The sequence below is a fragment of the Ursus americanus genome, chromosome 1 (genome assembly GCF_024610735.1).
Source record: "Ursus americanus isolate L20-20 chromosome 1, mUrsAme1.1.p, whole genome shotgun sequence".
Classification (NCBI taxonomy): Eukaryota; Metazoa; Chordata; class Mammalia; order Carnivora; family Ursidae; genus Ursus; species Ursus americanus.
This window is the reverse complement of record NC_142127.1, coordinates 10559470-10701734: the sequence shown is the minus strand read 5'-3', so window position 1 is coordinate 10701734 and position 142265 is coordinate 10559470. Positions and strand designations below refer to the sequence as shown.

The 142265-nt window shown below is 51.1% G+C and overlaps 2 protein-coding genes across 6 annotated transcripts; one reads left to right on the top strand and one right to left on the bottom strand.

Moving 5' to 3' along the window:
* Positions 1 to 21307: 21307 nt before the first annotated feature.
* C1QL2 (complement C1q like 2) lies at positions 21308 to 23393 on the bottom strand. Of its 3 annotated transcripts, none has more exons than XM_045804063.2 (3): positions 23012 to 23393; positions 22710 to 22963; positions 21308 to 22072 (listed from the first exon to the last, which is right to left on the bottom strand). In XM_045804063.2, exons 1-3 carry the CDS (start codon positions 23391 to 23393, stop codon positions 21893 to 21895), a joined length of 816 nt encoding a protein of 271 aa, XP_045660019.1. In that variant the 3' UTR covers positions 21308 to 21892. The 3 variants fall into 3 exon arrangements, with proteins under 3 accessions (XP_045660019.1, XP_087719321.1, XP_045660018.1); XM_087863195.1 differs by having other exon boundaries at positions 22710 to 22996; positions 23042 to 23393; XM_045804062.2 differs by having other exon boundaries at positions 22710 to 23393.
* A 68781-nt stretch (positions 23394 to 92174) lies between these two features.
* On the top strand, positions 92175 to 141753 carry STEAP3 (STEAP3 metalloreductase). Of its 3 annotated transcripts, none has more exons than XM_087856290.1 (5): positions 92175 to 92299; positions 122569 to 123068; positions 124687 to 125214; positions 131466 to 131630; positions 138938 to 141753. In XM_087856290.1, exons 1-5 carry the CDS (start codon positions 92209 to 92211, stop codon positions 139217 to 139219), a joined length of 1566 nt encoding a protein of 521 aa, XP_087712416.1. In that variant the 5' UTR covers positions 92175 to 92208; the 3' UTR covers positions 139220 to 141753. The 3 variants fall into 3 exon arrangements, with proteins under 3 accessions (XP_087712416.1, XP_045660039.2, XP_045660038.2); XM_045804083.2 differs by lacking the exon at positions 92175 to 92299 and adding an exon at positions 96873 to 97130; XM_045804082.2 differs by lacking the exon at positions 92175 to 92299 and adding an exon at positions 102818 to 103223.
* The last annotated feature ends 512 nt before the right edge of the window (positions 141754 to 142265 follow it).

Genomic DNA, 142265 nt, shown 5'->3' with positions numbered 1-142265 from the left:
ATCCCGGGGATTTCTCTGACACCTCAGTCTCTGGGAGGGCCAGCATCTTTCTCCAGATGCAGCCAGTGGCCTCCTGAATTCTTCTTTATGGGCCCAGGTAAGGTTACTAGTTCTCTAGCTAGGATTTGCCCAAAAGTGGTTGCTTCATAGCCAAAGATCACCCATGGTGGCCCAGACTGGCACCGCGAATTCCCTTCTCCCCCACCACCCTCCCTCCCAGCTTAGTCCCAAGGAAGGGAAACAGGAGACAAGCCAGAGTCCTTCACCAAGCACTCTTGCCTGGGTCAGCGCCCAGATCACAGCCCTCACCCCAGGTCCTGAGTCGTCCTCGCCTGCACTCCAAACACCAAATGACAGCTGAGTACCTGCTGTATACGCAGACCTGGCACAGGCTCCATGATTCCTGGTCCCTGGCCCTGGTTTGAGCTGATGCCCTCCCCATCTGAGCCTGGAGTGACTATCACTGGGGAAGTGGATGAGGAGAGGCAAATGCTTGGAGGCACACGTACCCCAGAACCCCCCAGGTCTCATCCCCCCTCAGCCCCTGGATGGAGGCGATGGGCTGGTGAAGTTCTTCCCTCCCTGAATAGCTCTAGTTCAGCATCTTGAGAGGGTCCACTTGTGCTGCTAATTTCTAACAAGGGCACTAATTTCTGACTGTTTGCTTGATGACTTTAATTGAAAAATAAAAACACTCAAAGCTAAGTAATTAAAACCTCCCTGCCTGGATTTACAGGATTAAGACTTAGAGGTGAAACGATTCCTCCTCCCTTTCTATCCCCGCCAAGTGCAGGCATTGGCCTTGGTCCCCTGCACAGTGGTACAAAGGTCCCATGTGTGACCCCCAGATTCTCTCGCCCTTCCCACTTCCTGTTCAGATCCCGGAAGCTCCACCCTGTGGGGGGCACTCACTCATTCATTCACTCCCTCCTGAGCACCTCCTGTGAGATGCCAGGCCCCGAGGAAGCAGTGATGAACCAGACAGGCATGGCCTGTGCCATTGAGGAGCTCCCGGTTCTGCTCTGTGACCACGCTGGCCAGAACCTCAGAAAGAATCCCAGGACCACGGCTGCCAGAGCCCCGTGGGCCCCTCCAGCTGACATGGTTCAACTGTCATTTTACAGAGGCTGTGGGGACAAGGCTGCCCCCCACCCCCCCATGGCTAGAGACCCCCACCTGAGACTTGGACCAGAACCCTCTAGTCCCTCCCCCTCCCCACAGAGTTAATGACAGCACCAGGCCCCTCCTGCTGACTAACCTTGGGCCTTTCCCTTTATCCCAGGGGACACTCCCTCTCTCCCTGTCCCCACCCCCACCCAAGGCAGTTTCGCTGTGGCCCTGGCTGAAACTGTCAACATCCCCCACACAGCCAGGTTTAAGTTCCTCCAAGTCCCTGAGCTGGGAACCCGCACTGGGTGACTCAAGGGTGGCAGACACAGCCCTGGAGGGGTTTCCTAACAGGAGCACCCGGGGCCTGCCTCCTTGGTCTACTGTCAGCTCCATCAGACCCTGGGACTCCAGCGTCTCCATGGAGTAGGAGAAAGAAAGACACACATTTGAACTCCCACTCTGCCCTTGATAGCTTTGGGCGCTGTAAAATGAGACAATAGTTACCTTACCGGGTTGTGGTGGGCATTAAATAACACAATCCACGTAAAGCACTCAGCACCGGGCCTGGTACATGCCACGTGCTCAGATCACGTGGGTTATTTTCTCTGCCCACCCCGTACATGGCCCACAGGCCTCACACAGACCTTGACATACAGCAGATGCTCCGTGCTGGTGACTGAGTGGCCCAGCCCAGCTGGCTGGCGGAGGAGCACTCCACAGGCTTCAGGCAGATGCTTCCTAAGAACACCGCCCTCCCTGACCTGTTCCCTGGGACTCTTCCTGCCCACCGGAGCCCCTGGGGCAGACAGGAGAGCATCGCCTCCTCCCTGGGCCTCTGGCAGCCTGGTGGTCCCTGCATTCTCCTCTCCCATGCCCCACCAGCTTTCAGGGCTCAGCTCTGCCCCTGCCCCTGCTCCCTCAGCTTTGCATCATGAGGAGACTGCAGGACCTTTGCTCTTCTCCAGTGCAGGCCTGCCCCACATCCTGGGCCCTCATCCCTCCCCAGTGCTTCTGTAACCCCTTACCCGCAGCCCTTCCCTGCCTCCCAGTCAAGGACCAGCCTCCCTCTAGCCCTGTGGCCAGAAGTAGGGCGAATATTATTTGTAAATCCAAAAGCCATCTCGAGGAAGTACAGTTCAGAAGCAGCAGGGCCCGGGAGCCCCTGGGTGATTCAGTTGGTGAAGCATCCAGCTCTTGATCTCAGCTCTGGTCATGATCTCAGCGTCATGGGATCAAGCCCCACATCAGGCTCCATGTTGGGCATGGAGTCTGCTTGACTCTCCCTCTGCTCCTCCCTGTCCCCTCTATCTCTAAAATAAATAAATAAAATCTTTGAGGAAGAAGCAGAGCCCATGGGGGCCCATGGCAGAGACCAGGGAAAGCCACTGCCGTTGGACACAGTGAGGCCTGAGCTGGTGTCCAGATGGGCCCCAAGAATGTGCCTTCATGAAGTAAGTGATGGGGGAAGGAGGGAGGATAGACAGGGGGAAGTGTCAGGGGGCCTCCCTGTGCCGTGAGCCACACATGTGAGGAGGGAGAAACCAAAGGAAAAGAACACGGGAGCCACTGCAGACATCTGAGTGAGAGAAGACTGGAGGCCTGGAGGACGGTGATGTCTGTGGGGCTGGAGAGAGATAGGTCTGAGGAAGTCTGCAAGAAGGACCACAGAACCGAGGACGTGGGAGTTGACGGTGCTCAGCAGCAGTGGTCCAGCATTGGGGGAAGGGCAGGGGAAGTGGGCACCCCAGAGGTGGAGGCGGGAGCTGGTTTGCAGGAAGAAGTAAGTAGTGCTGAACCCCCATACTTCCCCCAAAGCAACATATTTCCATAGTGTCCGAACATTTTCCTGAGAACATGTAGGACTTTCATGACCCGGGAAAAAAAATAACAAAAGCCATTTTCTAGTAAAGAAAAAGAAAAGGAACATCCTTGACCCTTATTTGCTTACATATATTATCTACAGAATGTCTAATACTTAGCAAAAATAAAAAGTCCCTACGGACTTAGGGAAGAAAAAGGCAAGATGAAAATGTGTTTGGACTAATTTGTAAACACCTATAGGGATAGAAAGCAGAACTGGGGAGACTCTCTCTTCCCCACAGTGGGTCCCCCAGTAGGGTCAGCAGACCTCAAGTGTCCACAGCTGCTTGGCTGCCCTGGATAGAAGCCATCGAGCTATGCTCACAGAGCCTGAGTCACGAGTCCCAGCTGTGGCCAGCTGGACATGAGCTCCACCAAAGTGGCCAGAGACACGGATGGAGTCATGGCTTCATGCTGCTCCAACATCGGGGCTCCCCCTCCTGGAGAGCAGGAGCCACGGACCATGTCCTGGAGCCACACCAGGAGCGGTGAGAGCAGGGATGGACCCCAGTCCTGGGGCTAGCAGAGAAGGCTTCCTGGAGGAGAGGACTCCCAGGCTGACTTGGGGGACAAGTGGAAGGTGACTGAATGAAGAGGGGCGGTGCTTTCCAGGCCACAGTGCCTGGATGGGGACAAGGGCACTGAGGAGCGAGAGTGTGTGGCAGGGGACTCAGGCAAACGCAAATGTCAGTGGTTTGGCTTGACTGCCATGTTGGGTGCCAAGATGGTTGGTTGTGAGGGGCACCTGGTTAAGCGTCCGACTCGTGATTTCAACTCACGTCATGAGTTCAGGGTCGTGTGATCAAGACCCATGTCAGGCTCTGTGCTAACTGTGGAGCCTGCTTAAGATTCTCTCTCCCTCTGCCCCTCCCCCTGCTCACACATTCTCTCTCTCTCAAAAAAAAAATATATATATATACATATATATATATATATATGAAAAGGGTATGTGCACTAGTTTCTTATCGCTGCTGTAAGAACTTACCGCACAATCAGTGGCTTAAAACAATAGATAATCACTCTCACCCAGTTTTGGAGGCCAGGTGTCTTGCCCAAGGAGGGGGAATGGTGGTGCTTACATCAAGGTGTTGGCGGGGCTGGTTTTCTCCGGCCGCTTCAGGGAGTCTGCTCCCTGGTTCTCCCAGCTTCCAGTGGCCATCTGTGTTCCTGGGCTTGTGGCTGCCTCCCTCCAGTCTCTGCCTCCATGATCCCCTGGACTTCTCCTCTGCCAAGTCACATCTCCCTCTGCCCTTCTCTTGTAAGAACACTTGTCATTACCCTGGACCCACCCAGACAGTCCAGGATCATCTCTCCATCTCTCGGTCCTTAACTTAATCCCATCTCCAAAGTCCCTTTTTAAAGTCACTTTCACAGGTTCAGGCTCTCCAAAGATCAGGATGTGGACAGCTTTCATGCATCATTCAGCCAACCATAGTGTGCCATTTTTCAGAGACCCATCGCGCACCAGGCTCCGGCGGGATTCAACAATGAACAGGAAGAAGAGTGCCAGCTCTCATGGAGTCACGGAGCTGAGGCAGGGTCCTAGCTCAGCCTTGCGCGTAGGAGTGCGGTATGTCCATGACACACTCCTCTAGACGTTTCCTTGGGCACCTGTGTCGGTGGTGAGCGGTTCCCCGGTGCGGGGAAGGAAGAGTAGTGTGTGAGTGTGAGTGAGGGACTGCGAGTAGGAGGACATATTCAGCTCACTTGGAGACCTGCGGGCATTGACATTGACCAGCCCGAAGAGACTTGGAGCTGGACCCAAGTGTGCCGGGGTTAACCCTCTAGTTGCCGCAGCATGGGGCGTTTAGGGGTCCTGCGGAAGAGGCCAGAGCAGGTGGGGTGGCTCGGGGCAGTGGATATCCACCAACAAGTATGAAAGTATCTACATATTTAAATACCTAAGTAAAAATGTAAATATCCTAACCCACCAACAATGGCCTTCCCGGTATCTCCCAACTGGCTATCAGCTCTGCGTTGGGGGGATTCACACGTTTGCTTCACGCTTGTTGGAACCGAGGTGGCAGTTGAGCAGCTGGTTGGAGCTGGGCAGGAGGCTGGGACCAGAGGTTTCTAGCACTGGGGGGGAGGGGGGAAGCGTGCACAGCGGAGAGGCTGGCATCCCACACCCAGCCCCCACCCCATAGCCCTCCTAATACCTGGAAGAGTGCGTCATTGAAACTGGTTTTTCTTAGGCATTGATGGAGTGTGAACAGTTTCATTGCCTTCCTCTTCCCCCCCTTAACTTTCCCCTAAGCACTCTGTATTTTTCTTAAAAGCCCTTTTATTATAGAATAAAATGTACCTGTCATCTAACTGCATTTTGCCGGAGCCAGCTCTCAGGACTGCAAATCTGCCTACTCCTAAACCAGCCCGTTTGTCCCTCCACTGTGGGACAAAGGGGGCTGGAAGGGGGCCCAGACATTTTGGGGGGAGGGAGGTGGGACAGGTTTCCAGTATCTCCCATTCAGCATAGAGAGGAAGATTCAGTGGGTGATAAAGATGCGGGGTGGGGGGGAGGGAAGATAGGGATGGAAATTCCAGACTGAATTCCCCTGGAAAGAATGACAGATAGGTCAGGCTTTATGAGCTAAGCAAAACCATCCATTCTGGAAGTTTCCACCCACTTTGTTGCTCCGTAACCTGAGACCAAGAGCTATGGACGTGACCAAATCCTACAAAGTTTGTAATGAAGGGTGATGTTCTGGACCATTTGAGGTACAACCTGGATGTCCTCTCCACATTTGTTTGTGCCTTGCATTCCTTCTAGAATACATCTGAGCACGTGCGAGTCTGCCTGCCCTCCAGAGCCCCAGCTCACACATGTCCTTTGTCCCTTCCTTTACTCTTGGCTCTGGCCGCCCTGAAGAGAGCCCCAGACTGTTGATGATCTGTGAGTAGAGCTCCTAGGTACGTTGATATGGCCTTTGTCGCGCTTGGCACGGGGTGAGGGCCTGCAAGCCTGTGTCGCCATCACATGGTGAACCAGCTCCTATGGAGAGAGGTCATCTTAGATCCTGGGACAGGGCCCTGCATCCAGGGAGCACTCCACATATATTCACTCAACAAGCATTTATCAAGTGCCTCTTCGCCATAAGACAGGAGATAAAAAGCAGAAGCAATGCATAAGTCCCTTCTGGAACGTACTTTCTAGTGGTGGAGAAAGGCAGGGACAAATAAAGAAGTGGCAGGTGTAGGGCTAAGTGCTTTTAAGAAAGCTACAGCCAGAGAGGGGACAGGTGGGGAGGTCCAGGAAGGCCTCTCTGAGGAAGTGGCATTTCAGTGGACACCTGAACGAAGTAAGGGAAGCAACTATGATAATACCCGGAGGAACAGTATTCCAGGCAGAGGAGCAGCAAGGCGAAGGCCATGAGCCGGAGAGTGCTTGGCCCGCTACAGAGCATCAGGGAGGCCAGCCTGCCCTGGCCAGCGGGCTGAGTGAGGATGGGAGGCCACAGGGGGGCAGTGCCGGATAGCAGTGATGACCCCATGACTGAATGAAGGAAGGAAGGGGAACTCAGAAGAAGGGAATCTAAATTCAGGCCATGGGTCACCTACGTGATGGGGAGCAAGTCACTCTAACTCTCTGTCTCCCATCCCCCACATATAAGAAAAAAAAAATCATGGGAGCCCAACTCATTGCAATGAGAATTACACTCCTGAAAGAGCCAGGACTAGGGATTAAGAGAACATGGTCTGGAGTCACAATGCTGTCATTTTTCTAGCTGAGTAACCTTAGACAGATCATTTCACCTCTCTGACCCTCGGTCTCTTCATTCGTAAAATGGGAACCATGGTGCCTGCCCTGCCAACTCAGAGGGCTGTAGTCTGTAGTCAAACGTCATCTCCATGTGGGAATGGTTTGTACGCCACAGCTGTCATGCAAATAGAGGGGTTTGCTGAACACTTTTGGGCCGGTGAAACCTGACTTTCCCACCCCAAGGGCCTAGGTGGACCCCTCACTCTCCCCTCGGCTCTTTCTGGGATGCTCTTCCTCTGCCATCCTCACCCTCAGTGCTCTTTAGCTCCTGTTTTTCTTCAGCCTCTGTATCCAGCACAGAGTACCCCACTTGCCCTAAAGAAAATGGGGTGCCCTGTCCTTGGGGGAAAAAGGAACCATCTTGCTCTCCTCCATCTACACTGTTCCTGAAAGATCTCTCAACACGGACATCAGACCCCATCTAAGCCCTGCTTCCAAGCCTTCCCTGGTTCCCAAACATCTCAGCTCCATCTCATGTCACTTAGGCCTCTTGCTAGTCTTTGGCCACACAGAACCAGTTTTAATTTCTCTAGACAGTGTATATCATTTTTTTTGCCTGGGATGTCTTCTCCCGTGCTGCCAACTCTTACCCAAAATGCCTGGAGAACTCCTATGCATCCTGCAAAACCCATAAAGATGTCTCTTTGAAGGCAAGCCTTCTGGAACCTCTTCTTTCTTTCACAGATGTCAGCCCTTCCTTCTGTTGTGCTCCTCTAGACCTTGGCCACATTTCTCTCATTGTCCTTATATCACGATGCCCTTTGACGTGCCTGTCCTGCCCCTACACCTGACCATGCATGAGCTCCATGGAGACAGCATCCGGGACATCCCTGCTTGCCTCAGCACCTGTTACTGGGCTTGACAGATAGTAGATGGTCATGAAACTTTGATTGAGAAGACATGAAATGCACCTAGGGGCTTCATCTGGGGGAGACAGCCCCTCTGCCCTGAAACTCAAAGCGATTTAGAGTGATCTCCCCCAAACTGTACAGGTATGCCCTGGGTGGTCTTTTCCTTCCTGCCCTATGTGGCAGCTCCAAAGTGAGGGGAAGCCCAGTCATCTACATTCCAAATTTAGTGAATATTACGAATGACCACATTAGTGAGACAGGCATTTTAGAGGCACTAGTATTGATCCAGGTGAGAAAGGCTCTAAATTTAGTGCCCAAAACACAGATGCTGGTGAATTTGTAGCCTCACAAATGACCCATGTTGAGTAGGAAGCTGAATTCGATTTGCATGTCAGAGGAACGTTATCTGGTACCTGATGTAAGACTAATTTTATTATTAAATTATCAACACTGATTTACTGAGAAATACGGTACTGCCGGGAGCTATTTTTAACCTCCCGCCTCAGCCCCGCTCAGCAAACAAATCATCCTTTGAAGGACACTGCATTTGCAAAAGTGAATTAGGTGAATAAATATCCATCTATTCATGAAGTTTCTTTATTGAGAAATAAATAAATAACGGCCCTTGAATGCCTTCATTGTCCCCCTGGCAGGTTTCCACCAGGATGACGGGCGCTGCTGAGCGCAGAAGGGGGGACCGAAGGGGCCACCAAGGGAGGGCTGGTCTAGTGGGACAGTGGGTGTTAGAGGCACCAGCCTGGGGCCTGTGAGCTCTGTGAGGCTCAAGGCCTTGGCCATGTCCTTCCACCCCGGGGCTGCAGAGCAGGGGCAGTCCCAGTCTAGCCTCAGCGCCTGGAGTATCCCCTCGCTAGCCAGGAAGGATGCAGGCTGGGGCTCTGAGACCAGCCCGTGCCGCTTACTGTCTCTGGAAGCTTGGGGCAAGTTACTTAGCCTTTCTGTGCCTCAGTTTCCTCGTGCAGAAAATGGGGATGATTCCTACCTCCTTATTGGGTGGTTGAGGAGATTAAATGAAGTCACAGGTGCAAAGCACTTAGAAGAGGGCCTGGTGCCTAGCAAGAGCCCAGGAAACTGCACTTACCGGTACAGTCACCATCGTTGCTGGGACAGGGAGAAAAGCAGAGACACAAGAATCCCTCAAGGGGGAGTCACATGATGTTTTAGAGGAGCCCTTGGAGTTGGATCTGGATTCCAGCTCCAGCTCCAGCTCCACCCCCACCCAGCATTGTCACCCTGGGTGGGTAAGCTGCTTGCCCTTTCTGTTCCTCGGATTCCAAATCCACGACAAGAGCATCATCAGACCACCTATGGGGGGGGGGGAATGACATCAGAAATAGAAAGTATCCAACATGGTATGTGGCCCAGAGGAAGTGCTCAGTAAGCAATGGATGGTTAGTAACAGGACTAATGCAGTCAATCATCCCATTCCTGAATTCTCAGGGCTCCGCTTTTCCTCTTCTTGCTCTCCCCTATCCACAACCTGGTACTCATCCGGGATAAAATGAGAATCAAGAATCCACCCTGAAGGAGGGGCACCTGGGTGGCACAGCGGTTAAGCGCCTGCCTTCGGCTCAGGGCGTGATCCCGGCGTTATGGGATCGAGCCCCACATCAGGCTCCTCTGCTGGGAGCCTGCTCTTTCTCTCCCACTCCGCCTGCTTGTGTTCCCTCTCTCACTGGCTGTCTCTATCTCTGTCAAAAAAATAAATAAAATCTTAAAAAAAAAAAAGAATCCACCCTGAAGGAAAAAGACATGCTCAATGTCTTGAACTGATGGCACCTTTATTTAAAATTTTGATATTTTATTTACTGTGGGTTGCAATGATTTTGAGATTTTAAATATTGCATTAAAAGTATTTATCTGAATTACTGAGGTTTCTCGGCACCCCCTTACATTCGTGGCTCGCCCTAGTCCCTTGGCCTGCACAGAGGCAAGAAAGAGTGTGTGGGTACGGTGGATGGGGAGAGGTGGGCTGCAAGGTGGCAGGGCCGGATCGTGCTCCTCCAGCCCACCAGCTTTGGGACCTGGAGGTTCCCCTGTAAATGCCAGAAGACATGGGAGGTTTACCAAACAAGGAGCTGAGCGTGATTGACTGCCATTTGATCATGCTTGGACTCCCTTTGCCCCATCTCCTGGAGTGGGAATAATGGAGAATTAATTAGGAAACCCCGGCTGGGCCCCCGGCCCCTAGCAGCCTCCAACAAACAGTCATGAGCTGGTGTCGGCTCACACAGTGAGAACGATGATTTGCTGTTTAAGGGCGGGAGCTACAGGGTCCCTAACTTTGCAGCCCCATTATTCCAGTAATAGAAAAGAGGCAGCTAGCAGCAGGCAGGGGGACTTGGTTAGCCAGCTGCCCAAAACACACATGTTAGAGAGAGGCTTTTATGTTCCTCAGTCCTGGAGCCCAGCTGTGAAAGTGCCTCCTTCGGGACCCCAGCCTCATGTGTACCAGGCAAGGTGATGGGCTGGCTTCTTTATTTCCTCAAGAAGCTCCCCTCTTCAATCAGTAACTTAACAGCAGAAGTAGAATAAGACACAGTCCCAAGTTTCTCCTTCAGCAGCCAGACCTCCCAACACAGTCCTGACCACAGTGTAGGACTCGTGACATGCTCCTCCAGAAATGGGGGGCACCTGCTGACTACGGGCATCCACATCCCACTGGGCAAAGGGGGCCAGCTAAGCCAAGAGGACATTCTTCAATGCCAGTTGCTTGGAAGTAGACCCATCAGAGGCTTTCATGCTTCCTGCTGGGCTGGCTCACCGATGGATGAGCTGGGTAAGGGCTCTACCCCCATCTCTCTCAGTAAGGAGCCATTTAAAAGAAGTGAGAAAAGAGTGGATGGAGGCTTCTGGAAGCTCTGCCACCTGACTGGGAGTTGTTTTGGATAGAGGTCATCTCACCTACACAGGGCCTAGCACACAGGTATGCATTGAATATAGGAATGATGGATGGATGGATGATGGATAGATGAGTGGGTGGGTGGATGGATGAATGATGATGGATAGATGGACGGATAGATAGATGGATGGGGTGGATAGATAGATAGGTGAATGGATGGATGGATGGATGGATGGATGGATGGATGGATGGATGACCTAGCAGTTACACCAAGAAAGTTATGTGAGGTTTGGGGTAAAAGAAAGTGATCTGCTCTAAATAGCCTGGAATCGGGGTGGGAATCTACCTTTTTACTGCCTCCCCCCTCGGGATTACCACATCCGGACCTCTCACTTTAAGCCAACAAAAGCTCTTCGAATCCAACAAGGACTGACGGGGGGCCATTTCTAGTACAACTGTTTACCAGCTGTGTGGCCTTGGAGAATCACTTCATTCATCTTAACCTATCTTCATAATCATATCTTATCTTTTACCAGCCAATGGAAATGTAAGAGCTGGCCCACCCAGCACCCAGGGTCATTACAGAGAGAAAATGGGAAGGAGCTTTCTGTAATCTCACCAGGCTGGGTAAGAAATAATAGATGAGAGAGCGGCCAGTGGGCTTCCGAGAGTATCAAGTAAAGTGCAAGTGTTAATTTGCCGCTGGGTCATGCCCACGTATCGGCAACGGCGTTTCCCTTTCCAGGACATTGGGATTTTGGGTCCCTTAGGCACTTCCAGCCCCTGCTCTGGGATACTGCTTCTCCAAACCTCCTCCATCATGCAGTCCTCAGGCTTGGACCCCACCCCACTCTCCAGCCCACCCCCAAATATAAACTCCAAACACATTTCCAAGAGAGGCAGCCACAACTTTTACTCTGTATGTTGGGGGGAAGGGGAATGAACCAATGGCATACAACTCTTTCATCTTTCCAGTGCGGGGGAAGAAGGGCCCAATAAATGAGGCGTTCTGGGCCAGATACGGCACCATTGCAATTGATGCTGTTGCCCCCCCATATACACAAACACCCACATACACACACACACCCATCCCACACACAAGCATCCTGGCCACAATAAACCTGCAACACACTATCCCCCAACACACACACATAAATCACAACTACTTCAACACGTACACATTCCATAGGCGCACGGGCGTGCACACGGCAGAAAGGCTCCATGAGACCCCTCCCAGAAGCAAGCCCCACTTCCATATCTTTGCCCATGCTGATGCCTCCGCATCAGAATAGCTCTCTCCAATCCCCACCTCAGTATGGCCTTCCAAGAGATGGAGATTCCATACCTCTTTGTTTCTCCTCTCCTGGCCCCACTCTGGACTCAGTGACTCCCTCCTCGTTGAGCTCTCCTCCCTGCTCCAGGTGACAGGTTCCCTGCCCTGGACCCTGCTCTCATTCCTTTCCTCCCCTGAGAGTTTCTGCAGGACTGGGTCAAGTCTCAGGACATTTTGGACCCCAGAGCCCACCACAGAGCTCAATGTAGATAAATCAATATATCTTTGGAGAATGAATACATAACCAGCAAATCTTCAGTGTGAGTCTTTTCTGCTCAAACCCATTGCAGCCTCATAAGGATGATGACTATTATTTAGATGGCAAACCCCAACGCAGAGGTCACCACCTCCAGGAAGCCCTCCTAATCACTCCAGCCCTTCCCAGGCCCTTTCATTTCCAGATAGAAATCCCCTGTACCTAGAGCAGCCATCTGAGCAGCCCTTCCGCATGTGGGCATGGTCTTCACCGCACACCTCAGCACCTCTGTGGGGCAGAGGAGGGGCTCTGTTGCTAGAGAGATCTGGGCTTGAACTCAGACTCCATGACTTTTTAGCTGTGGGTCTGCGTTACAGGTAAGCTAAGTTCTCTAGTCTTAGTACCCTCTGCTGTGAGATGAAGAGAATAACACCCATCTTGCAGGGCCGCAGAGTTTTATTTTATTTTTTTTTAAAGATTTTATTTATTTATTCGACAGAGATAGAGACAGCCAGCGAGAGAGGGAACACAAGCAGGGGGAGTGGGAGAGGAAGAAGCAGGCTCACAGCGGAAGAGCCTGATGTGGGGCTCGATCCCACAACGCCGGGATCACGCCCTGAGCCGAAGGCAGACGCTTAACCGCTGTGCTACCCAGGCACCCCCGAGCCGCAGAGTTTTAAATGAGGTCACACTAGTCACTGGTACCTCCCAGAGGGTACTGGACAATGGAGGAAGTACTATTGCTGTTATCATTGGTAATTATTATTCCTGTCACCAGCCAGATTGAAAGAGGGTAGCAACCAGGTCCCCTGCCACAGTGCTGGGCACACAGGGAAGACCGATTGGGCAGATTTTGAATGGAACAGGCAGCAAAACTGGTTTTCAAAGTCTGGAGGACAGCAGACTTCTCCCATCGGACTTCTCCCATCGGACTCTATGCCCTCCAGCAGGGTCTGGTCTCCAGGATGCGCATCCTGGAATTGGGGAAAGAAAGAAGAAACCAGCCTTTTGAAGAGTTGTAAGATGCATATCAATTTCATGGAGTCAAGGCAAGCCTTGAAGGAGTCCAAGGCCTGGGCTGGATGCCCTCAACGTACCCTCTTGAATGGGCTATAATGAGCCTCCCCCCACCCAGCCCTGGGAGCCTTCACGGGGATTAGTGGGTGTTCTTACTATGCATGGCAAGAGGCCCTGAGCCACTGGGCTGTGCTCATCAATTTGAAATCAGGCTGTGATAGAGCTGGGCGGTCAATGGGAGTTTGCATATTCATGTAGCAGGGCCTTGAGATTTAGTCATGGCCCCAGGCCCACTTATGCAGGGGCTTATGAGCCTGAGAGTCAGCAAGGGAGCCCCACCAGGATCTGCATAGGATCGTAGCATACATAACCAACATATAGGGACCAGGCCAGGCACCGTTTACCACGTGGTTCATCCTCTCTGGGAGGCCAAGATGTGAACAGTGGAAAAGGCACTGGTCTGATTTCTGGCTTTGACATTGCAACTGTTGAAAACGGCCTCGCACCTCCTCATCTGTGAAATGGGTGCAATTATCTTTACCTCACAAGCTTAGTGAAAGTATTGCAGATGCGTTTGGGAAATGCCCTTGGTGGCCCCTAAGATGTAAATATCAGCCGTTGACACTGAAATCCTGCCCCTTCTCACGCCAAGCAGCCTTGATTTGGCGTTTCCTGAAATGTGTCGGCTCAGGACAGACGAGAACAGTCCCTAACAGCTCCTACCCTCTCCACGTCTCAAGCACTTAACTCTGTGCCTCATACTATGTTATAACATCTCATTCACTCCTCCCAACCATCCATGTGGTAAGAGAATTGGCCCCATTTTACAGATGGGAAAAGTGAGGCTTCGCCAGTGAAATATCTGTCAAAGTATAGCAGAGGCAGTTTATGGTGCAGGTGAATTGGAATCCAAGTTCAAAGACTGTTGCTGAGTTCCACTGAATATCAGTAGCTTAGAAAAGTGGCCAGTGGTACAGGTAGAAAATGACTCTTTCAAAACACATGTTGGAATGCAGATAATAACTAACTGTTATGGAGCACTTCCCATTAACGTAGGTGACATCCATTAGCTCGTTCATTCCCCCATTAGCCTTCTGAAACAGGTGGCATTTTATGGAAGATGAAACCATAGCCCAGAGAGGTTATACGCAAGCCTCAGATTACCAATGGGCCAGTATGAGAGACAGGGCATTGGATTATAAATTGTAGAGCCTTTGAATCAGACAGACCTGAGCTTCGAATTCGACGCATGGCCTTGCTGTGTGATCTTGAGCAAATCACCAGCCCTCTCTGTGCCTCGGTTGCGCCCCTCTCCCAGAGCTGTGGGGAGAACTTTTGAGCTATTTCACTTGCTGAGCCTCACCTTCTTCCTTATCTAGATTAAGCAAGATAACACAGATAAAGGGCTCAGCGCTCAATAAAAAAAAAAAAGTTAAAAAAAAAAACCAGTTAAAACTACTTTTTTTTTTTTCCTTTCCACAGACTCTATATCCATGACCTGGTTGCTTTTAAAGGGTTGAGCTATTTTAGTGCTCACAGTTGCTGCCCACTGCTCTGGCTGGTTCCAGAGCACACGTCAGATGCCCAGTGCGCCCTGGCATCCCTCTGCGAGGGTCAGTCTCTTCGGCTGGCCTGGCGTCACCATGTATCACAGGACAATGCCCCATCTGCCCTGCCTCGTTCCCCCACCCTGGGTGCAGGGAATAAGGGAGAGGCAGCAGCACCCAGGCCTGGACAGGGGAACTGTAAGGGAGGAAAGGGAAAGTGAAGGGGACCATTCTCCAAACCTCAGGCCTGGGGACACAGCTGAGTAGCCAAATGGGTGTCGAGTGCCTGCCTGCTTCTCACTCACAAAACTGCACTCAGAAACTGCAAAAAAGCTACATCCCCCTGGAATAAGAGATGTCCTTTACTAATTCCCCCAAAAGCCCATGTGGGCAAGAAGACCACACCATTAAAAAATCACAGCTCCGCCAAACAGCGGCCCATGAGTCAAAACCAGGAGTGGCGTTCTCTCTAGGAAAACCCTCCAGCACCATTAGGGCCCCGGGCTCCAGGAACCCTGCCTCGGGGAACCTTCTCCCTCCCTCCCGTACATTCCATCTTGAACAAGTTGCCAAAGTTGGAAGCAACACAGGCGGCAGCCAAGGACCGTCTTAACTGGAGGCCAGGATGCCTGGAGCGGGGCGTCTCCCCCCTCCCCCCCCCCCCGCCCCTGCTCACACACAGCCCTGAGTCCCCCTCCCCCCCTGTGCCAGCAGAAGCCAACCAGGGCTGGCTGGAGCCCATCTCTTTCCTCCATTCACCCAGTCCCAGGGGAGATCAAGGGCCAGGAGGTAGACTGGGAGAATGGGAAGCGAAGTGCTTGAATAATCTACAAACTGGATAAAGACATTGTTTATACTGCTTCAGACACGAGGTGGGATTTTCCCACGGGAGGGTAGAGCCCGGAAGAGCAATCCAGTTAGCAGAGGCTGTTCCTCCACCCAAGCGGGAATGCCAGGAATGGCTGACAGGTCTAGTGGAGGCAGATTTGTTTTCGCAGCCCGAGTTCATTGTCTGTGGAAAAACTGCACGCACCTTGGTCAAAAGAGAAAAGGTGCACACGCTGCCCCCCCACCCCCAGCTTCTCTGGAGCGATCATTAAGGGAAAGAGCAGGTGCAGAACAGTGTTTAGAGTTCTATATTCTTCAGGAACAAAACCACACATATGTGCATTTGCAAAGTCGGGAAGAATACAAATCGAGCTGTTAGCAGAAATTACCTCTGGGGAAGGAGATGGCCTCAGGAAACGGGGAATTTTTACTTTCTGTCTCCTATTTCTCTATACTGTGTGCATTCTTTGCAAGCGCGTCTTACATCAACAATTTCTCAAATGGTGTTTTTCATTTGGAGAGAATAGAAGAATCCTGACAGAAAAGCACCCAGCGACGGATCCCAGTGGAAGCCAGGCTGCTGCCCCAGCAGTCCCAGAAGGCTAACCCTGGGGAGGGAACTTAAATCAGGCCAGAAGCCACAGTGTGGCAGTGGTCATCAATTCACGTCAACTGGAAGGTTCTGCTGATTTCCACAGGTGTAACCATGGCCTTGAACATTGCTGTCAGTGCTCCTTTGCAGTCTTTCCCATTCATCCAAAGCCTAGAAACCCAGAGCCCGTGAGTGGAGGCCGATGGGGACCAATTGGTCAAGAGTAGTATCCAGCTTGCTGGGAAAATACCCTCGATCCCACTATAAAGTCAGACACCCCAGTGGAAGTTTTTCCAAAATCTACCCTCTGGGGATCCCCCAGGATTCCCCCATCCATCCATGCATGCATGCATGCTCATCCATCCATCTTGCAAATTTTTACTGAGCGCCTACTGTGTACTGAGCACCATTCTAAATACTGGGGAGAGGGGGGAGGTTCAGTGGTGACCCACACAGATGCTGGCTCTACCCTTGCAAAGCCTGCGGTCCATGGGGAAGACAGACAAATGAACATGTGATTACAGCAGTGTGGCCAGCACCAGGGTGGGGGAGGTCAGGGTTCTGTGGACCTTCAGGGAAGGGGAGGAGAGGAAGCCCTCGGGCACAGGGTAAGGCTAGCTGATGTGACCAGCCGGCTGAGCCCTGAAGGAATGAGGAGGGGTGGAAGCCAACCCAGGGGGAACAGTGAGAAGGGAGAGAATGAGAAGTTCTGGAAACAAGCTGATGGCAATTCCAGGGGAGAGCGGACACGCAGGGAGACTCCCCAGAAACGCTCTGACGCAGCATCTCCCTCAGAGTGTTTGATGGGGAGACTTGTTTTTATCAATGCGCCCAGAGTGTGTTTGTCTGTAAGATCTCACTTCCTTGCCCTGCCCCGTATTCCCCAAAGAGTTTGGGCTCTGGGGTCAAACAGAATTTAGTGGCAGTCCTGGCCTTTCCCTTAGGCAACTCTCAAAACAAACAAACAAACAAACAAACAAAACAAAACCTCTGTGAGCCTCAGTTTCCCCATCTGTAAAGTGGGGTTAATAGCAATACTTGCTTCACAGGGGCCTTGTGAGGAAACACCCGGGCCCTAGCACCCATTCCTGGCACATCATAAGGTGTGTAAATGAAAACTGTCATTCTGCCTGGATTGGCCATGATTTGGTTAGTATCAAAGCTCAATGACGGGCACAGGAGAGCTCATTGGACTATTCTGTTTTCTTCTGAATATTTTTGAGATTATTATGGTAAAATGTATTTTTAAAAACTACTGCTCGAATTATTTCTGCAATTGCTGCTAGGATCCATGCTCCTCTGGGGAGTGTTCCTGTTCATTGAAGGGAATCAGAATATGACGATTACAGGAGACAAGAACCTCCCTCCAAAATTCTTCACGCCCATCTGCCAAGGTCATTCTCCCCAATATTCAGAGGGGCCTGAGAGAGACCCTGCTCCCCCCCGCCCATCCTGATCCCGTGGCTTTGTTCTGATGCCAATATCAGAGCTTCAAAACGGGTGTAAAAAGGAAATATTGAAACTTGAGTTTTATTTATTTTTTATCTAAAAAAAAGAGAGAAAAATCAAGCATTCCTAATACTTAAAATATGGATTGAAACTGTGCACGCGAAGAATTAAAGCGTGCAGCCTCACTTGTGACACATAAAAGAACATATTTTCTTGCCTAAGATTCTGGGAAAATGGCAGCTCGAAGGGAAACACATGGATTAACCTGTGTTTCTTTTTGTTCCAGTGAGAGGAGACCTTTCTCCAAACTTGGTTAGCCAGCTGGAAGAAAGTTACTGACTTGAATGTGGAGATCCGTTGATGCATATGAATACAAAAAAATAGAAATTTTTTTTAAAGTATGGATTGACAGTAGTATATGTAAATTATTCACAAGTCAAACACATAGATTGGGTGTGAGTGCTCAAAAATGTTTGTCCAATAGGACTGCATGATCAGTGAAGTCTGGAGGAACTGGTCTCCGTAACATGGCCCCTCCACGGTGTCCTCAGAGCTCCATGCAGAAGGGGACCTAGATGCTTTTGTCTCGGGTGCCCAAGAAAGCCAGCTGCTCACACAGATAGGAGGAAAATGTAGGAGACGTAACTTCTATCCAAATTTCCAGGGCCAGGTGTGTATCTCACGTACTCAGGCAGTCCTGCAAATAATTCATCACATAGATGTAAACTCTGGGAATAAAGACAGGGGTCTCTCGCCAATCAGGGACAGTCATGCTCACTGTCCCTGCAAGGTGCCCCCCTCCCCACCACCAAAAGGGAGAAGGGAGAGCTATTCTAAGAGAAGGTGGTGAGGAGACCCCAAGGAGAAGGGGTATAGGAGGATGCTGATGGACAGACTTAGGTCCAAATGGAACATTTGGAGTTGGTGACCCAAGGCTTCTACTGGACCATCAACACTGACCCCAAGGCCAGGACATTCAGCCGATCCTCAGGAGTGGGAACCTCTGTTTGGGGTGCTCTCTGTGGGCAGCTTGGGCCAAAGAAGCCAGGCTGGTTCTTCTTGCCTGACCCTTTTGGAGGGTGCTGAGACTCCCTACATCAGAGGATGTAAGAAAGGGTAGGAAGCGTGTCCCACCCATTTGATCTCTTCTCAAAGGCCTGTGAACTCCAGGGTACAGATGTACACGGTCTGTGCATTCGGGCCGAGGCTCCTCTAGAGGTCAAGTCCTGGTTCAGCCTTTTAGCTTTGTGAACTTGGGCAAGTCACTAGACCTCTTGGAGCCCTCATTTCCCCCACCTCCCAAATGAACAGAATAAAAACTTTCCTATTTCCTGGGAGATGCCAGTATACCATTCCCACCCTAAGAACACAGTTAGAAAATGGACCCAAGAACAATTAGGAAATTAAGACAATACTTTCTAAGTATGATTGGTAATAATTCTCAACTCAGGGGCGCCTGGGTGGCACAGCGGTTAAGCGTCTGCCTTCGGCTCAGGGCGTGATCCCGGCGTTGTGGGATCGAGCCCCACATCAGGCTCCTCCGCTGGGAGCCTGCTTCTTCCTCTCCCACTGCCCCTGCTTGTGTTCCCTCTCTCACTGGCTGTCTCTATCTCTGTCAAATAAATAAATAAAATCTTTAAAAAAAAAATAATTCTCAACTCAACTAGAGACGAGAAGGGTAAGGGTCTGGGGCAAATGGTTTCTTGCATTCCACAAGCACCCCAAAACGGATAGTACACCAAGGTCGCAGTGGGGGGAAGCCTGGTGTCCCCATCCCTCCCTGCCCCCATCTCAGGGCGTCCTCCAGAGATCATGGGATCATGGACTTCAATGAGTCCGGAGGGGCCGGCCTGGGACATGGAGAGGGTGCGGACACACAGAGAGGTTGTCCTGGGCGGGTGAGCTCCTGCCTCCAGCCTGCCACCTCATCAATCTATCATCCTCTTAGCAACTGACACCTGGCAGCTCCTGGCTGCCCGGGCATTAGAATTGCAACAAGCCCAGTTGCATCAGGGAATACAGATGGAGGAATCTCAGATTCAAATTTGTCTAAGTATCGTGAACAGCTAGACCCAGGCAAGGCATGTCTGCTGCCCTGCCACCAAAGGGGAGTGGTGGGGTTTTGTTAGAAGTACAAATTGCTTCTTAATGCAGAGGATAAAGCTGGGCTCGGGCACCTCCTTAGAAATTCCTCCAGCTCCCAGGAAAGCCACGGCTGCATGTCAATTTTAATTTTTGAAATTTAAACCGAGGGCTTTGTGTCTAAGCTCCATCTCATCGGAGGAAGGGGAGGAATAAGTCAAAAAGGATTAGGGGCCCGCTGGGGATTGCGGATCCATAGCAATTAGACTTCATTTGGGTCTCAGACATTTGGTTTTAATCGCATTTCTGGATGATACAATCGACGAGGCATCAGAAATTGATACGGGTGCAACTGTAGATGGGCCCGACTCTGCCCTCCCCAATTCCTGGGCTCAGCTGGGCTTGGGCTCCACAATCAGGGCGGTGGGGTGGGGCGGGGTGGGGAACTGGGGTTCCGTTTGGGTCTGGAACTGGAGAGATGATGGTGTGTGTGTGTGTGTTTGTTTTCCCCCAGCTTTCTTGGAGCACTTTATCCCTGGACTCAAAATAGATGTAATCACCACTAATATTCAAGTGAATGACAATAATCCCTTATTCAAATAAAATAAGAGCATAAAGAGGAATAGGGACAGTGACAGGACTCAAGGCAGGGGTGTAACTGTCTCTCAGATGGGACTCAACAGCTTTCAGCATCCTCCGAGAATTAAAGTCCAGCACAATGCGATCTGGGGGCAGACATCCAGCGGTGAACACGGTCACACACCACATGGACATGGACCCACGAATGTGTGTGTGTGTGCCCGAGTGTCACTTGGACTGGTGATGACAGCCGTAACATTAGATCTATATGCGGCGTGCGTGTGTGCACACATATTTCCAGCTTTTCTCAGGTACACGCACTCTGGAGTCGCCTCTGAGCACGCACTCGCATTTCTCCTCAGACAACTGGTCAAACGAGCTCAGTAAGCAGAGCAGGTTGCAAGCGGGTTGTTTTGTAGATAACTTACTGTTTATTGGAACTCAGTGATTTAAAAATGAAACAAAAAAGCAAAAAGAAAAAAAAAACCAAAGCCATGTGGGGGTTTTCCGAACTCCTGAGTGTGGAATGGTGAAAGGAAGTAAAGAAGGGAGACCAAATAAGGACATAGGGGTTCGGAGCGGGTGCCCCACACCACCGTGCAAATGGAAGGGAAGGCTCCAGAAAAAGGATGTCCCTCCCTGAAGTGTCTATCTCACCACAGGGTTCTGAATGAATTCAGGGAGCTGACGGTCCACAGAATTGTCTCGGTTTACCAGCTCCTTTGAGAGATGTGAGTCTAGCTGGTGTGTGAGCAAATGGACCTGGGCTGAGTCTAGTATGTGCCTGAGTGGGTGGATTTCTGCGGAGGACTTCTGCACTTCCTTTTAGGAGCAAACGTCCCAGAGATCACCTGCTGGCAGGTGCCTCATTCATGCCTCCCATTTGCAGATGACCGATGACCCTGACTTCTTTTCCCCTCCCTTCTCCAGAAACTCTTGCCCTTTGACCTCCTCCCACAAGGCTATTCTCTCCAGGGGCTTCTAACTTCCCCCCACCCTCCTCTGGGCTCTTACAGTTCAGGGCTACAGCCCAGGGGAGCACATCCCCAAAGGGAGGGAGGCTGCCACCCCATCTCCCCACGTCTCTTCACCCACCCCAGGTGGCAGGGCCAAGGCAGCGGCTGGCAAGCAGGAGATGAGGCTACTCAGGGCCTAGTTAAGGTCTTTACACCAAGGTGGATGTCTGGAGGCCCCCCATCCTGGGGCCACACTGAGAGAGAGTCGGAGCCCATGGTCTAAAAACATAATTTAATGTGTCAAGGTGGGTCTGACTCAGGAGTGCGGTGGAGAGGTGCATTTTCCATTTGCGGGGGTTCTGCCGCGGGGGTGGTTTTTTGCTGATGGACAGGGAAATTTGCACAGGTATTTTGGGTCACAAAGAAGGATAGCCCCAGGGAGTTCCTGCTCACTTTGGCCTACCTCGCTGGCCAGGGCTGAGAGCTGTCCGTCTCAGGGCACTCGGAGAAGGAGGGGGACTGGAAGGGCAGGCCTCCCGCCAGGCCTGTCCAGTCCAATCAGGTTTGCAAAGTCTCAACGGAGCTGCCTCCGCCTCCGGGGATCGGGTTCAGGCTCACCTTGCCACTTGGGCATTCCCTTCTCCCTCCCCAGGTTGGGGACCGGGACCGGGAGGACAGCCCAGAGCGGGGCGTGGTGAGTTGCAGACACACTGAGGTCGGAGCGGGGCAGGGAGGACAGCAGGGACGCGTCTTTTCCGTAGATGTCAGGAAGTGTCATGAAGGGAGAGTGGTCCTCTCCAGCCAGGAATATCAGCTCTCCGACACGGGCACAGGGCGGCCTGAAGCCACTCCGCCCCGCGCTCCTTGCGCTCCTAATCCGGGTACAGAAGAAAACCCGAGAACGTGCTGTATTTGTTGTTGTTGCCTCCGTGCGCCTTCCCGCCGTCCAGCTTCACGTACACCTCGTCCCCTGAATCGAGGTGCAGCACTACGCTGTTACTGGCGTAGTCGTAGTTCTGGTCGGCGTCCTGAGCGATGGCACTGGCCCGGACCTGGGGGCGAGCCGCCAGAGCGGGTGGGCCAGGGCACCCCTGCCTGGGCCTTGCCCAACCCCCACATGGCGCCCCCCAACCCTCGCCGGCCTTCTGCCCGCGGCTCCAGGGTCCACGCTCCCACCCGGGCTTCTCTCTCTCTCCTCTCCCTCTCCCCAACTTGGCCAGCTCCTTTCCGGTCCCCTCCTCTAGGCAGCCGGCAAGTCAAGTCCCGGAAGAAAGGACAGAGGGGGCTTCATAAACCCTGACCCAGCGGGGAAGGGGGAGAACCAGGGGACCAGGCGGAGAAGAAAGAAGACTGGAGGGCAAAGGGGCGACGGGAGCGAAAAGGGAGAACTAAAGAAGAATGAGGTTTCCGAGGTGCCCGCGGGGCTGCTGGCGGGGACGCTAGTAGCTGGAAAGTGCAGGTGGCGGGGTCTCTGGGCGCTCGGGGCACAGCCTGCCGCGCCACACGGGGGCAAACGCCACCAGGGCGCACCCGGAAGCTGGATGCGGCGGCGCGCTCCCTCCCGGGGCTCGCCCGGACGCTCGCGAGTGGGGAGAAAGGAGTCTGGTTTCCCAGGCGGTTTGGGGCGCGGGGTGGGGAGGAGAGGCTGCGGGGATTCGCGGGGGCCGGCGGCGGTGAAGGGTGACTGACCTGCCCGTTCTTGCAGAGGTCCGCCCACATGCTGGTGCCGTCGCCGCCGCGCATGAGGATGTGGTAGGTGAAGAAGTAGATGCCGCGCACCTGGCAGCTGAACTTGCCGGTAGTGGGGTCGTAGTGATTGCCGAGATTGGTGACCACGTCGTCGAACTTGAGCACCTCGTAGCCTTCGTGCGGGCTCTTAAGACCCACGTAGAAGGCGATCTTGGGGCCGCTGAAGGCGGCACTCAGCGCGCCGGTCACTTCGCCTTCGGAGTCGCCGCCGCCCCCGGTTCCGCCACCTACCACCCCAACACCGCCTGTCGCGCCCGCCGTCAGCTGCAGGCCGGGCAGCCCGGGCCGCCCCGAATCGCCCTTCTCCCCCGGGGGACCCCTGGGTCCAGGCGGGCCCGGCTCTCCAGGGGGCCCCCGCGGCCCCGGCTTGCCGGGTCGCCCCGGGTCGCCCTTGGGTCCCTGGATGAAAGGAGGCGGAGGGTTGGCGCTCAGGTCCTGCATGACTTCCAGGGCGGCCGTGCTGGGTCCGGGCGGCGGCGCCTTGGCGCCAGCGGGCCCCCCGCCGGGTGCGGCGCTGTACGGGTCGCAGATCATGCGGCAGGTGCCCATCATCTCGTAGTGCGCCGCGCCGGGGGGCGCCGCCTGCAGCAGCAACGGCACGGCGATGAGCAGCCCCAGCGCCATGGCCAGGAGCACGCCGACGGCCGCCAGGCAGGCGCGCCGCCGCCGCTGCCACAGCCGGGAGGCGACCGCCACCAGCTCCTCCTTGCCGCCCGGGGAGGTAATGGTGGGGCGGCGCGGGCGGCCCCGCTCCCCGCGCTCGGGGGCCGACTCCGCGGATCCCGGCCGCGTCCCCGACGTGGCGACCCCCTGCTCCGGGCGCCCGACCACTTCTAGCGAGAGGCGTCTCGGCCCAGGTGCCAGTGCCAGCCGCGCTGGGGCTGCTCGGGGAAGCCGCGGAGCCCGGCGCGCATGGCGGGGGGCGCCCAGGCTGAGCCCGGCGCCCCACGGGTCCGGGCGGCGGCGGCGGCGGCGGCTGCGGAGCGCCGGGTGCAGCGGCGGCGTCCCGCGCGGGCTCGGCGGCGCTGCCTCCTCAACCCAGCTTGCCGGGGCTCGGCGCGCAGTGAGGGCGCCCCGGCTCCACGGCGCGCTCTGCTCTGCTCTCCCGCTGCTCGCTGGCTCCCGCGCGGAGGGGGGACCCAGCTACCCTGACGTAAGGAGTCCGGGGCTGAGCGGCGGAGGCGGCGAGGCAGCGCGCGCTGCCATCACTCGGGAGACGGCGCCCTCATGTCATCAGCCTTCGGTCCTCCTCCTATCCCGCGGCGTCCTCAGCAGAGGCGGCGAAGGCTTGGTTCCTCCTGCGGCGCCCGCGAGCCACAAGTGGGCGCAGCGGGCGCATCCCCGGCCCCCGCGCCTCTGACACACCCACCCGCGGCCCCCCTCGCGCGCCTCCCACCCACCGCACACCCACGCCCACGCGCGCACTCACCGGCGGACCGGCACCGCCGCCCTGTCTCTAAGGTTCCCGGAATCCCGGTGCCAGCACGGTCGTTTGGGGAGGGGTCACCTAATCCATCCCCCCCCCCCCTTCCTGCAAGCGGGACCAGACGTCAACCCACCAAGTCAAGGAGCTCAGTCTCTTGAGGCCCTGGAACGAAGGACTCTCTGAAAACCCTCCTGACTTCTTCAGAATGAAAAAAATCTTGCTTCTGGAAGGTCTTCCGCACACCTAGCCCGAGAACTCCAAGCTGTTAAACGGGCTCCAGCAACTCTTTGAGTGATTCTTTGAAAAGCTCAAAGCCCCGATACAAGAGTTTATGAGCCTTGGCCCCTTTCTGCCACCAAGAAAATCATTGGCCCTTATCCTCTGTATAAAGATCATTTAAATGCAAATCCTTGACACCCAGCGCTTGGTGGTAACCTTGGGATACCCAGCTCCCACTCCCCGCCCACCGCTACCAGGCAGATCCACACACAGGTTCCTTTGAACATCCCCGGCTCCCTCCTACTGAGGTGGGTTTAGTTATACATTTAAAAAAAAAAAAAAGTCCAAAGCCATTCTGAGCCAAAGTTTTGAATAAGCGGTGACGCCAGATTTAGAGAAGAATTATCCATCTCCAGTGCAGCATGTGAGGATAAAGGAAGGATGGGAAATGCTCCTGTGTCCTGGGAAGACCAGAAATGCACAGCCCCGGTCTTCTGACACCCTGAGCAGCTAGCAGCTGTGTGACTTTGGGCATTCTCTTCTCTGAAACTACCTTCCTAAAGCGCCTGCTGTCCCCCATCCCTGCCGTGGGCATGCACCTGGCCAGGCCTGGGAAGAAAGTCCAAGTTCTGCTATCAGTGCTTGGCAAGGCATCAGCATCTCTGGAAGAACCGTGCGCCCTCCTGAGGCTATTGCTTTGAGAAGAACGTACATTTATTAGGTATTGTGTTCTTGTGGGTCGCTTAAAAACCCATTTTGTTTCCCCACCCCACCCCATGATGCTCCAGCCTCTTTCTTCATGGGTGTGTTTCCCAGGGCAGAGCATAAGATCTGTCACCTGGTGCATACAGGCCTTCAGTACATATCTGTGGAGAAGATGACTGGACCCAGTCTGAAGCCGACTTTACCCAGGGGAGAAGGGGGAGGAGGAACTCATTTATTGGGCACCCACTTTGATGCATCAGGCGCTTTGCACGTGCTCTTTCACTTTCTCCTCCCAACATCCCTATGGATTAGCAATTACTCTCCCACTGTAGAGATAAGAAAACAGAGGTTTTGAAAGTGTATAGTGCTTCCCAGTGTCCCCCGCCCACATGACAGAGCTCAACTCCTCATTCCCTGACCAGGGGCTCTGAGAACCTGGCAGTGAACTCTATTGTCAGCTAGCTCCTGGATACATTCTTCATTGGTTTGCTGAGTCCTGGGAGCCCTCCATTCCCCTCCCTAGAGTCACCCCTAAAACTCGTGAGCCATGGTGATTCCAGGAGCCACGCCATCCCAGGTCTGCAACTTCGTATCTATGTGACTTTGGGCAATTGCTTCACCTCTCTGAGCCTCAGTCTCCAAGTGTGAAGAATGGGAATGCCAAAAGTACCTGTCTCGGAGTTATTAAGAGTCTAAATGAGTGAATTAATGTAAAGGCCTTAGACTAATAGCTGCTCAGTAAAGGTTAGCTTTATTATTATTAACTATTGATACCTTAGACCCCCACCACCATGATCGAGGCCACTGAGATGAGACATGTGGGTAGTAAGTAGGGTGGGGGGTAGATTTGTGAATTAAGAAAGCGAGAGACCCAAGCTCACCCACATGCTCTATCCTTCCCCAAAGGAGAGAAGGGGGACTGGACAACCCCTCCCACACTCCCCTCAGGCTGCTCTGCTCTGGCTGCCTTCCCTCCACCAAAAGTGTCCAAAGTGTTTCCTGTCCCACAATTCCACCTGCAAAAACGTTTTCCAGGCAGATAATCACTCAGTTTGAATTCCCCAGCCCTGTAGACCACCATCCCCAAATCCCCGTGTTTTCACCCCTGCAGAATCTGGGCAGGAAAGAAGTAAGGAGGGGCAAATGTTTGAGACCTAGGCTTTCACCCTCTCAGACTCAAGCAAAGCAACCTTTCCTGGGGATCAGCATTCCTGGGAGCACTGATGGCTTACAGGGAGGAGGGCTTCTTCTCAAGGCCAGCACTCCACCGGGAGCAGGGACGGTGGCAGCTAGAACTGGTGGAGAGCAGGCAGCCTTCTGCCCCAGACCACATGAGTCATCAGGTCCTTCCCCTGTCCCTCTCCCTCCCTCACCATGGCAGAGTCAGACAGAGTGTCCTGCTGGAGCATTTGACGCCCCTCCGCATCAGCCTGGCTTCTGCTCTCCCTGAGTGATTCGAGTCATCAGTGACTGTCTTCTCATTAATATTAATTATGACCTTTCTTAGCATATTGCCTTCCATTTAGACCATGGTTTTACATTTTAAGGCCCAGTAGTAACTCAAATCTGCCTCAAATTGCCACCAGTAAGCCAGCCTGCACTTCTTGCACCAACACCTGCACCTTCTCACAAAGCTCTTGTGGGCTGTGACGTACAGTTGAATAGTTGGTCACACATTGTCTTATCTGACATTCTAATGGCCCCCACCAGGAATGAGCCCCACTTTTCATTCATCTGTACCCTAGCGTCTTCAGTGTGGGACACCAGTCCCTGCTCATATCTCTGGACTCAGCCCTAAGTATCCTTCAAGTTCCAGCTAAGTGTCACTTCCTTGTCTGAAGTCTTTCTGACCCATCTCTAAGCAGAGTTGACAATTCCTTCCAATGTACCCTTAAAGCACCTTGAATGAGTATACCTGAGTGGCTCAGTAGGTTAAGGGTCCCACTCTTGATTTTTGCTCAGGTCACAATCTCAGAGTCGTGAGATCGAAACCCAAATCAGCTCTGTGCTGGACGTGGAGCCTGCTTAAGATTCTCTCTCTCCTTCTCCCTCTGCCTTCCCTCACACTGCTCTCTCTCTCTCGCTCTCAAAAGAAAAAAAAAAGTCCCTTGAATATACATGCCCCTGCCATCGTATATCATATGACCAAGTATTTGTTTACTTATTAGCCTCCTCCACCAGGCCGTGAGCTCCAGTAGGTGAGGAATCATATCATTCATTTGTTCCACAAATATTTATTCACCCCTACTGTATGCCAGGCACTGTGCTACATGCACTCAGCACAGTGGTAAACAGCACAGGTCCTGTCCATTCTAGCTATACTGCAGGGCTCCCTATACCTCTTTCCACTTGTGTCACTTGGGTTTATATTTAAATAGCTACTACCTGGCATAGCTGTTTGTTAGCATGCTTTCTTTGAATTAGATCTGTGCCCCCAAATGGACTGTAAGCTCTTTAGAGACATCATCTTGAATACATTGGCTGATCTCCTACCTCCATCCCCAAGGGGAAGGGCAGCATGAGATAAGATCAGAGTTAGGGAGGGGCCACATTACACAGGGTCCTGGGGTCCTGTTAAAAGGTCTGGATTTTACGCTGAGTGTAGTTGAGAGCCCCTGAAGGAGTTTAAGTTCCATCTCCATTTTGCAAACTACAGCCTGATTGCTCTGCGGTGAATGGTGTGAGGGAGGGAATAGAAATAAGGAAACGAGTTTGGCAGCTATTATGTTATCCAGGCAAAAGGTAATGGTGGCTTGGTGTGGGATAGTAGAAGAGAAGTAGGTGAATTCCAGATGCATTTTGAACATGGAATCCATGGGTCTTGCTGATGGATTCAAGATGGAAGTTAAGAGAGGAGGAAGAGGATGAGAAATCAAGGTCACCTCCTGATATGGCGTCAGCAGCTGAGTGAATGGACATGGCAGGGGGATATTTGAGGAAGAATAATCTATTGTGGGAGATGGGAGGTAGGAAGTGGAAGGAATTGTGAGCCCAGTATGGTAATGTTAAGTTTGAGTTATCAGTGAAATATTTGACGAAGACAGCACCTGGGTGGTATATATGAGTCTAGTACTCAGAGGTGAGGTAAAAAATGGAGATACAGACCACAAAGGCTTCGCAATACAGATTATGTGTAGCTTTGAGAGTGAAGAATGGAGAATGGGAGAGAGAGAGAGAGAGAGAGAGGGAGAACCCAGTCTCATGATGAACGAGCTCTCCACCCCAGTCATTCTGAAGCTGGGGAGAGAACAGGAAATCTGCAACAGAGATTGAAAAGAAGTAGCCAGAGCAAGGAAGAAAACTAAAAGGATGACTTACAGAAAAGAGCATTTCAAGATATTTGGAAAGCTGCTAAGAGAGTAAGGTGAGGACAAAAAGTATCCAGTGGATGTGGCAGCATAGAAGTTATTGGGGACTGTGGGAAGGATAATGGCATGTGCTCACAAAACCATCTCCTTTTCCTCTTGGGCACAGCCAAACTGCATTTCCCAGCTTCCCCAGCAGACTGGTGAGGACATATGCTTGAACTCTGGCCAAGAGAACGTGAGCAGAAGTGATATAAGCCATTTTCAGGCCTGGCCCCTACAATTTCCCATGTAATCTTCCAAGCTCTCTTTTCCTTTATCTGGCAGCTAGACCCAGAGGCTCCTGACGTCCCAGGGGGTGCAGAGCCACTTGATGAACGGACCCTGAGTCTCTGAGTGACTGCGTGGAGCAGAGGCCCTCTCCCCTCTTGCCCACACCAACCCACACTGAACCATGAACTGAGTGAGAAATAAATCTGGATTGTATTAAGTTACTAAAATTCGGGGCTTATCTGTCACAGCAGTTGGCCTTGCCTGACTAATAAAGGACTTTAATAAGACCCTTCCTAGTCAGGAGGCTGGGGAAAGCACTGGTTTGCAATGAACTCAAGATGTGTGTTAGATGAAGAAAGGGAAACAGTGTGCACAGACAACTCTTGAGAAGCTTGAGAAGGAAGGGGACAGAGAACTGGGGTGGCAGCCAAATGCTGCTGTGGGATCCAGGAAGTGAGGTTAATGGTGGGAGAAAGATGGGCATGTTTATTTGCTAGTGAAAATGATATAATATGAAGGGGGAAATCAACAATCAAGAGGGAACCAGGATAACCCAATGCCTGAAGTTCTTAGTAACCAACTCAGAACAGAAATGCATTAGAAGTTTGATATCTTTAGTAATAATAACAATAGATAATGTTTACTGAACACTCACTACCACCAGGGACTACACCAAGAGTTTTAAATACATTCATTCTTTTAATGTTCTGTGGGATGTGTGCCCTGCTTTACAGATGAAGAAGTGGAGATAAATTTATATATTTACAAATATCATTGTTGTATGTAATTTCCCAATAGTTGCTCCATATCCTGTTGGGATCCCAGCCACTAGGCCATTCTGCCTGAAGGTTTCGTGTGTGCTACTTTTCTCTCTCAGCTAAATGTAAGCCTTGTAAGGGCAGGAACTATCATAAGAACATGGTAAGGGGCTCCAGAGTGGCTCTGTTGGTTAAGTGTCAGACTCTTGGTTTTGGCTCAGGTCATGGTCTCAGGGTCTCAGGGTCCTGGGATCGAGCCCCACATCTGGCTCTGCACTCAGTGGGGAGTGTACTTAAGGATTCTGTCTCTCCCTCTGCCTCTCCCCCCTCTCGTGGGCTCTCTCTCCATCTCAAATAAATAAGAGAATCTTAAAAAAAATAAGAATATGGTAAGTGTTTAATAAATATCTATAGTTCTTTACTATGGTATATTGTTTGAAAATTTCCCTTATCTCATGTCATGGTTTGCTCAAAAAGACACTTTTTATGGTGGAAGAGTAAGAAAGGAGAGCAAGGAGGGGGCACTAACTTTACCAGCCATGCAGGTTCCTGCCAGCCTTTGCAAAAACCAAAATGGTTTTGGTTCTCTCCCTCCCTCCTCCCCCCTCCCCTCTCATCTTTTTTTCCTTCCTTATGCATTCATTTATTTGCTCATTCATTCTCTCAGTAAGAATTTTATTGAGCACCTACGATATTCAGGACACTGCCGTGCAGGGGTGGGATCGGGTGAGGTGGGTAGGAGCTGGAGAGTGAGGATTCAAGAATGATGACCTTGCTGGGCACCTGGGTGGCTCAGTTCGTTTAGCTTCTGCCTTCAGCTCAGGTCATGATCCCAGGGTCCTGGGATGGAGTCCTGCATTGGGGACCCGCCTCAGCGGGGAGTCTGCTTCTCTCTCTACCCCTACCCTCTGCTCATGATCTCTCTGTCACTCTCTTTCTCAAATAAATGAATAAAATCTTTAAAAAAAAGAAAAAGAGTTAAAGAGCTTATAGTCCAGTTGGAGGGACAAGACTAAAAAATAGAAAGCAGCCGAACAGCCATGTAAGATATCTATTAGGTGGTGTAGACAAGGGGTATAGACAGGAAGAGGCTGCCAAAATCAAGTCACTATGGCCACAGCATTTAGAAAGCTTGTCCAAAGATAAAGAGACAAAGCATAACCTTAAAGGACAAGTAAGATTTGAACTGATAGAAGACCTGGGTGCAGAAAGGAGGTGGAGCCCTTCAAGGGGTGACTGGGGCACAGTGAAGAGACTGGTCTATAGAGCGAAGGGATCTGTGTAGGACTGGCGTAGACAATAAGTTGCATGTATCCTTTCCTATCTTTCCTTTCCTATCAAGTCTCCAGTCCCCACAAACATTGATCACTGTGCACTTCAGCTTCATTTTTTAAAAAAGATTTTATTTATTTATTCAAGAGAGACAGAGCACGCATGAGCAGGGGTGTGGGGGGCAGAAGGAGAGGGAGAAGCAGACTCCCTGCTAAGCATGAAGCTCATGTGGGGCTTGATCCCAGGACCCTGAGATTATGATTTGAGCGAAGTCAGGTGCTTAATCAATGGGGCCAGCCAGGCGCCCCTCTATTTTCTTTATGCACCACTTGTGGACTTTCTGGAGATACTATAGTAGCCCTTGCCCTGTATATTCAGCCCCCAGCTCCTCAGTCTTCCAGTGTGTTTACTGAGTGATTGCTTTGAAAGGAAAATGCTGGGCACTATAGCAGGCATTCTTTGGGGGTATGGATACCAATACCCAGTCCTTTCAAGCAGGGACAAGTGCCCCGCAGTCGCGGGCCAGAGGAGGAGTGAGGCTGCTACACAAGCTCCCTCTGTTCTCAGAGGCTGGGCCACCGTGACCCGAGGGCTCCTTCTCATTTCCAGCTTTGGCTCCTGAGATGCTCACAGCTGAAGGGGGTGGGGGAAGAACCCTCCAGCTTCAGCCCCTGAAGATATCCAGACAGCCCTACTCAGGGACCAATGAGGAAGCACCTGCCAGGCCCATTAGCCCAGAAGCAGCAGCAACACGTTTGAGTCAAGAGGATCAGCCAGCCCCTGAAAGCCCTCACCTGGCCCTCTCAGAGACTGACTGGGGCTTTAATTATCTGCGGAGTTCGCCCCGGCTGGGTCTTTACAGAGCTGTGGATCTGTAGCTGTCCCTGGTCTGCCTTCTCCAGAGCCCAAGTGCCCTATAAGGTCCCCAGCTTCCAAAGACAGCTCTGTCTCAGACAGAAACCCCAGGTGATCGTGAGTCAAGCTGGGGCTCCCCCACTGAGCCAGCTTTGTTCCCACCATGGGCCAGCCGGTCCTCTAGCAGGCAAGGTGGTGCCGTTTAACCACTCCTCCATGAAGCAAATATTTATTGAGTGCCTACTGTGCACAAGATAAGGGGGAAATCCAGCCAAAAGCAGAAACATTCTGCTCCTTGCTGGTTGAAGTAAGCCTATACAGATTACCTTTCCATCTTCCTCTTTTGCCTCCCTGATAACATCCACCAACATGGACCTGCCTCACCCGAGCCACTTATGATCCAGGGCTGGGGTGACACATGTGACACGTGACAATCTCAGATGGCCCTTGCATTATCCTGTTTTCTCTGAGTGACTTTTCCTCTTTAGGAGGCTGTATGTTCTTCAGCAAAGACCCTGCCATTTGTTCTCCTCATCTCCACAGGGCTGGCCCTGGGACTGAACACTCAACATGCATTTATGAGATGGAGCAGAATGAGACAGGGGAGCCCAGTGGTGGGTGTTTTTTACCCCTGGGCAGCACAGCAAGCTGCCAGGAGCTCCAGAGGCCACCAGAGAACCTTCTTATTTGTTTTTTTCCTTGCAGGCTTGTGCTTCTCTTGTGCTGTTAATAAAGTTTCCATGTCCTGAAAACACGTATTGTTTGTGGAGGGAAGCAGGCATTTGATTCAAAAGTTCATCTGAGACCATAAGGATTTCCCCTAGAGGGAGACTCAGCCCTTTTTCAGGCAGATGTGGAACTTAGCCCTGGAGCAGGGCCCTCTACCCCTGCACCATTAATGGGCAGTTACTTTAGGCTAAGCCCTGAAGATACAGACAAGTCAGGGAATCCAATAGAGTGCCACAGTGCTCCTGGGACCTCAGCTATCTCTGTGCACCCTTGGAGCACCCGGATATATCTTCTGGTTCCATCACCCTCCTTTGGTACCGTTTTCTGGGTCCCTAGCCAGCATTTTTTCCCCTTTGGGACCCTGTGTCCATTTGATGAGATATGAGCAGAGGGGGATATAGAAGACAGTGAGTCCAGCTAAGATCCCATCTGTGCAGTGCAAAAATATCCTGTGATTCTCTCAAAACCCGGTCTTACCAGTGCAGCGTCTGTCTGCTTCTTGAGCACGAAGTCCAGGCCTTCCCCAGGGCTCACCTGGCAGGCTGGCGCTGTCCGTGGTGCTAATGGCTGTGGCTGCCAGACTTCCTTTGGCAGGAAGGAATCGGGTTTCAGAAATCCAAGAACTAACTCATGTTCCCAGGCTTTAATGTGAAGCCACAGCTCTTCGTGGAAACACTGGACACTCTACATATACCCTCCCTCTCCCAGCCTCACCCTTGCACAGGAGACTTCCCCTGCTGGCTGGACCAGAGGTTGGGTAGCTTGGAAAAACTGTTCTTCCCCCTCTGCCTGTCCATTTCCTTTCTCTTGGCTTCTTGCTCTGTGTTGTACCCACCCTGACACACACACACACACACACACACACACACACACACACACACACCATGAAACTCAGCTATAATGAGGCAACCACTAACCTTCTCCAACAGCCACTTCTCCTCCCAGTCAGGAAAGAGAGAAATCAAGCACAAGGCTAAAGGTGCAGCTGTGACAACACCAAAAGGGCTTCCATCAAATTCTGATGGTTTTTGTTTCCCTGCATTTAAAGTGTGCGAAGGAGTGCATGGTCTTGGCAGATTCTGTTAGGGAGGGCTGCAGCTCTGGGAGAAGATGGCACCCATCAGGATTGATTAGAGATCATCAGGGACTAGAGAAGTCCTCCAGCCCCCAAACAAAGGGTCCAGCCTCTATTGGAGTCACTCTCAGGGACAAGACTGCAATTCCCAAAGGGTTTTCCATATGTTCATTCTTGAAAGAAAAAAAATGTATTGTTAAATAAAATGGGTATGGAAAACTTTTGTCCAAAAAATGTGCATGTGTGTGTTTGTTTTGCTGCTATATTTTTTGGAACCTTTACTAGGCCAATAGTCATTGTGCTATTTTCTCTGACATATTTGGCCAGATTTTATGTACTACCTGGAGCTTGGATTCTAGAACATTCTTGCTTGAGTTCCAATCTTGGCTCTGCTGTTGACTAGCTGTCTTGCCTTGAGCAAGCCTCTCTGTGCTACTGTCTCCTCCTCGGTGAAATGGGGATAACAGTAGTGCCTACCTCAGAGGGTCACTGTGAAAATTCAATGAGTTAATACATTGAGAGCTCTTAGAAGAGTGCTTGGCATGGAGTAAGCCCTACTGTTACCTGACTTTATTATTTGCAGGGGCCCTAATATTTGTGAAACCCAATCTGGGAAGTGCTGGATTAAGGCACTGTCTCCAGGAGGATCCCGCAGAAATGCCACAGAGCCTTTGCACAAGCTGTTTCATTTTTACCACGTGGAACGTTCCTCTTACTACTTCAAACTCCTGATGAATTCCTTTTAGCCTTCAAAACCCAATTCAAAAGTCTCCTCCTAGAAGTAGGCTTCTGTGAATCTCTGAAACGGAAGGTAGTTGCTCTAAAATCTTGGAGTGACATCTTGGCTTGTGATCACCTTTGATTAGGGAATTTGCCACAGTCAGTTGCAACCATTACTCTACATGCCTCTCTATCCCAATATACTATGAACTCTTTGAGAGCAGGAACTAGAGTCTAAAAAAAAAAAAAAAAAAAAAAAAAAAAAAAAAAAAAAAAAAAAAAAGAACTAGAGTCTATTTATTCCTAGCACCCCAGTGCATAGCATAACACCTGGGATACCCATGGTGCTCATCAAGGGCATAATTAATGAACTAATTCATTGTGCACGCTTGCACGTTGCCAGGGAGAGTGACCCATGAAGTCCTCTACCATTCACTACCATCATGAATGGCTCATGCCTCCTCCTTCCACTAACCAGCTGTGTGACCCTGAGCAAGTCACTTCTCTTCCCTGAACATATTCCTCATCTTAAAAGGTTAGCAATGCTCCTTACCTCTTGGGTTTGAGGGAGGATTGGAGGAAAATGTCAACCCTGCCCATCCTCTTCCTCTCCACACACACATACACACACATATCTTGGGCTTTTCTGGGTGAAGAAAAGAGAGGAAAAGGAAAGCAGGATCAAGGGATGTGCATGAGGAGGTGTGGGGAGGGGTGGGATGGTAACAGTTCAATTTCAAGTGTCCTGATAGCTTCCCCTTAAGTGCACCTAACCTGACTAGTCTGCTGACTTCATGCAAGATTCTGGAGCATGCATTGAGGGGAGGGAACCTTCCAGAAGCCTGTGCCTCACAAAAATGAGGGCAAGAATTCACAATGTCATAGCTGGACCTTCACTTATGCTAAGTGAAATAATTCAGGAAAGACAAATTCCATCTGAATTCACTTATGTGTGGAATCTAAAAAACAAAATGAACAAACAAACAAGACCAGAAACAGACTCATAAATATGGAGAACAAACTAGTAATTGCCAGAGGGGCAGTGGGTGGGGGCATGGGCAAAATAGGTGAAGGGGACTAAGAGATACAAATTTGCAGTTATAAAATAAATAAGTCACGGGGATGAAAAGTACAGCATAGGGAATAGAGTCAATAATACTGTAATAATGTTGTCTGGTGACAGATGGTGAGTACACTTATCATGGCGAGCATTGCATAATCTATAGAACTGTCAAATCAATATGCTGGGCACCTAAAACTAACATAACACTGTATGGTAACTACACTTCAATTAAAAAAAAAAAAGTGAGGGCAAGGAATTAATGTCACCAAAGGAAGCCCCCTCCCTGCCACTGTCCTCCCTCCTGCAAGTCCAGGCCCTACCAAGAGTCTACAGTCACTCTCTCTCCCAGCCTCACATTCCCCCCTCTGTCAGATGCTGTAATCACTCGAGCCCTGTTTAACTCAGAGAGGGGAGAAGGTGAGTAATGGAGTGAGCATCTCCCTGGACAGGCTCTGGGAGGCAGACCAGGAGCGGGGACATTCTCTCTGGGCCATAGCTCCTGTCCCCCAGCCACTCAGCCAGTCCCCAAGTCACGGAGTAGAGGTGCCTCCCCTGCTCTTCCCTCCTCTTCCTTCTGTGAGAGCAAAAATGGAATCATAGCGCTAGGCTGGAGTTCACTGGCCCCTCCCAGGAAAAGGCGGCTCCCCCAGAGGCCAGTGCAGTTCATTCACAAGGACCTATGGCTAGAAGGGTGGGATCAGTGAGGACAGCTCAGTGAAAACAGTGTTTCAAGTGGAGTTGGGCATGGTGGTCTCCCCCACCGCAGCTGCCAACACTGGTCTCCAAGCTCTTAGCTCCAACCCACCCCAACCCAGGCCTCACATCTTTCCTATCCTCCAAGACCCCAAATAATCCCATTCAGCCCCTGTACCATGCAACAAAGTCATTCTCTGAGAGTGAGCACAGCTACCTGAAAATACATACACCCTAGAGGAGAGTAACCTATTGTGTCACTCACACTTTAGTCTGAATTAGTATGATAGAGAATTTCTGCATGAGGAAACACCTTTGCAGCCTGAGATCTGGGTGTCAGGAATGGGAAAGGCTGGCCAGAGGAGAGCAGCATTTGAGGTGAAAAAGAATGGATCCTGGTGGTGGTGCTGGGTTTAGATTCTGGCCTCTTACTGCAGGGTGACGCCCTCTCCGAGCAGAACTTCCTCACCTGTCAAATCTGTGTCACAGCAGCACTTCACAGGTGTGAAGAGGAGCAGATGAGATCATGTATTCAAAGTGCCTGGCATGTAAGGAGCACTCAGGGCATTTTAGTTCTGTTACCCCTGGCCTTCTCCCAGTGAGAGAAGCGACACGAAGCAGGGGACGGGGTAGAGGTGGGAGCCAGACTGAGGCCAAAATCATGTGGTCATGCTGGGAGATTTATTTTTCATCAGCACTGGCCTGGTGTTTTCAGGGGGAGGGAGGTAGATGTGGGGTACAAAGGGCCTCTCTGCCTGCTATTCCTGAGGCTCCCTCTCCAGCAGGGGGAGGGAAGGTGGGCTAGCCTACCTCTCGCCCTTGGTCCTCTCCTCGCTCTCCACCTGGAAACACTCTCCCTGGCCCTTCTCAGCCACCAGTCGGCCAAGCTACTCTGCATGCAAGAGGCTAAGCCAGCTGGCTGAGTGTGGCCCATGTTGACACAAACATGGGTGGCCACGGCCTCTGTCTCCAAGAGGAACAGCGAGGGAGCTTCAGGGCCAGGCATCCCTGTGACACCACGGATGTGTGGGGAATGCAAGCAGGCCCGGGGGAGGGGGCCACCAGCACCATAGCAAGGGTGACCCGGCCCTCCGGGCTTACAGGGGCTGAGCTTGGCACAGGCGTCATTGCAGCTGACTGTCCTCTGATGGGACGCTTGCTGCTCGTGCCTACCTGAGTCCCAGAGTGGAGAAAGGGGAAGGTGTCTCTGCTGTGTGCCTGCTGTCTGCCCAGGCTTCACTTGTTTCCATGAACTTGTTCCATTAAAATCTGTGCCAAACAGGGACCCAGGTGGTGGTAAAGGCTGCCCCCCAATCTGAGATGATTAAGGGCATCTGGGAATTTTTTTTTACTTTTTTTTTAATTAATAATTTTTTATTATATTATGTTAGTCACCATACAGTACATCCCCGGTTTCTGATGTAAAGCTCGATGATTCATTAGTTGCATATAACACCCAGTGCACCATGCAATATGTGCCCTCTTTACTACCCATCACCGGTCTATCCCATTCCCCCACCCCCCTCCCCTCTGAGGCCCTCAGTTTGTTTCTCATAGTCCATAGTCTCTCATGTTTCATTCCCCCTTCTGATTACCCCCCTTTCTTTATCCCTTTCTTCCCCTACCGATCTTCCTAGTTCTTATGTTCCATAGATGAGAGAAATCATATGATAGTTGTCTTTCTCTGCTTGACTTATTTCACTTAGCATTATCTCCTCCAGTGCCGTCCATGTTGCAGAAAATGTTGAGAATTCGTTCTTTCTGATAGCTGAGTAATATTCCATTGTATATATGGACCACAACTTCTTAATCCAGTCATCTGTTGAAGGGCATCTCAGCTCCTTCCACAATTTAGCTATTGTGGACATTGCTGCTATGAACATTGGGGTGCATATGGCCCTTCTCTTCACTACGTCCGTATCTTTGGGGTAAACACCCAGTAGTGCAATGGCTGGATCATAGGGTAGCTCCATTTTTAACTTTTTAAGGGACCTCCACACTGTTTTCCAGAGTGGCTGTACCAACTTGCATTCCCACCAACAATGTAGGAGGGATCCCCTTTCTCCACAACCTCTCCAACAATTGTTGTTTCTTGCCTTGTCTATTTTTGCCATTCTAACTGGTGTAAGGTGGTATCTCAGTGTGGTTTTGATTTGAATTTCCCTGATGGCTAATGATTTTGAACATTTTTTCATGTGTCTGTTAGCCATTTGTATGTCTTCATTGGAAAAGTGTCTGTTCATATCTTCTGAAGGGCATCTGGGAATTTTGACGGGGAAGAAATACATCCTTATTATCACTCAACTAGAAATGTAGCACTTTCTTCCATTCAGAAGGTAAGCAAGGAACCACAAGGAGAGTTCGCAGTAATTGTGACTTTGTCACCAAGAAGAAACACAGACATTCTCATGGCAAAGAACAGAAATTACAGATGTGATGACATGGGCTCGAAGGACACGTAAACCCTCCCCCAGTCTAGTTAATGGAACGTGTTAATAGAAAAACACACCTAGCATCACATCATAAATTTGTGTCTCAACATAGTTTAATAATTTTTAAAAACTGTCTCCTTTTTAACTTGTGCATTTTGCTTTATGCATAGGAAAGTATCTTTCAGAGGAGGGATCGACGTCCTCACCAGGCTGCAAAAGGGGTGGTTAGTACAAAAATGGTTAGGAACCTGTCCTCTGGAGCCAGGAATCTCCACTCCTGGCCTGCTCCATGCTGTGTGACCATGAGCCCATCACTCCCTCATTTTATGGATAGGGGATAATACTATACTTGTGATATATGGTGCTCGGAGGGGTCAGTGTGATAGAAGTCTTAGCATACTACCTGCTATACAGTGAGTGTCCTGATACCGAGAGCCTATCACCCTGATTTATCGCCCCTTCCGAGGCACCGGGAGCCTGCCCAGCCCATCTGCAACAGGTAGGATTCCATCGGGGAAATAGAACCAACAGGACATATATATTATGGGATTTGTTGCAAGGAATTGGCTTAAGTGACTGTGGAGGCAGCTAGGCAAATCTGAAATTTATAGGGTAGGCCACCAGGAAGAGCAGGCTGGAACTTTCTGGCACAGGGACTGAAGCTGCTGTCTGTTCACAGTGGAATTTCCTCTCAGGGAAGCCTTAGATCTGCTCTTGAAGTCTTTCAACTGATTGAGTCAGGCCCACCCAGATTATGGACGTAATCTCTATTTCAAGTCAATTGATTAGAGACACTAATCACATCTACCAAATACTTTCACAGCAACCCTAGATTAGTGTCTGATGAACTGGGAACCGTAGCCTCCCCAAGACGACACACGAGACTGACCATCACACCACCCAAGGAGAAGACGGGGAGGTCCTGGAGAGGTTCACGTGGAGGGAGGGAACTTGGTGGGGGTGGGGGGTAAAGGTGGACCCACTCCCTTAACTCATCAGGACTCCATGAGGCTTTTCATCTGGATCCTTGCTGCCCCCGCCCCCAGCTCACCTCTTTTTGTGTGGGACACCCAGTGTGTCCACAGAAGATGTGGGGGGCCCTGAGAGGTCCCACGAGGCTTTTATAGGATGAGAACCTGGGCCAGGCCTCAGCCCAGACACCAGTTTGAACCAGACATGGTTTTGAGAACCCCGCCTGGAGGGGACAACAGACAGGTAGGGGATAAGAGCCCCTTAGAGGTACATGTCAGGGGCAGGCTTCACCCAGAGAGATAAGAACCTCCATGGGGTGGAATCTGGGGAAGGGGTCTCCCGGGCTGGTTTGACTCACTCTAGAGCGGAATCTTGATTCTAACCGCCAGGGAGACTTTACTCTCGGCCCCATAGCCAGGGGCTTTATGAAGAAGCAAAATGTATTTTAAGCATCACTGATCCAACCTCTCTGCTGAGAATCGTAGATGAGCTCCTGATGGGGTGCGTTTCTGCCTCAGCCTTCCTTCAGGGAAGGGCGGTGGGAAGTCTTTATCAGTTATTCCAGGAACAGCGGCAGATGCAGGTGGGGACACGGCCCCTGTCTCTCTGAGGACAGTGCCTCTAGACATCCTTGTCCCCGTGGTCTGGTGTCCTATGCACACTGAAGCAAGGGTCACGTCCTGCTGGGCGCCCAAACTGGAAGGAGACCCCCCCCCCGCGCCCCGCCCCGCCACCAGAGCTGTGCAGCCCCTTGGCTGTTTCTGTGTGGACGCCCCCTGGTGGCAATGGGCAGTTATTATCGTCCAGTTCCCTGCTCAGGTTCATCTAGGTTAGGCAGCAGAAGCACGAAGGGCGGGTTGGTTCTGTCTGGGGAGGCTAGAGAAGGGTTCTCAGAGGAAGGGGGACAGCTGATCTGGGTTTTAGAAACCAGAGGGTAAGAAAAGAAGAGCTTTCAGTTCCACATGCAAAGGCAGGAGGCATTAACGAGAGGGGATCTTGAACCCCACAGCCTGGTAGAATTTGGGCAGGCCGAGAGAGGAGGGGGTTACTTCCAGTTGGTAGAAATAAAGTAGGAGAGAGTCTGTCGGTAAGGCTGAAAGCAGGAACCAACCTTTGCCAGATCCTGGGTCAATCTGGGCTCTCATTAATTTGGAAACTGGAGAGTCAGATCCTCTAAAGATAGTGGAAATTTTTGTTCTAAAGATCTCCTGTCAATTCCCATTTGTGTGACTCATAAAGTGGCCTGCCGGCAGAAAGAAACAGCTCACCAGTAACAGGAACCAGAAAGGAACCGGGCAGGGAACCACCACCCACAGGCCTAATCCCAGCAATGAGGAGGCCTCCACCTCACTAGCTCTACCACCTAGAGAAGAACCAGAGAGCTTAAACGCCACACCTTTCTACAAAATTACAACATTGGAAGGTGAGAAGGGGAGCAGGTTGCAAGGGACGCACGCATACAGCCCCTGGTCACCTGTGTTCTCATGTAATCCTCATACCAGCTCCTCCAGAAATACGTCACTAGCCCCATTTTACAGATGAGGAAGCTGAAGCTCAGAGAGGTTAAGCAACTTCCCCAAGGTCACCCTGCAATTAGGTAGCACAAGTGGCATTTGAACCCAGTTCTACATGGAGGCTTCACATCTTTTTTGCTGCCTTCCACGAAGCTTTGGACATTAGAAGCAGGTTTGCAAAGGCCATCATGGTCCATTCTCACAAGCCCCCTGGCAGGTGGAGGGCACTGCCCTCAGGGCTATGATCCCAAGTATCAGGAGCTCTATTTGACACATGGTAAGATGGGGGCCTCAGACAGAGTCAGATCCCAGCACAGCTGTCACCAGCCGGGGGTCCTGGACGAGGGACCTCTGTGAGTCTCGGGTTCATCACCTGGACCATGGGACTAAGAGTATGCAGCGTATACCTCAGGTCCATGCCACCTCTGTGCACGCAGGGCCACCCTTCCAACTGCCAGCACCTGCATCTCCGTGCCCAAGGTGCAGAAAATGCTGAGGGGCTGGAGACCCACTCTGCTCCTTTTCCCAGAAGGAGAGAAGAAGTCTAGAATTGGAGCAGCCCGCAGCCAGCAGGCTGTGGGAGCTGGTATATCTTTCTAGAGGGATAACTCCGAGACGCATGTGACAGAGCTCTCCCAGCCCAGCCCAGCCCCACCTGCTTCTCCACTCCCTCCTGGTGTCTCCTGGCCTCACCTGGCCTCACCTCCAACATGAACCTGGCACTTGCGCTCTGGTCTCGGGTTCTGCTCCCTTGCAGCCTCGTAGGACCGCCCACGAGACGGCGCATGCGCACTGGCGGCTTGCCGCTTGGTTCATGGAAAGGGGAACATTAAATTGAGAATACTCTAAGATACAAGAATACTTGTATCTCCTCTGTCTTCCGATCCCCAAGAGTATGGCAGGTCCCTGGCTTCTTCTTGCCTCTCTTGAAGCCCTCAGAATCGTCTCAGGCTCTGGAGCCCCCCCTCCCCCCCCACCCCCCGCCCCTGGCAGGGCTTCTGTTCCTCTGCTGAATGACCAGGAGCAGAACCCCGGCCCTCGCCCAGCAATCCAGTCTGTCACTGGCCGCTGTGAGGCTGGGGGCAGGAGAAATACCTGGGCCTGACTCCTGACCTGGCTTCTGTTCACATCTCAGCTGCCTGGCCCTGCCGTCTGACATCTGGAAAGCCCCAGAGATGAGATCTTCCATGGCCCTTTATCCCCCTTTCAGCAATCTAGAAACCAGATGCAGTGACAATGCTGGCAATGCTGGGCACAAGCTTGCCTTCCTTTCCCGACAGCCTGGTCTGCAGCTGCAGGACCCCGCTCCCTACTTTCCACCCAGACCCCTGTTCACCCCAACCCATGCCCCAAGTGACATCCACAGTCTGTGGTTCCTGCCCAGAAAAGATGAGCTTTCACAGATACTGAGAATTCACGATTTCTTGAAGAGGCTGGAGAGGCAGCAAAGCTTAAGCAAAGGGGGCGAGCCGCAAACGGTGGGCTTCCTGGCATGGGCCACAGGACACCACAGAGTGTCATTCAAATGCAGAAGGGACAGTGTTCTGCCTGAAGCAAGGCCTGTGGGTGGGTGGTCAGACTTTCAGTGGAGAGTCCACATGCTCTCCAATTCCAGACAACCCCTCTCCTCCAGACTATTACTGCCCAGATTCAAACCCAGGCTAGTTTGAGTCCAAAAACCACGAGCTTTTCCCCAGAATAGGGACAGGGATGAGGGTGGAAGAAAACAATGCAGGCCTCTCTCCCTAACCACCCCCGACTTTTGTCTTGGGGTTGGGAGAAGCCACAGAGGCAGGGACCCGTCTCTCCGTCTACTGGCTCTAGCTCTGTCCCCAGGGCTGGATCCTGTTCTGCTGGGCCCACCAGGGCTCCCCTGTGTCCTGCCCTGGCCAGCAGGCCCCAGAGGTCAGAGTCCAGCCAGCCCCAGCCAGCCCCCTGCCCCCCCTGGGCCCTGCTCAGAGGACAAAGCTGAACTGATTCTGTCAGGAAGGGTTAGACTTGTCTCCCGGGCTGGCTGGATTTGGGGGGATGAGACAAATGCATCTGGACAGCCTGGATCCAGAGTGTTATCTGTCAAACATGCTGGCCACCTCTCCGGCAGGCAGCACGCTCCCCAGGATGATCACGCAGACTGCCGTCCGTCCTGTCTTGAGAAGGCTGATGTCAGGGCCTGAGGTTCCAGGGAGGAGACAGGAGGAAGCAGGTGCCTCCAAGCCGAGGATCTTTGTGGGCAAGGTGTCAGCATGTCTGTGTCTAGGCCCCAGTGGAGAGGCCAAAAGCCAGCACCTTCTCTCTGCCCCGGGTGGACACTGATGGGCACCTGATTCCAGGATGTGGTTATAGTGGCATGAGCCCCTCCTGGGCTTTTGCCCCACCTGACATGCTGCCCCTGATTGGGTGGATGATGACAGGAGCTGAGGATGGGGTGAACACGACAGGCCTCGCTGTGAGGGGGCTCCAGCTTGCTTCCTGAGGAGACTCCTACCCACCCCCCTTGCAGACCCCCACATGCTTCCTGCACAGACCAGCTGGTGTGGCAGGGGGAGCAAGCACGCTGGATGGAGTAAGCACGAATGAAGTCCACAAGCCTCTGAGCCCCTCCCCAGGGTAAGCTTGCAGTGGCCCATTCCCCAAAGCTGAGCCCCTCGTGAGCCCTCGGCCTGTCAGTGGCCCCATGGATAGCTCCTCCCTCATCCCGGACCTTCCACAGCCTTCCCCGATAAATGCAAGAACCTAAAGCTTCACGGAGGTGATGGAGTCCCGCTAATGGGAATTTCCACGCGTTGGGTCATCTTGAGGGCACAGAAAGTCTGAGCATCGCCCCACAGCCTTGGGCAAAGCAGATCGGGGTCAACTAGTTCAGCTCGTTGGAGGCTGCAGCCGGGAACGTGGCGGCATCAGGGTCTGAGTAACATGGGCAGGTGTTGTGAGCTGAATGTGTCCCCCCAAGTTCATGTGTCGGTCTGCTACCCCAGCGTGGTGGGATTAGGAGGCGGGGCCTTTGGGAGGTGACTGGGATTAGGAGGCGGGGCCTTTGGGAGGTGACTGGGTGGAGCCCCAGGAATGGGATGAGTGAGCCCTTAGAAGAGTCACAGGAGAGCGCGCTTCCTCTCTGCCACGTGACGGTCAAGGAGAGATTGGCCATTTACAACCCAGAAGAGCTCTGGCCAGACACCAGATCTGCCAGCACCTTGACCTTGCCATCTCCAAAGCTGTGAAAAATACATTTTGCTGCTTATAACCCACCCAGTTTGAGGTGTTTTGTTATTGTAGCCTGAGCTAGGACAGCAGGTTAGAGCAGGAAAATTAGACTATCATTAGAATCATTCCTGGGGGGCGCCTGAGGGCTCAGTCGGTTGAAAGTCTGCCTTCAGCTCTGGTCACGATCCCGGGATCCTGGGATCGAGTCCTGCATCCGGCTGTTTGCTTAGCGGGAAGTCTGCTTCTCCTTCTCCCTCTGCCTGCTGCTCTGCCTGCTGTGTGTTCCCTCTCTCTCTCTGACAAATAAATAAATAAAATCTTTAAAAAAAAATAAGAGTCATTCCTGGCCATGATTCGTGGCCTGGCCTCTAACCGGCCATGTGACTTTGGGCAGGTGCTGGAGCCTCTCTGAGACTCATCTGCCTCCTATTTGGCTGTTTTGCCCAAAAGGTAATTGGGGAGCAATTGTCATGAACCTTCTAACAGCATCTCCTAGGTGCTTATGTAATGATCACCGGCCCTGGGCGTGGCGTTTTTCTAGGTTCTTGGAATACACCGAACAAGGCAGGCAGAAGTTCCTGTCCTCAGAGAGGTCGCATAGGGAGTGGAGGTGTCGCAAACGCGCCTTCCTCATCATAAGGCGCTCACGAACGTCGGAACTCTTCCTCTCCCGCAAGCACGCGCATGCTGCGTAAAGCAGGCCAGCCCTGCAGTGACTCGTGACAGAGCCAGGCAGTATGAAAGGCACTGGAGGGGGCTGCAGATGGCAGGCCCACCCCTCAGACCATTGGCAGGACACTCCAGTCACACCACTTAGCTGTATGGTAAGGGCCCGCACCTGCCATGAGCCCGTCGGCACTGGAGAGGCCTGCGGACTTGAGCCCTTTTAAGAAATGCTTCCTCCAGATGTAGACCCTCCAAAGTTGGTCCTGCAAGTGGCTCAGAGGTGGGGGGCTGGGGTCCCCCCATCCCAAGGCCTTCCATCCTTTCCTCTGGTTGCTTACTTTAATATCAGCAACCCCCACCCCTGCCCCATGAGGCCTCAAGTGCTGCTTCCTCCATGAAAACTGGCCAAAGAGTGGGTTCAGGACATTTTCCCGAAATCTCCACCCCCATAATAGGAGACAGCAACCCAGGGAGCTTGCAGTAAGATCTGAGAAAGAACTGGCGGCCTAGAAAGGGGGTTAAGGAACACTGAACCCTTATAATCCAGCTACAAAAATGTGGCTTGCTTTCTGCCACCTTCTTGACCGCTGCAAGGACCCTGCCTCACCCAGCGCCACCCCGGGGCACTGGCGGAGCCCCCACACTGCGTCTATCAGACGCCACCAAGTGCAGACTCCAGAAGAGAAAGCCAGTGCCTTCTCCTCTCACTATGCGAGGCCCAACCTCACAGGGATGGCTCACTGGCAGGGAACCCTGTGGGGAACAGCTCCCTTCCAGAAGCCCCAGCTTCTATCAACAGGTCCATAGCCTTACTACTGGGCCACAACAGAGACAGCGTCTCAGTGCAACACAACAGCCCCAGACCCAATCAGAGGAAACCACACAGCAGCGGAGGGAGCTGGGCCGCGGGGTGCAGTCAGGGGCCGTCTCCCTTCAGTGGAGAAGGCGCAGCCGGGAGGTGAGCAAGGTTAATCAGATGGTTCCACGAAGCTGAATGGAAGCCTAAAAATTCCCCACCTGGGCCACCCTCCTGCGCTCCCCGGAGAGTTCTGCTCCCCCAAGGCCCCCCAAGCTCCCCCAGAAGGAAGCTTTAGCAGCTGTTTCCAAATGAAGCCAAGTGTATGTGCCATGCTTCCTAATGAATGCAAAGGCTGTCTGAGGCACTCCAGCCCCCTCATTTAGCTCTGAGGTGTAATTAATACATAAATTAAGCTCCTGCAGACTCACAAATGCCCAGGAAAAAAAAATGAAAAATATAATTAGTTTGCCCATATGACTCCATCTGTCAGCTCTGAGCGCAACGCCACAAAGCAAATCCTGAGGGCTTCGGCCACTTTGGCCGTGCCAGGCACCGCTCCTGCCCTGCTCTGGGGAAGCAGGCTCCCTATGGCAGCTGTAGGGAGCCGGGGGGCTCTGGTCCTGGGCATCCTGGCGAGCAGAAGGCTCTGGAGTACATGCACCGCAGGCTGGCAGCACCCAGAGACCTGCCGATGTGGCCCCCGGGGGTGGCGAGGGGTGATCAAGGCAGCGACCAGAAATCTGCATTCGGGTCTTCCAGCTGTGTCCCTCTCCGGGCAGAACGTGAAGCTGGGGCAACGGGGAGCAGAGAACTGCAACGGGTCTAAGACCCATCCTCCTTTAAACTGTCATCTCTGCCATGTCTTACCTACAAGACGAGACTGGCTGGAAAGGGTAACGGGAACTGGAGGGGAAGGAAACAAGAAAGCACAGGGGGCTCAGAGGCAGAGAGAAATAATGGCAGGGGTAGAATTAAAAACTACACACACAGGAAAAACTACGAAAAATGAAAATGAGAAAATGAAAACTATACTACCATATTTATGTATAATAAATATGGTATATACTATGCCAAGAGCTGTCATGTATAGCCTATCACCAGATTTTCGGCACTCTGGGAAAAGGACAAACAGGGGGTTTTTTTCTTCCCAAAATTATTTGTATCACATGTTGGTTTAAAAACATTTAAGTGAGAAGATGGAGTAAAAAAAAAAAAATATTTCTCCCCCTCAGTCCCCAGGGGGAGTTAATAGTTTATCCTTTTATTGTGTACCCTTTTGTTTTTTTAAGATTTATTTATTTATTAGAGAGAGAGAGCGCGCACATATGTGTGTGAGCAGGGGGAGGGGCAGAGGGAGAGAGAAACTCCAGCCGACTTCCCACTGAGTACACAGCCGCACGCAGGGCTCGATCTCAGGACCCTGAGCTCACCACCCAAGCCTGAGCTGAAGCCAAGAGTCAGAGGCTTAATTGTGCCACCCAAGCGCCCCATATTGTGTATCCTTCTTCAGTGCATCAATAGTCAGGGCTGCGATTATTTTAAAAGGGGGATGGTACCGTGCGTGTGGTTTGGCAACTTACGTGCTCACTCTCAGTTCCGCACGCCGTCACGTAGCGTCTTTCCACCCTTATCGTTTTGAGCAGAGGCGCGGTACTCCAGCGTATGAATTGGTTTATACGTGTTTATTTATATTTACCACTTAATTTATGTAATCTTCTATTGATAGATTTGGGGCTTACTTCTAAAATTCGACTCTTGTAAATAAAGCTGTGGAGATAGTTAGGGCTGGTATTATTTTTCTTGCTTCTTTTTAAAGACTGTATTTGCTAAAGCATTTTTAAGTTCACCGCAAAATTGAGAGGAAGGTACAGAGATTTCCCATGTGTTCCCTATCCACGCACATGCACAGCCTCCCCCATTATCAACACCCCCCACCAGAGTCGTACATTTGCTACAATCAATGAACCTACATTGACACATCATTGTCACCCAAAGTCTAGAGTTTACGTTAGGGGTTTACTGTGGGTGTCATACATTCTATGGGTTTGGACAGATGTTTAATGACCTGTATCCATTGTTATAGTATTATACGGAGTATTTTCATTGCCCTAAAAATCCTCCATGTTCTGACTATATTTTTCTTATTTTTATTTTTTTAAGACTTTATTTATTTGAGAGAGAGAGCATAACAAGAGAGATAGAGAGCATGAGCAGGGGGCAGAGGGAGAAGCAGGCTCCCCGCCGAGCAGGGAGCCGGATGCAGGGCTCGATCCCAGGACCCTGGGATCATGACCTGAGCTGAAGGCAGACGCTTAACTGACTGAGCCACCCGGGTGCCCCCATTTTTCTTATTTTTAAAGATAGAAATAAAACAAGACCCTGGAAGATAAGTGACTCGCCCAAGAGCTGAGCAACTAGGATGTGGCAAATCCCACCTGTAGGAGAGGGGAGAAGGGGAGGAAGGTTCAAGAAAAGAGGCAAAGTAAATTGGGGATGGGGGAGAAAGGATTGAACAGTAAGAAGGCCTGCAAATAATTATCTTAAAACAGGTTAAAATGCTTTTAAGGACACATTTGTTAAAGCAGTTCCTTGCAACCTGGTACACAGTTATGAGAAACCGGACCCCGCTAAGTGTCCAGCCATCTCGGGGAGGTTGGACATCGAAATCTGTGACTGCTGTTTTCTCCTGTTGGACTGGGGACAAGGGCCCTCTGTGAGGCTCCTGGTGGGCTGCCCTTCCGCCACCCCCAGCCCAGCCCTTCCCTGCTGCCTCCCCCAGTTGGCACTCACCTCAGACTCACAGAGCGTGAGGGCTGGCCTCCTCTTCACCTCCCTGCTCTGGCCTCAGCCCATCATGTGGCTCCTGCCCCATGGCATAGAGCGATGGCTCCCACCAAGGTTGTCAGCCTTGCAGGTAAAGCAAGCCCAGGGGACACATCCAGACTCTCAAGTTCTGGGGACACCACACCCACCTGTCCTCTGTCATGGCACACCAGGATCAAATGATGGAGGTGACCTGACCCAGCACCCCCCCCCAAGGTCACAGGGGACTGACAGCCCACCCATCAGGGTCTATCAGGTGGGAAGCTCTGCTCTGTGGCATTCCAGGTACCCACCTCTACCCTTGAAGTGCTTCTCTTTGGGATGGTGGCAGCCTTGTGCTTCCGCCTTGTTCCGGGGAGGCAGAGCGATGTCATGAGCCCTTGCCTTTCATGATTACGCACGTTTCCAGTCACCCCCAAGATACGCATACTTACGTATTTTTCTATATAGGAACGAGATCATTAATAAATACATAGATACATTATAAAGCACATGCAAAATTATACATTAAAGAGGAAGATATGTTGATAAAATAAATATTTCCAAGAAAATGTTTTCATTTTACCCATTAAGAGTACTCAGTAAAAGCCCTTTCATGTTCTCACTAAAGGTATTAGTAATAACACTGTGAGAGCAAAGTGATTGAAAATGTCAGATCGGATTAGAGGGTCACGTCTTTTTCCCCTTCTGTGTCTGACAGAGTTCCTCTCAGGAGCAGGATGTCAGCTCTGCCACCTTGTTTTTGTTCACGTGTGCTCTCCTGATCAGTACCTTGGTCGGTCCTTGGCCACTTTGCAGATATCTTTCTAAGTTTGTGCTTATGTTGGGAGGTGTGGTGAACGGACCCACCTGAGTGCGTGAAACTGCGTGCGTTCCAAATGGCTAGAAAGGGTTTTCTTATTTCAGTTAAGAAACATAGAGATTTATTTCATTCAGCATAATACCCTCTAGGTCCATCCATGTTGTCACAAATAGCAAGAGCTCATCCTTTTTTATGGCTGTATAATATTCTATTCTGTGAACAACATACCACATCTTCTTTCTCTATCTATCTCTAGATACTTGGGCTGTTTCCATATCTTGGCTATTGTAAATAATACTGCAATTAACATAAGGGTGTGTATATCTTTTTGAATTAGTGTTTTTTGTGTTCTTTGGGTCAATACCCAGTAGTGGAATTGTTGGATCATATGGTAATTCTATTTTTAATTGTTTGAAGCTCCTGCATACTGTTTTCCACAGTGGCTGCACCAGTTTGCATTCCCACCAAGAGTGCACGAAGATTCCCCTTTCTCCACATCCTCGCCAACACCTGTTGCTTCTGGTGTTGTTGATTTTAGCCATTCTGACGGGTGTGAGGTGATATCTCATTGTGGTTTTGATTTGTTTTACTCTGATGATGAGTGATGTTGAGCATCTTCTCATATGTCTGCTGGCCATCTGGATGCCTTCTTCAGGCAAATGTCTATTCGGTTCTCCTGTCCATTTTTTAATCAGATTGTTTGGGGTTTTTTGGAGTTGAGTTGTATGTATTTATGTATTTTGGGTACTAACGCTTTATCAGATATGTCATTTGCAAACATCTCCCATTCCATAGGTTGCCTTTTTGTTTTGCAGATGGTTCCTTTCTCTGTGCAAAAGCTTTTTATTTTGATGTAGCCCTAATAGTTTATTTTTGCTTTTGTTTCCCTTGCCTCAGGAGACACATCTAGAAAAATGTTGCTATGGCCGATGTCAGAGAAATTACTGCCTATGCTCTCTTCTAGGATTTTTATGGTTTCAGGTCTCACATTTAGGTCTTTAATCCATTTTGAGTTTATTTTTGTGTCTGGTTATGAAATGAATAAGTCATGGGAATAAAAGGCAAGCATAGGGAATATAGTCAATGGTATTGTAATAGTGTTGTATGGTGACAGATGGTAGCTACACTCGTGGTGAGCACAGCGTAACGTATAGAGAAGTTGAATCACCATGTTGTGCACCTGAAACTAATGTAACATTGTGTGCCAACTACACTCAAGTCAAAAACATTGCATGTATATATGATATGGCTGGCAAGCGGGTGCTGGCTGTGGGCTTGGGGAGGGGTCTTGTTTCCTTACCTCGGGCCGTTTGAGAGAACTTCCAGCACGGTGATGGGTTCCCCCAGAGCAGGTGATGCAAGAGGATAGGGCCTGTCCTGACCTAGGCTGGGAGGTCACACACCATCACTTATGCCACATTCTGTTGGCCACACAGGCCAGCTCTGGGAAGAGACCCAGGTGTGGCCGAGACTGGGAGGCGAGGGTGGGTGGGGTCTTCTCGGAGCCTACGGCAGCCCTCACCGGCTGTGTGAGCTCAGGGAGGCGTCTGTGCGGCTCTGTGCTCTGTTGCCTTGTCTACAAAATGAAGATGAAACCTAGTACGAGTTTATTGAACAGACTACACTGCGCTAAAGCATAAACTGGCCTTATTTTCTCCCTCCCTGTCTCTTGTCACCTGGACGCTGTCCCTGAAGGACATTTGACGCCAGCATCCAGTCCAGTCCTCTTCATAACTTTACTCTCATCTCCAGCCAATCACTTGTTTCCTCTGCCATTGGCCAGGCCAGGAATCTGGGCCCTGCAACAAGGTGGGGACATTGGATCTGCCTGTCACTCCGTGAGCTCCCTTCTGCTAAGTTCCTTTCTCCTTCAGGGGGTTGGACTGGGAGGAGGGGGTGGCAGAGGAGTGATTGTCACCTTCTGACCAGGTCCTGCCCGTAGGGCAAGCCCATCTGTGTGGCTGATACCCTAATGCCATTATCTGGGGCATGAGCCGATCCTTTGACGGGTTTTCTAAGAGCTTTGTGGTTGCAACGTCCTCTAACATGGGTGATCCCCTCCGTGGACCCCCTTCTGCCGCCCCTCCCACACTCCATCCCAGAAAGGACACCAGCCTACTCCTTTCCACAGCACCCTGGACAGGCCACCCCTCAGCCAGCTCCTTTCCACCCACCCGTCTCCCACCCGGAATGAGGTGCCAGCCGGCCCTACTTGCAGGCACCTCACTGGCTGAGAGGCCTTCTCCTGGATCCCTCCTTGGCTTCAGAGAGGCCAGGACCCTCTTCCCTACTGCAGGAGGAGAGCAGGGACAGCTGCCATGCTTTGTCCCCAGGCCAGCCACTCACCACCTGTCCTGTCTCCAGCTCCATCTCTGCTTGCAGACTCTGAGAAAGTCTGTTTGATAAGTCTGTCATCTTGTTAATAAACCCTGGATCGGTTCTGGTTCCCCCATTGGTATTTTTGTTGTTGTTGTTTTTAAGATTTATTTATTTATTTATTTGAGAGAGAGAGAGAGAGAGAGCACAGGGAGGGGCAGGGGGAGAATGAGAGAAGCAGATGCTGCTAAGCATGGAGCCCCGTGTGGGGCTCGATCTCATGACTCTGAGATCACGACCTGAGCTGAAATCAACAGTCGGATGCTTAACCAACTGAGTCACCCAGGCGCCCCTGGTTCCCCATGGTTTTCCGCTCTCTGCAGAGTAGAGCACTCAGTAGCCCTCTGTCCTCAGCTTCTATTCACAGGAATCCCATTTCTGGGGTGATGGGGCGAGTCCCACTGCCTAATGCTGCCTGCCTATCCCTGGGTCCTGGTATGAAGGATCAGTGGAGGAAGCTCTCCTCGCCCTGTGACCGCTTGATTTCACTGTCCCCAGGGCCTTTGCACCCTTCCCTCTCCATACACAGGTGTCAACTCTCTCTGTCCACACCCTCACTCACTGATTCTCGTCTCCCATCTGCCTTCCAGAATGACTTTACGAAAAGGAAATCTGACCCTGCCACACTTGTGTTTAAAATGGCACATCTCAGGTTAAGTGCCAACTGCTAGGGAGGGACCTCAGGGGCCTCCGTGTGAAGGCAGAGCACAGGTCAGCCAGCGAGGACCCTAACGGCTCTCCGGGTCACCCAGCAAGGACTGCAGGTGCCTCCACCCCAGCGTGTGGTCTCAATGACCTCCCGGGTCTGGATACAAATCACCCTACAAAGGGGGGACCCATGGGGTTGGGGTCCCCCTCCTGGAGCACAACCCTGTTGTGAGTACAGCTGCATGGAGTTCGTGGAGCAAGCCTCTCCCCAGGGGTTCAGAGAGCACCCCAGTCCTGGCTCCCGACTGCCTGTGAGTCTGAGCCTGCTGCCCACCCTGCGCTGTGGTTTGCCTGGGTCCGTGGCTCAGGCCCGTGGCTCAGGCAACAGTGCTCTCTTCCAGAGCGTGCTCCCCCCTCCTCCCCTCCATGCGAGACACTTGCACACCCACTGCCCTCCAGCCACAGGAGCTGCCCGGCTCACGCTGTCCCTTCTGAGCAGAGCACGCCTCCGTGCCTTCCCCACGTTGCCCCTGCAACCGTCAGTCCCTAGGGTCGCCTCCTCTGCTCCCCTGAAGACTTTTTTTTTTTAAAGATTTTATTTATTTATTTGACAGAGAGACAGCCAGCGAGAAAGGGAACACAAGCAGGGGGAGTGGGAGAGGAAGAAGCAGGCTCCCAGCGGAGGAGCCTGATGTGGGGCTCGATCCCAGAACACCGGGATCACACCCTGAGCCGAAGGCAGACGCTTAATGACTGCACCACCCAGGCGCCCCTGCTCCCCTGAAGACTTAAGCACAGCTACAGGGGAGGCAGCAGGCGCAGGACCACAGAGAACATTTGGCCCCTGCCTCAAGGAGCTCCCGGTTAGCCAGAGACACGCAGTGGGATGATGGAAACACAGAGCGAGCACAGGCCCACTGTGTTGTGAGAAAGAGGGATTGATTCTGCTGATGGGTAGAGGGGAGGCTCTTGCTGAGGAGGGGCAGCTGGACCTGTTCACCCCAAGCTGTAGTTGACTCTTCCTTCCCCGCTGCCCCTCCCCAAGACTCCTGCTGGCAAGATCACTTGGCCAAGGGGTGGGGGGGGTGCTTTCCTCTGACACAGTGACCCAAGCTGGGATGTCGCCACCTTCCCGTACCGCTGACACAGTTAAGTCAGGCTGGGCATTGAGCCTTCAAGTAAGTCTCCACTGAGAGCTCCCAGAGAAACAAAATAACAACACCGCTAACATTGGTTAAGTGCGGCTATGTTCCACACACTTCCACATGCTTTCTAAATGTTAACTTATTGAATTTTCACCAATAATACATCCCCATCTTCTGGATGAGAAAACCAAAGTTCAGAAAGCTTCAGAAAGGTGCCCAAAGTCACATGAGCGGTATGGCAGAAGCAGGAGATGAACCAGGGCATGAGTTTGGTTCCCAAGCTCACCCTTTTTATATTTCTTAACCTTTCTAAGGGAAAAAAATTCAAATATATACAAAAATGGAACAATATAATAAAACCTCCTATACCCTTCATTCAGCTTGGCCAATTTTTTTTCACATATACGGACACCAATTTTATCCCTCCTGTATTATTTTGAAGTAAATTGCAGACATTGTGTTATTTCATTTGTGAATACTTCAGGAACATTTCCTGAAAGATAAGAACTCTTTTAAAAATATATATATAGCCAGGATACCAGTATCTTGCCTTAAAAAATTAACCATAATTACTAAATGTCATCAAATATTTAGTCACTGTTCAAATTCCCAGTTGTCTCACAAATGCCGTATTATCATCACAGTGTGTTTGAATCAAAATAGAAATCAGATCTATGCAAGGCTGCCGGATCTGTATTTTTTAAGCTTCGTTTAGTCTATGGGCTCCCCCAACTCTCAATTCTCTCTGTCTCTCTGTCTCTGTCTCCCTTTCTCAGTACTGTGATTTAACTGCTGAAAAAACTGGATTGATTTTCCTCTTAAATTTCCCACAGTCTGGATTTTTGTTGATTGCAACCCCCTGGTGAAGATTACTCATTCCTCTGTGTTCTGTATTTCTGTAAATTACCAGTTGGACCTTAATCAGGTTGGGGTGGGGATTCTTGGCAAGACTCCTGCAAAGGTGGCGCGGCATTCTCCCACAGGGAGTCACGTTGCACCTAACTATGGTGATAGGAGTGGTTGATGCTCAGAGCTCAGATCCCTAATTCACCAGAGGCTGCAATATGGTGATATTCCAATTTTATGTTTTTTCCTCACATGCTTTTATAGAGAGACACTTTCTCTATAGACACTTTCTCTAGTCCAGTATTTGGTCACCAAGTGCTATGATTTGTATGGGGGAGGCCCGATGGTTCATTCTTTCCCTTTATTTACCAGTTTCCAATACGATGTATTCATTTACTGGCGTCCTCAGCAGTGATCACATAGATCTGGATTTCCTGGGAATTTGGTGAAATATCATTTGTTTTGGTTTGGTTTTTGTTTTTATTTCTTTTTAAAAAAGATTTTATTTATTTATTAGAGAGAGAGAGAGACATTGAAAGAATGAGTGGGAAGAGGGGCAAAGGGAGAAGCAGACTCCCTGTGGAGCAGGGAGCCCAATGCAGGACTTGATCCGGGGACCCTGGGATCATAACCTGAGCCAAAGGCAGACGCTTATCCGACTGAGCCACCCAGGAGCCCATGAAGTATCATTTTGAACACGTGGATTTAACTATATCTGGTGATTTTCAATTCATTGTAGTTATTAGGATTAATTATGCTCAATTTAATCCTATCCTTGGCCAGGGGAGCCTCTAAGGTAGAGCTGGTTCCCGAGCCCTTGGGACAGGGTTCAGTAGTGTTTGAAAATGTCCTTGTTTTGTGATATGACAAGATGTTCCAGGCCCCCAGTCGTCTCTTGTAACGCCTACATACAAAGACCGGTGATGATGCCCACCTATCTCTCTGGAAATCTAAATATCTGGTACATCACTGTTGTTCACCTCATTGCAGAGCATTGGGGAGAGTCATGCATTGGGATTGGGACTGCTCAGACTTTCTCAGAGGCAGAGACCACCCTTCCATGCCTCCGAGCCCCCTCCTGCACACCCACAGTACACCTCTATCTGCCACACCTAGAACAGAGATTTCCTAAGCCCACTGGATTATTGGGCCCCACAAGCCAAGTGGCAGGATCTCCACTCTTCTCTTCTTCCCAGTTCTGGCCCGTGTTATGGAGCTGCCCATCTCACCATCTCTTTGAGCCACCATCAGCCTCCATCCACTCCTCACACAAATACCAACTCCACCATCCCCTAAGCTGCTGATATATCTTCTGGCCCATCCAGTGAGAGGGTGTTCAGCAGTGACCCCCATGCTTGATCCCGCTTTGGGGGCTCTGCTCTCTCTGTGGCTGCCCCCACTGGGGTCTCCCTGTCTACTAGCCTCTGGGCCCTCCACCTTACCACCCCTTTATTTGTTGGGTCTAGTTCTTGTCTCTCTGGGAACTATGCTCTCGCTCAGTGGTATGATCACTGACCTTGGCCTTTGACACCCTTAAGCCTGGTCTCTGGCCACCGTCACCCAGATGATGTCTTCAGACCTTGACTACACCTAACTTTCATCTTTCTTTCTCTTGTCCTGCTCCTCTGCAGGGGACCCACTGGCCTGCCCAGCTCTCTACTAGGGCAGGAATGCACCCAGAGAAGGCTGAGCCACTGTTCTGGGGAGGAAACTGAGCAAAGCCATTCCTCCCCTCAAGGCTGCCAAGGGAAGTGCTGGAGGATAGGAGGGCTAAGGCAGCAGGTAAACTGCTCACGTGACTTATGAGCATTCTCCAGGCCTGAGAAAAGTTAGATCAGGTGGCTCTGCCTGCGAGGATGTGACCAACATCTGACGTTCCCACTTTGGCAGGGGGTAAGGAGGGGTCTGTGGGTCAGCACACCACCAAAATTCCTACCCCCAGCAGCAGCTGCCCATCCCCAGCAGCAGGCTCCCATCCCCAGCCAGTAGGTCAAAAACATTCTGAGCACCTCCCACGTAGCAGGCGCTCTGCTCTGTACTGGGGACACTCCTGGGCAGTGGAGAGTGGGGGCACCCATACAGATGATCCTATTCTTACTCCCCACCAGCTCCTGGATCATAGGAGAACCTTGAAGCAGGACAAGTAAGCCTATTGTAGGGAGACAGGCATCCTTTGTTGGGGCAGTTCCCTGGCACTCCATAGAACTGGACTAGAATCCCACACCCATCATCTGTCCCTTTTTTGGTCCATTTGGAGATCACAGGCAGCATGGTGGTACCTTCCTAGTCCCACCAGTTGGGTTGCCCACTCCCTCCAAGACCGCTTTTGAGCAAAGGCACATCACCATGGGCACCCATGCGGGGGGACCAGCAACCCACAATACCACCCATCACGCCAGCCTTGAAAGACTAGGTTGAAAAGCTGAACACCCTCCCCTGGATTAGAAGACTTAATATTAATGTTATTTAGTACTAGCCTTAATAGTAGCACTAATATTAATATTAGATTATAATATTATAAAAGGCTCAAACAACCAAAGTGATCCACAGATTCAGTGTAATCCCTACCAAAATCCCAATGGCATTTTTTACAGAAATTTTTTAAAATCCTAAGATTCAGATGGAATCTAAAGGGACACTAAATAGTCAAAACATCCCTGTAGACCTCATACTTCCTACGGCAAAGCAGGTGTGGTACTGGCATCAAGACAGACATAAGTACCAATGAAACAGAATAGAAAGCCCAGAAATAAGCCCTTGCCATATGTGATCAGATCATCTTCAACAAGGGTGCCAAGACCAGACAATGAAGAAAAGACAGTCTTGGGGCGCCTGGGTGGTGCAGTCGTTAAGTGCCTGCCTTCGGCTCAGGGTGTGATCCTGGTGCTCTGGGATCGAGCCCCACATCAGGCTCCTCTGCTAAGAGCCTGCTTCTTCCTCTCCCACTCACCCTGCTTGTGTTCCCTCTCTCGCTGGCTGTCTTTCTCTGTCAAATAAATAAAAAAAATCTTTTAAAAAAAGAAAAAAGACAGTCTCTTTAACAAAAGGTGCTGGGAAAACTGGATATCCACATGCAAAAGAACGAAGTTGGACCTTTACCCATACCTATACAAAAATGAACTCAAACTGGATTAAAGACCTAAATGTTACACCAAAAACCATAAAACGCATAGGTGAAAACACAGAAAAAAAGTTCCAGGAGACTGGGTTTGGCAATGATTTCTTGGCTATGACACAAAAATCAGGTGGAGCCTGGGTGGGTCAGTCGGTTAAGCGTCGGACTCTTGATCTCAGCTCAGGTTTTGATCTCGGGGTCATAAGTTCAAGCCCCACACCGGGTTCCACACTGGGCATGGAGCCTACTTCAAAAAAAAAATAAAGCAGAGGCAAACAAAAACAAAAATAGACAAGCAGACCTGCATCAAAGTTAAAAGCTTCTGCACAGCGGTGCCTGGGTGGCTCAGTCAGTTAAGCGTCTACTTTAGGCTCAGGTCATGATATCAGGGTCCTGGGATCGAGTCCCGCATGGGGCTCCCTGCTTAGCAGAGAGCCTGCTTCTCCCTCTGCCGGCTGCTCTGCCAACTTGTGCTCTCTCTCTATCTCTCTGTCAAATAAATAAATAAAATCTTTTAAAAATATAAAAAAATTAAAAAAAATAAAAGCTTCTGCACCGAAAAGGGAACAATCAACAAAATGAAAAGATAACCTACACTGTAGGGGAAAGTATTTGTAAACCATGTATCTGGTAAGGTGTTAATATCCAAAATATATAAAGAACACATACAATTAAATACCAAAATTATAAACAATCTGATTAAAAAATTGGCAGAGAAACTGAAAAGGCATTTTTCCAAAGGAGACAGACAGCCGTCCAACAGGTACATGAAAAGATGCTCCACATCATTAATCATCAGGGAAATGCAAATCCAAACCACAATGAGACATCCCCTCACACCTGTTAGGATGCCTACTATCAAAAAGACAAGAGATAACAAGAGTTGGCAAGGATGTAGAGGAAAGGGAGCTCTTGCGCACTGTTGGTGGGAATGGAAATTGGTGCAGCCACTCTGGAAAATAGTATGGAGGTTCCTCAAAAAATGAAAAATAGCACTACCACATGATCCAGCAATGCCTCGTCTCAGTATGTATTTAAAGAAAATGAAATCAGTCCCTTGGAGAGATATCTGCACTCCCATACTCACTGCAGCATTATTCGCAATAGCCAAGATATAGGGTCTGTCAAGGAAAAAATGGGTAAAACGGAAATGGATAAAGAAAATGTGAGATAGGTAGATAGATAAGTGGATAGATAGATCTATAGATAGATAGATAGATGATAGATAGATAGATAGATAGATAGATAGATAGATAGATAGATAGAATATTATTCTGCCTTTAAAAAAAGAAAGAGATCACCATTTGTGACAACGTGGATGAAAGGGGAAGACATTTGGGCTAAGTGAAATAAGCTAGACACAAAAAGAGAAATATTGTATGATTCCACTTACCTATGGCACCTTGAGTGGTCGAAATCCTGGAAGCAGAAAGTAGAAGGGTGGTTGCCAGGGGCTGGGGGACGGGGAATGGAGAGTTATTATTTAATGGGTACCGAGTCTCAGTGTTGCAAGATGAAGAGTTCTGGAGATCTGCTGCGTAACAAGGTGAATGTACTTAACACCACTGAATTGTACACTTAAAAATAGTCAAGATGGTAATCTTCATGTTATGTGTGTGTGTCACCACAACAACGACAACAACCACAAAAGCTCAACACTCTCTGGCACCGTAATGCCCTGTGAATTCTCTGGGGACCGCACCCTTCCCCTGGGATCCTGTCACTGTGTCTCTCGGGTGGTTACTATGACAGTTCCTCCCGCCCCTGGGATCCATCCCAGTGCTGGTTCAGACCAGGACCACTGTCCCATCACCAGCTGAGCCCTGGGCCTTCCCGGACTAATGCTGCCTGGGTTCTAAGCAGGTCTGTAGAGTCTCCGGCGGCCAGCCTCAGCAGCCCAGCTGTAAACCCCCCCCCCCATGTGGCTGGCCCCATCCGCCAGAGCCCGGGAGAGGAGGCCAGGGCAGTCTCCTAACAGAGGGTTCAAATGGTTGGCAAGAGAGAAAATGGAGATAGATGTTTTGAGAGACTTGGTGGGTTAGGGGAGGACAGAGAGCAAGGGCAGTAAGCCAAGCTTGATTTTATTCAAAATAGGAGGGTAGAGGGTGAGAGGGAGGAGGCTATAGAGATCCACAGAGGGTGACACTGAGGCTCTGACAGGTGAAGCAACTCCTCCCCCAGAGCTCTCCCCACACCCACCTATCCCCTACAGACCCTCGGGGTGCCTCAGGTTAGGGTAGAGGCCCCCACAGGAGAACGTTTGTTCCAGGCTGCCTGGTGCTCCAACCACAGCATTGCCCCTGCCCCCCTCTGCCAAGAAGTTTAACTTTATATTCTTAAAAGCTCTGAATTATATTTTTATAAAGGGCATTACGTACTTAATTTTGGAAGTAAGATGACAGCATAAGAAAATACATACAAGTCAAAATGGGTTGAAGGAATTATTTACACAGAGTTTATCACTTTCCCATGCCAAGAAGAACACTTCCCTAATTAGCTTCCTTGTAGGAAAATATCAGATACTTGCTTGCTTAATTCTGTAATCATTTGACAAGAAAAAGAAAAAGAAGGGAAGAACCTACAATATATGATGATACATTTGAAAATGAAGTGTGCTTGTATATGCACAGAATGTTTCTGGAAGGATATGCAAGAAGTGGTAATGTGTTGCCCCCGGGAAAGAGCTGAGCAGACTGATGGAGGCAGGGGGAGCTGGGCACAAGGAGGCTGACAGTTCATTATAAATACTTTCTTTGTGTTTTCGTTTTCTATCTTGTGTATTATTACTTTCTTCCTCTGGAAGGGAGCTTGCTTTCTGTTTGTTTTGTTTTGTCTGCGGAAGCAAATTTTATCAATTAAAAAAATGACAATGACATTCAGTCACAGTGCCACCTCATATCAACTGATTTACACTCGGATTAAATGCAAATGGGGGAGGGGGTGGCCCCAGGGCCCAAGGGTTATTGAGCAGCTCAACAGTATGACTAAAGACCTCTCCATCCCTCCACTCTGTCGTCTCAGTATGTGGACTTGGTCCTCAGGATTTCTAAACTCATGGCGACAAGAGTCAGGCAAATGATCAAATAGGACAGTGCCCAGAGGTGGGAAAGAGGCCATTTCTTCCTTGGGTCTATTTTTAGGAGTAAAGAAACCTTTCCCCAAAGCCCTTCGCCACATGTAGCCCACATATCTCCCCTGGCCAGAATGATGTGACAGGTCTGTGCCTGAGCCAGGCACCGGCAGGGGAAGGGACCGTTCTGACCATCTTAAAGCCAGCAGCGCACCTCAACCCATCAGACCCAACTAGCCCTCTTGAAAACAATTATTCTTAAAACAACTCCCCTTTGATCCAGAAACAAAATTCATAGATGACATAATTTACCTATAAATACACATTTCAAAAAAGCCTCAAAGTATGCTTTAACTGTAACATAAAATAGAAATGAAAAGTAACTTATCATAAATGAATATACCTTTGAATAAGCGAATGCCCAAGCAGCATAGCCTACAGGATGGGATGGAGTCATGAGATGCTTGCGGCTAAGCACGGAAATGCCAAGGCTGTGACAGCCACAAATGCAGACAGATGCAGAGATGACTCAACGAGCACAAGGCCGTTGCCACAGAACAGCACGATTTTCCAGAATGGTGAAGAACTCTTGAGAAAGTTTCAGGCAAAACACTATGCAATCTTCCCTTGATTTATACGGCAGTTACATTCCTGGGGAAGTCAGAGTGTACGAAAAACATACAAAAAGATACTCGGAGTTTAAGGTCAAATGCAATGAAGTTCTAGGCTTAGAAATGGAGTTTGGGGGCACCTGGGTGGCACAGTTGTTAAGTGTCTGCCTTCGGCTCAGGGCGTGATCCCAGGATCCTGGGATCGAGCCCCACATCGGGCTCCCTGCTCCACTGGGGTCCTGCTTCTTCCTCTCCCATTCCCCCTGCTTGTGTTCCCTCTCTCCCTGGATGTGTCTCTCTCTCTGTCAAATAAATAAATAAATAAAATCTTAAAAAAAAAAAAAGAAATGGAGTTTGTTCTTGTTTTGTTTTGTTTTTTTTAACCTGTGTGAATGTCTCATGGGACATCAAAAAGGTCTCATGGGACATGGGACCATGTTCTCAAGAAGGACCGTCCCACACTGCGGGATATTTAGCATTCCTAGACCCTCTCATTCAGAGCGTAGAGCAGGGGCCCTCCCTGCAAAGCCTCCACCTTTCCAGAACACACTTAGGAAAGGACACCAGCCCCTTTGAGAACCGCAGGCTTAGACCACCCAGTGCGGCTGACCCACGTGACTTCACAGAGCTGGGTGCCTGAACAAAACTGGGTTTTTATAGGAAACGCACAAGGCAACTGATTAAATGCAGAATCGGCAGTCTGCTAATCACAGGTAACGTTTGGACATATTTGCTTCTAGAGTTTCCTACAGTATACATATTTTAAAATACAAATAACAACATCTCACTGATTGAATGGGCAGAACTCATTGGGAATACATGAGAAATGGCTCTGTTTTTAATCGCCTCGCTATTCTTGGGTTTGGCTCTTCCAGTATTCGTCCCAGATGCCATCCATCTCCGGCTGTCCTGTAGCTTTTCAGCCACTTTGAGCTTTCCTAACTCCAGGGGTCTTTTCGAGCAAAGAAAGCACAGCCTAGTCTTGTCTACATCAGCGAGACTCCGTCTGCCACAAGCTGCTTCCTTCCTCTGGCTGGGACCTACCCTGACATAGAAGGAGGAGTGGACCTGTTCCCTTGCTCCCTCTCCACCTCCCCCCACAAGAAGTTCCTCAGTATGAGTGATGCGCTCATCTTTTGCGACACCCCCTCTCCAGCCCCCAGTGGTTCACCCTTTACAACCTTTTCCCCGGGGACTTTCTCCCCCATAGCAGGCAGTTCTCTTGGGTGGGCTTCTTTCATGATAGCTTAAACCCAACTTCTGGGGGTAGAGGTCCCTTTGGTTCCCAGAAAACATGTGCATCTTTGCCTTGCCCAAGAGGGGAAGCTCATCTCCCCAGCAAATGACTCTCCCTCCTTACCTGACATCACAGCTCCAGTCCTGACTCCCACCTTGAGAGTTCTTCAGAGAGGAAGCAAAAGCCCTGCTCTGCTCATCTTCAGTCCCAAACTGTCACGGACCCTTGCCATACAGTACCCCAAATTTCCTCACCAGCCAGCCACTCAGGCACCCCAGGGCAAGGGTTCGGCTAAGGGAGAAATGCCATTCTCTCCCTCCTGTAAGATCCTCACAGTCCACGAGATTTTCTCTTGGAGCTTCTTTTCTTGGCTTAGGCGTGAGCCCCCAAGTTTGTCCTGCATGAAGAAAGGGGGCAAATGAACAAACTCTATAAATTAACATTAGTGAATCTCTTTTTGAGTTTCTAATCTGTTGTTTTTAAAGCTCGGTGAAGAAAGAAAAGTTAGAAAATTACAGAAAAACCTACCATTCTCTTAGATGACCCCCACTCGCACCCCAGATCTCTTCCCTTGCAATCTGGTATGTATAAATCCAACACTTTTTAATCAATTTACATGTGTGTGCTTAGAAAATATAGGGGCGCCTGGGTGGCTCTCGGTTAAGCATCTGACTCTTGATTTGGGTTCAGGTCATGATCTCAGGGTCCTGAGATCAAGCCCCACGTCAGGCTCCACACTCAGCATGGAGTCTTCTTATCCCTCTCCCTCTGCTCCTCTCCTCCCCCCTGCGTGTGTGCTCGCACCCTCTCTCTCTCTCTCTTTTCTCTCTCAAATAAAAATAAATAAAATCTTTATACACACACACACACACACACACACACTTACATGGGTGGTTTTGTTATTTCCATAGATGACATCTTGCTGTATGTATTATTCTGCAACTTGGTCACCCCCCCACATCATGTCTTGGACATTTTATAGACCCCCATCTCACATTCTCCTGTCCCGTCTTTTGCACACAGTTGCTGTGGCAACCAACTGCTCCCGGGTGGCGACTGACAGCTTCACCTCAGCTGCTCCTCCTGTGTCTTCCTTCCCGCCCCAGGCATTCTGGGGCATTGTTAAACCCAGAAGTGCCAAGGAGTTCACCCTCCTTGGGGCCATCCTTGACCAGTGGGAGATGGGAACCCATGAATCAATATATGCCACACTTCCAGGTCTCAGGCCCACAGTCCTATGGCATATTCTACGTGGATTCTCAGGGTCCCTGATTAAACTAAGTCCCAGTTGCCCACAGCAGTTATCGCCTTAATAAAACCCCCCCCAACTGGCTTTTCCCGCTGCCCCATTTTATTCTTCTCAGTCCTCCAACGCCTGATCCCAGAAATCACTTCCCAAAACACATTATCTGAACGCAATCCCTTGTCTCAGGCCTTTGGTGGAACCCAAGTTCAAACACTAGATAAAAAATATCATAAAAAACAAATCTATATTGATCTATTTGAGTGCTTCTTAAAAATGTGACCTGGGGACTTAGTGCCTGAGACTGTTTCTGGGGTCAAACCATTTCCATAATCACAGTGAAGTTGTTTGTCTTTTTCACTCTTACTCTCGCAAGCATCTACAGTGGGTTTTCAAGAAACTACATTCTATGTGGGAGTGCGATAGTCTGAATGCAGAAGCCGATGTGAGAATCCAACTGTCTTCTAGAAAGCCAGAAGTTAAAGAGATTTGCAAAAACATGCAAAGTACTGTTCTTTTCACTAAAATATTTTTGTTTTGGCAAATGGAGGTATTTTTTCATTAAATATTATTTGTATTAATATAAATATTATGTTAATATGTAATACAGTTGACCTTTGAACACCATGGATCGCGTGGATCTATTTACACGCAGACTTTTTTTCCAATAAATACCATAGGTTGCTATAAACGTATTTTCTCATCTTTATGATTTTCTTTTTCATTTTCTTCTTTTTTTAGTGAGAGAGAGCGAGCGTGTGTGAGCACGCACAAGCGGTGGGGAGGGGCAGAGGGAAGGAGAGAGAGAAAATCTTAAGCAGGCTCTACGCCCAGCGCCCAGCCCCACGCAGGGCTTGATCTCACGACCCTGAGATTATGACCTAAGCCAAAATCAAGAGTCAGACGCTTAACCGGCTGAGCCACCCAGGTGCCCCACTTTATGATTTTCTTTTTTTTCTTTTCTTTTTGTTTTAAAGATTTTTTTTATTTATTTGACAGAGATAGAGACAGCCAGCGAGAGAGGGAACACAAGCAGAGGGAGTGGGAGAGGAAGAAGCAGGCTTCCAGCAGAGGAGCCGGATGTGGGGCTCGATCCCAGAACGCTGGGATCACGCCCTGAGCCGAAGGCAGATGCTTAACAACTGAGCCACCCAGGCGCCCCCACTTTATGATTTTCTTAATAATGTTTTTCTTTTCTAGCTCACTTTACTGTAAGAATACAGTATAAAATACATATGGCATACAAAATATGTGTTAATTGGCTGTTTATTTTAGCAGTTAAACTTTCCATCAACAGCAGACTATTAGTAGTTAAGTTTCTGGGAGTCACAAGTTATATGGGGATTTTCAAATGTGCAGGGGGCTGGTGCCCCAACCCCTGTACTGTTGAAGGGTGACTATAATGGATTTTTTTAATGAATTAATAAATACTTTTAAAATTCCCCAGCCTTGTAATTTCTAACGCTGTAAATATCAGCAGATATAACCCACATTTAAAAAAAAAGTTTTTTGAGGGCCTCCATAATTTTTAGGATGGCAACTAAGATCAAAAAATTTGAGAGTCACTGATCTGTTTCATTGTTTTGACTTCTAAGTCCAATGAGTTCATTCTATCCGTGTATGTGCCCTATTGACTTTATCTGTTTTCTTGATGAACATTTAGGCTATTTCAGTTTTCTTTAGTCATAAAGAATGTTGCATAAATATTCCTGGAGCTGCTGCTTGTACATGGGTGCAGGTGCTTCTTATGGTCCATTACTGGAAATGGAATGCTGGGTCACTGGGCATAAGCATTTTTAGTTATAAAAGTAAAACTGTCCTCTGTATTTGCCTATACAATTTACGTTTCCTGTATCAGGACACAAAGTACTTATTTATTCATACCCTGTCTCACCAACACTTTATATTGGCCAACTTTGATTTTAACCAACGTGATAGTTGCAATGGAATTCTCTGCCCACTATTTGTCTTTGGATTTCCCTGATTACTAGTGAGGCTGGTCATCTTTTTACAGGATTATTGGCCATTTGTACCTTCTATTTTATGAATTCCTTGTTCATATCCTATGCCCTTTTTTTTCCTACTGGATCATGCCTTTTTTTTTTTTTTTTGATTTGTGGGAGCCCTTCATATACTCTGTATATTAAACCTCTGTTATATCTAAGGCCAACATGCTCTTTCATTCTATTACACGTCTTTTCATTTCACATTATCGTCGTGTCCAAGTTGTTCCTTTGATGTCAGATTTGTCAATTTATTCCTGTATATTTTTTCTTCATGTGTTTTGTTTAAAAATCTTTTCTACTCCCAAATCACAAAAATATTTCCTTGTATTATCTTCTAATACTTTTTAGTGTTACTATTCTGCAATTAAGTTTTTAATCTATTTGGAATTTTTGTTTGTTTACAATATGAAGTAAAGATCTAATTTAGTTTTTCCAGATGGCTAGCCAATTATCCCAATGCTATCTATTAAATAGTCTTTCTTTACCTCATTGATTTATGACACCAAGTTCCAACATCTAACAAGTACCCATGTAGACATAGGCTCTCCATCTCTCTATTTACTTAAACCTGTTCAGTACCTCACTGTAGGAATTACTGTAGCTTTAAAGCGTGTCTTCTTACATGAGAGTTATTTTTCCTTATTATTATTCTTTTTCAGAATTATCTTAATGGTTCTTGCCCTTTTAGTTTTCTGGTTTAATTTTAAATCAATTTGCCAGTTTTCATTAAAAAATTTTTTTGGCTATCTCATTAGGATTACATTAAATTTACAGATTAATTAAAGAAAAATTATTTTTTATAATATTAAGCTTTCTAATTCATTTATCTGAGTCTTCTTTCAATTTCTTCAAAAAAATGCATAATATTTTACATAAGATTATTATACATTTTTGGCTAGGTTAATTCCAAGATACACTAGAAGTTTTTTGTTTTTTTATTGCTGTTACTTTTACTATTATTTTTTTCATTATAGTTTTTCTTGTCTTTTTTCCTATTGTATTACTAATTGATTATAGTTGGAACATACATATGTACATATATATATGCTATTGGTATATATATATATATATATATATATATATATATATATATATATATATATTTTTTTTTTTTTTTTTTAAGGCAAACTCCATGCCCAGCATGGAGCCTGATGCAGGGCTCGAATTCACAACCATGAGATCAAGACCTGAGCTGAGATCAAGAGTAGACTCTTAGCCAAATGAGCCACCCAGGTGTCCCTTTATATGTTGATTTTATATCTGGTTACTCTTTCAATCTTAAACCCTGTATTTAACAGTTTGTCAGTTCATTTGTTGTGAATTCCATGTAGATGATGATGTAACCTATAATTGTGACGCATTGTATTTTTCTTTTTATTTCTTTATTCCTGTATTTCTTTTTCTTGTCTTATTGCACCATTTAGCACAGTATTCAGTAGTAGTAGGGATAGAGGATATCATTTTCCTGACTTTAAATCTGTAATGTGGTGAATTTCTTTGATGGATAGTCTAATATTGGGCTATTGCTGGGATAAACCCTACTTGATTGTGATGGAGTAAAATGTTAATAAGCTGCTTGTTTCAGTGCAGAAATATTTTGGTTTTTAATGTTTACATCAATGATCATAACTTAATCTGTAATTTTCTCTTCTTGTTCTATCCTAATCAAGTCTGGCGTATTAACAGGCTGAGATGAGTTAGGTAGCTTCCCATAGATTCTGAATACTCAGGGAAACTGATCATTCCTTGAACATTTAATAGAATTTATCCATACATGATATCAACTTAGTGCCTTTTGCGGGGTAGGGATGAATCTAATCCCAATTCTTTTCACTGTTATTGGTATGTTTTTAGCTTTTCTTTTCTTTTAGGACAATACTGATAATTTTTATTCTTCTCAAAATCATTTTATTTAGGCTTCAATTCTATTGGCATCAAGTAATTCATACTATTCTGGTATTCAAATGTCTTCTGTATTTGTTATGCCTCCTTTTCCATTCCTTTCATTTGTCTGTGTCTTCTTTCTTTTTTTATTAATAGTATTTTCTCCAGGCTTTTCTATACAGGTATCTTTTAAGGATCAAACTTTTGGATTTATCCAGCAACTGCATTGTTTTGTTTTTATGTTGAATTTTACTTTTTATCTCTGTTACTTTCCTCTTCTCTCCATCACTTTTTCCATTTCTCTAGATCAGTACTCTCCAAAAGAACTTTCTGCCATAATGGAAAAAAAGTTCTGTATCTGCCACTAGACACATGTGTTTATTGAGCCCTCAAAGTCTGGCTAGTGTGACCAAAGAATGGAATTTTTAATTTTATTTAATTTTAATTCATTTTAGTTTTTTTTAAGATTTATTTATTTATTTATTTATTTATTTATTTAACAGACAGAGAGACAGCCAGCGAGAGAGGGAACACAGGCAGGGGGAGTGGGAGAGGAAGAAGCAGGCTCCCAGCGGAGGAGCCTAATGTGGGGCTCGATCCCAGGACTCTGGGATCATGCTCTGAGCATGAAGGCAGATGCTTAACAACTGAGCCACCCAGGAGCCTCTAATTCATTTTAATTTAAAAGGCCACATGCAGCTAGTAACTTACTATACTGAATGGTGCAATTCTAGATTCTTCATTTGAAAGTTGAAGTCAGTGTTCAATTTTTCTTGTTCCTAATAAATGTTTTTAAGTCTATAAATATTTATTTGGGTACAACCCACAGATTTTAACCCACTGAGCCACCCAGATGCCCCTACAACCCACAGATTTTAGAATGCAAAGCTTTTATTGCTCTTCAACTCCAAAATTATATTTTTCTTCTTTAGCTCTAAAATTCTGGAGTTTTTTCCAGTTGAGATTAGAAGTGTGCTTTTACTTGTATATGGAGGTATGGGGATAATGAAATTTTTGTTATTAATGTCTACTTTCCGGTTTACATGTGGTCAGTAAACATGGTCTGTATGTTACTGGTGTTGAGTTTATTTGCATGTTTGGGGTAACTGGGGATTTAGAACCTTGTGTACAATGTTAATAACTATTCCATATGTGTCTGAAAAAATGCACATCTTTTCCACACACATTCTCCCAAAGCAGAGGGAATTATAAATACTATCCAGCTTGTCTCTGAGGCCTCCCATGTACTTCTTTTGATGGAGACACTGAACATGCTCTGAACCAAGGAGACTCTTCTTTTCAAATCTACTTATGTAGTCATCATCTTTTATATTTTTCTGTCATTTTTCTTCTGCTTATGGCCCCAAAAGGAAGATGTCTGCCCATGCTCACTCTACCATCTTGAAACAATTGATTTTCAGACTCTCTAGCTCAAGGATAAAGCTCTTCTGCTATGTCCAGTTGTCACGGAGAAGTTTGTGCCTGCCACTGTCCCAGCCTCTCTGCTCTAACAACCACTTGGGGGAGGCAGGTCCCCCATGTAGAGGATGGAGGGTGGCAGTCAATTGCAGGGCACACCTGGAGGGGCAGGTAAGGGATGAAAAGGTGACAGTAGCTCAGAAGGGCAGAAAGGATGGCAGAACTTCAATTTGTAAAGTGGTGATAGGGGACGCCTCGGTGGCTCAGTCGGTGAAGTGTCTGCCATCAGCTCAGGTCGTGATCCCAGGGTCCTGGGATCGAGTCCTGCATCCAGCTCCTTGCTCAGCAGGGAGCCTGCTTCTCCTTCTGCCTGCTGCTCCCCTTGCTTGCACGCTCTCTCTCTCTCTTTCTCTCTGACAAATAAATAAATACAATCTTAAAAAAAGTGAAGTGGTGGTAGGAGGCAGTGGAGAATGAGTGCCTTCAACTTGGTCACTAGGTCCCTAGTGCTCTTCATCAGGAGGCGCCTTCAGTGAACTAAGAAGCAGATATCCACTCCAAGCATTAGCAACACTGGGGCCACTGGCTCAGGAGCCTGCAGCTAAAGAGGAAGGAAGTAAATAGCACACAGTTCACTCCTTGAAGTCTCCTACCTTGGAGAGACCTGAGGGGACCAACGTGAAATCTGTTCTTACTTCATGGACCAGTCTGAGGTCTCAGGAACAACAAAGGCAGATATTTGTTGAGTAAATCAGTGAATGGTCACTGGATTTTATGGAGAAGATGACTGGCTGCTCATGAAGACTAGGAGACATTTCAAAATATCCAGAGAGGATGAAGATCTGGGCACCATCTTTGCCCCTTTCTGCATCACCTTAGACCTTTCTTCTTCCTATGCCCTCCCCTGCTGAGCTCCTTCTCTGCTTAGCCCTTTTTCCTGCCCCTGCTGCAGGATTCTCAGGCATTCACCACCATGCCCCCTTGAAGTTTTGTTTCCCCAATTCAGTCTCCAACCACTCCTCGATGTTTATTTTCATGATTCTAAGGAAGCTGGGTGTAAGATTCTGTTTCCCCTCTTCTTCTTCTTCATCTTCCCCTCACTGCTATCTTGCCCCATTTCCCCTCTGGCTTTTACTATCCTATCTGCCCAGGGGTGTCCACAGAGCAGGGCTGAGCTGAGGGGTCAAGCAGAAGGTCCAGGGATTAAAAGCAACCTGGGACTGAGGGAAAGCCAGGGTGGTCTAAAAATAGCCAGGATTTTGGAACCACAGGGAACTGGGTTCAAGTTCCAGCTCTGCCAGGTACTAGCTGGGAGACTGTAGGCAAACCACTTACCAGCAAATTTAGCATTTATAAAGTGCGGATAATAAGAATAATCTCATTACAGGATTGAGTTAATCATGTGAAGTGCTCAGAACAGTGCCTGGTACATCGTAAGTGACCAATAAATGTTGGTCATTGTTATTTCACTCTGCACAGGAGGAGACCAGAACACTTCTCAGAAAAAGGAAGTCTCCCACTCTGGATTAGTTTTCTAGGGCTGTCATAACAAAGTACCATGATCTAAATGGTTTAAGCCATCAGAAATTTATTGTCTCACAATTCTAAAGGCTAGAATTACAAAATCAAAGTGTGGGCAAAAACATGCTCCTTCTGAACTCGATAGGGGAGAATACTGCCTTGCTTCTACCTAGTTTCTGGTTGTAGCCTTCAATGTGGCAGCACCTCTCCCATCTCTGCCTCTGTTGTCACACGGCATTCTCTCTGTGCATCTATGTCCAAATTTCTCTCTTCCTATAAGGACATATTGGATTAGGACCCATCCTAATGATCTCATCTTAACTTGATTACATCTGCAAAGACCCTATTTCCAAATAAGGTCACACTAACAGATACCAGGGTTTAGATCTTCAACATAACTTTTGGGGGGACACAACTCAACCTGTAATACCCACCAATTTTTTAATATTTATCATCTTGGCACCCAGGTTGTTACAATCAGGTGAATTTGGATGGAGGCCTGGACTGAGAACATTAACAACTCTTTCTTTTCAGACATTGCCATCCCTTGCCAGCATCACAAATTCTTGGAAGGCTTCCCAAACTCCCTTGGGAATTCACTCTTTTTTTTTTTTAAGGTCTCCACCTGTGAGCAATGGCTCCCCAACCTCTATTTCCAGGCCTGACCTTATTTGCAAATCTAGCTTCTTAAAATTTGGAAGATAAAAATCTTACCCAGTCGCCTCCTACATGCTTCATTCTGAAGCTTCCCTCTTCATCTCAATCTTTCCGTGTCTAAGGCTAATCTCAACTCTTCCCCAGTCCTGCTTGTGATATGCCAGTCTCTCAGGAGAACCATTCCTTCTTCCAGACTATGAATCTTGGAGTCATACTTGACTCATCCCTTACTGTAGTAGTTCCCAATGCTAAAGCTCCAACATGGCAGTGAGGGAGTATCCACAAATTATTTTCAACATTTCAGGAAGCGAAATGGAAACCTTGCCCACAATAAAACATCAAAGTTAATCGGAGGTGAGTTCTTTGTTGTTGTCTGGTAAGGTATTGATTCTGGGAGGTAATACCAGCTATATAATGATGGCCAGAAGCCCTGATTGGCTGTATTTGAATCAGAGTCCAAGCACAGCTCCCAGCTTCTGCATAGGTGACTAGGCTCTTGTGCATTCTACCCTTACAAGCTGCCTTTCGGCTGCCTATGTTTCTTCAAGACAGCAGCCAGGCATGCACTAAGCCACTGGGACTCTCTGGCAGGCTCTGGACTCCAGATTCCATCTGACTTCACCTTAACCTGCTCTCTGATCCTCAAAGCCAGAATATCCACATAGCCTGAGATGGTGCTAGTGGGGACTGGCCAAGTGACTGTAACCTGTTCCTACATGTAACTCCGTCCCTCATCTTCCTTCTCACAATCCCTTCCCACCACCATTCATTCTCCTCGCCTGGATTCTCAACACCCAAATTATGCAGGAGAACTTGGATCCAGATGCCCTGGGATGTCCACACTTAAGGGGGTGAGTTTGAGACAAGAAGGAAGATTGAGACTCTCTAACTAGCTGAATCACAAAACTGCTATTGGCCTGAACTAACTGCCTTATCTTCTCTGCACACCCAGTCCAGGAGATCTAGGTCTCTCTTTCCTGACAAACTATGGAGAACAAATCCAGGGTGCAGAAAATAAAAAGTCTAAGAGAGTTCATCATTAGCAGACCTGCTTTGAAAAAATGATAAAGGAAGTTCTACAGGCTGAAGTAAATGATGCCAAAGGAAAACTGGAAATGTCAAAAACGAAGGAAAAACAATAAAAATGCAAATATCTATGTAAATATAAAATAGTTTTCTTAAGATATTTATAACTATTCAAAGCAAAAATTTTAATGGTATCTGGAGCAGTTTTCATGTAAGACATGTATTACATGTAATACACATGACCACTATAAGATGAAGTCCAATGGGGGAGGGTAAAGGGACCTATATAGTTACTTCCACTTTTGATCTGAAGTGGTGAAACATTGGGGCACCTGGCTGGCTCAGTCGGTAGAGCATACAACTCTTGATCTCGGGGTTGTGAGTTTGAGCCCCATTTTGGGTGTAGAGATTACTTAAAAATCAAAAAATCTTTAAAAAAATGAAGTGGTAGGGACACCTAGGTGGTTCAGTAAGTTAAGTATCTGCCTTCAGCTCAGGTCATGATCCCAGGGTTCTAGGATCGAGTCCCACATTGGGCTCCTCGCTCAGGAGGAAGCCTGCTTCTCCCTCTGCCTGTTGCTCCCCCTGCTTGTGCATGCACTCTCTCTCACTCTCTCTCTCTGACAAATAAATAAATAATCTAAAATAAAATAAAATGAAGTGGTAAATGATTAACTCTAAATAGACTATAAAAGTTAATGATTGTTATGGGTTGAATAGTGCCTCCCCTAAAATTTGTACCTGAAGACATCAGAAAGTGACCTTTTTTGGAGATAGGGTATTTACAGAAGTAATCACATTAAAATAAGGTCATTAGGATGGGCCATAATCCAATACGACTGTAAGTCGTATGTAAGTCACCTAAATCCCAAATCAAATAACAGAGATTGTCAGATTGGATTTGTTTAAAGACCCAGTCATATACTGTCTTCAAAAAAGAAAATTTAGATATAGGGGCGCCTGGGTGGCACAGTGGTTAAGCGTCTGCCTTCGGATCAGGGCGTGATCCCAGCATTATGGGATCGAGCCCCACATCAGGCTCCTCCACCATGAGCCTGCTTCTTCTCCCACTCCCCCTGCTTGTGTTCCCTCTCTCGCTGGCTGTTCCTATCTCTGTCAAATAAATAAATAAAATCTTTAAAAAAAAAAGAAAAAAAGAAAATTTAGATATAAAGATATAAATAAGTTAAAAGCAAAAAGATGGAAAAAGATATGCCATGCAAATGTTAATCAGAAGAAACTGGAGTGACTATATTCATATCAAAGTAATCTTCAGAACAAGGAATATTATCATGCACAAAACATCACATTGTAAAAAAAAAAAATCACATTGTATAGTGATAAAAGGGTCAATTCAATCCTGAATATGTATGCACCTAACAACAAAGTTTTAAAACACATGCAAGGAAAACTGATTGGACTAAACACAGAAATACATAAATGCACAATTATATTAGGAGACTTGACAGTAATTAAGAAAAAAAGTAGACAATTAGTAAGGACATAGAAGGAGTGAATAGCATTATTAGCAAACCTGATCCAATTGAACCAAGAACAGCAGAATACATTCTCTACATGTGCACACAGAAGACTCACCACAATAAAACATATTCTGGACCATTTGGGAGGGAAAAAAAGCTTAAACAATTTAAAGGAATTGAAAACATACAAAGTATCTTCTTTGACCTAACAAAATCGAATGAGAAACCAGTAACAAAAAAGATCTAGGAAGCACCCCAAATATTTGGAAATTAAACAACAGACTTCTGAAGTTTCTCATAGGTTGTAGATGATAGCACTCGGGAAATTTGAAAATATTTTGAATTGAATGAAAACAATACATCAAAATTTATGAGATATAGCTAAATTAACACTTCTAGGGAAGTTCATAGCATTAAGCGCTTATATTAGAGGAAAAAAGATCTCAAATCAATAATATGAGCTTCCAACTTAAGCCTAGAAAAATTAGAACAAATTAAACTGAAAGCAAGCAGAAGGAAGGAAAGATAAAGATAAGATCAGAGAACAAATTCTTTCACTGAGACAATACGTTAAAAACAATAGAATCAGTGAAACCAAAAACTGTTTCTTTGGAAGATGAATAAAATTGATAGATCTATAGCCAAGTTGACCAAGAAAAAAAGAGAGAAAACAAAAATTTCTAATATCAGGAATGAAAAAATGAACATAGATGGAAAAATCTATGAAATGTTAGCAAATTGAATCCAACACAATATAAAAAGGATAATCCATCATGACCTCTTGGCACGTATCACAGGAACTCAAGGTTTGTTCGACCTTCAGAATCAATCAAAGTAATCTACCAAATAAAAGACTAAAGAAGAAAATATGTATGTTAATCAAAATAGATACAGGACAAGCATGTAACAAATTTCAATACCCATTCATGATAAAAAGAAAACTCTCAGCCAACTAGGAACAGAAAGGGACATCCTTAACCTGACTAAGGGCATCTGCAAAAAAACATACAACAAACATCATGCCTAACAGTGAAAGACTGAAAGCAAGGAGAGGAGGTCCACTCACCACTCCCATTTAACCTTTTTTGGCAGCCCTAGCCAGTGCAATGCTTGTGTATGCAGACATACAAATACAAACGTGTGTGAGTCTACGTACGTACACACTCTCACACGTTGGTTGTATATACAGACATACCAATGCAAATATACACTGCTTGTATATACATATGTATAAATACAAATGTGGGGCGCCTGGGTGGCTCAGTTGGTTAAGCCACTGCCTTCGGCTCAGGTCATGTTCCCGGAGTCCTGGGATCGAGTCCTGCATCAGACTTGCTGCTCAGCGGGGAATCTGCTTCTCCCTCTGACCCTTCCCCCTCTCATGCTCTCTCTCACTCACTCAAATAAATAAATAAAATCATTAATAAATAAATAAATACAGATGTGTGTGTGTATGTGTATGCATATGTAGTCTCACACATTGTGCGTACACGCATACAAATACAAATAAATACGTGTGTGTCTATATATATACATACATACAAACTCTCACCCATTTTTTGTGTGTACACACATACAAAATGGTTCCGCCACTTTGGAAAAGAGCTTGGCGGTTTCTTACAGTGTTAGGCATAACTTATCACATGGCCCAGCAATCCCACTCCTTGGGACGTATCCAAGAGCAATAAAACATATGTTCACACAGAAACCTGTATACAAGTGTTTATAGTGGCTGTATTCATAATCACCCGAAACTGGAAACAGCTCGCCATATCCTTCAAGTGGTAGATGGATAGCGAATTGTAGTGCTCGCAGACAAAGAATCCCTGCTCAGCAATATAAAGCAAGGAGCTACTGGGGCACCTGGGTGGTCAGTCAGTTAAGCATCTGCCTTCAGCTCGGGTCACGATCCTAGAATCCCGGGATCGAATCCCATGTCAGGCTCCCTGCTGAGCAGGGAGTCTGCTTCTCCCTCTGCCTTTGTCCCTCCCCTTCTCCTTTGCCCTTTGTCTCTCATTCACTCTCTCTCTCAAATAAATAAATACAATCTTAATTTTTTAAAAAAGGAAGAAAGAAATGAACTACTGATACACGGGCAACATGATGAATCTCAAACACATTACACTGAGTAAAAGAAGCCAGACTCGGAGGGCTGCATACTGTATGATTCCATGACATTCTGGTAAATGTCATGGATGTTTTATGACATTCTGGAAAAGGCAAAATTATAGGGACAAATCAGTAGTTGTCAGGGGCTAGGGGCTAGAGGCTAGAGGAGGAAATGACACAAAAGGGACCGCAAGAGGTCATGGTGAGGACTGGGGCTGTTCTGTAAATTGATGATGGGAGTAATTACAACACTACATGTGTTTGTCAAAATTCCTGCACCATGAAAGTGTGGATTTTCCTGTATGCAGATAAATGTTTAAGAGTAAATAAAAGGAACGCGGAAACTGGGAGCAAAGGGGCAGGAGATGGGTCAGGGCTGCAGCCAGACTTAGGAGGATTAGGGGGACAGCTCAGGCCAAAGATACGGAGAGGCCATAGCAGGAGGGGTCAGGGTGGGCGAGGACTGGGCGGAAGGACGCATCAGGGCTCCACTGGCAGACAACAGTGACATAAAAGCCTGAGACGGATCTCAAGCACCATGTCCACTGCTTCCCCAACTCGATGTGTCTCAGAACCACTTGGAGAATGCATTAGAAAGCCAGAAGCAAGGCATGCCGCTCAAGTGCTCCCCCAGTGCTGAGCTGGTACCTCTCTTGTGGACACCTGAGGCAGATCCAGCACGGGCCATGGGCCCTGAGAACAGGGACGGGGCAGACCTGAGAACACCTCCCATATACGTGTGAAAGGGGCCGGGCGAGAGGGTATACAGTGAGGTTTTCAGTGAAGAGGCCCGAGCTTCTCCATAGGAGCTTGAGTGAGCCCAGATTCAGGCTCTGACAAAGGCAGTAGAAGAGGCGCAGCTCACACAGCTGCCCGGGGAGGGTGTGAACAGAATTGCTACATCCGGGGGCACCTGGGAGGCTCCGTTGGTTGAGCGTCTGCCTTCAGCTCAGGTCAGGATCTCAGCAGTCCTGGGATCAAGCCCCGCAGCGGGCTCCCTGCTCAGCGGGTAGTCTGCTTCTCCCTCTGCCTGCCGCTCATTCTCTCCCCTCTCTCTCTCCCTCTCTCTCTCGCAAACATAAATAAAATCTTAAAAAAAAAAAAAAAAAGAATTGCTATGTCTCAGCAGCAGGCAGGAGGGGTTGACCACATCCCGATGACCCTACCATATTTTCTCCATCCTTCCACTCGCTTTATGGTATGGAAAGCCAGTAAGGCATGCACACAAACATACCACACTTTCCTGTTTGCTACAGGACCAGTGATTTGTTTGGCTGGACATCAAATGGACACGGGGAAGGAAACCCGATTTTGTAAAATCTCCCCCTTTCTCTGTTACTGGCTGGCTCATCCCACTTTTATCTTAACCTTTCAGTAAAGTGTTTTTACTCTCTCTGGTTACCAACAACCGATCCTTGCATATCTTCTTTGGAGAATTCCAAAGCTTTTCATGTTTTTCGTAAAGCCGGGGACCGTTTCGCCACTTTTTGTGCACGCGGCTGTTTCGTGTAGAACCATCTGTCTTTAGGAGGGGACTCAGCGCTCTAAGCAGAGACTTCCCTTGAGTCAGAAATACTGTTATTTAACTACAGTTCTGGTTCTGGGGCCCTGGGGGGAGGCCTAGGAATCTGCATTTTGAACAAGTGCACGAAGTGGCCTGATGCCACAGATGCCCACGAGCCCGTGTGACGCGCTGGTCTAATCTAGAGATGGAAAAGCGAGGTACAGTCCGCGCGTTTGATTGAAGTTGGAAGGCTCTGTTGGAGGCAGCCCCTGACTTCATCTATAGGGAGGAACAGAAAACATTTTAAATGCCAGCAGGTGCCTAATTCAGTGCTTGCTGACTTGAAGGCACAACGGACCTTTAACAATAGAAGGTGGGAGGGCTGTGGAATGGGGTCCAGGCTGTAAGCCCCTGCATGGGGCGTGCGGCTAGAGTCTTAGGCCGGGTCCGAGGCAGCAGAGAGGCACCCCACAGTGGCATTCTGGTACAACAGTATGGGTTGCTCATATAGGATTTGGGGTACCGGAAAGGGAAGAGTTCCCATCTACCTCCCCAGCTCCCCCTCCGCAAGGAAACCAGTTCTTCCTTCCCAGGGCTGTGTCATGGATAATCATAACCCCAACTTCCTGTCCACAGTGCCCAAGGAGCAGCTCTGGTTTGGGGCATGTGCTGAGGGCCGAGTATGGGGATGTAAATTGAAGGGGCCAAGAGACAAGTAAATTGACTTGGGGGTAGAAGCAGGTGCCACATCCTCCAGCCCCACCCCCGCCTTGATGGCCTGAGTGCCCCCCTCATCCCAGCCCCCTGGCCGCTCCCCAGGTGGGGTGGTGAGTATTGCCTGGCCCCGACTGGGAAAAGCACTGGGGTTTTGGTTTCACACTCAAGCACTCTTTGTCACCGTCCTCCCTTTCTTCCCTTTTTTCCCACTCCAGGAAACACTCGGGTTTATTTTTCCCCTTCATTCTGTGCAGGAGACAAAGGCTCTCCCACTGTCATGGGTAATTTCAGGCTCTTTTCAAGGTGGAGTTTCTCATCACACCTAAGCCTGACGTCCTTACTTGCCTGGCTTTGCAGATTACTCGGAGGGCGTAGACAACAATAGCACAGGGAGCAATTCCATTCCTTCCGGGCAGGGATCCATTTTCCAATTATTTCTTTATCCCATTTACTTAATGACCAAATCCAGTGTCATCCCATATTTTATGGCTATGAGCAGACCCATGATGAGGGGAAATGTCTTCATGCCACTGCCAACAAGGGTCCCTGCTTCTTCCAAGCCTGGCGGGTCCCAGGGAGGCTTCGAGGCTCTCCCTTCTCCGCACCTGTGCCGCTGCCATGCCTCCAGGATCAGCTACCCCTTCCCACCTGTGAACCTCCAGCTCTGCCCTCACCTGGGCCCCTCCCCTCAGCAGTAAACCCGGGCTCCAGTCCCATAAAGCCCTTCTCACCCTGGTCCCCTTTTAAGTATCCTCCCCTCCCCACTCCTGTGGCTCTACCTGGCAGTAATGCCAACTGCCAGTGACTGCCACTCCCTACAGCAAGGCCCCGTGCCAAGTGCTCTCCCAACTATGTGTCCTTTAGTCTTGGCGACGCCCGCATTTATATAGGTCAGGATATGGAGAGCAGAGAGGTTAAGTGATTCACTCAAGGTCACACAGGCAGCAAGGAAAAGAGCTACAAGTTGAACCCAGCTCCGATTCTGAAACCCGTGCTCCAAATGAATGCCCTAGCCAGTCTTCCGAAAGCCACTGGGGTCTCCCCGGATCAAGCCCCTGGCTCTCCTTGGCATCCAAGCAATGTTTAGGCCCTCTGACTTTGGAGACCCCCTTGGCTCTCCTCCTCTGTCTCTCTTCCCCTCGACCCTCCCCTCTTGGCCAACATTGCCCTCCTCCCCCATCTCCCCACCCTGGGTTGGATCTTCAGCCTTCTCCTCTCACTCAACTTTATCCAGTTGGCTTCCTGAGTTTTGGGTCTTATCTCCACCCCCATGCACGTCCAATCTATGTGTCCAGCTCTCCGCAAACTGTGTGTTTGCAAAGACTCGCCCACCCTCCCACACACCCTCTACCAGAAGATGCATTGGAGCTAAGCAGGCACCAATCTTCCTGATCTTCAGGTGGGCCACCCCACGGTCAGCTCGGCCTCCTTCTGCGTGGCCGTGATTTTCACTGTAGACTCAGCCATCCATGCTTCTCGGCCTATGAATTCTCATCCACCATGTTGCAGCTTGGAAGGCACTGGGAGCTCAGAATCACCACCCTCTTCAGAAACCTGTAGCCCCTGATGGGTACCATTCCTGGAACCCCTCACCCAAGCTGAGTCCTCTGTACTTAGCTGGCTAGTCAAGTTTGTGCACACAAGGCTAGCGCTCAGCTTGGCCAGAAGCCACTGCCCTCTGGAAGCCAGTCCTCTTATGTGGGCATGTTGTCCACTGCGTTCTAACAGCACCTGGATGAAGCTTAATGCGCTGGGTTCTGTGCTACGTGCCGTGGACAGTGGTGAGGAGAACATAGAGTTAGTTCCTGTCCTCAGGAAGTTCCCTGGTGTTACTGGAGGAAACTAAGAGCCATGGGGAAAATGCACTAAGTGTGTCTTCAGTCAGGTCTCCATGCCAGAGGTTGATGCTGGCAAGAGAATGACGGAAGCAAGACTGGGCCGAGGACGGCGTTAAACTGAGGTGCTCTCACAACAGAATCCTCAGCTAGCCCTGGGATGAGCTCTGAGCTCGATGGCCCTTCAGAGTTTTCTCAAACTGAGGCAAGAGGACTGGCCTTTCCCCACTCCCATCCCATAGAATGCGGGCTGCTCCCAGCAAGGGCATGGGCTTGGCCAGGGCATCTGCCTCCCCCTGAAGGCAATTACCGGAGAGAGCCGCTCCATGGACCATCACGGCCCCTACTCACAGCTGCTGAGAAGCAAGTGGCTCCGTTCAGAAGGTGCGGCCCATCCCAGTGTCCACTCCAGGATGCCTACCCAGGGGCTGGCCGATTCTAAGCTGAGGGAAAAGAAATAACGGATCAATAGGAGATCTTCCCCTTTGGTCTGGATCTTGAAATTCACATTAGGTCTTTGTAAAGTAGATAATTCAAACATTTTCAGTTCCTTCCGCCCCTCCTCATATAAATATAACAATTACGGCTAGTGTTTCCTCTGCGTTTATCATGCGTCAGCTCCTATGCTAAGCTCTTTGCTTGCATAGCTTACTTAATCTTTATGATACCCTAGGAATGAAGCATGGTTATTGCCTTCATCTTACAGAGACAGAAGAAGGCTCAGAGAAGTCAAAATGACCAAGGTCACATGGCAAGTAAGACTGGCAAGCCTCACATAGGGAGGCTGACCTTAAATCCTGAGGGTCCCGCTTGGTAAAGACCACTAGCTTGAGCCTGCATGGAAGCAGAGGGACCACACTGCTGGAATGGAACTTACTGGAGTAACCAATGAGAGCAGAAGGCTGGGGGCTTTCTCCTGAATCTCCACCCTGGGTGAGATTGCCCCAAACACGACAGATAGGACTTTGCATCTATCTTGACAAATAGGGGTTTGCAGCAAGAATGAATCCCTTTCTTCAGTGCTCCTACAGCATGGAGTACATTTCCCTGATAACGGTTCTTCATATGACTGTCCTTCTTCCGAGGAGACTGTCCACCTCTCCTTTGGGGAGAGATGGCAACTTTTTTCATCATTTCTGCATCCCATGGACCTAGCAAGGGCCCAGTAGTGGAGGTCTTCAATAAGTGGGATCTATTATAACCAACCTTCCTCTACGTTGGCACAGAAGGCATCACAGAGTTGTTGTTCATTCGCATTTCTATATCCCCTCCCTTCCTCTCACCCTACGGCTCTCCAAGCACATAGAAGAATGCCAAACCCGAGGCAGGTGTCGCGTGGATGCATGTGTGGGTGCAGGCGTGCATGGCTGGAGGCGTGTGTGGGTTTATGCATACATATGTGGATACATGGACAGACAGATGGAGCTAGTGAGCAAGTGAGAGAATGCTTGCTGTGGCGTCCCCTGCCTATTTGGGCCACTGGTATTTCCTGTTGGCTGAGCAGTGAGCTTGCCACAGGGCCAATCAAGTTTAAATGCAAAGAAGTATATGGCCAGAGGAAAGTTCTGCTGTCTCTCCTTCACCCTGACAGCCATCACCTTGAGGGCTAACAGAGGCCCTCCAGACCAATTCTGCCACCAGGAAGGAAAAGCCCTAAGAAAACACTTTGCATTCAGAAAATTAACATTTATAACGCAGCCAGAGAACTAGGAAATATTTCCCCAGCCAAGCACGGAACAATGCCATTTTGGTGGTGTCTGAGGGCCAGTGGCAAGCTTACTCCACCTTCCCTATCTCCCCCATGTTGCAGATCCCCCTGGTGTGGGACAAGGGCTCTCATTCCTGTACGTTGCTCTTGGGAGGGCACACCAACACAACCTCCACTCAAGAGCAATCTGACCATATCTAGCAACATTTTAAATGCGCATACCATTTGATCCATGCTTTCTATTCCTAGGAATTCATCCTGCAAATACAGTCATAAATGTACATAAAAACCAAAAACTAAGAACCTATAAACATTGTTTGTAAAACAAAGCATGGAAACCACTGGACTTTTAATCAAAAAGGAGATAAATAAATAAGGCATATTTTGCAGCCATCACAAAGCATGAGAGTTCTACTGCCCTGATACGGAGCAATCTCCAGGACTTAAAGCTGAGCAGAGGGGGAAAGCAAGGTGTGTAGACCTGCGCACATCATTTGCCACCGTTTGTGATGGTCTTATTTAGCACAGAGGGAAGAGAAGGGACTGTGTTATTTTTCAGGCCCTCCAGCGATCTAGGGTTCCTCAGTGGTTCACTGCAGTCTGTGGGTGGAGGGAGCACCCCCCTACTTTGCAGCAGGTCCTTCTGTCCTAATGAAGTTCTTTGTGGTCCTGGCCTCTTTGAGATGCCTCTGAGCACCAAGGTCAGAATGCCCACCGAGACACTCTCTGGAGATCCTCGGCGGCGCTGAGCCAGCCTCCCTTCTCCAGTACTCCCAGGATGAAAGAGGCCAGCCCTGATGACCAGGCTGCTATTTCCTAGGGACTCAGTCTCAAGCTGCCTTGTCATGGGCTATGAGCTCTCTAAGACCTGGACCATGTCCTACACAGGTGGCCACAGGGAGGCCAGGAATGTACAGAACACACAGTAGGATGGACCTGGTACCTGGACCACCTCCCCATGTGTCAAGAATGGGCCACCGGCTGAGCCTTGGGGAGGGGCAGCCCTACCTCCTCCGGAAGAGCTTCAAAGGCCTGAATTTGTTCTCCTTAGCCTAAGCAGCTGGATGGCAGCAGGTGCCCAAAGTTCAGATGATGGATGCTCCCACCAGCGATTTAGGTCTAGAGTGAATGCCAGCTAGTAGCAGGGCAGGGCAGAAGTCCTGCTGCCTGAGGTGACATCGCTGTCCCTGGCAGCAGAAGGGGGCCCGTGGTGGCATCTGGTGTCCTCACTGATGACCACAGCGTCCTGTCACATGACCTCAGCCATCTTCCTGGCAGCCTGCAGTTCATGCCTTTTTCTTCAGCCTCCCTAGAGTCTGTGAGGACCCATGTTCTGCTCCAGACAGTCAGGGCCCAGGTCCATCGTGAGCAGTGCAGAACCCTGATGTGGGAGGGGGAAGGGAGGGAAGAAGGAAATATGAGGGGGTAGATCCTTCTGTGGCATCTGGGGGGATTCAAGGCTGTTTTCCACCCAGTTCCCACCATCCCAAGCAGCCTGGACAGATGGTATCACGCCCCTCTCACTGTGCGTGTGCTCCTGGCATACGTGTCTGCCATAACACCGGTCACCTTGTATTGGTTACACGTCGCCCCCCTTCATTTGCTTGTGGGTGTTTGGAGGGCAGTTCATTTTTCCTCTCCCTGGGCCTTAGTTTTCCCATCTCTGAACAGGAAATCAGATAGCATCACCTCCAAGGCTGTCCCACTGATCATTTTACGAGTTGGTTCACGCATTCAACCAATTAGCCCAATCAGCCCTCCTGGAAGACTCTGGCTGGGTGAAAAACTTGGGGAACCTTAAAGCCCAGAAAGAGGAAAGAGGACTCGTCCAAGGTTAAACAGAACCAGAAGTGCAGATCAGAGGAGTATTCGTATTACTTTAGGACTCTGAATTCTATAAAAATTGATGCCCGTTCTGTAAACAGAGCCCTCTTCTCTTGCACTTAAGCATTTGTTTGCAGATCAATACCCATTAACAATTGGGGGAGATGGGCAAAGACTCTAGCAAGGGCCCCAGGTCTCCCTGCGTGTGTCCAAAATAGCAGGGAATCGCTGTCCGGGTGTTCTGTAAGACAGCAGAGGGGCTGTCACTCCCCCATCCGGTTCTCTGGGACCCCTTACCGTACCCGTCCAGGACCTCATGGTGAATCACTAAACACAGAGGCCCGCTTCAGAGGTCACTTCACTTCTCTGTAACAGAGCAGGCACAGTTGTTGACCGAATGAATAAATGAACCTGAATCGTTTCATCTCTAAGTGAGAAGGTTAGACTAGATTAAGACTTCTTGAAATTCCTTCCAGCTCTGACATCATCACCATTGATAAGTGGCTGTGAAACTGGATTATCAACTGTTTTGAACAATCTTATCTTTTTCCCCAGCGAGATAATGATGTGCCTGAGGTCAGGGAGTGGGTGCAGGCCTGCTTCCGTGTCTGTGGATTGTGTGGTGGGCATCTCAGGGCTGGCCCGCGGGGTCTGCCCCTTGCTGTTACCTCTAGTGCCCATCTCACACCCCCTCAGCTTCCCCGCTGACCGAAACTGGGCCGGCCTACCCCCTGCAGGCTTTCACCCCCTCTCCTGTCGCAAGGCTTCTCTGACACCGTGATACGAGTCACGTGGACAGCCTGTCCCACTAGCAGGCGTGCACGCTCCAGAGGTAAAGGGCAGTTAGGGATCGTCAGAGCAGCCCAGGGCCATGGCACGAGGGTGGCCGGGCACAAGCAGATGCACATCCCAGAAGCTTCCAGCAGACGGGAGACCAAATCAACGATGTACCCCTGATTTGGCTTTTCCTCCTCCCCCTCACTGAGCTCCCTGAGCTCCCCCGCCAAATAAACACATGCACACACAGCCGGCCTGAAGCTCTGTCCTCAGTGGGACTCCAGACTGAGGCACAGGCCCGGGGGATCTGACCCGGAGCCAAGAGAAGGCAGGAGGGCGGTGGGCTGCCCCCAGGAGGGCTTCTGGGGTGCCGTAGAATCTCAGGCAGGAGAGAGGGAACCTGGTGTGGAGCAAGGAGGAGAAACTCTGAAGCAGAAACACTCGAACACAGATTTCTCTCAGCCAGCCACAGAGGGGCTTCGGTTCATCAGGGTTTCTCAGTCCGTAGATGTCTGTAACTGGACAGTTCCTTGTTAAGGAAGGGCTGTCCCGCGCACTGAACATCTCTGGCCTCTACCCACGAGATGTTAACAGCACCCTCCCAGTCAAGATGACCAAAATCGTCTCCAGACATTGCCAGATATTCCCCGGGGTCTGGGGTGGGGGGAGCAGTGAAACTGGCCCAAATGAGAGCCACTGGATAAATCGGAAATGATTCAAGAAACACACCCCAGGGGGGCAGTTTGAGGGCTATTCACTAGAAAGAGTAGGTAAGCCTGTGGACTCTGGAGTGCCACGGTTTCTTCAATTATAAAATGGTGGTGATGGTTATGGACCTAGCTCATGGGTTGACCAGAAGGCCTTGATAAGATCGTTAATACATGTCAGGACACGCACGACAGAGCTTGGTACACGTAAAGGCCATGGAAGTGTGACATTTCATTACTTGTCTTTCAAGGAAAAGGACCCTAAGGCAAAACAGGAGTGGGAGCTTTCTTTAGGGGGACCTTGGTTTCTCCTTACTGATTTCTCTGTCTAAAGAAAATACGTAGGCAGGGGCGCCGGGGTGGCACAGTCGGTTAAGTGCCCAACTCTTGGTTTCAGCTCAGGTTGTGATCTCAGGGTCACGAGATCGGCCCCATGTCGGGCTTCACACTCAGTGGAGAGTCTGCTTGGGATTCTTTCTCCTTTTCCCTCTGCCCCTCATGCTATGTGTGTGCGCTTTCTCTCTCTCTCTCAAATAAATAAATCTTTTTAAAAAAGAAAAGACGTAGGCAGAGTTAGCAAACACTCAGCAAAGAACAATGGCAGGCTAGTCTGTGGGAGGCAGCAAGAGGCATATGGCCGCTTCTGAAAGTCTGACTGGAGAGACAGCCACAAAGCCGGAGGTGGGCTGTCTGAATGTTCTGGAACCAGAGCTTCCTGAATGTTCAGGGGCTCATGTTTTCCTGGCCAGTCCACACAGCAGCTTGCCCCCAGCCATTACTGGGGCTTATTCAGCTCAGCTTGTGTGTCGTCTGGCCCCCGGGACAAACATAGCCTGCTCTCTTTTCTGAGCCTCCGAAAAGCATGCCCCTCAAAGTAGTGACAAGGCAGGCGTTCCAGACAGGCACTCACTGAGGTCTGGAAACACTGGTGCATAACTGACATGTGGGTGGGGCTGGAACAACTTATAGCAGGATGTCCCACAGTGCAGTTTCTAGAAAGAAGCTCCTAGATCCCACCCCGTTTCAGGGACCCCTTTCTTTCCAGATCTTCCTCCTATCCAGCCTGGAGCTCTGACTTCACACTCTTCCCTTCCAGGTTGCCTGAAATTCAAAAATCCCTGTTACTTAAAATGCAGGACAATTTATCTCCCATGAGTCTGGTCCCTCTGTCCCCCGCAGTGAGGTGAGGGATTAGAGGGGAGTTTGCCTTTTGTGGCGAACTGGGGCCTTAAAGGTGGCATCCCAAAGGAGCAGATCTCTCTGTCTCTTTGAGAGAAGTTCTGCCTTCCTCCTAGCCCAGGTGGCTCAAATTATAGCCTGTTTTCAAAAATAATGTATTTCTTCTCCTCATTAAAGAAACATCATCATGTACCAATAGGAAAGAAATGGAATCTCTAAGTGGTGAAGAGCTTTCAGAAGAGCAGAGCTCAGGCCCCAGCTTACGGCTTACGGGTGTTTAACTGTGGCTTCTGCGTTCCTATATCCTGGAGGCTGACATCCAAAGGGTTGGAAAAGGCCTGGCAAAAAGGAGCATCGCAGGCATCATGGAGACCCATCCTGAGCCCCCAGGTTTTATACCTGCAAAGCTTCCCAGAGTGCTCAGAGCCATAAAGGGAAGCCAGAGGCCCCTCTCCTTTCCCACCATCCCCTTTCCCTATCCTCCTCTGCCGCCCAGCTCCCCCTGCAGTACTGCTACCCCCACTCGGCCTCTGGTGGCTCATCCCTCCATGGCTCTGGCCTTTAAGAAGCGGGATTTTATAGACTAGGAAGCCAAGTTTAAATTGGGGCCATCCCAGAATGTCCAAGCTGTGAAGGCCTGTGAATGTCTTCAGCTGTAACCTCAGTGCTCGCAGCAGGAAATGGGAGCAGAGAGGGCATGATGATGATTAAGTCAAAGGCGTATGGGCCCTTTAGGGACCCCGGGGTCCCCGCAGGATGCAGAGCTTACCTCCGACCCCAGCCACGGCCTCGAGTACCTACCTGCTCAAGAGGGTGTGTGGCGGAGACCACCCTCCATCTGCTTCTCACGTACAGGGGCCCCAGTTTACGGATCCCGAAAGGCTACCACGCACCACACAGCCACCACCTTTCGCTGGGGGCACCACGTCCTGACCCCGCGCACATAGCCACCAGCCAGCATTTGCCAATTTCAGTGCATGCCTTTCTGAGAGGGTTGGGTCAACAAGCTTTTTCTTTAATGAAATGGAATGGAATTAAATTCAAAATATCAGATATCATCCCATGTTGTAAAGGTAAGCCTTGTCTCTAAATGCTTTTGTTTCAGTTATGGATCTATAATCTATATTTAAGTGGGTCTCTACTGGGTCAGATTGTACAACCCTGCGAAAAAGCCGGAAAGCTATTGCCTTAGACCCACGTGACAAGTCAGCCACCCAATAAAAGCTTTCGAAAATGAGTATTCGCCAACCGAAATCGATGCCTTGAGCCAGGAAGAAGTCTCCTCAAGGGCCCTCCCCGTAGCAAGAAAGGGTGGAAGCCAGATTCCCACTCACACCGCACTGAGCTCGGCAGCCCCTAAAGCACCGTCCGCCACATGACTTGGTTTGATTCCCACTGTTAGAGGATCAGTGTTCTTGCCTGAGAAATGGGCAGATGGAGGACCTTCCCGGAAGGGTGCCAAAGACGTCAGAGGCAATGAAGGCGGAGAGCCCCGCCCCAGCCAGTGAGCATTCAACATCTGGAGGGCCGCTGGCGGGTGAGGGGGCCCAGGGTCAGGCAGAAGGAACTCCAGGGTCTTCTGGGCTGCCCAGGATCCTCCCCTGCCCAGGCCAAGTAGGACCTCTGGGCAGGAGTGTTTAAGACCAGGCTTCTGCCTCAAGAAAGCGCCTTTGGGGGCTGAGCAGGAAATACGGTCGTGTCTTCGGAGCATGCGCCACAGTGGGACGCCCTCAAGGAGAGAGGGCAGAGCCTTGGAGTAGGGTCAAAGGTGGGGACACTCAAGTGGGGACCATGCAAGAGACGCCCCTCAGGGTCAGTGCCTCAAATATACTCGAGGAGGGAGGTGTGGGGCACACTCCTTCTGTTTTTCTTCTCCTCTTTTCCAAAACGCCCTGACTGCCTCTGCGCCGCCCCCCTCCCCGCCCCGGGTCAACAGCTTGATTTGAGCACCTGAGGGGATGCTGTCCTCCAAAGTGCATTACGGAGGCCTGTGGTGAATTTTTCAGTAGCTGCTTGTCTTGCTAATGGTCTGGGAAACCAGTGCTGGGCCTCCACCCCTGCCTAAGTGCCCAGGCCTCCCCCGCCCCAGCCCTACTTGGGCAGAAAGCCCGGCACTGCCCCGCAGCCAGGCCCACCACACGGCCATCGGCTCCCGAGTGTCCTCTGCCAAGGACTTGGGCCTCTGCCGTGGCGCCTGGCATCGTATTTTACCCGTAATTGTACCTGGTCCTTGCGTGATAAGCCCGAGGAAGTGAGAAGTTGTGTCTTATTTCACCTGGAGAACCAGTCACATTCCGAAGTAAACGCGGCTTGGGAAGACATCCCAGGGCTCCAAAGTTGATGGGAACAGGAAACTGGCCTTCCGGGCCTGGAGACTCTGCGCTGTCACCAGGGCCGCAGTCAGGATGCCCGGCCCTAGGCAGCTCTGTCTATTCCTTCTGCCACCACTACACTGGCCTCAGGGGGTCTTCACCACGCTCTGCCTCGCCAGGCCCCAGGCCAGAGACCGGGCTGGAGTATGTGGGTCTCCAAGCCCATTGGCCTGTGACCCCCAAAAGAAAGCACCCTTGCTTTCAAGGCTGAAATCATGGTAAGTCCCTACCACCGTCTATCCAAAGTTACCTGCCCCACCCCCACCACCATTTCTTTAGAGTGTTTCCCAGAAGAAGACCACCTGCAAGGGCTTCCGAGTGAGGCCCTTCCTCCAGCATCTGGTCTTGCCATCACGCTGCCAATGACCACATGAGATGGCCATGAGCCCACTTGTGCAGGCCTGGCTCTGTCCACAGAAACCACTGATGCCCCCCCTTGAGGGGAAACAGGATCCCCGGGGGCCCATAGCACAACCAGGCCCAAGTGTCTCTGGGCAAAATGTCCTGCAAAGCTTGGAGTTAACCCAAGTCCAGCACTCTGGGCTCACACAAGCCTCGGGAGGACCTTGCCACTCCACTCGTCATGCCCGTGCCAGCGTGATTCCCTGGAATGTAAGGGTGGACCAGGGGGTGGGGGAGAGCTGCAGCTCGATCAGTAGGAACTCTGAGTTTTCAGGCCAATGCTCTCCAGGCCCAGAAGGGAGCTCCTTGCCCAATGCTGAGGTCCCCTCATTTCCCACCCCAGGGGAATGACCGGCTAATAACAACATCCATTCTCAACAGCAAGAAAACCACCCAGGTGTATGGTCTGGCCTGCACGCTAGCTGACTTAAGAGTGACAAGTATGCACCTTAAAGGCACGCTTTCCGTCCTTCGTGTGAACAGTTCCAGAGCACCAGCCAAGCACCAGGCCCTGGGTCTGGGAATGGAGGGATGGCCCGGGGCTCACAGGTGAAGTGGACGTGAGCCCCACTGCAGGGGGCCCAGGCTCTATGCGGCCCCATGCCCACACCACACACACACACACACACACACACACACACACACACACGGCAGGGCATTTAATTACGGGGGGGCACAGTGTTGGAGCTGGCAGTCGTGGGGAAAGGGCGCGGAGTCAGCATGGGGCAGCCTCAGGCTGAATTCTGGTTCTCCTACAGCCAGCTACGTGCCAGGGAAATTCACCGCACTATCCAAACACACTCACTGTCCTTTCCTATGGAATGAGGACGTTGACCCAAACCAGACCATCTGTGCCTGGAATCGACCTCTCTGGTGTCCCTTCAGTACCCCTGGTGTCTTCTGCACAGCAGGGCCTAGGCATGGGGGGGTGGCAGCAGATCCATAGTTGCTGGTCTCCTGCCTAAGCCGGCTGAGAAGGGACTGTGCAGAGCAAAAGGAAAGTGGTGGGCCTCTCCCTGTGAAGTCCTCAGAGGCCTTAGGCAAAGTCAGAAGTGACAGGGGCACCCCATCCCCCACCAGCCGCCATCCCAGGGCACCCAGCCTAAGGCCAGCTACATTTGCATGTTGTTTGCATAAATTTGCATAAGCACTGTATACGTGTATCTTGTAGCCAATTATTTCATTCAGGCATCACTGCATTCCAGGAAAGGGCACCAGGAGAGATATGGCCCCAGGGGCTTCAGTGTCAAAAGGGCACCCAGAGCCCCTGCCCCATCCCCCCCTCTTCCCGCACACACCGTCTCCCCTGGGCCTGCACCTCCCCTCCCCTAGCACCTGCTGACCCTGAACCCTTCTCAGGAGCTACTGCCTACTGCCTTTGGCTGCCACCACCAGAAATTCCAGTTTCCTGGGGAAGGCAGTCTTGACGCCTCCAGTCCTCTCCTACTCTTCAGGAGCTCTAATCCAACCAAATGAGAGTCCTAGAGGTGAAGGGGACTTTTGGGGTGTCTAACACAGGGATGGTCAACCTGATCCCACCTACAGATAGGCAAGAGGGCCCCTGCTCTAGATAAGGGGTGGGACACACCCCCACCCTTGATCTAAGCCCTCACCACACAAAGGCATCCGCAGAGACCTCAGGCTCCTTGGGGCCTTTGCGACCCACTGGATTTTACCTCTGGGGGAATGGTCTGAGGAGGGGAAGGGTCTTGGCCAAGGTCATGGTGGCTGCAGCAGAGCTGGAACCAGAACCCAGGGGGGCTGACACCCTCATGCACCCAGCAAAAGTGGAGACCATGCCCAGGAGCCAGCAGGCCTCACGGAACAACTTCCAGAATCAGAGCAGCCAGATGGGTCTGGAGCAGAAGTGGGAAGACAGGGGTTCATCCTCCCTTGTACCCTGGGGGAATAAGGGTTTCTGGAACTTCAGGAAAGACTATGACCCTGAATGGGAGAGTGGAGGGGAGACTGGACCTTGCTGCCACCAAATCAGGCCCTCCAGCCCAGGCCAGCCCAAGGGACAGAGTGTACCCAGGGGGGTAGGTAGGGCCTACAGTCTGCAGTCCCACCTTTGGCCTAGGCCCAGGGGATTGACTGTGGCAGAGGACAAGCAGCCGAGGGAATCTAGGTGAGGGGATGTAAGGACTTAACATGAGTACCATCTGTACTTAGCTTACTGCTTCTGCCTCATCCTCCCCATTTCACCGATATGTTGACCGACAGGAGTGGGAGGCCCAGCAAGGGGAGATTTGATGGTCAAATCTTCTGGGACAGGGGATACGGGAGGGATGGTAGGCATTCATTGCTTACTGGTTCCTTGCCATGAAGTCAGAGGAGAAAGAGTTCCCCGAGCACTTCTCCGAGGAGAAGAGGATGGAGATCAGGGTGCAGGACAAAGGAAGAAGACTTTTCCAAGCGGGAAGAAGGGGCCTGCCAGCAAGTATATTTCTCATAACTGGCTTTTTCGGTGGGCTGCCTTTCGTCCCTGAACACACTTTCTTTGGCTCTCAGATTGGCCGGCGGCATTTTCATGAATACCCACTAAGGGCCGGGCACTTTCCTGGCAGTTTCTCACTTAATTCTCACGCCACCTGAGTTGGTTTATTCTCTCAGACTACAGCGGAGGGGATTGAGGTTCTGTGGGGAGACCACATTTGAACCCAGGGCAGTGTGTTTCTTCACCCTACAGATGCCTCCGGAGACCAAGCCCAGGCCCCTCCTCCTCCTAGGAGACCCCGTGCCCGGCTGACTGGGGCTCCTGGCCTTTGGCACAGATCGCCACTCCTGGGCCATCATCCACCTTATCCTTTCTTGCCAGGGCCCAGCGAACATTCGAAGGTGGCTCTGAGGATGATGACAGAACTCGCGTGCATGCCAGTGAAACCAGCGGCACACCAGAGAGAAGCAGGCTCTGGGCGGCCTACCTGGCCCTCCACAGACCTGCTCCAGGCTCTGCAAACCTCAGGGGGACAGAGTCGTGGAGCTGCACGGAGGAGGCTCCGTGGAGGCTGGGGACAGCTGCAGGAAACTGCTGGAAACTCACCTAGGCACACCGGGAGGAGTGTTGGGGACAGAACCCCACTCCGTGGCTCATGTCCCCTCTGGTCACACCACACAGACTGTCCCTGTTCTGACCCCCCACCACATTGGCCCCAGTCTTGGGCGCTAATGGGGGTCACCAAGGATGTGCTGGCCACTGTCCACAGGAGCCTTCCACTTAGTGAGGCAAAGGTAGTGGAAAGATCCAGGAGTCAGGCCTCTGTCATTTCCTCAGTGCACGAGGCCAAGCAGGTCACTGTCCCCATCTGAAGAATGGAGCCGATCCCATTCACCTGGCGGGGGCCAGTGAGGCTTATGTGGGGTGATTGAAACGTGGCACAGTGCTGGCCTCAAGGTGGGCCCTCAACAAATGTCACTTGCCTTCCCTCACCTTCCCTGGAGAGCCAAGACTCCTGAAACAGAAGGGAGCAGGTTGAAACCCAGGGTGGGTGGGGGGAGGGGGAGGGGGAGGGCTTATCTCAGTGCTTACCACAGTGTGTTTGTAGATGAGCCCGAGGTCAGTGACCCCACCTCTGCCCCGCAGAGCTGTGACTGCCATCTGTCCGTCCCGAGGAGTCAGGAGGCGTGAGCAGCCTCAGCTGACTCTGTTCTCCACCCGCCCCCTGCCCGGAGAGAGCCGGGCGCACAGCACCCGGCAGAAGGGGGAGCACGTGGAGAGATGGCGGAGGCCTCCGGTGAATGGGATCCCTCCACCCCAGGCTGCAGGGAGTCCCCTGGCATGAAGGACAGTACCTCGCACTCCCCATCAGGTGAGACGGACGTGCGGATGGACGGAGAAGAAGCAGGGAGGGGCACGGTGTGAGCACCTTATCACTATCTCCCCCCATGTGACCCCCTAGCTGGCTGGATTTCCTTTCCTCAGGGAGGCCTGGCTGAAGTGCAAGGCACATCCTTCTCCAAATTCCAGCAGAGGACGTGCCACGACCCTGCTCTTGCCAGGAAAGGGTGATGGCCGCCGAGGGGGAAGAGAGGACTGGCCACGGTCGCACGCAGACGTTTCCTATTTAGTTTGCTTACACAACTGGTTTTTCCAAAAGCAACTTACGATAGCTTATGGTGAAAGTTTAACGACAAGGCTTATGGTAAACTTGACACCAAAAAGAATCATGCGCTAGGGGAAAATAAAGTAGAACTTAAATATCTTCAATAAGGATCACAGAATCACGACTATGGGGCTGAGTATCCTAGTCACCAGGGTAAAAAGAGAAACAAGATCAGTGACTGGAAAGGAGGAAGCATACTAATATTCCATCTTTCTTCTTGGAGCTTTGTATAATAGGCATTGAGTGTTGGGAAGGACAGAGTCACTTACTCCCTATTTATAAAGATTCGGAAGCAGACTAGGTCAGGCCCGTTGGCTCATAAGAACCCTGAGAAAGCAAGGGGCACAGTATTAAAGTGCCACCCAGGGAGGCTGTGTGTGGCCTGGTATAGACTCCCCATCGTCAGCCGTGGCCCAGGTGTTCAAGGGGTCGCTGCTTTCATGTGTACGGTAGACCAGGGCTTCTCAAACTTGAACGTGCACAGAATCTCTGGCGGATCTTGTGAAAATGCGCCTCTGATCCAGGACACCTGGGGCGGGGCCAAGACTCTGTGATTCTAAACCCTCCCTGAGGCCACCACAAGCACCGCCTTTGGAGCAAGAGATTAAAACCCAGGCTTCTCCAGTCGTGTGCCTTGGCAAACGCCCCCAGCTGAAAGGGAACGTAATGCTACCATAGCCCAACAGGGAGGACCCGCTTCTGGGCTCACTGAATGTTCCCTGGACGTACTGGGCCAGCTTCCTACATTCTCATCGGCCACCGGCGGTCTAGTCACAAGCCAGGACACTTGATGTTACACAAAGAGTTAAGCACCTACTATGTGCTAGTGAGAGCCCTTAGAGGAGTGGTTGCTCCTACCCACCCCATCCCCCGTCCATTACCCACACTCCCCTTTTAGGGCTTGCCTTTAGAACCTTCTCCACACTCTCGTGCCGGCCGCAGTTAAATCTCCTGGGGAGGCACAGTTCATTCCACCAAGCTCACAGAGCTTTTCCTCTCGGGAGGGCTCATGTTTCCACAGAGGACTAGAAGAACGGCAGCCTTATGCCCGAGTGCTGAGCTCTGAGGTGCGGGGGTGGGGGTCCCAGTGCCCTGGAAGCCACCCCTTATCATGTCATACAATACTGGCTCGAGGTGAGGTGCCAAGTGGAGACAGTTTGTAAACTTCAATCCCAGGCCCCAAGCACACTTTTGCCAGCTTGTCTCCCCATTCGGTGGCTCTTCCTCACAAACTGTTCCCACCGTCCGTCGCTACCTCAGCTCTGGGTGGTTCCTACATGGTTTTACCCGGTGGGTCACACTGTGGCCGAGAAATTCCTCCATTTGCCCAGATCACCACCCTGAATTGCAGCCTCGTTCCCTCCCTCACGAGAGGGAGCAGCTCCTGGGGGCCCAGAGGCCTGGAGCCCCTTCCCTGGGGCTGGAAGGCCAGCCCAGCAGCACCGGATCCAGGAGGCCTGGCTCCCAGCCACCAGTGTACACAGCACACGTGGCTTCTCGGGGCCGTCTCCTCATGGTCAATTAGGGGTTTATTCTGTGAAATGATGTGCTCTGTCTTAGCCTATAAATGCCGGATCGATCCAAGAAGCTGAGAGTGCACAACGTTCTTCTCCTCTCTGGCCCAAGAAGGAGGTGAACCCAGATTCTCTTCCAGGACGCTCTTGTCTTCCTAGCCAAAGGGCTGCCCTGTCTTCAGAGAAAAGGGCAATCTCAGGAGGCTGACACCAGGGGCTTTGTAAACAGAATATTCAGCATCTCTAGGCCCAGACAGCCAGCAGAGCGTGTACCGGGCACTTCCTCTGTCCCAGCACCACGCTGGCTCTGGGGCAGGTGAGCAAGGGTAGCAGAGGTGGTGAAGAGCCATGGGGGAAGCTTCCCAGAGATGCTGAAGGAGGTAGGGTAAGTATGGGGTACATTCACTCAACTGTGTGCCAGGCCCTGCTCTGGGCACTGGGAATACAGAAGCGAACGACGCAGAGCTAACTCCCAGCCCTGGGGGAGCCGACAGTTAATATGCAACAAAAGGGAAAAGTGTGTTTTATGGCATGGTAGGAAAGAAACGCCTTTAAAAAGCAGAAAAGAAATAGGACATAGGTACCTGGATGAGGGATGGGGGATGATGGGGTGGGTCTCCCAGAGATGACGATATTTCAGCAAGGACCCGAAGGAGAAGGGAAGGCCACAGGGACGCCGAGGGCCCAGGCAGAGGGAAACAGCAAGGGCTGTGGCCTGAGGACCCTGCCTAATCTATATGAGGGAAAGAGAGGAGGCCAGCAGGGGAGGATGGGGCGGGAGGGGGTTGGAGAGGAGAAGTAACACGATCTACCAAACATCTTGAGAGGATGCCTCTGACTGCCCTGCCCTTGGCCCGATCAGACATGAGGCTGGCACACAGATGCTGTTTAGCCAATGTCAATGCACTGTCCTCCCCCCTAGATCAGGACAGAGCTCCTCTGCTTCCAAAAGCCTGGCCCTCAAAGGATTCAGGAAACATTTCCTGAGCCCTCACCCACACCAGACCCCATGCCAGATAGGCTTCTCCCAATCCTGGGGGACAACAGACCAGCAAAGCGACAAGGCCAATGCAGTACGTGGTGCTCTGTCCACTTAAGTTCTTGGCCTTCAGCAGGGCATTCAGCGATCTCCCTCCCTGTCTCCTTCGGGCCCCTGGATGTTCTCTTGCAGAAGTTCATGCTCCCCTTAGGACGTTCCTCCCTCTATAGTCAGGCCAGCCTTCATCTCTCTCTCTGCATCTCATGGGGAGCCCCACGAAGAGGCCCAGCAGGTCTCTCTGGAAGGATGCTAGATGGATCCAAGGGTCCTTTCAAGAAGGCTGGAAGACCTCTCAGTGCCTCCATTTCTCAAGCTCAGTCTCCTTGTGCTGCTCGCTAGCATTGCAGGAAGGATGCTCAGAGATCACCATCAGCCAGAGATATTTAAAGAGCACCCAGTGTGGTGGGGGGCACCCAAGGGTGCTAGCAACTAGTTCTTGTCTTCCTAAAATTTACAACCCACTGCGGCAGCAACCCATCATCCAAGGGCAGGGACCAGGCATTGGGCACCTGGGACCCTGACCCGTGGAACGTTGTGTGGTATGGCAGGATTCCCTGAGTGGGGAGCTCAGAGAGGGTGTTGCCCTGGGGCAGAATGGAACAAAAGGAAGTAGGAGAGGAGCTGGGCCTTGGGGCCTGGCAGCAGAGAGCTGGGGACAGAGGGTATTCTAGGCAGGAGGAAACCTGTGGAGGTGAGCAAGCATAGGGTTCATGGGTGGATCTCAGGGGGGCAGGGTAGGAGTGGGGAGAAGAGACCCTCCACAGCAGCAACCCCACCACCACGGGACAAGGTCAGAACTCTGCCTCCTCACCCCCTATTGTGCTCTTTGGGGTCCATTTGTAGGGCCCAGTCCCCTGAGTCTGGCCTCAGGGCTCAGCTAACCCCTCCCTAGGGTTTATCTCCCCTGCCCAGCTGGGCTCCCTAGAATAGTCTGAAACTCCTCATCGGGGGCTGGTGGAATATGCCCCCCAGGCATTTCCTAGATGGAGTCCAAGGGTCTGGAAACTTCCAGTCAGTCTCCCAGAAGATGAGGGACCTTAATGCCAACGGTGGCCCACCGAACCAGAGCCCCTCCTCACCTGTAAAGGGAGGGGAAAAACTCAGCAGCACTTGCTGTGAGGTTGTAGGTGAGAAAGGGCTTCAGATGGGCACACACACTTCTAGAAAGACACCCCAAACATATTCTCACCTCACTGCTGTGCTGTGATGCCACCCGCATGGGGCAAGGAAGGGCAGCAGGCAGTGTTGGGGGCCTAGGAAATCTAGACAGGAAGGCAAGCTCCATTGTCCCCAGCAGCTCTTCCCAAGAGCCCTCCACCAGCTCCCAGGCCTCCAACCTGAGAATTATGGGCAAGGATCAAAGGTTTACCCGATGCGTGGACAAGGGACAGAAAGTAGCAGGACCATAGTGCCAGGGATGCTGCCTTGTTGAGAAGGGGCCTCTGTTGCCTGCTGCTCCTGCCGCAGAAAAGAAGGAAGCAGTATCCAGTCTGACACCTTGGCCTCTTAACCATCCGTGCAAACCGGACCTACCGCTTACCCTTGGTGATAAAATGGCAGTGGATTTGAGGTTGTCCCTCAGATTAAGGAAGTCACCCTGGCCTCCACGCCCTCATTGTCCCAGCTAAGTGGCGGGCCCAGAGTTCTGCACACTTCAACCCGGGTTGGAGGAGGGGACGCGGATCAGGAAGTGGGCGGGCTGGCTCTGAACGTCGGGCCTGGGGCGGAGGGTCGTCGGTCGCCGCCGCCGGGGCTGCAGGGCCAGGCGGGGATGGGGGACCCTGCAGCTCCCCGATTGCAGTCCGGGGGGAGGTGGCCGAGGCGGATAAGCTGCGGCGGGCTGGCGGGCGGCCACCTCCCCCGCAGGTCCGTCCCCGCGGGCGGGCGGGCGGGGCGCTGGGAGAGGAGGAGCCTCGGGACCCGGCCACCGCCTCCAACGCGGACCTTCAGCCGCCGCCGCGGCTCTGAGCGGCGGGCCGGACTGGTGAGTGACCCCTCCGCCGCGTCGCCGTGGGGCTATGGGCTGCGCCCCGCCCGGGACCCCCGCCCCGGCGGCTACCCCGCTGTGCCCCCACGCCACCGCCGCTCCGAGGCCCGGCGCCGCCACGCGTCTGCAGGCGACCGGGGCCGCGGGGATCGAGCCACGTGCGCCCAGCGGCAGAGAACCCGGATCCCCGGTCGCCCACTCTGCGCGCCTGCCTTCCCCGGGGACGCCGGCCGCGTGCGCGGTGCCGGGAGGCAGGGCCGGGGGCGCCCTGCGCGGGGCGGGACCAGGGAGAGCGGGCGTCTCGGACCGAGGCTGCAGCCTTGCCGACCCGCCGAGGGCACGGGTCCCGGGTCCCCGAGGCTCCGGCACGGCACGCCCGTCTCCGGGGAGGGCGGGGAGCGGGGTGGAGGGGGGGGCGGGACCTTACCGTCAGGCCTCCCAGCCGCTTGGCAGCCCCAGCAGAGCCCGCGACAAGGGCGGGGGCGCCCGACCTTGAACTGGAAGAGGCCAGGCTGACCATTGCCCGCCCCAGCCCCCCGAACTCTTGCCTGGCAAACTTAACCCTCCTGACCATTTCCCCGAAATTTGGGGTCAAGGTTGCCCACAGGGGTGTGGTTGGAACTTTGGGCAGTCAGGGTAGATGAAGGGGAAGGAGCTGAGCGAATGTCGTTTTAGGGGCCAAGAGGCCGAAACCAGGGAGAAAATGCGGGCAGGTCCTGCTGGAGCCCTGGCAGAGGGCACCGAAAGGCCTCCCAGGTGTCCAGGGCCGCGTCTGAAACAGGCTCCAGAAGTGGGGTTCTGGAAATAGCCCCAGGGAAGTATTTCTGTCCATCGGAGTGCAGTGATGATATAATTAATAGCAGACATTTATTGTGCATTTATCTGTGCCAGGCAGCTTGCTTTGCACACACTGTCCCAGTTAATCCTCAGGGCAGGAAGGCACCGCTATCGTCTCGTTACAGATGGGGAAACTGAGCCTCAGAAAGCCTGGGTATTTGGCAAAGATACACAGGTAGCAAGTTGCCGAACTAGGGAGTTGTGCCCAGATTCATGAGACTTGGGAGCCCAGAGGAGCCTGCTGGTGGGACAGACAGGACATGTTCTCAGAGGTGGTAGCCCAGAGAATGCAATGTGGGGGTCCAGGATATCCACAAGACCAAAGAATCTCACATGGGTGTCCCTTCTGTCACCTGCATGGTTTGTTAAAAATACAGATGCCTAGATCCTACCCATGGCTGGCTGAATCTGAGTCTCCGTGAGCCTTCCCCCACCCGCCGCGCCGCCCACCCCCCACACCAGCCAGGAGCACTTGGAGGGCTAAGACCGTCTTACTCATCTCTGTGCCTGTCGCTATCCCTCCTAGGCCCACAGGGATGGGGGGAGGGGGGGTGCGAGGACAGCTTGGAGCAAGTGCTTGGTCATCGTCTGATGGATAAATGGCCGTAGTGGGTCAGGGGGCATCACTAGGGTACAGAAGATTTCCTGGAGGAGGCCTTGAATGATGGGCTGGTGGCCTCAGCCAGGCAACCTGGAAGGAAGGCCTCAGAGCCGGCCAGGAGCTCAGGCCAGGCCATCTGTTCACTAGAGGGTCAGACAGCCAGTCCCAAGCCTGCTGAGTTCCCCAGGACCTGCGGGCACTCTAGGACCACAGGTGTGCCCTCTCCAGCCTAGAGATGCCAAACAGGGACATTGCTCTCCAGTTCATGTTTCCTGTCCTTGCCCCGTGGCCCTTCCCTCCTTGTGCTCATCAGAGTATTGGGCAGGGCTCCAGATAGTTAAAAAGTGAGAGTTCATGACGATAGTGCAAAGCTGCAGGGAGCTGCCTGAGGAGGTGAGGGCCCCTGGCTTCGCAGTCCGATGGAACCGGGTCGGAACCTCAGCTCTTTCCCATGTGACCTTGACCAAGTCCTCAACTCTGCACTCACTTCTTCATCTGTAAAACCTTGCTAAGGACGCTGCACCTGAAATCTCTATAAAACAGTGACAGTAACGCCCGCTGGGGGGATTAGCTGTGTGAAGGGCTGAGTTTTAGGAGTGCAATAAATTAAATATCAGAGCCCTCCCTCTTCCCCCGGGATTTGAGTGCTAATCAGCTGGGGACCTTCTAGGCTCATGGCTCTTCTAGTCTAAGCCCCTCAGTTCCCTAGAGAAGGTAGCTAAGGCAGAGAGTGGCTTCTTCTCCGTTGCAGAGCTGGCCGTGGGCCCAGGCCTCGGGGCTCCCTGCTTGTTTTCCTGGCCAATGCCTTCCAGACTGGGAGAAAAGTCTGTGCTCCTGCTGCGTTCCCTGGCCAGCCTGCAAAAGAAGACCTCAGTGGCCAGGGTGATTTTTCAGGTGCATTGGGAAGGGCCAGGGAAGCAGGCGACGCAGTGATGTCCGGGCCCCCTGAGGCTAGATCTACCCCTTCTTACCCTCCCCACCAGTGTAGTGGCTACGACTTCCTTGGCGGGGTGGGCCAGGCTGGGTCAGACGAGCACTCCATGAAATTGCTTTCTAGCATCTGGACCGAGAATGCGCCTCTTGATTCAAAACAAGGAAGCTTGCCTTTTTAAGCCGTTTTTTTTTTTAAAAAAGATTTTATTTATTTATTCGACAGAGATAGAGACAGCCAGCGAGAGAGGGATCACAAGCAGGGGGAGTGGGAGAGGAAGAAACAGGCTCATAGCGGAGGAGCCTGATGTGGGGCTCGATCCCAGAACGCCGGGATCACGCCCTGAGCTGAAGGCAGACGCTTAACCGCTGTGCCACCCAGGTGCCCCATTTTAAGCCGTTGTTAAAACTGAAGTTCAAGCTGTCTCTTTTCTTCCCTCCTGGGGGTTGGAGGGGTGTGTGCCTCTTTTTTCCACTCATATTCTGTCCTTGCCAGCCCAGCCCCAATCCAGGAGACCGCGGAGTTACGGAAGTTGGAGAGGGGAATTAAGGGGTGGGGATGGGCCACTCTAGGTGGTTTTCAACCATTCAACTACAGAATTCTCACTTCCTCCTCCTGCCGTCTGCAGCTGGGCCCGCCAGCTGTCCAGTGTAACAGGTAGGCGCTAACTGTCCTGCAGTCAGACAGTAACTCCTTCCTACCTCTCTGTCCCTCTTCCTGGGAGCCAGGTGGGATGTAAGCAAACACATTCTTAAGCCTTCCAGATCTATCAGATGAGGAAATTACAAGATACAGCCCCAAGATGATAAATGCAGTCCCAGGGAAATGTAAAGGCATTTGGGGACTGGTGGACGGGTGGTCTCCGTTCCTGGGGGACAGCAGGTCTCCGAAAGCTGGTGTGCGGGGTGTCTGTGCTGGATGACCCCTGACTGTAACATCTGCTGTTTGTGGTATGGCCGTCAGGCTGTGGGGAGGGTGGGGTCGGGAGGTGCCAGCTTGCCCGGCAGCCGGGGTGAGGGTCTCTCTGAAGGGGAATCATTCAGGGAACACAGCGGGAGGGGTTGGGTGTGACATGGGCCCTACGGATGCAGCGTGCGCCAAGATAGGGTGACCCACCGCATCGCTAAGGTGGCCTTTTGGAATGCGAGGGGCCTGAGCTAGGGCACGGTGACCAGCCAGGCCTGTACATGGGCCATGGTGGGCCAGGGTGGGGAAGCTGGTCACCACTGTCCAGTGAATCAGCCCCGACGAGAGGTGGGCCAAGAGGTGGAACAAGGCCCCCCCGGTGGTTAGTCGCTGCAGGTGGCTTCAGGCTGGCCAGGAATAAGGCGGTGCCCAGAACTGGAAGGGAAGGAAGAGAACTTGTGCTGGGCGGGGCAGCCAAGGATTGTGTTAGGAGTTGGGGACTTCTATCCAGGAAAGCCCTGCCCTCCCGGTGTTCCTGGATTGGAGGGCTGACAATAATCTGTTGTGTGTCGCCTGTTGGGCCCGCCTGTCCTCCTATAACCTTTGCTACAGTTCTTCTTGAATGTTCTGATCTAGCATGGCTGTGTGTGGCGAAGGGAGAGGAGGAGCTCAGTGCACAGCTGAGGGCTCATTGAAAACCCCAGAACACGGGGGATCACAGCCGACCTGGACATGGGCGCACCCCTGTCCACTCATACCTGGAGGGTTCGCTTTCATGAGAAAGGGTGAAGTCCTGGGACGCCTGGGTGGCTCAGTCAGTTAAGCGGCTGCCTTCAGCTCAGATCATGATCTCAGGGTCCTGGGATCGAGCCCCAGGGCTCCCTGCTCAGCTGGGAGCCTGCTTCTCCCTCTCTCTCTGCCTGCCACTCCCCCTGCTTGTGCACATTCTCACTGACAAATGAATAAATAAAATCTTGAAAGAAAGAGAAAAGAAAGAAAGGAAGGAAAGAAGGAAGGAAGGAAGGAAGGAAGGAAGGAAGGAAGAAAGAAAGAAAGAAAGAAAGAAAGAAAGAAAGAAAGAAAGAAAGAAAGAAAGAAAGAAAGAGAAAGAGGTCCTGACAGGACAGCTTCTCCAAGGGGATGGGAGACCACCCAGAAGCTTTGATAGGGACAGAGAATGCTGAGTCCATCCCAGCTACTGAATCAGAGGCTCTGGGGGGCTCTGGGGCTGCCTGGAAACCTGCAGCCTAAGCTCCGCCGGGATCCCATGTCTGTTACTGTTTGAGGGCACTGTCTGAGTGCCCGTGGGCCCCAGAGGCACCTACGGGTGTCCCAGTGAGCTGAATACCATGAGCAGGGCTGTGGAGATGCCTAGGGGTGCAGGGCACCAGGTCCCTGCCTTTGGGGAGCCTGTAGTCCCACTGGGAAGCTGAGTGATGATACAAAGTACCAGCCGGTAGCAGAGGGAGAAGATACCAGGACAGCAGGCAGTGAGGTGTCCACAGCAAAGCGCAGCACTGTGTGAACCAAAGCGGTCCAAAGATGTGCTTTTGGCGGCTTTCAAGTTCCCTGTTTAACTGGGTCATCAGAACAGAGAAGGAAAGGCATCTGCTCGAGGTCACACTGCCCTCTATGTGCAGTGGCCTCTGCCGGCCTCAGGGGATTCAAGAGTACCCCTGCCCACGGGAGGTCTCTCTCCGGCAGAAGAGACAGGACATGGGCTCAGCGGTCAGACGACCATGCAGGCCCTGTTCTGCCCCTTGTAACAACAGAGTGAACCTGCCCAGAGCCCCGTGCGGTGTATTCTGGTTCTCGAAATGCACAGGGTTACTCAAAACTACCATTTTCCGAGATCACCGGTTTTCAAACAAGCTGAAAACAGTTGAATATACTTGTCCTAAGACTGGACATGGTATAATTAACTTCAGTGGTTTAAAAAAAGCCTCCAAACCTCTGGCCTCCCTTTGGGCTGCCAGCGTGGCCTCCAGGGTCACTAGAAAAGCTGTCGGCAGCAGGCAGGCACACGCCCATCCAGGCTTCGCCCTCGTGACAGGGTTGTCTTCTGTCTGTGGGTCCTCCTGTCTGTCTTTCTCCTTACTGTGGGCACCGACTAGCAAATAAAGACGACCACAAAGCCTTTGTTGGCACAAAAATGCCGGGCAAATGATCACGAAGCCGATGACAGCCACGGTGATTGCAATAAATCGCCCCCACAGCCATTGATAAATTGCCACTTTCTGCAGCCATTATGTTTGGTTTTGTAACCCGAAGAGTAAACACACCTCTCTCTCTCTCTCTCCCTTTCTCTCTCTCTCTCTCTCTCTCTCTCTCTCTCTCTCACACACACACACACACACACACACACACACACACACGTGGGGAGGCAGCCTCCGCCCTGCCCTGGATGACATTTATTCACTTTATGCGTCCTGGGTTTTGCTGGCTGTCCTGCCTCCGTTCCTGGGAGTCTGAGCCACTCATTAGCACCAGTGAGGTTTCCTCCCCAAACAGGAAGTGTCAACCAGAACGGCTCTCTGTAACCGAGCATCAGTCACCGCTCCCGGTCCAGCAGCTGGTCCCTGGGGCCAGAAGCTAGAGTGTAGGCTGAGGGGGCAGCAGCCCAGCTACCCACGCCTGGCGGGTCCCTCGCTCCTGAGGGTCAGCCTGAGCCCTGACTTCAAAGACAGAGTCAGGCTGCCCACACATCAGAGGGAGCCCCGAGCAAGACACAGAGGCCGGGATCACATTGGGGTTGTCGAGGGGACTCATGCTTCAGACGCTGGTGTCGGCCAGATGTCACAGCAGCCCGCCGTCGGTAAGTCTGGGGAGGGCACAGATCCACGACAGCCCCGGTGGGGGGGCATGTGAGCCTCTCCCACCAATGCCGCCATCCCCTGGCCTGCTTCCGTGCGCCCCAGCATCTTGGGGAGTCCGAAGAACTAGAGCATCGTGGCTGGGGTGCAGGCACCCCTACTTTGGAACTGGCAGCAAAGAGCGCGGTGTAATGGAGTGCTTGCCAAAGTAAAGTGGGAAATATGATCATCTGTACATTAAGTCGGGAACCTTTTGCAAAGTAAAGGGTTCGAGGATTTATGGCACACGGTGCTTTCGGTGAGTGAGAGCAACGGCTTTGTGGGTTCTGGTGTATTAAAAAAAAAGATGTTAATGTTTACGATGCAGGTCTGTGGAAGGCTTGACCATTGGGAATTGTAAATTTTACTTATTGGTCACCATTTCTGGGTTGGTGTAGCACAGACCTGCTGCTGTAAGTAATCGAACCGGATTTTTCTAGAATGATTAAAAAATGTAGATGTTTGTAAAGAGCCCTATAAATTATTCATTCACTGTATTTTGCAAAGTGGTGTAGTGCTAGACCTCTCTTTTCTGTCCCGCTACACTTGCATGTGTGGGTACTTGTGTGTGCGTCGGCTTGTGTGTGTTTGTGTGTTTGCCCAAGCTTTTTGTGTTCTCTTTTGTAGGAATTCTTCCTTTCTTTTAAAAACATAATGATTTTTTTATGATGTCTAAATAACGATTCCAGGCAGTATTACAAGAAATATAACAGTAAAATGTTTGTAAGAGTCCATCAGAAAGGGAAAATGCCCACAGAGAAAATAGAAATGCACCAATTAAGATGTGTGTGGCTGTAACCCAGCTTTTAAACCCAGATTTGAGACTAGCATCCTCTATCCTGTCCCCCGTCAGGTCAGCCTGTGAGGGATCAGAGGGCTGGGTGCATGGACTCTAATGGAACCTTCCTCTTGCCCCCTGAACCCTCAGCTGGAGATAGGGCGGGCCTGGGACCCGTGCTGCTGTGGTTTGGAATCTAGGATAGAGGGCGGCCCCGGATTTGCAGAAATAGCTGAGAATGAGAGGCTGGAAAGTTTGAGTTTGGGCGGCTCAGCAGGGCCGAGGGAAAGCGGGGCAGAGGGGAGCAGACCACCCCAGAGCCGCATGTGACCAGGTGACCGGCTATTACTCATACCCACAGCAACGAGCTGCCCGCCCTCAGCACCCTGGAGGCAGCTGGAATGCTGGAACTGGATGGGACTAGGGCCAGAGCCAACTTGGGGACCTTACGGAAGTCCTAACTGGACCTCAGTTTTCTCATCTGTAAAATGGAAGTAACGATAGCCTTCCCCAGGCCACATCCCGAGCGTGCAAGTCCACGGTCAGGATCTCCATAGTGTGAGTCTGGCCACGCCTCCCAGTCACTGCTCTTCGAAGACTGCGCATGTGCCACCGGTCAGGCACTGTCTAGGTGCTGGGATGTGGCCGCCCAGCTGCCCCTGTAGGAGGGCGGACCTCACAGCCCCGGGGAGGCCCAGAATTTCTACATGATGTGGCTTTAGGGGCAGTCATGTGGAGGGAAGGGGGAACCAGGGGACTTCCTTTAAGCTGCTTCTCTTTGCATAGCCAGTAGCCAGCTTTTTACTTGAATTGTTTCTTTCAGATTCATACAACGGGAAAGGTTTTACAGAAGCTGTTATTCCTTTTATCGGCCTGGGAAATGTGAATTATTTATATCAAAGAGTATTGGTTTTAATGTCAACAGTAGCACCTGGGGCGGGGTGATGGAGACTAGGGGGGATCAGGGACCTCACCACCATCCACCCCTTGGACCTCTAAGAGAAAGTACCCACCATTGTATGCTGGTCCCATCCTGGTACCTGTGCCGCCGAGTCCAGAGGACCGGGGTGGGGGTGGTGGGGTTAAGTCTGTCTCGAAGAAGTACTGTGAGGGCTTCACAGAAAAGGTAGCCTTTCTGCGGGACCTTGAATTTTATCATTTGGGGGGAAGGGGCCTTCCAGGCAAAAAGATTAATTCTGTGTCCAGAGCAGAAAAAAGCATGCGGTCTGGGTGTTATGGCCACAACGGGGCCTCATGGACCATTTCAGATGGTTGTCCCCCCCCCCAACCCCCCCCCCCGAGTTCAGAAGACCACAAGCCCTGGAGCCATTGACCCAGCATCCCTGAAGCCCTCCTCCGTGGGTACCCGCATAGCAGGCTGTACCCTGATAGGTATCACAGCTGGTGTTTGATTTTCCACTTTGGCCAGAGCTGCATGAGTCTCTGTGTTTTTCTGTTTATTTTCAGTGTTTAAACTCATCTGTGCATAAATCTTCTGTGTGATTAAGTGTATCAAATAGTGAAATGCCTGGCCAGGTCTAACAACACAATCAGGCTGTGGGGTAGGGTTTAGAAAGTCCTAGTAGTGTTTAATCACCACCGAGTGTAAGAGGGCCCATTAGGTTCTGAGGAGAACAGCCAGGACTCCTAAGTACGCTCTGCCCTTAGGCACAGAAACTAGCCATTAAGTCGTTCAAGCCACAACCATTCACTGAGCACCTAGTCAGTGCCAGGCCCCAGGCTAGGTGCTTCCAACACAGAAATGAGTACTAAGTGGCCCGTGTAGACAGAAGAGCAATCCAGCGTGTGCTGTCAATGGTCACATGCCAAATGCAAAGTGAGGCCAGGAGTGTAAGATCCCCTCTGTTTTAAGGGTCTGGGAGGAAGTCAGGAGGTCTCCCAGGGCTGCCGGGACCAGCCTTTTGAACTCTAAGGGATTCTTGCAAAAGTCAGAGAGGTCTGCATGGAGCTAGCCCATGGCGTGTGGGTGGGAAGTCAGTACATGACCCTACCCACACAGATCATTTGGAGAGTAGAGGATGACTTCCAGTGTCCCTCGGAGGCCAGAGGAAGATGCTACGGAGGGCCCGGGAGGGCCTCTCAGAGGCTTCTTTGGAAAAGCGGCCCATCGGCTGGGCAAGGCAGGGGAAGCATGCATCCCCAACCAGGCCCAGGAACCAGGCCAGTGAGGCAGGCTGAGTTCCTTGGCAAAAGCCCCTGGTGCTGCCCTGGTTTGTCTTGGCTGCTTCTGCCCCTTTCTCTGCCTCCATACCTTCTGCCCAGGAATAGGGGGCTCTGACCCCTGATTCTGCAATCCTACACCATGGCGAGGGGAGGGGGGTCAGAGGCCGCCACAGCCCATGAGACCCATCTGGCCCTGGGCTTTGTGGCTGCAGGTGTCCCTGGAAAGCAAGAAGGCACCCAAGCACAGACGCTGAGACTGCAGATTCAGCAGCCGCCGCCTGATAGCCTCCAGCCTGGCTGGATTAACCAGCCCATAGGGAGCTGGCTGCCCCCACATGCCAGCGCCCTGACCTCGCTGGGTAGAGATAAGCCACTCCCTGGCTCCCACAGCGCCTGGGCATGCCCTTGTGCAAGCACTCTTCTCACCGCAGGCTGTAGCTGGCCTTTCCCCAAAGAGCCCCCAGAGGATAGACCATCTTCTGGCTACCCGCCAGAACACCTACTGGGTACATAGTAGGTATTCAGGGAATAGCAAATGAGGAAATATTTCAGGATTGGTAGGACCAACTGTTGCATAACATTGCACAGGGTGTGAACGGCACAACTCCAGAGGTTACTATTCACGTGGATTACAATGTGGATGGTGCCCCCTGGGATTGTGCAGCGTGAGGACCCTAAGGGCTCCAGCATCTTCCTTGCTTCAAGCTGCTGGCCTTGGTGCTGACCGTGGGGACTTCCCTTTTCCCCCTCCTAACCAGCACTGACCACCATCCTGCCTCTGTGCTGGCCGTGGGTGGTAATGAATTGGTCCCGTGAGCACTTGCTGTCACCTTGTGGTAGTGGAAGAGCCCCAGATGCCGAGTCAGGCCATCTGAATTCTTGGCCATCCAGGAAACTCAGTCCTCCTGGAAGATGACCCCAGTCAGGGGGTTGGGGGCTCCCGGGTTCCCAGTATCTGTATGGGGACAGCCCAGTGCTGCCCCTCTCTTTTCCCTCAGGCTGCAGTGGGTCTGGTGACCTTTGTGGGGGGGGGGGGGCATGGGAGCACCTAGTGGAGAGTTTGCCTCACCAGCTCAGGGATTAATGTTGCCGTGGCCCTGACCCCCTTCTCCCCAGAAGGACCCAGCTCTGGCCGGCCAAGGGGTATGCAGGGATGGGGCACATGCACCTGATCCCCAGGACTGAGAGGAGCATAGGGAGAGAGCACTGATACTAGGGGCCCTGGAGGGCAGGGAAGGCAGGGAGGAGGCAGGCGAGGAGCTGGGCCTGACTGTAAAAACCCAGGAAAAAAAGTCAAATCTGTGGGGCGCCTGGGTGGCTCAGTCGTTAAGCGTCTGCCTTCGGCTCAGGTCATGATCCCAGCGTTCTCGCTGTGTCTCTGTCAAATAAATAAATAAAATCTTTAAAAAAAAAATTCAGCTATCAAAAAAAAAGTTGAATCTGGAGTGGTTCACCCCTCGCACAGCACCTTTTGCAAGCATCTCTTGCAGTGGTTTTCAAAGTTGGTCCTGGGAATAGCAGCATCAGAAATCGCGGGGATGGAGCTCAACAATATGTTTTTTTTTTTTAAAGATTTTATTTGTTTATTTGACAGAGAGAGAGAGAGAGAGATAGCCAGCGAGAGAGGGAACACAAGCAAGGGGAGTGAGAGAGGAAGAAGCAGGCACCCAGGGGAGCAGGGAGCCCGATGTGGGGCTCCATCCCAGGACCCTGGGATCATGCCCTGAGCTGAAAGCAGACGCTTAACAACTGAGCTACCCAGGCGCCCCCCAACAATATGTTTTAACAAGCCCTCCAGATGACCCCGGTGAGGCTCAGGTCTGACCTGATACGTGTCTGGTGCTAAGCTAAGTGCTGGGCTAACAAAAGTGAGTTTGACTCAGTTCCCATGCCTGAGGAGCTTAGAGTCCGGGGAGAAGGCAGACGGGAGAGACAGCAATGCTGTCAGTGGGAAAGGGGCTGCTCTCGGGGCTGTGGAGGCAGAGAGGCAGCTGGTGCCGGTGTGAAGCGAGAGCTGGGCGTCCTGGTGAGGAAGGGTGGCCTGGGGACACCAGTGGCATGAGGACCGTCCCTTGTAGGGAGCCAGATGTTGGGACTAGCAGTCCTTAGAGAGCTCAGGGGGCCCACTGCCCAGTCCCAGACCACCCTGGCGCTCCACTCCTGACCACCAGCCTCTCCCTCCTATCCCCCCACCGTCCCTCTTCCGTCGCCCCCCTCTTCTTCCCACTCCCTGAACCCCAAAGAGCCGCAGGTCCCTCCCCGCAATTGCCTTGGTGCGAAATGTGTGCATGCATCCAGGCCATTATCTCAGAGCACATTTTTAGAAAATTTCAGAGTAAATTTTTCCGTTGAGCAGAGAATACCATGTATTGATTTAGGTTCATCTATTTCTGCTTTACACAGACAAAAGGTTTTTAAAAATCCTAGACAGAGAGGAAGAAAATGAAAAGGGAGGGAATTCAGGCTCAGATCGTGGCACTTTGCTGATCCCATATAATCCTTACTACGTTTCCTTTAAGTAGGGAACATTACTCTGTAGTACAGCAAAGGAAACCGAGGCTCAGAGAGGTAAAGTGACTTGCCGAGGCCACCCCGCTAATAAGTGGTAGGGCTGAAATCTGACCCCAGCTGCCTCCAAGCCTGTGTTCTCGCTGGCCTGCCTTGTAGTTTACCAAGGCGACTGAACCTGAGTAAGTCCGGAATATCCGGATGTTTCCTGAGCCCGTGTTTGGATGGCTGAACTCAGGGGAGGCAGCCTAGCCTGGCAGGACAAGCTCCCAGTGACCATGATGGCTCTCAGGGTCTGACCCTCTGCCTCATTAAGGAGGGGATGCGTTTGGTGGGGAAAGGGGAACGACTCCGGGCTGATGCCAGCAGATTCGTGGCTGTGGGCTGGTTTCCAGCTGTGTGTCCTTTTATAAACCCCCTGCCATTTGCGAGAGTAGCAGACGATGCTTCCTTTCCCCCTCTCGTTGGAACGCATCTGCCTGTTCATTGACTCATCCCAGGAGCCGGAAGGGTGGGCCTCCGACCTCAGCACCTTCCTTGCATGCACCGTGGCCCTCGATGGCTGACTGCTTGCATGGGAGGGAGCACAGACCAGGAGCTCCGTGAGCAAACGCTGCAGGGTCCACTCAGAAGCCAAGAGGACTAGCCCATGGTACCATGTCCCCTACGACAGTTGTTACTAGTGCTGACTACACACTCACTTCTAGAGGCCATGGGGCTTAGAAACTCAGATATATGAGAAACAGCCAGGGAGTAACTGACAGCCACCAGCACTGATGTCACAGAAGCCGGGCTTTAAGCTCATGAGGAGGCCTTGGACTCCCACCCGAAGCAACTTTACTCTTCGTTCACGCACATCAGTAACACGCATCAGGCTGTGCTATCTCCATTTTCTTTTCTTTTTTTTTTTAAATTTTACTTATTTATTTGTCAGAGAGAGAGAGCACAAGCAGGGGGAGCAGCAGGCAGAGGGAGAAGCAGGCTCCCCGCTGAGCAGGGAACCTGACGTGGGACTCCATCCCAGTACCCTGGGACCATGACCTAAGCCGAAGGCAGACGCTTAACCCACTGGGCCACCCAGGCATCCTTCAATTTCTTCTTTTTTTAAATAGCAACTTCGTTAAGCTGTAATTCACATACCATACAACCCCCGCATTTCAAGTATACAACCCAGTGGTTTTTAGTATATTCCTGGAGTTGTGCAGCCATCCCCACAATCCAATTTAGGACCATGTCATCACCTCCAAAAAGAAACCCCGTACCAACGAGCACATTCCATCCCCCCCACCCCAGCCCCCTTCAAGGCAACCACTGATCAACTTTCTGTCTTTGTAGACTTGCCTCTCGTAGGCATTTCATATAAATGGAGTCATACAGCGTGTGGCCTTTCGTGACTGGCTTCTTTCATTTAGCACAGTGGTTCCAAGACTCAGGGTGCTGTGGCCCTGTAGCCGTGCTCCTTGCTCTTTGTGGCTGAATGATACTCTGTTGTGTGGCTGGACTATGTTTGGGTTCGTTCTCCAGTGGCGGACACTGGGTTGTCTCTGCATTCGGAGTATTACGAATAATGCTAACAGGAACGTGGGTGTACACATTCTTGTGTGGACAATGTGTTTTCAGTTCTCCTGGATATACTCCCAGGAGTGGGATCGCTGCGTCCTATAGAAACTCTCTCTTCCACCTTTTGAGGAACTTCCAGACTCTTCCACAGTGGGTACACATTTTACGTTGTTGTTATGCCAATGCTGGGTGTGGGTTCCAATCAATGTGTCTACACCCTCACCAACACTTACTGTGTCTGCCTTTGTCGATTAAGCCATCCAAGTGTGCTGTGGCATGTCATGGTTTTGTTCTGTGTTTCCCTGGGGGCTCGGGACGTTGAGCATCTTTGTGTGGTCTTCCTGGTGATTTGTGTATCTTGGGAGAAACGTCGACTCAAATCCTTTGCCCATGTTTATATAGGTTATTTGTCTTTTTAATACTCGGTTGTAAGAGTTCTTTATATATTTGAGAGCAAGCCCCTTATCAGATAAATGATTTACAAAATTTTTCTCCCATTCTGTGGGCTGTCCTTGGGCTTTCTCAGTGGTGTGTGGCCTGTATTTCTTGTCCACAGCAGGACCTGGGAGGGCTTTCAGAGGCAAGCAGGCAGAGAGCTGTGATAAATGTCCTGACCATGAGGGAGGAGTCAAACCTATGAACTTATAAAAGGGTTTTATAAAAATAAGGACAAGACCCAAGGACATCCCCTCTTGCAGTTCGGGGTGATGCCAGGGTTCTCAGGGAGGATCTGACTGCTTCTCTTGAAATATGCACTGCATTTTGGAAGGATTTTTGGTCCCCAAGGGTAAGCAGAGTAAGTTGTTGGTTTTTTTATTTTTTTGTTTTTTAAGATTTTATTTATCTATTTGACAGAGAGAGAGGCAGCGAGAGAGGGAACACAAGCAGGGGGAGTGGGAGAGGGAGAAGCAGGCCTCCCGCTGAGCAGGGAGCCCCATGTGGGGCTCGATCCCAGAACGCCGGGACCATGACCCGAGCCCAGGGCAGACGCTTAACGACTGAGCCACCCAGGCACCCTAGCAGTGTAAGTTTTGAAGCTATAAGATCCAGGATGTTTGCCTTCGTTCAGGAGTATGCATGAAACCCCTCCGATGTGCCCCGCACAGAGCTGGGTTGCAGAGTTAACAGCCGTGCAACCGAACGTGGCAGTCTCTGCCTTGTCAAAGCTGACAGGAGGGTAAAGCAGCGCAATGAACACAGGCGCCACCAGGCGAGGACTCTGAGACGTCCCCAAACACCGAGCAATGCCACGGGTGCCTGTGGCCCCCAACTGCCCCAGGAGGGAAACTGGGCAGATAATTGGCCCGTTTGGGCTCAGGTCTCCAGGATGGGTATGGACCTCCCAGGGACTGTAAAGGATCATTCCCTGGGGCCAGGAAGAACACTTAGAACTTTAAAAAGTTTAGCCTTATCCTTTTACATTTATCTACGTTGACATACATGTTAATATATGGCTTATTCTGTGTATAACATTATACAGCACAAATTACAATGTTTTAAATATATTTAACTTATAAGTAAAAATAGTGGTAATAGGAATGTGCCCCCCCAAATTTATTTATTTATTTATTTATTTTTTAAAGATTTTATTTATTTATTTGACAGAGATAGACAGCCAGTGAGAGAGGGAACACAGCAGGGGAGTGGGAGAGGAAGAAGCAGGCTCATAGCGGAGGAGCCCGACGTGGGACTCGATCCCGGCACGCCGGGACCACGCCCTGAGCCGAAGGCAGACGCTTTAACGACTGCGCTACCCAGGCGCCCCTGCCCCCCCAAATTTAATTTTACTGACCAGATGAAACTTAAACAAAGTTAGAAGATAACGGTGGGCCTCGAGAGTAAGAGCTGTACCGTAGTCCCCTCTCAGTCCCTGGGGCCAGAAATGTTAGCACCAGTCGACCTCTGCATGGGAGGGGGTGGAAGGCACCCCAGCTGATCCACAAGCCACCCCTCCTCCACCCAGCTGCAAGGTGCCACAGCCAGCCACCCCACCCCGCCACCACATGTGACCCCACTCTGACCCCCTTTGTGGACGGGGACTGCCCTAGCCACGTGAGACTGAAGGATTGTCCACTGCCATCCCAGAAGAGGCTGTAAGGCTGTCCGTGGCGTGACTGGCCACCATTAGTGGCCTGCCTGAGAGCGGGCGGGAGCGGGCAGGAGCGGGCAGGCCGGCCAGTGGGCCCCACATGGCTCCCAGCCACAAACACAGCCCGTGTCATGACCTTGCCAGGAAGTGGGAGGGACCAGGCAAGCCTGGGCAAACACCCAGAGAGGACTGGGACCTGTGGTTTGTGCCAGTTCCCGCACAACGGAGCGTCTATGCTGTTTTGTCTGCAGCTTGGTCCGGGGGTGGGAGGGTGGGGGCAGGCAGGTGGGCAGGTCCGTGCGCAGCCAGCAGACCCGAGCCTGCCACCCCCACTCCAGCTGTCATTTGATCCCTTCCCTCCTCCCTCCGTCAGCTCTGTAAATAGAACCACCAGGGAGCCAGAGCCCAGCCAGGATCAGTCACTGTCTCACCTTAGGGCCACGTAGACAGGCGACAGGAACTTCTCTGGCCCCACCTCCCCTCCCCCCCCGGGCCTCCAGGACTTGGACCACCTGACCTCCCTTCTCTGGCCTTCATGCCCACGGCAGACCTTGTGCTGGGCACTGGGAGGGCAGAATTTTGAGAGGCTGCCGCGGCCCGTGAAGCCCCTCAGAGAACAGTACGTAGACACGTACAAGTACACGCATGTGCACACGCACGCACACGCGGCGGTCAGAAAACCTGGCTCGGAGCTCTTGCACCCATTAACTCATTTCATCCTCAGAGCAACCCTTGGAGGAAAGTACAAGTAGCACCCCCATTTAAAGGAGGGGCTCTGAGGCCCAAAGGGATCCCCCCTAGTAAGTGATGCAGGGCCCTGATTTGACCCCAGGCCCCACCACCACCCTCCACCCTCCCCTGGCCGGCTGGTGGCTCTGTCCCTGCATCAGAACTTGTAGAGGCGGGAGCCGCCCCTGGGGTGGGAAGCCTCACAAGGCAGCATTACAACTGGCATTTTCCTGTCCCGAGGACCCAATCTTGGTGGCAAGAAGCACTTAGGGGTGCTTTGTGTAGTTTCCATGCGGCCTACGACAGAAAGCAGGCCCCTAAGTGTGGGACCATGAATACACTGGGAGGGGCTCGCAGGTGATCTGGTGCAGGGCTGGGTTAGAGAAGCCACCCACGGAGGCTCAACGACACTCCGACGTCCCACTGCCAGGTGCAGGCACAGCCAGGACCAGCCCCAGGTCCCTGCAGCCCCTGCCCGCGGCTTCCCTATGTAGCAGCTGCCTCCACCCCGGCCCCCCGAGTCAGGTTCTGAGCAAAGAGCCTCAGGAGCCAGCCCCACGTAAGTCCTGCTCACCTCCACCTTGGGATGCTCAGTCTGGGGTTCAACGTGGACAAGATTCAAAGTCTGGGTGTCCCCGACTTCCTCCCTTTGGTTCAGTTTGCCGTGAGGCTGTAAACCATGGGGGGTTCTCCAAGAGCAAGCCAATGCCACACGTGCCCCGAAGCCCTCCCTGGCTTCCCCTTGGGATATGGTGTCTCCATCCCCTGTCGCTCTGTGTCCAGTCATGGGTGAACACGTCTTATCAAACTTGTCCGCCACTGCACACTTGCGCACACACACAGTTGTAAACCATCCAAGAGTGGGGGCCACGTCTTTCTCATCTTTATTCTCTTTACACTGTTCAGCACACGGTAGTTACTCCAGCGTTGGGAGTAGAGAGCAAGGGAGATGCTTCTGGCCAGGAGGGACCTCCTTGGGACCCTCTGAATTGCTAGCAGACATGGAGAAGAGGGTCTGGGAGCTCCAGGGTGGTTACTCCCCCTCCCTGTAAAGGCAAGCCTCACCCCAGGGCTGGTGTCTTCAGGTGACTGATTCAGGGATGGGGGAAGGCCCCCGTGCATCTGTCCCAGCCTTGACTGACCGCAGGGAATGCTGGAGTCCCCGTGGAGGAGTTTATATTCAACTCGGCCCAAATCCGCCACGCAGGCCACGCAGGAGCCCGAGGCCACTGGCAAAGCCCCTGTCATGACTCTCCCCACTTTCCCAGGGGCTTCTGCTTCCTTCCTTTGCCTTGTCCCTGCTACTGGTACATGCTGGCACCAATATCTGCTTACGATGACCGACCGACCCCCACCAAGTGCTGAGCTGCTTTAAGTGCTTCATATATATTGACTTATTTATTCCCACAACCTCCCCTTGAGGAAGGTGCTGTGATTGTCTCCCCTTGATCGCTGGGGAGACGGAGGCACTGACAGGCTCATAGCTACAGCTAGCGAGTGGCTGAGTCAGAATTAGAACCCAGGCAGAGCTGGGCACCGAGGGTGGCCTGCCATGGACATACGACTCCAGGTCTGCTCTCAAGGCATCATCAGGAGCCCCAGTTGCATTTGCAAAGGCTAGCGCATCACCATTCGGAAAAACATCCTTGTCCCCAGAACCAAGCAGAAAACCCTCTCCCATTTTGCAGGGAGGGACTGTCCCCATCAGAGCGTACAGTCGAGTCCCACGGGAGCAGGATGGGGTACCGGCCACGATGCATGTCCCCTGACTCTTGGAATGGACAGTCAGGGCGTCCCCTTCTACCTTGACCCCCTCTTATCAGCCACAGGGTCCCAGCTCTGCCACTCACGAGGGGATCTCTGAACAGGTCGTCTGGTGAGGCTCACTGTAGAGGCTGGCAGACCTGTGTCCTGTTTTCCTTTCCCCATTACCCTCTGCGCTGCCTGCAGCAAGTTCCTCAACCTCTCTGAGCTCAGTTTCCTCCCCCTTTAAGTTGGGGAGTGTCCAGCACATGGTAGGCATGCCGCCGCCTTGTCAAATGTCCAGGTCACAGTTTTCAAAACCTTTTAAGATTGCATGATTTGTCACCTTGGAGCTGAGATCAAGACCTGCATTTGCAAGGGTGGAAGCTGGGGCCCAGAGAGGCACAGGGGCTTGTCCAAGGACACACAGCTGGTCCACGACAGAGCCGGGGCACAGCCTCCTGGTCCTCCTGCTCCCCCTTGCATTAGACCCTGAACCCACCACACACACACACACACACACACACACACACACACAGCCCTCACCCAAGAGGCTGCTGTGGAAAGTGGGAAGAGGGGGTTAAAAGCCATGCCTGCTTCTCCTTTGGTTATGGTAGTGGGTCTTACCCCTTATCTGCGTAGGATTCCCATGGCCCCATAGGCTGGTGAGGCCTCTGGACTTCTCAGAATAATGCTCTTACAGAAAGGGGACCCTCTTACCCTGTTGGTGGGAATGCAGACTGGTGCAGCCAGTCTGGAAAACAGAATGGAGGGTCCTCGAAAAGTTAAAAATAGAACTACTGTAGGACCCAGCAATTGCCCTACTAGGTATTTATCCAAAGGATACAAACATAGAGATTCGAAGGGGCACCTGCACCCCAAAGTTTATAGCAGCGATGTCCATAACAGCCAAACTATGGAAAGAGCCCAGATGTCCATCGACAGATGAATGGGTAAAGAAGTGGTATATATATATATATATATGATGGAATACTACTCAGACATTAAAAAGAATGAAATCTTGCCATTCGTAACAACACGGGTGGAACTAGAGGGTGTTATGCTAAGGAAAATTAGTGAGAGAAAGACAAATGCCATATTTCACTCATATGTGGAATTGAAGAAACAAAACAGATGAACATAGAGGAAGGGAAGGAAAAATGAGATGAAAACAGAGAGGGAGGCAAACCATTAGAGGCTCTTAACCCTAGGAAACAAACTGAGGGCTGCTAGAGGGGAAGGGGTAACTGGGTGATGGGCATTAGGGAGGGCACGTGATGTAATGAGCACTGGGTGTTATATGCAACTGATGAATCACTAAATTCTACCCCTGAAACTAGTAGTAATAATAAACACTTCTAATGTCAAGAAAGAAGATGTGAGTTGAAAATAAAAAGAATAATGCTCTTACATGCACAAAATAATATGGGGTTACAAAGGAGACCGATTATAGTGAAACAGTTCCCAAAATATGTTTTTAAATGTTTCTTTATGAATACATTAATAACAACATCTGGGGGCTGGTCTAATATTTACTATAATCTTATTTTTTTATTTTCGCCCACCCTTACTGAGGTATGATTGACAAAACTGAATATATTTAAGATGTACAGTGGGATGTTTTGATACACAAGGGAGGTCATGCAGGATTTGTTGTTCTGTGTTGGCTTGTTTCACATAACATGATGTCCTCCAGGTTCATCCATGTTGACACAAATGTCAGGATTTCCTTCTTTTTTTTTGAGGCTGAATAATATTCCTTTGTGTATATATACCACATTTCCGTTATCCGTTCGTCAGAGGACACGTCCATTCCTTATCTTGTCTACTGTGAACAGTGATGCAGTGAACACGGACTGCAGCTATCTCTTTGAGATAGTGATTCTATTTCCTCTGGATACATACCCAGAAGGTGGATTGCTGGATCATATGGTATTTCTATTTCTAGTATTTTGAGGAGCCTCCATGCTGTTTTCTATAATAGTTGCACCAACTTATAGTCCCACCAAAGGGGCACAAGGATTCTCTTTTCTCCTTATCCTCTCCAACGTTTATTATCTCTTGACTCTTTGATAATAGTCACCGTTAACAGCTTTGAGGAGATACATCGTCATGGTTCAAATTTACGTTTCCCTAATGACCCTTGATGTTGAGCATCTTTTCATGTGTCTGTTGGCCATTTGTATGTTGTCTTTAGAAAAATGTCTGTTCAGGTTCTTTGCCCATTTTTTTTTTAAAGATTTTATTTTTATTTATTCGACAGAGAGAGAGACAGCCAGCGAGAGAGGGAACACAAGCAGGGGGACTGGGAGAGGAAGAAGCAGGCTCCTAGCGGAGGAGCCTGATGTGGGGCTCGATCCCACAACGCCAGGATCACGCCCTGAGCCGAAGGCAGACGCTTAACCGCTGTGCCACCCAGGCGCCCCCTTTGCCCATTTTTTAATGGAATTATATGCTTGGGGTGGTTGTCTTGTTTTGTTTTATTTACTATGGAGCTGTATGAGTTGTAGGAGTTCCTTGCATATTTTGGAAATCAATCCTTTATTGGATAGATGGTTTGCAAATATTTTGTCCCATTCCATAGGTTGCCTTTTCATTTTGTTTATTGTTTCCTTTGCTGTGTGCAAGCTTTTTAGTTTGATGTAATCCCACTTCTTTGTCTTTATTTTGTTTCCTGTGCTTTTGGTGTCAAATCAAAAAACAAACAAAAAAATCATTGCCTTGATCCATGACAAGGAGATTTTCCCCATGTTTTCTTCTAGGAGTTCTACAGTTTCAGGTATTACATCCTTTTTGAGTAAGTCCTTCATCTGTTTTAGGTTGATTTTTGCATATGGTGTCAGGTGAGGGTCCAATTTCACTCTTTTGCATGAGTATATACAGTTTTCTCAGTACCATTTATTGAAGAGACGACACCTTTCCCCATTGAGTATTCTTGGCACCACTCTTGAAGATGAGTTGCTCTTGTATGCATGGGTTTCTTTCTGGACTCTGTTTCATTCCATTGATCTGTGTGTCTCTTTTTATGCCAGTACTACGCTGTTTTGAGTACTATAGCTCTGTAATCTAATTTGAAATCAGGAAGTGATGCCTCCAGCTTTGTTCTTCTTGCTCAAGATTGCTTTAGCTATGTGAGGACTTCGCAGTTCCATACAAATCTTAGGATTGTTCTTTGTATATCTGTGAAAAATGCCATTGGAATTTTTATAGAGATTGCTTTAAATCTATAGATCACTTTGGGTACTATGGACATTTTAACAACTTTAATTCTTTCGATCCCTGAGCGTAGGATATCTTTCTATTTATTTGTGTCTTGAATTTCTTTCATCAGTGTTTCATAGTTCTCAGTATACAGGTATTTCACCTTTTTGGTTAAATTTATTCCTAAGTATTTTATTCTTATCAATGGTATTGTAAATGGGATTGTCTTCTTAATTTCTTTCTTGGCTAGTTCATTGTTAGTACTTAGAAACACAACTGATTTTTGTATGCTGATTTGGTATCCTGCAACTTCACTGAATTAGTTTCTTAGTTTTAACAGGGTTTTTTTTGGTGGGGCCTTTAGAGTTTTCTATATGTAAGATCATGTCATCTGCAGACAGAGACAAATTTTACTTCTTCCTTTCCAGATGCCTTTTCTTTCTTTTTCTTGCCTAACAGCTCTGGCTAAGACTTCTTGTACTATGTTGAATAGAAGTGGTAAGAGGGGCATCCTTGGGGCGCCTGGGTGGCACAGTGGTTAAGCGTCTGCCTTCGGCTCAGGGCGTGATCCCGGCGTTCTGGGATCGAGCCCCGCATCAGGCTCCTCCACTATGAGCCTGCTTCTTCCTCTCCCACTCCCCCTGCTTGTGTTCCCTCTCTCACTGGCTGTCTCTCTCTGTCAAATGAATAGATAAAATCTTTAAAAAAAAAAAAGAGGGGCATCCTTGTCTTGTTCTTGATCTTAGAGGAAAAGCTTTCAGCTTTTTACCATTGAGTATGATGTTAGGTGTGGGCTTGTCATATATGATCTTTATTTATGTGGAGGTGTACTCCTTCAATACCAATATTGAGTTTTTATCATGAAAGGATGTTTAATTTTGCCAAATGCTTTTTTTTATGTGTTGATATGATCACATGATCTTTTTTTTAAGATTTTATTTATTTATTTGACAGAGAGACAGCCAGCGAGAGAGGGAACACAAGCAGGGGGAGTGGGAGAGGAAGAAGCAGGCTCCCAGCAGAGGAGCCTGATGTGGGGCTCGATCCCATAACGCCGGGATCACGCCCTGAGCCGAAGGCAGACGCTTAACAACTGAGCTACCCAGGCGCCCCGATCACATGATTTTTATCCCTCATTCTTTTGATGTGCTTCATATTTATTTACTGGTTTGCATTTGTTGAACTGTCTTTGTGTCTCAGGGATGAATCCCACATGATCGTGGCATAGGATCCTTTTCATGTGCTGTTGAATTTAGTTTGCTAGTAGGTTATCAAAGATTTTTTCACCTGTGTTCATCAAGGATATTGGCCCTGTAATTTTCTTTTCTTGTAGTGTCCTTATCTGGCTTTGGTATCAGGTAACACTAACCTCATAAGATGATCCTGGAAGTGATCCCTCCTCTTTGATTCTTTGGAACAGTCGGAGGAGGGCTAGCGTTAAATCTTGAAATGCTTGGGGGAAGATTTCTTATTACTGATTCAGTCACCTTACTCATTATTGGCTTGTTCGGATTTTCTATTTTTTCATGATTCAGTCTTGGTAGATTGTAGGCTTTTAGGAATTTCATTTCATCCATTTCCTCTGGGTTGTCCAATTTGTTGCCATATAGTGGTACATAGTAATCTCGTATGATCTTTGGTATTTCTGTGGTATCAGTTGCACCTTTCACTTTTTATTTGGAGTCTATTTTTTCTAGCTGAAGTTTTGTCAATTTTGTTTATCTTTTCAAAAAAACAGGTCTTAGTTTCATTGATCTTTTCTGTTGTTTTTCTAGCCTCTATTTCATTTATTTCTACTCTGATCTTTGTTATTTCCTTCCTTCTCCTAGAACTTTGGAATTGTTCTTTTCCTAGCTCCTTGAGGTGTAAAGGTAGCTTGTTTGAGATCTTTCCTTTTTTGTAAGATACACATTAAGCTACAAACATCCCTCTTAGAGCTGCTTTTGCTGAATCCCATAAGTTTTGGTATGTCGAGTTTCCATTTTCATTTGTTTCAAGATTTTTTGGATTTCCCTTTTGATTTCTTCTTTGGCTGATTGGTTGTCCAAGAGTGTATTAGTTTTTTGGGTGTTGAGTTTGAAAAGTTCTTTATAGATTTTGGATACTAACCCTTTATCAGTTGTGTCATTTGCAAATATCTTCTCCCATTCTGCAGGTTGCATTTTAGTTTTGTTGATTGTTTCCTTTGCTGTGCAGAAGCTTTTATCTTGATGAAGTCCCAATATTTCATTTTTGCTTTTGTTTCCCTTGCCTCTAGTGACGTGTCTAATAAGAAGTTGCTATGAGATCAGAGAGGTTGCTGCCTCTGTTCTCCTCTAGGATTTTGATGGATTCCTGTCTCACATTTAAGTCTTTCATCTATGTTGAATTCATTTTTGTGTATGGTGTGAGAAAGTGGTCCAGTTTCATTCTTCTGCATGTTGTTGTCCAGTTTTCCCAAAGCCATTTGTTAAAGAGACTGTCTTTTTTCCATTGGATATTCTTTCCCGCTTTGTCAAAGACTAGTTGACCATAATGTTGTGGGTCCATTTCTGGGTTTTCTATTCTGTTCCATTGATCTATGTGTCTGTTTTAGGAGCTAGAGTGTATTATGTCAAACAAAATAAGTCAGGCAGAGAAAGAAAATACCGTATGATTTCACTCATATGTAGAATTTAAGAAACAACAGATGAACAGCACATGGGGGAGTGGAAATGGAGAGAGGGAAACAAACCATAAGAGACTCTTAAAGATAGAGAACAGACTGAGGGGTGATGGAGGGAGGTGGGGGGGGGCTAGATGGGGGATGGGCATTAAGGAAGTCACTTGTTATGATGAGCACTGGGTGTTGTGAGTGATGAATCACTGAATTCTACTCCTGACACCAGTATTGCACTGTATGACTCACTAGAATTTAAACAAAAATGTGAAAAGAAAAAAAAAGTGTATTACTTAATTTCCACATCCTTGTGAATTTTCCGTTTTCTAGTTACATCCCATTGTGATCAGAAAAGATACTTCCTATGATTTCAATCTTCTTAAATTTCTAGGACTTGTTTTATGACTTAATGTCTGATCTGTCCCGGATGTTGTTCTGTGGATGCATGAGGAGAACATGTATTCTGCTGCTGTTGGATGGAATGTTCTGTATATGTCTGTTAGGTTGGTTTGATCTCAAGTACAGCTCAGGTCCCACGTTTCTGTGCTGCTTTTCTGTCTGGGTGATCCATCCATTGTTGAGAGTGGGGTAGTGAAGCCCCCTATTATTATTGTGTTCCATCTATTTCTCTTTTCACATCTGTTGATATTTGCTTTACAAATTTATTATATATTTATCCTGTCTACCATAATTTTAAGTGAGTGCTAAGGGTAAATCGTCTTTGAAGCACTCTTTCACAATCAGACTTGGGATATGGTCAGCACTGACCACCCGTACTATTGTGGTCTTCTGCTTACATTCATACTTTGAAGGACATGGCACATTTCAGTTTGAAGCTGGTGACGAGGCCAGCAGAATTTTTCCCACCCAAGTTTACTGTGAACTCCCGGCCCAAGCCCAGGTTTTCCAACATGGCCACTCATATGCCCGGCTCAGTAAAGGAGATCCCACGGCACCCACGCAATCTCAGGGTCCCACTCCCTGTCATGTCCCACCCCGATCCTACCCTCAGAGAGCAGGATGTCAGTGTTCCTTCGTTCACTCAGCGGACGTTGAGCACCAGCTCCGTATCGGGCCCTGGGATAAATGGTGAGACCCAAAGTCACATAAGACAAGGCCCCTGCCTTCAGGCCGCTCATGGTCTGCTCAAGCAAGAGCATGGAGGTATCTTCCCAAAATGCAAAATGTAAACAAGCACAGTGACGTGTCACCCTTCCTCGTAATCAGATAATACCCAGCGGTGGTGAGGTCGGGTCGCTCCTGGACAGCAACACCGTCATCCAGCTATCACATACTCCTTTGAGAAGTATGACGCCACATAGCGCTCATAGCGGAAGTTGTTGTTTCTTTTTTTTAAGCATTTTTAAAAAAGATTTTATTTATTTATTTGACACAGAGAGAGAGCACATGAGAGAGAAAGCATGAGCGGAGGGAGGGATCAAGGGAGAAGCAGACTCCCCACTGAGCAGGGAGCCCGACGTGAGGCCCAATCCCAAGACCCTGGGATCATGACCTGAGCCGAAGGCAGAAGCTTAACTGACTGAGCCACCCAAGCGCCCTCATCATGGGAGTTCTAGACATTTCTTTCTCAGCACTTTTGCAAATTTGCACATTTGTTCCAAGGAAATAATTCAGGACAAAGGGCAGAGGGTGGAGGGCAGAGGTCCTTCCCCCTCTTCCTGAGTCTGTGCCCTCCTTCGGAAGGTGCTAGGTCTCGCTCAGCCCGTCATCCAGCTGTGCTGGCACCTGTTATCACCCGTGGGGGTCTGCTGGGTAAATGTCTGACCACCGTGTGGTTACAGTGGACGAGCAAGAGGAAGGTGGTGTGAAGGACAGTCTGGGAGCACTCCACTGATCAAGTTCCTGCTTTCTCTCCAGCCACGCCAATGTCAGGAGAGATGGACAAGCCGCTGATCAGCCGCCGCCTGGTGGACAGTGATGGGAGCCTTGCCGAGGCCCCCAGTGATGCCCCCAAAGTGGGCATCCTGGGCAGCGGGGACTTCGCCCGCTCCCTGGTCACACGCCTGCTGGGCTCTGGCTTTAGCGTCGTGGTGGGGAGCCGCAACCCCAAACGCACGGCCGGGCTGTTCCCCTCGGGGGCGCAAGTGACTTTCCAGGCGGAGGCAGTGGACTCCCCTGACGTCATCTTTGTGGCCATGTTCCGGGAGCACTACTCCTCACTGTGTGGCCTCAGCGACCAGCTGGCTGGCAAGATCCTCGTGGACGTGAGCAACCCCACAGAGCAGGAGCACCTCCGGCACTGCGAGTCCAATGCTGAGTACCTGGCTTCCCTCTTCCCCACCTGCACAGTGGTCAAGGCCTTCAACGTCATCTCCGCCTGGACCTTGCAGTCTGGCCCGAGGGATGGGAACAGGCAGGTAGGTGCCGGGGGAATGCCAGCCACCCAAACAATAAATATAAATGGCTAATTTTCGTGGAGGGCCCTCAGTGTGCCAGGCTTATCACAGGACTGCAGAGCTCCATTTTACAGAGCAGGAAACTGAGGCTCAGAGATGTTAAGGGACTTACTTACACCAGGTCCCACAGCTGGAGAGCTGAGATGTGAGCCCAGTTCATATGAACCTCAAATCCATGTTCTTTCTTCTGTGGTAACTTGATTTCCGAGGGGGCGAGGAGGAAGAGCCTTTCTTTTTACTCCCTGGAGTCAAGAAGAGGAGAGACCCTGCTTGGAGAATGGGCTTAGAAAGAGGAAAGTAACACATTTATGTGCCGGGTCCCGAGGAAGCAGGCAGGTCCCAAACTTCAGCACTTGGATTCCAAGAGCTTCCCAGAACTAAGTTGGTTTCCTAGAATAGTCAATAGTGGTTTTTTTCCTGGGGGTGGAAAATGGCTCCAGGAAATGGCCAGAGCTGCATACAGTTCTTGGCAGTCGGGGCTCCTATGAAGACGATGTGGCTTTAATGCTGAGAGGCCACCTGCGTTTTCCTGGAGGAGGGATGTCAGGCTCTACATGTGTGAGAACTTTCACCAATTCATCCAGCCCAGATGCCTCCTCTGCCCAGCTCTGTGCCAGGCTGTGGGAGAGCACACAGGGGTCTCACCGCCCCTGGCTGGAGGGCCCTACATGTAGCCTGCACCGTAGGACTCCCGTGTGTGGACAGGTAAGGAACAGCGTGTGAGGGCTGGGTGGCAGAGCCTAGAAGAAAACAGAGGTAGCAGCTGGCTAGGGAAGACTTCAAGGTCAAGCTTTGGCCTGGTCCCACTTCATGTTGTCAGGTACAGGGAGCGAGGAGGACATCCCAGTTTGCAGGGACAACCTGCAAAGGTACAGAGGTGAGAAATGATGCTGCTAGACCTCAGTTTCCTCACCTGAAAAATGGGGCCGTACCAGCCTGCAGGCTTGTGGCAAGGCGGAGGGACTGCGTGTGTAAAGCCCAGCACATAGTAAGTGCTAAGTCAGTGTGGGTGGACCAGACCGACCACAGCAGTGTGAGCAAGGCTACTGTGTTCAGAGATCCGAGGACGCTGCCCAGAGCTCATGGTGGGAAGCCGTGGGCTGAGGCTGGGGCTGGCTAGTGTGTTGACTGAGGGCCATGGGGGGCAGAGGGACGCCATCGAAGGGGACACTTGTGGACTGAAAGATGGCCTGTTCTGGGCCACATGCAAAGTCCGATTACTGAGCGACCCCCGGAGCAGGCCACCGTTTTCAAAGCACCTATTCCAGGGGTTCCTGGGGGCTGCCCAAGTGGCATGTTGCTTGTGGTTGCTGATGGCAGTGAACTGGACAAAAACGCTCACTGTCGAGTGAGCCCTGGGTCCTCTCTTTGCATCGTGGGCGTGCTGGACCAGGGGCTGGGAGGCTCTAGGGGGCCGAGGGACGACCCTGGCCTGGGAGTCAGAGCCACCTTCCGCGCTGTGGCTCCCTGGCCTCAGCGACCTCAGCCGCTTGGCGAGGAGTTTGGCCGTGACGCCCTCTGAGGCCCTGCCCGCCCCCGTGGCCCGCGAGCCCATCTGATCCCCCCTTCCTCCGCACAGGTGCCCATCTGCAGTGACCACCCGGAAGCCAAGCGGGCCGTCTCGGAGATGGTGCAGGCCATGGGCTTCATGCCCGTGGACATGGGGTCCCTGGTCTCGGCCCGCGAGGTGGAGGCCATGCCACTGCGCCTCCTCCCGGGCTGGAAGGTGCCCGCCCTCCTGGCCCTGGGGCTCTTCGTCTTCTTCTATGTCTACAACTTCATCCGGGACGTCCTGCAGCCCTACGTGCGGGACGGCAAGAGCAAGTTCTACAAGCTCCCCGTGTCGGTGGTCAACACGACGCTGCCGTGCGTGGCCTACGTGCTGCTATCGCTGGTGTACCTGCCCGGCGTGCTGGCGGCCGCGCTGCAGCTGCGCCGCGGCACCAAGTACCGCCGCTTCCCCGACTGGCTGGACCACTGGCTGCAGCACCGCAAGCAGATAGGCCTGCTCAGCTTCTTCTGCGCCGCGCTGCACGCGCTCTACAGCTTCTGCCTGCCCCTGAGCCGCGTCAACCGCTACGAGGTGGTCAACCTCGCCATCAAGCAGGTGCGGCCTGCGCGCGCAGCCCACCAGCGGCTCTCGGCGCTTCGGGCCCCCGGGGGGAGGGGCAGTGCTCCAGACGGGACAATGCCAGTGCTGGCGGGCACACAGCCCAAGGCGTGGGGGACAGGCACGGTACAGCTGCGAGTCATAGAGCTCTGCGGGAGGTCCCCGGTGGGAAGGAGGAAAGCCAAGCAGGGGAGTGTGGTGGAGCAGAGTCTAAGAGGAGGTCAGGGCAGAGGCGGAAGGAGGTGAGAGTGGCCAGTGGCAGCCAGCCCAGGGAGCCACAAGAGCAGAGGCTCTCAGGTGGGAGGCCGCAGGAGCCCAGGGAGGGGGGGTGGGCCAGGCCTGAGAAGTTGAAGCCAGACTCAGGGAGGCCCTGAAGGCGGAGGAAGAGCTTTGGCCTTAGGCTCTGAGTGAAACAGGGAGCCAGTGAAGGCTTTTGAGGAGGGGAGAGCCTCTGCCTGAGGTTTTAGCTGGCTCACTCTGGCTGCTGCGGGGAGAACAGGCAGTAGGGGTCAAAGGCATGTGCCGAGAGAGTGGGCGGGGAGTGGGGTGCACAGGAACCCAGACGAGAGGCCACAGGGACCTGGAGTGAGGTGGGAGCCGCAGAGGGCAAGAAAGTATTGCAGGCGTATTTTGAAGCCAAAGGACACAGAATTTTGCAATAGGGAGTCTGCGGGTAGTCAAGGATGACTCCGGGTTTGGGGCCCGAGCACCTGGACGGAGGCATAACATCAGCTGAGGTGGGGAAGGCCGCAGAAGCAAGCTGTTCTGGTGGGGCGTTGGGGGGAGGTGTTAATGATTTGTCGGTTTAGGAAACCCGTGTGGTCCTCTTTTGCCAGCAGGATTCCTGGGGAATCGAAGGCCATGAGGCCAAGCCAGGTAGCAACATAGGCAGCACCAGCTGGCACCTGTACCCACAGAAAAGGGCCCCCTGATGCCCCCTCCTGGTTGACAGAGCTCACAGGCCCTGATTCTGAGTCCCAGGCTCAGGTCAATAAGCCACGCTGCCTTTCTTTACCCCCACGTGCTGAATCCTACTCCAGTCCCCAGCCAGGACGTGGGTCCTTCCCGCCGCAGGACACTAGTCACGCACTAGAGTTTGGCCCAGGTGCCATAGAGACCCTCATTCCAGTCCAGGTGGCCCCTGCAGTGTCTGTTCTTGCTTGGGAAGCAGGAATCTCCCCACGTGTACCCACCATGCCGCCGTCCCCTCAGAAGCCCGGCCACCTCCCAGAGCAGGACCTGGAGGCAAGGCCAGGCCGCTTCCAGAGAACCACAGACCTCAGCCCCCATTCACTCGTGGGGCTCCCGCTCCCCTGCTGGCAGCTTCTCAAGTGCCCTCGTCCTTCCCTACCCACGGACACCTGGCATCATTGTGTCTGTGGGCTTAGGCTTTCCTAAGAGAAAGGAAGAACCCCAGACTTCAGGCGGAGAAGCAAGACGCCCACTGGAAATGAGAAGAAGGGGAAAATAATAGGTACAAACCCTTAAAAATCACATGCTGTGTTCCAGGTACCATTCTAAGCGCTTCACGTACTCCCCGTGAATTCATTTAACCCTCATTCGTCTAAGGCACATGCTGTGCTACCCTTATTTTACAGATGAGAAAACGGAGGCACAGAGAGGTTAAGTAACTTGACCAAAGTCACACAGCCAGTAAGTGGCTGAGCTGGGATTCAGATCCGGCCAGTCAACCCCAGATTCATGCTCATATCCTTATTGCTTTCTATGGGGGAAACTAAGTCCAAATTAACAGTTGAGTAAATGATCCCAGAACTCAGGTCATTCACTCACTCACTGAGCACCTACTCTACCACGCCCTGGGGCCCCAGAATGGAATAAGACCATCTCGTCTCTTGCTGTCACTGATTCTGGGGTGAGAGTAGGGGTGGCATGGACGCCTGAAGGCCAGAGCCCTAAACTCTTGTCCTCCAGCATCACTGATTAGAACAAAGACCTTGACCTTCAGCAAGTCACAGCCCCGGTTTTGTCCTGAAGGCCCTGTTATAGAGTGAGGCCTCTCCCACTGCCAACATTTGTGATGCTCTTTGACGATATTTTCTTACTTCTCGAAACGAGCCAGCCCGCTCAGCAGGAGGCTCCGCGTGGCTCCTCAGGGACTGGCACAATGTTTGCTGCCCAGGAGGTGGCAGATCTGGGAGGCAGGTGTTTCAGGCCGTGGGTGGAGAAGAAGGTAATGCCTTCTCCCCGCTAGAGCACAAGGCAGACCCCTGCGCCCTCCCTTCCCCCATCCACCCTCTGATTGCCATTCTCTAAGTTCTCTACCCTGCCAAGGCTCTGCTTGATAGGATGTTAACCCAGTTTTGCCATGATGCAAATACTCAGAGCGCAGAGGGGCGAGTGCGAGGTAATTTTCCCGGAGTTCTAAAGCCCTGTAGGGCTGCAGGCGCCCCCCCACCACGGATGGACGTTGCCAGGCAACCATCACTCCCACAGAACAGGATCACTTGGAGACAGTGAAGGCCTGTCATGCAAAGGGGCTTTAACTTGTCCTGCAGAGTTCTGGAGGGTAGAGCCAGGGCTGAAGCTAGGGCTGCCGTGAGTGTGTCCGGGAGAGGGAGGGGTTAGAGGGATGGGGGAGGGGAGGCTAACACAGGGCAGGGCAGCCTGGCCGTGGTGGGTCGCCTGAACCTGGAGGTAGAGGCTGGGGTCTCTGGTCCTGTCTCGGGTCCTGAGGCTGGGGGGTAGAAGCTGGTGTGCATTCAGCCCCTAGTATCAGCCTCCTGCCTGACGTGTGACTTTTCCAGCCTACCCTCGGGCCGTCCTCACGGGGCCTCCAGGCAGATAGACACTCACCACCCTGGCTGCCCTGCTGGGCCTTGGGGGAAAGGGACCACATTAGCCCGGGCACTGGAAACTCTCCATGGTTCCCTTCAATCCCCCGAGCCGCACAGCTGCATCCCAGCTATAGAGAGTCTCTGAGACGGTGTGTATTGACGATAGTATCATCTACAACCTAATGTTTGTACAGTGCTTTCTGATTGGCTCGCGTGGCTCCCTAGAAATGCATTTCAAGATCAAAATCCAAGATCAAAAACAAGATCAAAGAAAATGTTTCACCCCCACAGTGTTTTCTCCTTCCCCTTGCCCCACCCTTGTCTAGGCTGTTGGAGAGTCTAAAATTTGCATCTTACCATGTCCCCGCTGAGAAGCGCTCAGTGATCCCCCCACCATCCTCAGGGTAATGAGAGACGCTTCACAGTGCAGCTGTGCTCTCCCCCCACCGCTCCTGTGACACTCGGGTCCTGGGTTGTCCTCTGAGCTGCCACAGCTCATTCCTCCCGGCCCGGACCCCCCCACCCTGGGACACCTTGACAGACTGACAAACTTGTATTTCTCTTTTACTTTTTTAAAAAATTTTTATTTATTTATTTGAGAGAGAGAGGGCACAAGTGGAGAGAGAGAGAGAGAGAAGCAGACTCCCTGCTGAGCAGGGAGCCCGACACAGGGACTTGATCCCAGGACCCCGGGATCATGATCTGAGCCAAAGGCAGACGCTTAACTGACTGAGCCACCCAGGGGCTCCCGTATTTCTCTTGTAAAACCCTGCCTCTGTTAAGCTCCTCCTGCCTGGCTCGCCCATTCCCCATAGCCACCTCTGTAATCTGCTGTATTTTGTCCATGCTTCTGTGATCTTTATTATGGAGCCCTTTGTAATCCCTCGTTGACGGGTCTGTCTTTGCCCCCATTCAGTGCCATGACTGCTCCTTCCACCCCTCTGTCCATGGCTCCTGACAGACTCCCAGCGCACGTTCATGGTGCGGCTGTTAAACTGGCCACCGCAAAGCCAGTACCAGCATCCCTTAGGAGGAGTACCTGCAGAGCTTAGGGCAAGAACTAGTCTAACTTCTAGCTGCCGTTAAAAACAGCACCAGCCATGTACTGTACTAATCACCTTCTGTGTGCCAGTCACATGCGGCTCGTTGCACAAACATCGAGGCCCCGTGATGTTGATGATCCCGCCCCACGCCCCGCCCTGCAACCCGTGATAACAGCCAGAAAGAGACACGTGGTGCAATTAGCCAGGGAAGGGACTGCCCAGGGTCTCGTGACTGCCCCCTCGTGGCCGCGTCGGCAAAGAGCCCAGCCTTGACCGGAGCCGTTGTGCCACGACCAGGGGCTGCCTCTTCTACATCCTGTGTCCCCCCCCTTCTCTGGGCTTGCCTGGGGGTCAGCACCACCCTCTTCCTTCCCTCTGTCCACCCTTGGGACAAGGAGAGGGGCTCATGGCCCAGCCTCTCTGGTCCTCCCGCCCCTGGCTTCTTCAGGCTGTAGCCTGCAACCCACGGAGAAGGAAATCCCGCATACGAACGCCACTCTGCCGCCTCCCGCTGGCGAGCGCTATCTTTGTCATTCTCAAGGTGGCCAACTGGATTAGCTGCGATCGTGGGAGAACTACCAGGGGAATGAAGAGCCGTCGAATCGACAGTCCAGGGAGCGTGTGCGACACTGGGCACTGGGGAGCCCCGAGTCCGGCACGGTGGGCCGGCCGGGTGGTGAGAATGCCACGGGCTGCTGAAGGTGGCCCCAGGCTGCATTCCTCACAGGTTCCTCCCACCCATCGCTCCCCTGCCCACCTCACCCCACCGCTTCCCAGAGTCATTGCGGAGTGGAAATATTAGAGGAAAAAACCAAGACATTTTGCAAGCAAATGTGGTGTGTGTGTAATCATCCAGAGCCTGACTTGTGACATTAACTGCCTGATCTTAGCGAAATGAGAGAGGAATGACTAATGAAGGCTCTCTGAAGAACAAACAATTTGCAATGAGATGACTTACTTAGTGGCACTTGTCAACACTGCGAAGGGGTGAGTAAGACATGGAGCCAAGTTACGCAGGAGACCTCTCCGCCCTCTGCAGGGCAGTGTCGGTCAGAGCCTTCCGGCTAATGCCCACACATGCTCGGTACACAGGCCCAGTGATGCTATCACAGACATCAGCTCTTCCAGCCCGCAGCGGAGGCCCGGAGCCGGCTTGCCCACAGTCACGTACGACTTGCGGTCAGAATGAGAACCCGAGTCCCCAGACTCCCGGTCCTTTTGTGGCTTAAGGACACCAGTGTGAGCCAGGTTGACCTAAAATAGAACTGAGGCCGCAGTGTTTCTCAATGGCAGGAAAAGTACCCAGTGGATGGCATTTTCTCAGTTTCTTTAAACTTCGTCTCATCAGCTTTTCAACCATTTTGCTCAGCCCACCAGACTCATTTTTAATATTGGATCTGGTAACTGGGCCTGAGTTATTTTTTTTTTCCTGCTGAAAGAGTTTGTCACAAACTTGTGTGAGTCATTCTGTTTTGCAAAGCAGAGAACTCCCTGCTAAGGCAGGGTTACATTTCCGAATAGAAAATACTGTTCTTTGATCTTCTGCTAGAATGAAAGTCCCAGCATTTCAGGGTGTTTCTCAGAGAACACCTTAACCTCCAGGAACTCTGCTACCTGTCTGGTTGGCAAATGACGGTTGCAATGGAAGGACCTTCATGGAAGCTTCCTCGTGTGTGCGCCGTACGAGGGAGTGCTGGCGGGGCTGGGAGTGAGGAGGCGGGTGGTAGAAATCTCTGGGCCTGCGGGGGCTCCCTGATTTGTGTCTGCCTCTAGCTCAGTGGGGGATCCCAGAGCTCTGGGAGGGCGGGCACCCTGGCTCCCCGCAGCCCGGGGCGCAGCACACAGCAGGTGCTCCGTAAGTGCTCACGACTTGGCGATGGTGATAGATGTCCGTCTCTGTTGCCTGGCAATGGTTGAGCCAAAGCTATATTCCTCAGGTGGAAATGGGGAACTGCGTGGGAAGTTGGGAGCTGGTGGCTTTGAGTCAGGAAATGTGGAGGGGTTTTGCTCTCGGTGTGTCTTTGTGCGCCCTGAGTGGTCTGCATGTCTTATTGTGCTGCTTGACCGGCCCCAGGAGGATTCGAGAAAGCCAAGACCCAGACTGCCCGGGTCTCAGCCCCAGCTCTGCCATCTACTACCCTGTGTGTGACCTTGGGAAAATTACTTGATCCTCGTGCCTCGTTTCCCTCATCTGTAAAATGGGGATAATAGTGCCCCCGACCTCATGGGGTTGTTGAGGATTAGATGAGCTGATGCCTGAAAAGCACTTAGAACAGGAGCCGGCCCACGTGGGACGTGGTGGGAATGTAGTCATCACGGTGTTTCTCCAGGCCTGAAACACCCTGTCGCCCGCACCCTGGGGCACCAGCCTCTGCCGCCGTGCTCATGGCATCTCCTCCATCCACCCCAGGTCTTGGCCAACAAGAGTCACCTGTGGATCGAGGAGGAAGTGTGGCGGATGGAGATCTACCTGTCCCTGGGAGTGCTGGCCCTCGGCACGCTGTCCCTGCTGGCCGTCACGTCGCTGCCCTCCATTGCGAACTCGCTCAACTGGAAGGAGTTCAGCTTCGTTCAGGTACAGTAGTTCTGCCTGTGCCGGCGAGCCTCAGCTCGCGTGGCGTGGGCCCTGACCGGCCTGTGCAAGCAGCTTCCCCTCCGTGAACCACCTTGGCTTTCGTAATCTGTGCGACAGGACCGCTCCGTCCCACGCCGGCGCCTGCCCGAGCCTTGAGGGCTCCCCCACGTCTCCTGATAAAGGGGCTGCGGGACAAGCTCGTCCTCAGGACATCTGAGGAAGCCAGATGTAGGCATGCAAGAAAACGAGACATCAGAACAGTGAACCCTGGACTACACATGCTCCGTTCCCACAGCTCTTGGGCTTCCCAGACAAAAGCCCATGAGGCGCCTATGTCACTGGGCTAGCTGGGAGTCCGCGAGCCGGTGAGCGAGCCTTGCCCACCGCCCAGCAATCCCCTCTCGACCGGCTCTGTGGTCCCCTTTCACCCCTTGATTCATACAGGGCCAAAGAGGGGGTGAGCACTAGGGTCACCAGTTGGATAGGGCCACACCATAGCAGGTCCCAGAGGCTACTGTTCCTGTGAAGCATCCGGAGAAAAGGGCGTCTGTAGCCAAATCGGTTTGAGATGAGATTTGCCTTCCCTAAGAGAAACACAATGCACTTCGGCACGTCAGAGAGTCTGGTAGCGTCTGCCATAAACCAGCCTTGTTAAGCAGACTTATTTGGGCACGAGCGCCCTCCCCCCCCCACCTGTGGGGGTTTGGTTTCTTGTTTTGCTTCTGTTTTTCAGAGAACGGCTACTGCACGCCACCAAACACGGTTTAGGAAATGCTGCTAAGGGCAGGGGGTCTTTACGCAGGTACTCACGCAGGGAGTGTTTATTGAGCACTTACTGTATGCCAGGCATCGCGTTACGGCTCCAATGTGATAGCGAGCAAGACAGGCACAGCCACGTTTCAGTGACAAGGATGACTGAGACAGGGACAGTTTCTACACGGCTTTGGCATCTCCCACTGTTCTCTCTACAAAGGACGCGGTCAGCCCCCAAGTGTTGGCGGATTAACTCATCCCCTCTCTGGATAGGTGCTGACTAATACTGGATTCTGCCATTGATATTGGATCAGGGCAGAAAACAGCTCTCGTCTCCACCCCCAGGATCAAGAAAAATCTGTCACGTCTCTTGTCTGTGTGCTGAGGACACAGTATGGGATTCTAGAGGGACACTGACCGTGCAATGAATGCTCTTATGTAATCCAAATTAATTGTCCCAGATTGGGGACGTTTACATACCCTAGAACAAAACACAGTGGCAGTTGTTTTGCGTTTTGTTTGTTTTTTTTGTTTAGTATGTCTGTTTCTGAATCTCACTGGCTCTGCTTATCTCAGAAGGTCTCCGGAGGAGTGCTCAGGGCTAACACATGCCAGCAGCAGAGAGGGGAAAAAACAGAATTTTATTTATCTGCCGCTAAGCCCCATGTGTCGCACACCCAAATCTAGGATTTTCCTGTTCCTGCTTGGGGTATCCTGGGGTACATGGTTTATCCACAATTAAAACAGACTGCAGGTCGCTCCCCTCACTGAAAAGTTGCTGTTTTAAGCAGCTGTAGATTACAGGCCGGGCTCTGGCTGCCGGAGAAAGCCAGAGGATTTGACTTTGTTAGCGAAAGCGGACTGGAACCTCAGGAGCCGAGCTCGACTTTACATATTGAAGAGTTGAAATGTAAATATGGAAGTCCCTCGGCCACTGCAAGAGCAGGGGCGGTTGCAAGGCCAGGAGATGGGTAGAAAGGCAGGGTTTTACTTGGGGAAGTCAAACGCCCACATTCTGTCCCCGAAAACAAATGCTCTGTCTCCCGAGCGTGCTAACAGGGAGGAGGAACTGTCAGCGCCCAGGGCCCGGGGTCCAGCTCTGCCTCCCCCTGTCCCAGCTCTGGAATCGCGGGCAGGTGACGAATGCCCCCCGAACCTCACCTTACCTGTAAGATGGAGTTAATGCCTGCAGAGGTGTCGTGAGCCACCGTGAGAGATGACAGGTGGAAGGAAGTCAAAAGCATTTTGCTATTATTCTTTGGGTATATGGCCACATTTCCATTATTCCTGACTAAGCTACCAACCACCCATTTCTTTCGTGTTTTTTTTTTTAAGATTTTATTTATTTATTTGACAGAGAGAGAGGCAATGAGAGAGGGAACACAAGCAGGGGGAGTGGGAGAGGGAGAAGCAGGCTTCCCAGCGAGCAAGGAGCCCGATGCGGGGCTCGATCCCAGAATGCTGGGATCATGACCCGACCCGAAGGCAGATGCTTAACAACTGAGCCACCCAGGTGCCCCCCAACCACCCATTTCAGAGTTCACGAGAGGCCAAGAGACTCCAGCCCTGGGCGGGAGAATGGTCCAGGGCTGGGTTTGCAAACCACAGTTGATAACTCGCAGGTGGGTCGTGAAATTAATTCGGTGGATCGCAACTGGCTTTTTAAAAATGAAATAGGACAGAATGTTACAAAAATGTCAGAGGGCTTTGCATGTTCTAAGGATAGATTTTTTTTTTCAATTATACTGATTCGGGAGTTCTAATTACATATGTGGCATACCTGGCTGGGTCCTGGGCAGCGATGAAAAGTGTGATGCTTACCGCGAGCCACCATCTCCCAAGGTCAAAGTCACAGAGCTCTTTTGGAGAATTACAGGTACCCAGACCCACCCCTGACCTATGGACTCAGATGCCTAAGAAGTCTGTTTTTGTGAGCTCCTTGGGGGGCAGGTGCATGTGTGTGGTAACGACTGCGGTGGCGGACCCAGATCCGGGTTTCAGCCCCGAGACCGCCGCTGCCGGGACCCCGTCTCCTCCCGCTGCCGCACAAGACCACAGCGGGTCCCCAGGGCTGAGCAGCTGGCTGCGGAGAGCTGTGCTGCTCGTTGGGCTTGGCCTGACTCCTGGGTCTATGGTGATTCATGGAGCTCAAAGCCATCAAAACAGCGTGTTGACTCTATAGTGGTGACTTGTGTTTAGGTTTATCCTTTTCTTCCTGAGGCTGTTTTCAAAGGTTTAAATTTGGGGTTTTGTGGTTATGGGTTTATGGCTTGGTTTGGTCTTGGCTGTGCTAACTGCTTGAAATAAGCCAGTTAAACACTTTTAGGGTGCAGAATCACCAGGTCGGGGCCGCTCGGAGACACTGGGGTTCTGTGCCAGCCGCTCAGTTCTGCCCCAGAGTTAGAGGGACTTCCTGCGACCTTGCGCACTCCAGCCACCTGCCTGAAATAATGACAGAGACCAGCTCCGACCGGTTTCGTGGGCGATTGTCCACAGCCCCTCTGTGCCACAGTAATTGACCAGGAGCAGGAGCCCCCAACAACCCGGCTGTTTCTTGTTTCTGACAAGCTTACATACAATATACATGGCCTTAGCTTGGGGAGTGGGGGGGTGTTGGGGTCGGGGGGCAGTGTGGGATTTTCAGATCGTTGCCAAGGAGAGGGAGTTTGAGGCAAACAAACTCAGTGGAACCATCCAGGCGTCCCGTTGGGATTGCGAAGTCCAAAGGCCCTTTGTTACTGGCCGACCTTTGGCTGCCAGCCCTCTCTGTAAACCATTAGCCCGAGGCTGGGGCTTCCTGCCATCTGTCACCATGGAATTTTGGATGGCAAAAGGATGGGGATGAAGGAATGGAGCCGCATTTCAGTGCCCTCCCAGGGCACGTCCACATTGTCTAGCACAATCCATCACTCCAAATTAGGGGCTGCGGACAGTGGCCCACGTGGGTCAAACACTGGAGCTCCAGGGCATGTCCCTAAGGGAAATTCTGAGGCCTTCCCGGGGGCCACCAGGGCTAGGTCCCTCAGCCTGGGTGGGTTCTCATGGCTTCAGCATCTGGGGAAGCCCCACGATGCAGAGCGGGGGCCCATCGAGGCCTCAGTGGATCTCTGTGGAAGGCACGTATAGGATTGGATCCATCCGAATCAAGTGCCTAGGCAGAGGAGCACATGGGCTTCTCATCCTGACGCTGGAAAGGCTTGGGCAATGAGAGGCTCCCAAATTACTTGTTCTTGGTCCTCACTACGTATTAGCCTGAGCCCCACCCCAAACCAATCTCATCTGCATTCCGGGCTGGGCTTGGGCATTCATATTTTTCCCAAGCTCCCCACGATGTTAGCATGGAGCCAGATGTGAAAAGCACAGTCTCAGACTCAGGGGTAAAAGGCACTTCCCAGCCATCTGAGCAAAGCCCAGGAAATCCACGTGAGTAAGGGGAGCCACGGTTTGGGGCCGGGCAGCTAGTTGAGGGACATCAGGACAGTTGCCCAGCTTATTCAAGATTTATTCCTGATGGTCAGTGCTGGGCACCTTTCCTTCCCCCTCAATTCTTTTTTTATTGTAGTAAGATAACATAACACTAAATTGAGTCTCTTAACCGTTACGCGTACAGTTCAGTGACACTAAGTACATCCGCACTGTCGTGCAATCATCCCCACCACCCATCTCCAGAGCTCTTTCTGTCTTGCAGCACCGACGCTCTGTCCCCATGAATCGCTGGCTCCCCACTGTCCCCTCCCCCCGGCCCTGCCGACCGCCATTCCACTTCCTGTCTCTATGCCTTTTCCACCTCATATAAGTGCAGCCCTACAGTATTTGTCTCTCTTGTGCCCGGCTGATTTCACGTAGCATCAAGTCCTCAAGCTTCGTTCACACCAGGTGTCAGAACTGCCTTCCTCTTTAAGGCTGGATAATAGTCCACTGTTTAGAAATAGCCCACCCTGCTTGCCCATTCTTCTGCTGCTGGGCACTTGGGCTGCCTCCATGTTTTGGCTGCTGTGAATATGGGGTGTGCACCTATCTCTTCAGGACCCTGCTTTCCATTCCTTTGGGTATAGATCAGAAGTGGGAGTGCTGGAGTGCGTGGTAATTGTATTTTTAATTTATTGAGGAACCTCCCCCCTGCCATGCACAGCGGCCGCACCGCCCACAGTGCGCAAGGCTTCCAATTTCTCCACATCCTCTCAACACTCGTTTTCTGGATTTTTTGACCGTAGCCATCCCCGTGGGTGTGAGGCAACACCTCATTGTGGTTTCGACCTGCATTTCCCTGATGATGAGTGATGTCGAGCATCTCTTCGTGTGCTTATTAGCCATCCGTAGGTCTTCTTTGGGGAAATTTCTATTCAAGTACTTTGCCTATTTTTGAATTGAGGTGTTGGTTTTCTGTTGCTGAGTTTGGGAGTTCTCTGTATGGGCTGGATATTAATCCCAACTATTCCTTCAGTGCTGGAGACCTTCTTAACCCCAGTCCGCAATATCGATAGATGAGAACTTTTAGACCAAGTTGGTGTGGGTCAGAAGTTGCGAGGAGATTTGGAATTCTTGGTAGATTCATCTGGAAGTGATGAGGATCTGGCTGTGACTCGCGGTCCGGGAGCCTTCCATTTGGGGGCCGACCGTTTTCATTTGACATAACTGGGTCCTAGCACAGAGCCACCCATGGCTCTTCTCGACAGGCTGTGTGGAGCCAGGAAATTGTTAAAGATGGGATAAAAACAGCTTCGAAGTTATTAAAAGCCAAGAAAACACAGAGATGGCTAAGAAGGTTAGAAACTGGGGGTCATTTGGCAACTAGTATTTTTTTAGGGGTCAAAAATGCTATACTTGGGAACCTAAGAATATATAGTATATAGCCATTAGAAAATGTTTTGTTTTTTCATAAAAGTATCGCAGGCAATTCTTCCGAACAATGTTCTTCCACATACCAGGGTTGACCATCCTGGTTTGTACTGGAGTGGGTATAAGCAAGGCGTCCCCCACAGTAGGGAGGAGCGAGAATAAGGAGGCATGGTAGTAGAATCGGACCCACTTAGAACCGTGCCTGAGGGGAGTGCAAGCAAGACTGTCTCTCAACCAAGCCCCCTGGATTGATGCTGACAAGCGGGGCTGGAAGGAAATCCGGGAGGCCCAGTTGTAGCTTCCCTATGGAAAGCTCCAAGCCAACCTATAAAGAGTACCCCAAGATGCCGTCATACTGCCACATTTCAATTCAACCCTTCCAGTGTCTCCTTGGAGAAAATGCATATATGTTCATGGCTTGATGAATCACAGCTATTTTCATGCCTTATGTAATAAACACAGGGCTCTCCTGCCCCAGATCTCTCAGTGGTTCCTCGGTGCTTACGGAATGCAGTCAGAACGACCCAGTGCCTCTCGTCCGTGCCTGCCACAAAGCCCTGCCCCTTGCTGTCCCGAGCTCTCCATCATCCCGGGCTCATCTGGCAGCCGCAGAATGCCCATCCATACAGCGCTTCCCCCACATCTCCAACGTTCGCTTTGGGGACCCCTGACTTGTCACCGAGGCTCCGTTAGTGGCTTGCCCAGGGTCCCAGTGTCATTCGAGCAGACTCTAGAATGCCTCGTTTGTCATCCACAAGAAACCGCCAAACATTCCAAGGCTAGAGCTACAGATCGGTACTTCCCAGCTCTTTACACGCCACGGCTCCCATAGAAAGTCAGGACTGTATAGCCCTCGGGGCGATGAAGGCTGCTCCTGGCTGGAGGTGGCGCACAGAACCCCCCCCCCCCCCAGTGGCTCAAGGGCTGGGACGCTCACCTTCCCGGCAAGATGGCTTAACCTGTTTCCGTTTGGGTTTGTGACTGTCCCGGTCTCCGCCCAGTACTCACTCCCCTCCAGGCGAGAGAGGAACCCGGCAGGGTTTCCATCTGAGGTGTTGCTGAGGCAGGGTGTGGGTGGGAGGGGAGGGACCAGCTGGCACCAGAGCATAGATGGGACACTGTAAAGCCGAGGGTGCCCGCAGGCCTCGGAGCCACCCTCCCTGCCGGTGCCAAATCCACACACCAAGGACGCTTGTTACTTTGTGTGTATGTTTAAATCCACTTGAAACCAATTCACTTTTTTATCTAGCCTCCTCTTAGGCCAAATATTATTGGTGAAATTATGGCTTTGGTACGCTGGCAGACACCTGTTCCTCTACGACATTAAACTATGCACAAAACTGGGAAAATGTTTTTATGCTTCGTTGGACTTCCTTCCCTCTGGAGTCCTCTGGCAGCCACCAGAAGGGACGCATAACACAGTTTGGGGAAAAGCAGCATCGCTTTACGAGATCCGCGTGATTCAGTCGATCCTGACACACTGCAGGGTAGAGGCACTATTCTTCTTTTTCTGTTGGGGACACTGAGGCTCAGAGAGTTTGGGTAGGACGAAGAGCCTGCAGAGAGGGGGTGACGGGGCTGGGACTGGAACCCAGAGTCTCAACCCCCAGAGCAGCCCTCCTCCGTCCCCCACGGCAGGGCGGGCACACGAGCCCTCGGTGGAATGGCCGTGCATCGCGACCCCGGCCCTAACTCCAGCTCCCTCTCTCCCGCAGTCCACTCTGGGCTTCGTGGCCCTGCTGCTGAGTACCCTGCACACACTCACCTACGGCTGGACCCGTGCCTTCGAAGACAGCCATTACAAGTTCTACCTGCCTCCCACCTTCACGCTCACGCTGCTGGTGCCGTGTGTCGTGATCCTGGCCAAAGGCCTGTTCCTGCTGCCCTGCTTCAGCCGCAGGCTCTCCAGAATCCGGAGGGGCTGGGAGAAGGATGGCGGCGGCAAGTTCACTCTGCCAATGGACCACGCCCTGGCCCAGAAGACGAGCCACGTGTGAGGTGCCTGCCTCTGGCCCCAGACACCGGACACGGGCAGGACCACGCCCTGGGCCTGCCAGGGCTGCTTTTCTGGATTGTGCGGTACGGTGAAATTGTGCGCAAGCTGGTGGTTTGAGGTCTGAGTTCCTGGGACCCCCATGTATGCGGTGATATTCAGAAGGGCACACACGCGTGTGTGATATATGTGTTCCTGTAGATTTCATATATATAACGGGATTTGCATTTATACTTACTTAGCTAAAAAGTTGAGTCCCTGAGATTTCAACTTGTAGATTTAAAAGCCAGTGCCGGATGTTAGGAGAACAGCAGCTCACCCTGTTGGGATCTCTGCAGAGACGGACACACACTCTTTGCACAGAAACGGCAGTGAGAGGCTTGTACCTTGGTGGATTCGATCTATTTGTGTCCCCACTCCCTTTTTGCTGCTTTCCCGAGGCTTTTGCAGAGCCGGGGCTCTAAGGGGGCAGATAAGAGCTCGGCCTGGAGCCAGACTGGGTGCACAGGGCTAAAGAGTCGCGAGCAGGTGAGCAGAGCAGGGGGTGGCCTCCTCCCTCATTCACCTTCGGCAGCAGCAGGAGGTCAGGTGGGAGCCAGGGCCCCTGGGGGGTGAGCCTGCTGTCCATACCCGGAGCCAATTATCGAGGGGTCATTTGCCAGGTAGGAGGGGGCAGGGGGTCAGGGCCCAAGCTGATCTCCCCAGTCCTCCCTGAGCTGGGGAGATTTTTTTTTCCTGAAAGTACAAAGTCACCCCAGCGGCTACACACTGATCTCTTATGGGAGTGTGAAGTCTCCTCCGTGCGGGAGCCACTAATGAACCATCTTGAGAACAAGTGTAATTTCTTTCCCTCCTTTAAGTTGGTGATGACCGTTCTTTAAACCACTGTGCCTTCTCACCTTTCAGATCATTAGTTCAGCTATCTCTTAGGAAGGCCCCAGAGCAGGCCCTCGAAAAGTCAGCTCGAGGGGGAGGGGAAAACAAGGCAGACAGCACTTAGCATCCCAGCTGAGGCTCTCCCGGACCCACCCAGGGCACTGAAGGACTGATTGTCTCCACTGAATTAGTTCCGCGGAAAAACACGAGGGACCTCATCAGATGTCCTCTGCTACTGCCGCCCAGAGAAACTGCCAGAAAACCATCCTGGCTCCAAGTTCCCCACTACTCCAGGGAAACAGGGAGAACGTGGGCAATGGGACCCCCCCTCCAGGCATCACCAACCCCAGGCAGTTATGCTTCAAAATAGTTGGGAGGGTCTTTTCTACCAAAGCTACAACCTTGAAGTGCTGCTGCCCCAAAGCACAAGAGGCTGGGCCACAGCCAAGGTCATAGGACACGTGTCCTCAAATCCCATGCCATCCCTTGCTCGTTCCTACTGAAACTGCTTTTATGTCCCCTGTGGAGAAACAGCTGTTTTTGGCTGAGCCCCCCCCAACCCTAGAACGAGGATGATCTGTCACCTCCACAGAGAAGGCACCTTTGACCACAAAGGCCATGAAGTCCCAATGGAAGACACAAGTGAGGCAAACGCTGACCTCTGCTCTGAGTGGAGAGCGCCGGTCATGCTTATGTCTCAGGTCTTCCGGGCCAGAAGGGATCTTAGGGACAGAGAGTCGAGCCAGCAAAGGCTGACAAGACCGTGCTGCAAGAAGAGGAGGCCCCTGCCCCCACCCAGGGAGGCTTCACGAGCTCATGTCTGTAGAGCCCATTAGGGTCCTTTAGTGAAAAGGGGTGCGGGGCAAGCCAAGTGCAAGAATATCTCATTAGGCCAGTGACTGATGGAGGGAAGGCGGTGCAGGCGAAGCTGTCTGCTTCCTGCAGTTGTTTTCCATCTGCTGCTTCAAGGCTGAGCGGCAGAAGCTTGTCTTCCAAACGGGCCCCGATGGAGTGGCCACTGTGATCCTCGGAGAGGCTCGATGAAGAGGAGATTCCAGCGTTTGCTTCACCAAATGAGGGCCCATCCATTTCCTGCTGATTGGAAGCGGGAGAACAGGGGCAACCGGGATACGCCAGGGATCTCCAAGCCCAGTCGGTATTGGCTGCCTTCCTCCAGCCTTCCCTGGGCCCAGGGCATTTCCTTATACCAAAGATGCTGATATCCAGCAAAATCCAGTATGCTCCCTCCCCTTCCCTGCCCACCTCCCGCTGCAGGTGCTCCTAGGGGAGGGAACTGGTTCTGAGGTGGGTGGCAGGAGGGAACAGGTGCAGCAGAGGACCTGGCCACTGACCGGCTGGACAATCAACTCATGAAAGGCAGGGTGCACTGTGTGCTTGGGCTTGATCTGGTGTCTGCTGCTACCTCACCCGGCAGCTGGCAACAGCATCCCCATGAGAGCAAGTCACTCCCTTTCAGCCTGGTAAACCCTGTGTGCCTCTGGGTACAAAAGTGCCTGAACCAATGTGCTCCAGAAATCCTAAATGCCATGGCCTGAAGTTGACGTTTCAAATCAATGCCATTGACACAGTCTGTGTATTTTGTGTTTACCTTGTAGAGCTTGTCTAAGATGCAGCAAAAATAAACACCCAACGTTCTGTGAATTTCAGGCTTTGATTTCTGTCCTGACGATCACCTGCCCACTCACTCATTCATTCATTGGCTCAATGAGCCTTCTGATTGGCGCTTGCCCTGAGTCAGGCAATATGCAAGGTGAGCACAGAATGATCTGGGCTACAGCTCACCTCTGAGGAAGGACAGGCAGGCAGACCTACAGCAACAGGCAAGGAAGGACAGACGAGATCCAGGTGACAACGTGGTGGAGGCGGGTGGTGGCGGGGATCGATTGTATGTATGAAAGGAGCACCCTAACCAAAGCCCGTGGAGTCAGGGGAAGGCTTCCTGGAGGGCGCAGTGTCTGGGCTGTGGTCGGAAGACTGCAGCTTCGAATGTGGGTTAGAGCAGTGGTGCTTCTCAAACTAGAATGTGCACAGGAGCCACATAGGGATCTTGTTCAAACACAGGCTCTGAGTCACTGATCCGGGCTGAGGCTGAGCCTGTGCATTTCTAATAAACTCCCCGGTGACATGGATCCTCGGACACTCTAAGTAACAAG

Bases quoted from the DNA above. Each gene is read 5' to 3' on its own strand.
- C1QL2 (XM_045804062.2), bottom strand. From the start codon at position 23,393: ATGGCGCTGGGGCTGCTCATCGCCGTGCCGTTGCTGCTGCAGGCGGCG. The intron at 22,073-22,709 runs GTCAGTCACCCT...GCTCGCCCCCAG, and splicing joins ACCTCTGCAAGAACGGGCAG to GTCCGGGCCAGTGCCATCGC.
- STEAP3 (XM_087856290.1), top strand. From the start codon at position 92,209: ATGGCGGAGGCCTCCGGTGAATGGGATCCCTCCACCCCAGGCTGCAGG. The intron at 123,069-124,686 runs GTAGGTGCCGGG...TCCTCCGCACAG, and splicing joins CGAGGGATGGGAACAGGCAG to GTGCCCATCTGCAGTGACCA. The intron at 131,631-138,937 runs GTACAGTAGTTC...TCTCTCCCGCAG, and splicing joins AGGAGTTCAGCTTCGTTCAG to TCCACTCTGGGCTTCGTGGC.